The sequence below is a fragment of the Micromys minutus genome, assembly GCF_963924665.1.
Source record: "Micromys minutus genome assembly, chromosome: 9".
Lineage (NCBI taxonomy): Eukaryota > Metazoa > Chordata > Mammalia > Rodentia > Muridae > Micromys > Micromys minutus.
In genome coordinates, this window is record NC_137978.1 from 47,700,677 (window position 1) to 47,804,199 (window position 103,523).

Here is a 103,523-nt window from a genome sequence, read left to right on the forward strand (position 1 = left end):
CAGAGTGTCCATGGTCCACTTCCGAGTTACTGTTCTCTCACCTCAGAGAAATTGGGATTGCAGTTAGTCACAGAAATGCCCCATTCCCAAAACATACAAGGCCACTCAACTTTCTAGAATCTCTGATCCTCCGGGTCCCCCAATTCTTGCAACTGACAAAAGAGACTGGTCCATTACTTTCCTAGCACCAGGGACCGAAGCAGCTGGGGCTACCCTGGAAGTAACTTGGAAGCAGAGGCAGGGAGAGGTCTAACGCATGACATGATCACCCTAGGTGCTAATGCCTGAGAACACTGTGTTCTGAGCCCCGGAGTTCCCTTCCACTGCCCCTCTGCCCTGACCTCGTCCTGGGACCCTCCTCCCAGGTCATTCCCATTGTCCTAGCCACCAGAGAGGCCGTGATTGCTCAGTCCACAGCTTCCGGCCTGCTCCATTCAGAGCTTGGAGAGGGTTTGTTTTGATTGGTTAATGTCTGAGCCTCAGTGTTTGTTAAATATCCTGACCCGGTCACCCTGGGTCAGGGTGACTGACCTGAAGGGTGAGCAGCAGGAAATGATAAGAGCAGTTGTCTGCAGGACTTTCAGACCTCCTCCTGACCGCTCCACCCCTCACCTCCACAGTTTGGATCCTTCTCACGGGCCCCGTTAATTATTGCTCAGAGAGGACATTCTTTCTGGGCAACAGCCTAGGAGTCACCACTCAGACCTGCCTCTAAAGCTCCCAGCTTAGAACCATACCTCCCTCCCCCCCATTTATGGACGTGCAGTGCCAGAGCCAAGAACACCATTGTGTCTCCTTATTGTAGGACAACATAGCACTGAGTCTACAATAAGGAAACATAGAACTCAGAGGCACAGATCAGGATCATCCACATACCCCCTTAAGCCTCTCTCTCTCTCTCTCTCTCCCTTTCTCTCTCTCTCTTCCTGTCTTTGTTTCTCCCTTTGTGTGTGTGTGTGTGTGTGTGTGTCTCACACACACCCCACACACTCAACTGATGCTCATATAGTACTGAAAAGCATAAAGTATATTGCAGCAGAGCCTTCACTACAAAAGACACACAGTCACAGTACAATGCACCTGTGTGCCCAAGAATGGGCATATTGCTTGGGATATATTCTTCTGCTTATTTTATTTTTTGATGTGTATGGATTTAACCTGTAGTGGTTTGAATGAGAATGGCTTTCATAAGGCTCATATATTTAAATGTATGGTCCCCAGTTGGTAGAACTGTTTGGGAAGGATTAGGAGGTGTGGCCTTGGTAGAGGAGGTGTCACTGGGGGTGGGCTTTAAGGTTTCTTTCTTTCTTTTTCTTTCTGGTGTATTCTTTTAAATTTAATTTAAGCACTTGGAAGACAGTGACAGGTTGATTCCTGAGTTCAGGGACAGCCTGGTCTAAAGAGTTAGTTCCAGAACAACCAGGGCTACACACAGAGACCCTGTCTTGAAAAACAAACAACAACAACAAAAAAGTAACTTTGATCCCAGCACTCAAAAGACAGAAGCAAGTGGATCTTTGAGTTCTAGGTCAGCCTAGTCTACAGAGCGAATTCCAGCACAGTGGAGAAACCCTGTCCAAACAAACGAAAAGGTAAGAAAAATATTTTAAATTAGGCCTGGAGAATGTAGTTCACTTGGTAGAGCATTTGCCAGCATATACAAAGTACTGCTGACCTCCAGCCCTGTGAGTGAGTGAGCCTCTAATCCAACCACCTGGGAGTGAAGGCAGGGTGACCAGGAAGTCAAGATCATTTTCAGCTTCACAGTGAGTGCAGGTCTAGCCTGGGCTACAAAAGATCATGTCTCGACAAATGGATGGTTAAATGGATGAATAAATGAATGAACAAATGAATGAATGGGCCATTCACAAAATGTCCCTGAATTCCCTTGATCAGGTCATGTGAAAGAAACACGTCTCTGCTCTTGCAAGAGAAGCCTCCTATGTCAGCCACAAGGGAGGGACTGGAGTGTGCTAGAGGCTATGGAGGTCAGGTAGGGAGAGGTAGGTGACTCAGGCCGGAGTCTGGAGGCTCAATGAATGACTCTTCAGTTAGGAGCACTGGCTGCTCTTCCAGAGGACTCAGGTTCAATTCCCAGCACCCACATAGCAGCTCACAGCTATCTGTAACTCCATTTCCAGAGGATCTGACATCCTTCCACAGACACACACGCAGGCAAAACACCAATGCACATGAAATAAAAATACATAAATTGCAAAAGACTGTATAGATCTATGTCTACCCATCTTCAGATTGTTCTCAGAATCTACAATCCAAGCCAACCTGCTCTCACAGCATTTAACTAGACAACCACTCTTAATAGGAATGTTAATATTCTGTCTAAGCTCTGACCCACAGTTAACAGGCAACAGACAGGTATGTCTGTACTATAAAAGGGGCACCCTCTCCTCAGCCATTCCCCACCAGCCAAACCCTAGAGAATCCACCTTTGGGGCTGAACAAGCCCCTCATCCCCCTACTTCCCACCAGACCTCCAGACCCCGGCCTGAGCCACTGACCTCTCCTGTCTGGCCTCTTCATAGCCTCTAGCACACCCCAGTCCCTCCCATGTTGCTGACAAAAGCAGGGCGTGTTTCCTCCACAGTGACCTGATCGAGGGGATTCGGGGTCTCAGGGTCATCTTTCTCTTTTATGCCTTGCATGAATGGCCTATTAGTTAACTATAGCATGCCATCTCAAACACTCAAGCTGATTTCTGATTCCCTGCCTCCCATTTTCCTCTTCCATGACCGGCAAGTATCATGGGATATTCTTCTCAATACCCCATCCTTCTATCATCCAAACATCTTTTTTGGGTTTTTGTTGGTGGTGGTGGTGGTGATGTGTGTGTGTGTGTGTGTGTGTGTGTGTGTGTGTGTGTGTTTCCAGACAGGGTTTCTCTGTGTAGCCCTGGCTGTCTTAGGACTCACTCTGTAGATGGGCTGGCCTTAAACTCACAGAGTTAGCTGCCTCTGCCTCCCAAGTGCTGAGATTAAAGATGTGCACCACCACAGGCCCAAACACCTTTTCTTACTAACTCTGCCTTGTTCTTTTTCAAAAAAAATATTTGATTTTTCTATTTAGTCAGGAAGTGTGAGCTCTCCCACCCCCCTACACACTTTTTATTTATTCTGTGTGTGTGAGTAGAGATATGTTTGCATCTGCTGCCTCAGCACCCATTTGGAGACCCAGCCAAGGACAACCTTCAGGAGTTGGGTCTTTCCTTGTACCACGGAATGGGGGAAGGGTGAAACTCGGATCATGAAACTTATGCTGTAAACGCCTTTACAGGCTGAGCCTTCTTTCTGGCCGTTTCTGTTTCCTTATCTCTCTGGTTACTCTCTATACCTTCACGCAAACTCTTATGCTAAGAACATAAAGAAAACAGGACCAAACCCTGGAATGAATCACGTCCAGTAGAGTGAGGGTAGTGGCCTTCGCTGTGAGCTTTTCAGAGCATGGGGGGAACTGTCTCTCTGACCATCACCCTGGGACCAGGTCTGTCTCTCGTTTCCAGCAAGAGGAGGAAGAAGCATGTGTTGCTGGGATAAAACTCTCTGAAGGTCTGAGGTGATTGCTGTCTGGTTGAGACTTGGGCACAGACACCAGTGACTGGAGAGGCAGAATCCTTGCCCTCCGCATAGGCTGGAGTGAGTCTGGTCTCAGTAGGGCCACTGTTTACTGACCATCTACATTTAGGAGGGGGTCCTTGCTCTCAGGCTCAGCCACATGACTCATTGGAGACTGACTGTGGTCCCAGGGCAGCTCAGGGTTTATGGCCATCATTAGCCCTATCTTCATTAGCCAAATCACTGGCTGTGGATTAAGCAGCCAATAGCTGTCAGCTGACTGTGTTGTGCCATGAGCCACCCAGCCCTCAGGGCCTTTGTACACCCTAGAACCTTTGATGATAGTGGGGGGGAGGTGATCATTCACGACCCCCCCCCCCCCGCACATACTATGTCACTCAATGTCTCCTGACTTTACTCGGCCCAGATTCTGCAGGATGTGGGAGGGAAGTGGGGGGAGGAGGAAATGAATAGGACCAAGATCCCACCCTGGAGGAAGACTTCCCATACCTAAGAAATTATAACACAGTGATCTGACTGTGTGACAGCAGTCTGAAGGATGATTTGTACCTGGTCTTTGATAATTTATGGGTTCTTTTTTCCACCTTTTAACCCCCACTCTTCACCCCCTATCACTAGATAAAGAACGATAGGATAGAGGGAGGGAGGGAGAGAGAGCTCTCTGGGTCTATTTCTTCCTCTTCTTGTTTGTTCTTTGAACATGACTACTGACAAACCACAACCCCTCAACATGACCCTAACCACCAACCACACCTCTCAGGGCTCCTAGCATTGATATACCTTCTGAAAAGTTCCCCGAATTCCAAACAATCACACAATCGCAGAAACTATTATTCCTCTGATAGAACACGAGGCAAATCACAGTCAGCTGCTGCAGACAGTCCCCAGAAGGGACGAAAGGGAAAGCATGTTCTTATAATATGCCTCCCCCCACCCCGTGAGTGAGTGAGTGTGTGTGTGTGTGTGTGTGTGTGTGTGTGTGTGTGTGTGTGTTTAAAGAAACCAAAACTCTAAACTTGTTACTACAATGATTAACATGCCCAGAGGTGGGAAAGCGCTTTCCTGGAGTACTGACAGTTCATAAACACCTGGGGGTTTGCAAGGGCCAGGCCTTCCAGAGTGGGGGGGGGGATATACAAAGGCACAGAGGTGCTAGAGAGCAAGGAATACTTCTCAACTCCTTTGACACAGAACCTATGAGTCTAAGGACAGTGAGAGATGAACCTGGGGCTGTGAATAGGTGTGGTGCCGGGGACCATGCAACCAGACAGAAAACTTGGTAAGGTTGAGCAGATTCAGAAACCCTAGCACTTCTCAGAATTGGGAATGGTAGGCGTTTAAATCTACTCCCAACCAGGTTTCTGCCCTGAAACACACGGCCCGAAACACCCCATGGAGAGGACTGTGACAATCAATCTCATGGGGGCAACACCCGAAGCCCCCCCCCACATGCAGATGGGGCATCCCTAACATCTCAGACCAAGTCAACAGAAAGCATCTGCTTTTAAACCCCAACCCACCCCAAAATGTATATAAAATGCTATCCACCAGGAATAGAGGCTCAAGAGCTATTTCACCAAAGCCCTTCTGAGAGTGCCTGTTTTATGGAGCTCTGACATGCTTACAAGAAGGGGTTCTCTCCAGAAACTTGGGTTGCAGAAGCTGCTCTAACCTACCTGCAGTCACTTCCTGCTCTGTGGCCCCAACCTTGGTTCCTAGCTACCTGCCCGCTGGGTCCTGCCACCTGCCACCAAGTCAGTGATGGCCTTGGAACAAGCTTGGCAGCCAGCCTTGTTCCACAGAGAGTTTTGGCCAGGCCAGAGCCCCGCAGATCCTGACGGACAGCACCTGGTACACAGACAGGCAAATAGGGCTTGTATCACAAAACAGAACAGAGAAAGGACATTCCAGAACCTATGGGTCTAAAGGCAGTGAGAGATGAACTTGGGCTGTGAATAGGTGTGGGAGTTCAAGGCCAGCCTGGTCTATAGAAAAAAGCTCCAGGACAGTCGGGGCTACAAAGAGAAACCCTGTTTCACCACAATCCCCGCTTCCAGAAAAAAACAACAAAAAAAAAAAAAAACAAAAACAAAAACAAAAAACAAAAAAAACAAAAAAACCAAAAAAAAAACCCCAAAAAAACAAACAAACAAACAAACAAAAAAAAAAAACCAATGGGTGGACTTTGCTCAAAGAATATTATACATGCATGAAATTGTAAAAGAAAAAAATTTAAACTTTAGAAAAGAAAACGACAGGGCTTTAAAATGGCTCAGCAGTTAAGAGACTATGCTGCTTTTCCAGAGGACCCGGGTTCAGTTCCCAGCACCAGGTCTGGCAGCTCACAACCACCTATACCTGCTGTTCCAAGGGATTTGGTGCCCTCATTTGGCCTCGACAGTCACCAACACATCGTAGCATCTACAAGTACACATGCATGGTGCACGCACACACACACAAATACAGAGAGTTGTTTTAGGTGGGTGTTATCATACCTTACTATTTTGTTTATATTTGTTATTTGTTTTTTAAATATTTATCTTTAATCCTTTTTTTTTACAGTCCAATCATTATCCCACTCTGACCTTCGACAGTTCCTCATCCCCTTCCTCCTCCTCCCCCCCTCCAAAGAGGATGTCCCCACCCCCTTGTTTATGTTATTTTTTAAAAGATTTATTTTATGTATATGAGTACCTCTACCTTGGTTTAAACCTTGAGCTTTGGTTGGTAGAGCCTACGACCCTTGGCCTTGTAGTTTTGAATCCTCTTCCTAAGCTTGGGGTGACCGATGAAAGCCAAACAGCCCTGAGTTTGAGTTTGTGGCTGGGGCCCTTTTGGCACCTTGGGCTTGATGGCCTCAAGCTTCACAAGGGTTTTGATGGCCTCTGCCTTTGCATTGTTGGCCTGATCTTCTTCAGGCCTTTCTGTGCTTCTTGGCAAAGCGAATGTTCCTCAGGAACTTGGGGTCAACCCCTTTAAAAGATTTGTATCATTGTAACTGGGGTTTCTTGATGCCATTTTTGTGCCATTTTTGGGACTGGTTGTGGTTCTTGGACTTGGCTGTGTCTGCACGGTAACCCACAGCTTCCACAGCGGTTGGGACCAGAAGAGAAAGAACCCTTTCTGGCTTTTCTAGACAGGATTTTCTATGTAATCTTCACAGAGATCCACCTGTGTCTGTCTCCCGAGGGCTGGGCTTAAAGCCATGTGTCAGCACTGCCTGACTTTTACAAATGGTTTGGTTTCTTAGTCTTCAGAAAATTGTAAAGTCCAAAGTCTTCCTCACCTAGTGAGTTTGAAACTGGTCTGAGCCACACGAAACAATCTCAAGAAACAGAAAAAGAAAAAGAAAGAAAGAAAGAAGGAAAGAAAGAAAGGAAGGAAGAGAAAAGAAGCCAGGAGGTGGTGACACACGCCTTTAATCTTGGAGCTCAGGATGCCGAGGCAGGTGGATCTCTGTGAGTTCAAGGTCAGCCTGGTCTACAGAGCAAGTCTCAGAATGGCCAGAGCTACACAGGGAAAGTCTGACTGGAAAAACTAAGAAACAATACAGAAAGAAAGAAATGTATAAATGAGATCATCTTATATAGTTCTGTGTGAGTCTAACGTGTGCTGTTTCCTGTTTGTTCTTTGCTCCATTTTTTCATTTTACTTATGTCTGTGAATGTTCTGTCTGCATGTGGATCTATGTTCTACAGGCTGGGGCATCCTCCAAGGCCGGAAAAGGACAGAGGATTGCTGTAATCTTTGATGTGAGTATGGAGAATTGAACCCAGGTCCTCTGGAAGAGCAGCCAGTGCTCTCAACCTCTGAACGTCTCTCCAGCCTCTGTTTTTGTTCACTCAGTGTTACGTCATCAGGCTGTTCTGTGTGGAAAGTGATGCATTGTCATCCGTGGTTGTTGCAAAGTTTCTCCCTGCGCTGCAATTTGCTTACTGCTGACCAACACGTGCTTTGCTTCCCGTTTTATAGATAATACAAATTCAACTGCTTGAGTGACTGTTGCTTTCAGATTTATTCATATGCATTCAACAGCACAGGTACTCAGAGGCCAGAGGCTGATGTTGGAATGTCCTCTTTTGTCTAGTCAACTTGTTTTTTCTTTAAATTTGGCTTTTCGAGACAGGGGTGGGTTTCTGTTGTTGTTGTTTTTGTTTTTGCATAGCTTTGACTGTCTTAAAACTAGCTCTGTAGGGCTGGAGAGATGGCTCAGTGGCTAAAGGCACTGTTTTTTCAGAAGTCCTGAGTTCAATTCCCAGCAACCACATGGTAGCTCACAACCATCTGTAATGGGATCCGATGCCCTCTTCTGGTGTGTCTGAAGACAGCTACAGTGTACTCATACAGATAAATTTAAAAAAAGAACTAGCTCTGTAGACCTGCTTTAAAAAACATGATTTTTTGCTTTACTGAAGCTTGCTTTACCAGCACGCTGGCTGTCCAGCCAGGCTCTGGGAATCTGCCTACCTTTGCAGAGCTGTTATAGGTGTGACCTGTTACCTTTTCCGTGGGGTTGAGGAGATGGACTTTGGTCCTCACACCTGCAGAGCAAGCTCTTTACTCCCTGAGACATCTCCCAGCCCCTTGTTCCATATGTTAAAATACACAGCTGTGTACAGATCTATTGGGAATCCGAATAAGGACAAGTATGCCCAGCTTTATTAGATCTTGCTAGTTTTTCAAAGTGGTCATACCAATCCATATTTCTATCAGATTTTAAAATCCAGACACTAACATGGGTGGTTGGTTAGGGAGATGGCTCAGTGGGAAAGATGGCTAGGTGCTTACTGCCTAGATACCTGAGTTCAATCCCAGACACCCATGTAAAATAGAAGGTGAGAACCAATGTCACCAAGATGTCCTCTGACCTCCAGAGTGTCATGCATGTTTGTCCTTATATGTAAATCTTGCACACATTGTACTAAAAACAAATAAAATCCTAACATGATATTGTCCCCACCAACAATTAGATAAAGTCACTAGAGCTCCTTTCTTTTTCTTTTTAGGCTGGGCCTGGTGGTATACAAGTGTAATCCTGGCACTTAGGAAGCTGAGGCAGGAGGATTGCTATGAGTTCCCACCAGCCTGAATATATAAGACTTTGTCTTAAGAGATCTTTTTTCACTTGGTTAAGGTGATGTACACCTTTAGTTCCAGCATCTGGAGGTAGGTCTCTAAGTTCAAGGCCACCCTGATTACAAAGTGAGTTCTAGGATAGCCAGGGACACACACACACACACACACAAAACAACCCTGTCTCAGAAAAAGGAGAAGGATGAGCTGGAGAGATGACTCAGCAGTTAAGAGCACCAACTGCTCTTCCAGAGGTCCTGAGTTCAATTTCCAGCAACCACATGGTGAATCACAGCCATCTGTAATGGGATCTGACGCCCTCTTCTGATGTGTCTGAAGACAGTGACAGTGTATTCACATACATGAAATAAATAAATCTTTAGAAAACATTGTTTATAAGTCAAGTGTTGGTAGCACATGCCTTTATAATCCCAGCATTTGGTAGGCAGAGGTAGTTGGAGGCCAGCCTGGTCTACAGAGTGAGTTCCAAGATAGCCAGGCCTACACAGAGAAACCCTGTCTCAAAAACCCAAAATAAGCAAATAAATAAAATAAATAATTTAAAGAAACTTTTTGTAAACTATATCTACTGGATACAAAAAGCAACAGCATAAAGGCCCCTCCCCATTGTGGCACCGGTAATGACCTCTGCCAACCTTGAGGGCTCTTTCCCAATTCATCATTGCCCACAAAGCTAATGACTACCCTGAATTTCAGTTAATCATTTCTTTGAGTTTTGCTTTCTTTCTGTCATTCACCTTACCCGCCCCACCCCCTGTTTGAAAGAGGCCCATACTCTGTGGCCTGACCCGGCCTTGAACTTGAAGTAAAATTCCTACATTACCCTCCCAGGTGCCGAGATCACTTGCCTGCCCTGATACTTTTTCTGATTTAAACAATATTTATTTATGCATCCCTAAATTTTGTTTTTAGTTTGCAAGGTTGGACTTTATATAGATGAAACAATTCTGATCTCTGACTTCCTAACCTGAGGTTACTAGGTTACTAATGTTTTGCAAAATCTTGTGAACACATCATCTATGAATGCTGCCATGCGCTGGTAAGTGAAGAAAAAGAAAACAACAATTGTGGGGTGGAGGGAGTGAGGATTATTAAAATGGGGAGAAGGAGCTATTGCAATTATGGGGGCTGTAGAACCGTCACAGTGAGGAAGGCTCTGACCTGGCAATGACAATGACATCTCCACGGTCTCAAAGTCAAAAACAGTTTTTCTTTCACAGGAGAGAGAGAGAGAGCAGACCAGAAAAAGCTTGGGGAAAGAAAATGGGGCAAGTAGTGGAAGCATGGTGGGTTGATGGGGTCCAGACATGGGAAATATTTGGCTCTGAATCCAACCCATTCTCATGAGGGGTTTTTTGAGGAAGAGGAGGGAAGAGCTTGCTCAAGGTCCAAGACTCAAGGGAAAGAGAGAAGGAAGCTAGCTCATTCAAAGCTTGGTTATCGAGGACAAGAAGGTCAGCTTCAGCTTTTATGAGGCAAAGAACTGGAATTTGGAATCTGTGTGGTTTCATCACGGGTAAACAAAGTGCACGTGTTTCTTACTTAAGTCCAGGGAAGAGAACTGATTCTTTGCAGTGCACTCTGTTCTGGAACACAGAAGAAGAGTCTGGGGTCCTTACCCTTCCCTGCTGTGAAGGATCACAGGGCTGTGGTCAAACTGCACTGTCAAAACATCAGAACATCTTAAACACAAGGAAAAAAATTTAAGATTTATTTATTTATTTATTATATAAGTACACTGTAGCTGTCTTCAGACACACCAGAAGAGGGCATCGGATTTCATTACAGATGATTGTGAACCACCATGTGGTTTCTGGGAATTGAACTCAGGACCTCTGGAAGAGCAGTCAAAGCCCTTAACCACTGAGCCATCTCTCCAGGCTGACTTTTTTTTTTTTTTTTTTTTTTTTTTGAGGCAGAGTCTCAGGAGCTCAAACTGGTCTTAAACTTGTTATATAGCCAGGTGGTGGTGGGGGCAATCACAGAACTGGAAAGGCAGAGACAGGCCCATCTCTGCCGGATCCACAGAGCATCAGGACAACCAAGAAACCCTGTTTTGAAAAAACAACCAAACCAAACCAAAGGAGATAAAAACAAAAACAAACACCATCCAAACAAAACAACCATGTCATACAGCCAAGAAGGATACTGCATATCTGATCCCCTGGCCTCTGAAGCACTGGGATTACAGACGCTGCACATGGCTTTGTGCAGTGCAGGGGGTGGACCTCAGGGCTTCATTCTTGATGGGCAAGTACTCCATCAGGTGAAGCCACATCTCTGCCCTGGTTTTGTTTGTTTGTTTGTTTGCTTGCTTGCTTGTTATGTTTTATTACTATATATTACTTACACATTAGTCTCATTCTGACATTTTTACACGTGTATATAATGTATTTTCATAATTCTTATCCTTTCTGTCTCCCTCCCACTCCGTGGATCCATTGCTCTCTCTACTTTTTTTGTCATTAGATATTTTTTAAATGCATTTGGATGTTTTGCCTATCTATGCACTGTGCGCATGTCTATGTCTGATGCTTAGGGAGATCAGACGGCATCATTTGCACCTCCTAGAACTAGAGTTGCAGACAGTTGTCAGCTGCCTTGTGGGTGCTGGGTATCAAACCCAAGTCCTTTGCAAGAGCAACAATGTGGGGCTGGAGAGATGACTCAGTGGTTAAGAGCACCGTCTACTCTTCCAGAGGTCCTGAGTTCAACTTCCAGCACCCACATGGTGGCTCACAACCATCTGTAATGGGATCTGATGCCCTCTTCTGAAGACAGCTACAGTGTACTTATATATAATAAGTAAATAAAATAAGATAAAGAGCAACACGTGCTCTTAACTGCTGAGCCATCTCTGCAGCCTCTAACCCCTTATACTTTCATGGGTTTTGTTTGTTTGTCTGTTTTTGTTTTTGATGAACTAATGCTTTTCAGGCCCTTCACAGGAGAGGGGGTAAAGGGAGTTTACAGGAGTATTGACACCTTAGCAGTGGCCACACTTCTGTAGAAAATGTATATTCCTCCCTTTGGTGTGATTTTTCTAAGGGAAATGAAAACAATTGTCCACCCATTCTAGACAGGAAACCAATGATAGAACAAAATCTGCAGAAAATTAACCAGCAACAATTTATCCAATGTGGTGAACCAATTGGGGTTATTTGTAGAAGTATGGTTGGCTCAAAATTAGTCAGCTGCATTACTGAAAAGACATCCATGGAAAAGTCACTCTAGCTTGACTTACAAGAGCTGCATCCCTGGAGTTCTCTGGAGGACTTGAAGGCAGCTGGACAGGTTGGAAAGTCTCTTCTCTCCAGCAGTCCTTACTGCTTATATATGCTTAAGAAGAAAACTTCGTGAATCTTGTATGTTTTAGGAACTAAGACTTGTGAATTGCTTACTTTTCTAAATTTTATTCTAATTTTTATTTTGTATGTATTGTTTTGCTTCCACGTTATCTGTGGATCATGTGTGTGGATGGCGCCCTCAAGAGGACAGAAGGCAGCATTAGATTCCCTTGAAATTGGAATCACAGGTAGCTGTGAACTGCCCTGTGTGTGCTAGGAATGAACCTGCGTCCTCTGTCTCTTAACCACTAAGTCATCTCTCCAGCCTCCATTGTTTACTTGAGGAGTCATAATCCACCCAGGAGAGATTCCCACTGTAGTCCCTAAGCTATGTTGCAAAAGCCGTCAAAGTGACCACCAGCTCCTCCTTCCCGCTTTATGCCCCCATCAGAGCTGTCAAAAAATGGCGGCTCTTGTCAAAATAGTGGCACCACAACATCTCAGCTTGCAGCCATCACAGGAGCTGTCCACAGTGGAGCACTTCCTTTCCTGCCTCAGCAGGAGCTGTCCACGGTGACACCTTTCCCGCCTCAGCCTACTGCAGTTATGAGGAGCTGTCCACTGTGGGAACAACACCTTCTTCCCTGCCTCGACCTTGGTGAAACGCCAAGAAGAAACGCCACTGCATGAACTGTCCCCGAGGAGCTGTCCACGGTTACAGCACCTTCTCTCCAGCCTCCCCAGAAATGGGGCCTCAGCCAAAGCCAGCTGTAGCTGGGAAGGCCTTCCCACCCTAATCCATGGATGGGCCCGATGCAGGGTAAAGGGTGTGGGGGAAAAAAGCCACCAATCTCTGAGCTTCCCAAGCTCAAGACTTGAAATTCCACCAATCCTAAATCTGGAAACCTCTGCCCTGAAAAGCACTGCCCCCTAAGAAGTCCTATATAAGCTCTGTCCTCTGTCCAGTTCCCTGCTGTCCTCTCCCAGGGTATGGACTCTGCCTTTCACACCCTGGACCCCCCCCCCCCGCCCAGTACTTCTCTTTCATGAGCCTGGCATGATTCTCTTGTCGCAAGATGAAAAGATGCCATGAAAAGAAGAAAGGAAGAAGCAAAAGATGTGCCCTGTGGCTTGGGCTTCTGAGCTCCTCTAGGGATCCCTTCCCTATGGAGCTTCTGCTGAGGAGACTTCCTCTCAAAGCTGTGTGGTTCCTGGGCTCCCATACCCCAGGATGCCCTTCCACTAGGATACCTTTTCTCTTGGTTCCTAGGCTTCTGAGTTTCAGGATACCCTTTCCTCCTAGCAGAAATACCCCACCATCAACTGTATCAAAATTCTTAGAGGGGGTGGGGTCTCATGAGCCTTTTCCTCCTCCATGACAGGAAGTTGAAGGGCTTAATTTTGGGCAGAGCTGCACTTGCTATGAATTTAAAAAACGGATCCAGAGGACCGGACGCCACCCTCTGACCACCCTGAGCACTGAAGACAGGTAGGTATTGCACAAGATCTATATTGTTTGTCTGTGAGGGACACAAACACTTTGTACGGAGGTAGTCCATACAAAACGGTTTTCATCTAATCGCCTATTGGTCAGGGAATAGTTTCCTATGTTTATGTATGTACTTGTACTTAAAAAATATTTTTGTTACGGATAATTTTATGTGTATGAGAGTTTTGCCTGCATGTATATATGAGTCAGAAGAGAGTATCCAAGCCCATGAATCGACTTGCAAATGGGTGAGCTGCCTTGTATGTGGGTCCTGGGAATCCAACCCAAGTACTCTGTAAGAGCTGCAAACGCTCTTAATCGCTGGGGCATCTCTTCATCTCCCCTGTCCCCCGCCCCAAGACAGGACCTCTCGACATAATCCTGTCTCAGTCTAACATTCACTATGTTGACCAAGATGGTCTTGAACTCACGTAAATCTGCTTGCCTCTGCCTCCCAGGGGCTGGGATTAAAAGCGTGAGGCACCACGCCCGACTTTTTCAACTTTTGTTTTATTTTAAACACAGTCTCGTATTTAGCCCTGACTGGGTTGGTACTATATAGTCCAGTCCTGCATCAGATTCCCACCACCTCCCGCTCAGCATCCCGGTTCTCCACATTGGTTCCTCCTTAGAGCCTCTCACATGCTGCGCCAGCTATCACTGAGCTACGGCCCGGCCCATCGCACGACTTATATTTTATGTGGAGCTGGACACAACAGCAACTAAAAGTACCAAACGGTCACAGACTCCGCCTTCACCAAACTCAAGACTCTAGAATCGGAAACGTGATGTTCTCGCGAGACTTGACGCCACGCAATCATGTGACAGTCCAAGATGGCGGCGCCCAGGGAGCTAGACCAAGAGTCGGTGGTTTACTTGGTGGTGAGTGGGATCCCTGCTGTGTTACGCTCGGCGCAGTTACGGAGCTACTTTAGCCAGTTCCGAGAACAGCGCGGCGGAGGCTTTCTGTGTTTCCACTACCGGCACCGGCCCGAGAGGGGCCCTCCGCAGGCGAATCCCGACGCAGCCGGAGCTGCCCCCGACTCTGCTGCCGAGGATCCGGTTCTCGCCCAGGCTACAGCCTCCGATGCCCGCGCTGTCCCGGCGCGGGACTCTGCTGTGGTCCAGACCCGCACCTGCTGTTGCATCGTCTCGGTGAGGGGAGTGGCGCAAGCTCAGCGGCTGCTTCGCATGTACTCGGGTCGCCGATGGCTGGACTCTCAGGGGACTTGGCTTCCCGGTCGTTGTCTCATCCGCAGGCTTAGGCTACCCACTGAGGTTTCAGGTAAGAAGGAGAGAGAATGGACTAGACTTTTGGCCCTGGGAAAGGAAGCACATTTCCTGGGTAGTAAAGATAGGTTACCACTGTTTAGGAGCTTTAGTTACGGACAAAGCTACAAGTTTTCAGCCCAATTTGCATGTTAGTTTTTACTCTGGGACTTAAAAAGCAAAACAAACAACTGAGACCTATATAGATAAGTTTCAGATTTAACCCTTTTTAGGACCATTTCTCCGAGGGGTTGATTTTGCACTGACATGATTTTTTTAAAAAGGAAATTTGAAGCCTTGCTCGCTAAGACACGCCTTTGATTCCAGCACTCAGGAGGCAAAGGCAGGATGATCTCTGAGCGAGTTCCAGGACAGCCAGGGATACACGGAGGAACCTTGTCTTGCAACAAACAAGGAAAATTGGTTTCTTCTAATCAACATAGCGCCTGGAAGCAAGCTCTGCAGAGGAAAGAGTTAACTCTAGAGCTGGGGGCTTACTGCAGGTCTTAAGCAGTAAGTAGGCCTAAGGATTCAGGAAGTGGGGGTGAGGCATAAGTGTGCCCATTGGGGGAAAGGAAGCCAGTTGTTTTAAAGTGCCAAATGGAGAGGTTTAAATACATTATTTTGGAACAGTTCATCCTTGGCTTTAAGAGTCATTAACAAGAATGGTGGCCGTTAGACCTAGTACCTAGGCAGCAGAGGCAAGTGGATCTCTGTAGTTCTAGCCTAGCTTTGTCTACAAAGTGAGTTCCAGGCCAGCCAAGACTATGTAGCTCTGTCCCTGTTTCAAATATAAAATATAAATGAAAAAAACAAAACAAAACAAACCTGGTATCAGCTCAGGGTTGAAAAGTTGCTGAGCAGCCGTCTTTATAGAAGGAGGTATATATGTGTGTATGTGTGTGTGCATGTGTGCGCAGGTTGTTTTTAGGCAGAGTCAGTAGGAGCAATGTCCTTTCAAGGCATATCACATGAGCTGGCTCTCTGTGTGTCTCTCTGTCATGTAGTCTGTGCTAGCCTCAGACTCTATGAAAGTTAGAACGACCTTGAACAAGGTGCTGTAGTGAAGCTCTTTAATCCCAGGAGAGGCAAGCAGATTTCTATGTGCAAGGCCAGCCAAGTTTCAGGCCAGACAGGCCTACCTCCAAAATAAAAGAAAAGAAAAGAACTTTGGGATTCTGCCTATAGACTTCTCAAAACAACCCCGGGCTACCAAGAAAGATGACTTACCGAGCAAGGGTGCGTACGGCCAGCCCTGAAGACCTGACTTGGATCACAGGATCCATAGTAGAAGGAGAGAACCAACTCCAGCAAGTTGTGATCTGGCCTCCATAGGTACACTGTGATGTGCATGCACACAGTAAAGAAACCAACCAGGCTGGGGAGATGGCTCAGCATTGAGTGTTCTTTCATAGGACCTGGGTTCAATTCCCAGCACTCACATGGCAGCTCACAATTGTCTGTAACCCCAGTTCCAGTGGGTCCAACACACAGACACACAAGCAGGCAAAAATAAAAACAAACAAACAAAAAAAAACCAATCAGTGCACATTAAAAAAATCATTTGATGTGTCTGGAACACCAGATATGTGAAGTGGGAACTGGAGACAGGACAGCTCAGGATCAGAATATAGTTCAGAGGTAACGGTATCAATATCCTAGTACCAATAAAAGCTGGTCATTGAGAAGCAAGTGTTGAAGCAACTTTTGTATTCCTGTAGGAATACACACCTAAGCATATACACAGACCAGCGTTTTGTTTACATTTATTTGTAGGGGTAGAGGATACACACAGCACTGGTGTGAAAGTCAGAGGACAGCTTGTAGTAGTACGTTAATCTTGTTAGCCTTTTTTTAAAAAAAAGTTTTTAAAGATTTATTTATTTACTATATATAAGTACACTATAGCTGTCTACAGACACACCAGAAGAGAGCATCAGATCTCATTACAGATGGTTGCGAACCACGATGTGGTTGCTGGGAGTTGAACATAAGATCTCTGGAAGAGCAGGTGGTGCCCTTAACCATTGAGCCATCTCTCCAGCCCCTTGCCTTTTATTTTTTAGAGATAAGTCTTACTGTGTTTTAGCCTACCTGACCTCTAACTCAAGATCCTCTCCTTCCTCACTTTGTTGGGTGTGCCGATCTCATAGATAACATCATATCTGATAGGAAACAGATTCAAACTGTGATTTACTTCTGGCTTGAATATTGCTAAGAGTCATCTAGGACCTTAATACCCAGTTTTTTTCCTCCTCTCTAAGATCTGGGGTCTTTTCCCTTTAAGACCCGGAAAGAGCTACAGAGTCGAAGGGCAGAGAATGAAGCTTTTACCCTGGCTGACCTGAGGCAGCTCCCGGAGCTGAATCCACCAGTGCTGATGCCCAATGGCAATGTGGGCACCCCCCTGAGGATCTTTTTAGAGTTGATCCGGTCCTGCCGTCTACCTCCTCGAATCATCACCCAGCTCCAGCTCCAGTTCCCCAAGACAGGCTCCTCCCGGCGCTATGGCAATGTGCCTTTTCTGTATGAGGACTCGGAGACTGTGGAGCAGGAAGAGCTTGTGTACACAGCAGAAGGGGAAGAGATCCCCCAGGGAACCTGCTTGGAAGATCCAGCAGCTAGCTCCTGTGATGAGCCTGAGGATGAAGGGCAGCAAGAGGAAGAGGAGTCTGGCTCAGAAGATGTGAGTAGCGCTTACCTCACAGGGCCACTGGGACTCCAGGAGCCCAGTTATAGGAAGGGCTGACCATCAGGAGATAACACTTGTCCCTTCTTTTTTATGACGTAATTGAGAAAGGCTCAAATGTCATGGACTGATTAACACTGCTGGAGAGAGCTGTGTGTTAAGTGGGTTTGGTGCAGGCTGCAGAACTCAGCATGAGTCTGTAATGAAGCAGAGAAGCAAAGGGAGTGGAGGAGGAAGTGCCTGGCCAAAAGCACAGAATATAAGAATGAGTAGGGTGTCTGGGTTTTAAGATCTAAATATGCTGCCTCCTGAAGGCACCCTACAGAGGTCCAGGTCCAGTGTCCCCTTCTGGGCCCAGAAACTCCTTCCTTTTAGGAAGTCCGGTACAGTTCGCCTCTCCCTCCTGTTCTCCCAGGACGATGACCGGGGTGAGGAGTGGGAGCGGCATGAAGCCCTGCATGAAGATGTGACCGGGCAGGAGCGGACTACCGAGCGGCTCTTTGAGGAGGAGATTGAGCTCAAATGGGAGAAGGGTGGCTCTGGCCTCGTGTTCTACACTGACGCTCAGTTCTGGCAGGAGGAAGAAGGAGGTAAGGCCAGGTATCAGTCGGCTTGTGGTTACTGGGACAAATACTGGAGACGATTAAAGAGAAAAGGGTTGGCTCAGTTTAGAGGTCTCAAGGCATCAAGTTGGCTCTTACGCCTGTGGTGAGACTGCACATTATAACTGGAACACATAATGCAGGAAGCCTGCTCACCCATGGCTGCAGTGCAGAGGAGAGAGGAGAAAGAAACGTGGGTTGCACTGTCCCTTTTGAGGGCATGAATGAAGCTCCACCTCTTTTTTTTTCTTTAAAGATTTATTTTATTTATATAAGTACACTGTGGATACCTTCAGATCCACACCAGAAGAGGGCATCAAATCCCATTACAGATGGTTGTGAGCCACCATGTGGTTGCTGGGAATTGAACTCAGGACCTCTAGAAGAGCAGACATACTCTTAACCACTGAGCTATCTCTCTAGCCTGAAGTTCTCCCTCTTAAAGCTCCCATTACTTCCCACTGTACATGGGACTAAGCATTTAACAAGTGGATCTGTGGGGATGTTTAGGACCCAGACCATTAGGTTGGTGTCCAGGCACGGGCTGTCAAACCAAGGTTGGTGTCTCTGCTACACATGATGTATTTCCTGACAGTCTAGAATAAGCTAGGAAATGGCTTCCCTCCATTTCCTATTCCCTAAATGCAGACTGGCCTTCCTATTATGGAATGAAGAATTGGTGGAATAGAATCGGGAATATTTGTCTAACTCTAGATTTAGCTTGAAACACATCTGGGAGTCATTGGGGTGGGTCATAGAGTTTGGTGGTAGTGCGGTTTTAGTTTGTATAAGGTCATGGGACTGATCCATGGTCTAAGAACAAATGAACTCAGTCGCTAACCCATGCCTCTGGTTGCTTTTATCCCTGTAGATTTTGATGAGCAGACAGCGGATGACTGGGATGTGGACATGAGTGTTTACTACGACAAAGGTACTGAGCAAGGGGTGGCAGTCCTGGGAGCATCTTGTGCCCTATTCCTGAGTGCTAACCACATCTGCTTGTCAGAGGCCAAGTCAGGGAACCAGAAGCAACCCAGTGCACACTCATTCTTGGTATGCTCAAGGGAAATGATTCTAGAACCCCCATGGACACCAAATCTGCAGATGCTTTCTTATATGGTGATATATTTGCTTAGACCTACACTCATCCTCATGCATACTTAAAATAATCTCCCTCAAAAAATTATTGCCAGGCAGTGGTGGTGAGCACATGGAATCCTAGCAGAGACAGGCAGATCTTTGTGAGTCTGAGACCAGCCTAGTGTAAGAAGTGAGTTCCTGGGCTACACAAAGAAACCCTGTCTTGAAAACAAAGTTACCAAGGGCTGAGCCTACAGCTCACTGGTACTTTCTTAATATATTAGAGTGCGGGTGCTCTGCAGCTGGTGTCACTTAGGGATGATGATGGTCTCGAGGGTCTGTGCATGCTGGTGCAGGTGCCGTGTTGTCTGAGTACTTTGAAACTGCAAGAGCCTTCAGGTGCAGAACCAGTGGAAAGAGGCTGACTGTATAACACCCCTCAGTGGGTTCTGGGCTAACAGGCTCTAATGGTCAACTCATTATTCTAAAGTGAGAAACAACCTGGAGACACTGTGTAGCCCTGGCTATCCAAGAACTTGCTATGTAGAGCAGGCTAGCCTCAGAGTCACAGACATCCATCCTCTTCCTTCTGCCTCCCAAACGCTGGGATTAAAGATGTCTGCCATGATCCTTGAGTCCCCCCCCCTTTTTTTTTTAAAAGATTTATTTATTACGTACACTGTCTCCAGACACATCAGAAGAGGGCATTAGATCTTGTTACAGATGGTTGTGAGCCACTATGTGGTTGCTGGGAATTGAACTCAGGCGCTGTGAAAGAACAGTTAGTGCTCTTAACCGCTGAGCCATCTCTCCTGCCCAAGATTTACTATTTTTGTCTAATACAAATATGTGTTTTGCCTGCATGTAAGTATACCATGTGCAGAAGAGGGCATCAGATCCCCTGGAACTAAAGTTACAGACAGTTGTGAGCTACCATGTGCATGCTGGGAAATGAAGCCAGGTCCTGTAGAGAGGCATCTCTCTAGTTCCCAGTAACCTGGCTTCTGATTTCATCTCTGTCATTCTCTGACTTTTCTACACTGTCCCTCATCTGGAAGAAAAGAACTGTGGTTCCTGTTCTTGTTGAGCTCACAAGCTTATAAAAGAGATTACGGACATTGTGAAAATGAATCAGAGATCTTGTGAGGGGACCCAGGAACCTCATCCTCCTGTGGAGAGGGATTCTTTTGTAAGATCAGTTGTGGTCCCACAGATGGTGGAGACAAGGATGCCCGAGACTCTGTCCAAATGCGCCTGGAACGGAGACTGCGTGAAGGTCAGGAAGATGGCTCTGTGATAGGACGCCAAGTCGGCACCTTTGAGCGCCACACCAAGGTGAGTAAGCATGGTTAACCACAACACTTTTCCCCTTCCCTCCATTTCTCCTCCTACTCCAAGGAACATGCCTCCTCTCCCCTCTTTCCTTCCCTTCCTTCCATTCCTTCCTCTCCTTACATCCTTTGAGGCAGGGTCTTCATATGTAGCCGAGCCTGACCTTGAACTCACATCCTCTTGTTTCTGTCTCCCAAGTGATGGAACATGCACCAGCTGTCAAACTTGAGCCATTTCTCTGGACTCTCGCTGCTTCCTTTACAGGGCATTGGTCGGAAGGTGATGGAGCGCCAGGGCTGGGCTGAAGGCCAGGGCCTGGGTAGTCGGTGCTCCGGGGTGCCTGAGGCCCTGGATGGGGATGGCCAGCACCCTAGATGCAAGCGTGGATTGGGGTAAGTGCAGTTGAGGGACTCCCTAGGTCAGAATCCAGCTGTGCTGCTGTTCAGTTTCCCTCTTCCCATTGCTTTTGGGATGGGGGTGGGCACCCCTAAATGAACAACTTCATAGCTGATATAGAAATAGATGACATTGTTCTTTATTTTAATTTTAAATCCAGTCCTACAACTTGAAAGGATCATGGGGACCCTAGGGAAGTAATTTCCTCAAATCTGAATTTGGATTTGATAAGGGGGTCTGTTGTGGGAATGAAAATTCCCAGGTTCCCGATAGTTCACAACTCTCCAGAGGCTGGAGAACAGAATTCCCAACCAAAGATAAAGTTTCATCTTTGGTGCTGGAAGTGTGGCTCAGTGATGAGTGCTTGTCTTGCCTGGTTCCGCACCATAATGGTGAGACAGTTCTGTTGATAGTGCAAACCAAAACCAGATAGGTACTGGTCATTTCCTGTCTCTTGCCAACCTCTTTACTGGAGTTTGAAGAGAGCAGCCTTCTCACCAAGAGCCCTGTTTTATCCAGATACCATGGAGAGAAGTTACAGCCATTTGGGCAACTGAAGAGGACCCGTGGAACTGGCTTGGGGCTCATTTCCACAATCTATGATGAGCCTCTGCCCCAAGACCAGAGGGAGTCCTTGCTCCGGCGCCAGCCACCCACCAGCATGAAGTTTCGGACAGATATGACTTTTGTGAAAGGTTCTAGCTGTGCCTTGGACAGACCTTCAGAGCCTGAGTGAGGCTAAGTCCTTGGTCGGGACCACTCATCTCTACCCGGATCTTGCTGTGTGGACCTCTGAAGCAGCCAAGAGCCTGGGAGTAGCACTCTGCAGCAGGCTCACATGTGCAGATCTGAGCATGACCACTGTTTCTCTACCTCAGCGATGATTTCACAAAAAGCCCCTTGTCTCCTAGGGTGTTTGTGTCTAAATGGCTTTCCTTGGTCTCCAAACCCTAGTGCTTGTTTGGGTTTTTCCCAGAACCTTGAAGATCTGAACTGCCTGTTGCAGTCAAGTCGGTTTTGGGGGTTTTCCGAAGGGGGGCTCCGTGAAGCAAGAAAAGGGGACCAGAGAACTGATACAGAGAAGATCGACGATCCCTTACCACTGCTACCCTCTAGCTAGGGATGGATCTGCGTGGGAATAAACCAGTTTATCCGACATGTAAAATCTGCCTTAGTGAAGCCTGGGGAAACCTTAAGACTGGGAGAAATGCGGCTGCCCGCCCACAGCCTTTGCCTTGGTCGTGTGGGCGGGACTTCCTCTCCAGACAAGTTCCGGTGGAATCCGGAAGTCGAAGTTTTTCCCTTCCTTGCCGGGTAGTTTGCTCGTTTTTCTGCTTGGGTTTCCTTGGTTTACTTGGGGAGGCGCCTGTGGGCTGCCCGCTCTATCCATGGCGGGGGCCGCCCTGACTACGGCCTTCGGGCAGGCTGTGATCGGGCCCCCGGGCTCAGGGAAAACTACATACTGCCTGGGCATGAGCGAGTTCCTGCGCGCGCTCGGGCGGCGCGTGGCGGTGGTGAACCTGGACCCAGCTAACGAAGGACTGCCTTATGAGTGTGCCGTGGACGTGGGCGAGCTGGTTGGTCTGAGCGACGTGATGGACGCGCTGCGCCTGGGGCCCAACGGCGGCCTGCTTTACTGCATGGAGTACCTGGAAGCCAACCTGGACTGGCTGCGCGCCAAGCTGGAGCCCCTGCGAGGCCACTACTTTCTCTTCGACTGCCCGGGCCAGGTGGAGCTGTGCACGCACCATACCGCTCTACGCAGCATCTTCTCCCAGATGGCTCAGTGGGACCTCAGGGTGTGTCTTGGGTCGGGGAGGCCCGTTATGCAGATGGAGTGCCGAGACAGGGAGGCGGATCGGTGCCGCGCCCCCAAAGTACACTGCAAGATAGGGGCTGAGTTAGTCTGAAACAGAACTTAAAGCCTCGGCTACCAACTCTCATCATGGTCTGGTAAAGTCCTTGCACACAGTTTTGTCGTCTCTAAAATGAAGGTGTTCTCAATTGGGGATTTTAAAAAAACAGTGGAAGTGATTACACAGAACGTGGCTCAGTGATTGTTTAGTTGGTGTGCAAAAGTGTAACGAAAGAGTAGAGAGGCAGGCGCTGGGTAATTTGAACCCTTTGCCCCCACTGTAAAGGGCAGGAGGAGACCCTCTATGTAAGAGACCTTGGAAGAGGTATTGGAGATTTATTTAGCTCAATGGTAGAGATCTTGTCTAACAAGCAGAGGCCACAGTCCCTGGGTTTGGTCCCCAGCATAGTAGGAAGGACAAAATGGTAAAAGTGCCCGCATATCTTCTGGGAGGAGGTTGCTGGTTATTAGAGTGAAATACAAGAGACAGGGAAAGTGGCACAGGCCTGGAACCCCGCACATGACGTGTGGAGGTGGAAAGATCATAAGTTCCAGGCCATAAAACCCTGTCTCAAGCACTCATACAAGGAAGTAAAAGTGGAACGGTACTGAGGGGGGCATGCACTAGATCAGTCTAACAGGGAGACATGCCCAGAAGCCTCTCACGCTGTTCCTTCTGCTCATAGCTGACTGCTGTCCACCTTGTGGATTCTCACTACTGTACAGACCCAGCCAAGTTCATCTCAGTACTGTGTACCTCCCTGGCCACCATGCTGCATGTGGAGCTGCCCCATGTCAACCTCCTCTCCAAGATGGACCTTATTGAGCACTATGGGAAGCTGGGTAAGAGACCCTGCCTGCAGCAGGAAGGAAGCTGCCTCACTACATTCCTGCCTTCTGACCATTTATTTTGTGCACCGTGCTACAGTTGATTTAGAGACAAGCTACGGATGACAGTACAGTGTCTGGCTGCAGGAGTGGATGACGCTCACTGCTCAGAGGCCACGGCACCCTGACTTTTGGGTAACTGTTGTAGCCTGTACAGTAGAAGCAAAGTGTCCTGGTTTGAACTGTTAGAATGAAAATACCATCAACCAGTGGCTAAAACAACAGACATTTATTCCTCCATGTTCTACAGGGTGGAAAGTCTTTTTTTTTTAATGAATTATTTATTTATTTAATGTATATGAATGCACTGTAGCTGTCCTCAGACACACCAGAAGAGGGCATCAGATCTCATTACAAATGGTTGTGAGCCACCATGTGGTTGCTGGGAACTGAACTCAGGACCTCTGGAAGAGCAGTCAGTGCTCTTAACCACTGAACCATCTCTCCAGCCCCCAGGGTGGAAAGTCTTAAGACCTAGGTACAGGAAGACCCAGGGTCTGCTGTGTAGATGGCCACCTTACACCTGCACCCTCACATGGCAAAAGGCAGGAAAAACCATTGAGAGTTGTAATGTCACAATGGCCAGCATTTTTTTTTCTGCCAGATTCTGCTGTGCTAGTTCCATGTGCTCCTTAAACTCTGAACAAAGCTGAAAGCTAGCTTGTGAGCAGAGGGGGAGGCTGGGAACATGGCATGGAAGGATGTCAGCCAAGTCTGTGTTCATCTTTGGGGACAGCTGACCACAGGGCTTTTCCTTTTTATTAGGAAGCTATGCACAGAACGGAAGTCTGATGTTAGAGCATCTGCTCTGGTCCTGCTTTAAGGAACTGGCCCAGGAACGGATGGTGCCTTACCCAGGAGACCTTGCTGCTGGACTGAACAGTGATTCAGTTTGACCAGCACTTACTAAGTCCTTCCAGTGTGTGTGCTAAGCCCCTGGGGTCTGACCAAGTTTCATGAAGCAGGAACTAAGCACAGTTCTCAGTCCCTGTTTGACAATGGTGTGTACAACCATTGACTGACTGTTTCTGTCAACAGTCCTCACAACAGTACCAAAAGGTACTGTCCACATGATTGCCTAATAAGTGGTAGGTGAGATCCAGCGTTTTAGCCAGGTGTGGTGCATGTCTATAATCCCGGCACTTGGGAGAGGAAGCCAGGAGGATTGGGTTCAAGGCCAGCTCGTTATGTGATAGGTAAAGAGGCCAGAAGAGGACAGCTGGTTCCCCTAGAGCTTAAGTACAGGCAACTGTGAGCCTCCCATGGAGATACTGGGGGCTGAACTCAGATCCTCTGAAGAGCAGCAAGAGCTCTTAATCTCTCAGGCTGCCCCTTTAAATTAAATGTATTCATTTATGCGGAGAGGCATATGCTTCTATGGAGTTGATTTTCTCCTTTCCCTGTGTGGGTCCCAGAGATTAACCTCATGTCAGGATTGGCTCCAGGTGTCAGTGTGCATGGGCAGTCTCAGCACACTCATTTTGATTAGGGTCTCACTAAATTGCCCAGATTGACCTTAAATTTATTATGTAGTCTAGGCTAGCTTTGAACTTCCAACCCTGCTGACGTGGATGTTCCTATACCTGGAATTATTAACCTGTGCCACCAGGTCAAGAGATTATTTTTCTTTGTTTTTATTGTTTGTTTGTTTTTTGTTTGTTTGTTTGTCTCAAGACAGGGTTTCTCTATGTAGCCCTGATTGTCCTGGAACTTGCTTTGTAGACTAGGCTGGCCTCAAACTCGAGATCCACCTGCCTCTACCTCCCAATCGCTGGGATTAAAGGCGTGTGCCCACTAGTACCAGAGAGTGTTTTTCTTCCTAGTAATATGGTTTCACTGCCATAGCACGTGTCTTAGTGAGTGTGAATAGTGAGAGTCAGTGTGCAGCTCACACCCTTCCTCTCAGCACACAGGAAGCTGAGGCCCGAAGGCTAGCCAGAGCAGAGGTGTGAGCCGCTGTCTCAGAGAAATAATACAAAGAAACAAAGAAGACACAGTCCTTTCTTCTCTGGGGGCTGTCTGTAGCCAGCACCGCATGCATCCAGGCTAGTTTTCCTCTGCCTGTTCTGTTCAAATCAATTGGTTACGACACCCACCCCCACCTCCAAGAGCTGAGGACTGAAGCCTTTAGCCTCCTGTCTGTGGCTTCTAACTCTGGTTTCTCTCCTCAGCCTTCAACCTGGACTACTACACTGAAGTCCTGGACCTCTCCTACCTGCTTGACCACCTGGCATCGGACCCTTTCTTCAGTCACTACCGACAGCTCAATGAGAAGCTAGTGCAACTCATTGAAGACTACAGCCTGGTCTCCTTCATCCCTCTGAACATCCAGGTACAGTAAGAGATCTCTTCCCTGTGGCAGCAGCTCTGACAAGCCAAGAACATAGATTTGATGTCCTGGGTCTGTGCTTGGCCTGCTTTCAGGACCAGGAGCAGTGAAAAGCAGGCAAAAGCAAAAAGCAGACTTTAATCCTGCCGATTCTGAATCACCAGGCCTCTGCTCGTGTTTCCTTCCACGTGTGTGTGAATGAACATAAGTGAGTCCAGAGAGTCATCAGCAAGGTGACCCACGACCCAGGGGTCCATTTAGCTGAGTGGCGGTGTTGAGTTTGCAGTGGTCCCTGGCCTCCGTGTCTCTCATCCAGGAGACATTGTGGTCTTAGATTCTTTCCTGCAGTGGGGGCCTGCACTAATTTTCCCTCTAACCCAGTGGCTCTCACTTGGGGGTTGGGACCCCTTTGAGGGTCACATGACATGCCCTCCGTGTCAGACATTTACAGTATGATTCATGGCAGCGGCATTACAGGTATGAAGTAGCAACAAAAATAATCTTATGGTAGGGGGTCAGCACATGAGGCACTGGGTTAAAGGGTGGATGTGTTAGGAAGGTTGAGAAGCACTGCTCTAACACCACACTTGGCACCTTCAGCATGCCAGGAGTGTGTGCATGTCAGCCCTCGCTTGCTGAAGGCTTTCCCTGCCAGCACTGTGCAGAGGGCTGAGCGTGCATTATTCTGATCTGGATATTTTGTAGAGATATATGGACTGTTCTCACTGTTGTATATGGATAAAGAAACCATTACAGGCCAGATAATGAAGGTCTTTGTCGGGTGCCTCACTGACAGTAGTTCTGTCCAGACACTGAGGGTATGTTGTCCTTCACTGACTTCTGACCTTAAAGGCTGCTTGGTCCAGGAAGAAAACAGTGAGGCAGTTTTCTAGGATGGTAGGGATGCTCCCATAGGAGAAGACCCTAGGCAGGGACTGCACGAAGGAGCTGACTTCTAATCCGGGCACTTGTCTGCCTAGCCAGGCTGCTGGGGAATGGAAGGCTGTCCTGGGCCAAGGAAGGTGGGTGTGTGTGACTGTCCTAGGAGCTAGAGGAGGTCAGTTATGTATGATCTCAGTTCTCCACTCCTGACTGACTCACTGACTGACTTCTCTGCTCTGCTCAGGACAAGGACAGCATCCAGCGAGTCTTACAGGCTGTGGATAAAGCCAATGGCTACTGTTTTGGGGTTCAAGAGCAGCGAAGCCTTGAAGCCATGATGTCTGCTGCAATGGGAGCTGACTTTCATTTCTCCTCGTATCCTTAGGGAACACGGGAAGGGACGAATGGAGGAGCCCAGACACAGACGCCTAGAAAGGAAATGGTCGGGCTGTTGGGAGAAGTGCAGGGGATTCAGTTTGCTGTGTTACTTTTAAAGGAAAGGAGGTGCTGGAGGAAGGGAAAGGAGACGTGACTGGTAATGGGGGGCTGGGGTATAGCCCAGGAGAGCATCCCTGCCTTCTGCCATTCGCTCAAGGATAAGGATTTATTTATTTTGGTGTTTTGAGACAGGGTCTGTCTACCCTGAGCTGACCTACAACAGCCTGTGTAGTGCAAGCTAGTCTTAAACTCTGGTTCTTCCTCCCTAGTTTTTTGAGAGCTAATGCCCATTTTAGGAAATACCCTTTAAGTGTGGAAAATGCACTTGGTGGGTGTAATTAGGGGCAGCAGAGTTCTTAAAGTCTTGCTAGATAAGGTATGTAGTGGGAGAGCAAAAAGGAGCCAGGCATGAGGTTTCATGCCTGTTGGGAAACTGAGGCAGGAAGATTCCCAAAAGCTTGAGGCTAGCCTGGGCTACAAAGAGCCTGTCTCAAAAAATAACAAAGGAGAATAGAGAAAAGGGTTTCGGTTGGAAAATATGGAAGAGGTAGATTAGCTCGGTTAGTGACAGAGTGGTCATGGGGTGGAGAGGGGACAGGTCTACCTTTAGAAGGGAGGAGCTGGCAGGGGAGCACTGAACAGCCAGAGCTATACAAAAGGCAGCTGGGCCTTTAGCGCTGGGATTTGACCAGTTCGTGTGTCCTTGGGTCAGATGCTTTTCAAGAGGCAGGAAGGAAAGGCCTGGTCCTTTGGGTTGATGGTCTTAGAAACAGCTTTCGTCCAGGTTGCTAGAGATGGGAATTTAAAATCTGTGTCAGGCCCTTGAGGACAAGTGTCTGTAGAACACTCGGTCCCTCATGAGACTCTTGTGCCACCAGTGTTAGCGGTGTCTGCTCTTTTCCTTTGGTGATGGGATCTGTGTCCTGTCCCAGAGGGAGGGGAAAGACCTTGTGGCCCAAGAATTTAGCTAACAATAGACATTGAGCACCTGCTGGGGGGGTGGGGTGCTCTAACCGTTAAGGTCACAGATCTCATGTGACCTTACAGAAGAGAAAAGGGGAGTGGCAGGGACAGGATTTGAACATCCTGGGCTGGCTCTAGAGCATATGCCACACAAGCCAGAGGGCCAGTGCTACCTGGTCCTTTGGTATAGTGAGTGTGGGGGGGGACAGGAGCCCTGAGGAAGGGCTGTATGGGAGTGGGTCACACGCACTTGTGGGGACTGCAGAAGAGATGTGTTTGGCTGGTGGTCGTCAGAAGAGCATAGCTCTGCCCAGGCCAGTCCCCCATCTTCTGCTGTGTCTAAGCCTTAACACGCCTTCCTTCAGCACTCTGGGCATCCAGGAGAAGTACTTGGCATCCTCGGACCAGAGCACAGAGCAGGAAGCCATGCAGCTGTAATGCATGGAGCCTGGATAACGGTGGACAACTAGCTTGGCAGGGTATGGACCCTAAAAACATGTCCAAGCCAGAGCAGAGGCTGGGAGGAAACCTCCGTCCCTGCAACGGACTTAACCACACAGAGCACCCTCTGTGGTGCCCACAAGCTCAGGTTCCTACCCCCAAAAGGTGGGGACCAAAAGCTGTGGAAAGGTTCTACTTGGCTTGCAGTGGATGGGTGTGCTATAATACGAGATTATTTTCTATCTTCTGTGACCTCAAATTTTTCTTCAACCCTCTGGACCCAGGGATTTGTAGAACAAAGAAATGTCTTCGTCCCTCCAAATAGTCTGTTTCTTTGTTTTTAATTACGTTTATTTGGTGTTTGTGTGTGTCTGTGTTGCTCAAGCCTGTGTGTTTGTGCGTGTGTAGGCATGTGTATGAAGATCAAAGGGTAACTTGGAGCTGGTTCTCTCCTGAGTGTTGGGACTTGGTGACAGGTGTCTTTCCCTGCCCCACTTGTTTCTTCAGGTCAGTGTTTCACAACCTAGGCTCAGGCAAATTGCAGCCTGCGCACTGGAGTCTCGTCTTGTGATTTAGTTGGTCTTTGGTGCTAACGTGAGCTCTTAAGCTCAAGCTTCTGCAGATGACTGCTGGCAGACATTATTATTATTATTATTATCATTAATTATCATTATTATCATTATTACTAATGTATGTGAGCACACTGTCGCTGTCTTCAGACACACCAGAAGAGAGCATCGGATCCCATTACAGATGGTTGTGAGCCACCATGTGGTTGCTGGGAATTGAACTCAGGACCTCTGGAAGAGCAGCCAGTGCTCTTAACCAGAGCCATCTCTCCAGCCCAATGCTTTATTTTTATCCTATGTATTTTATGGTTTTATTCTGCTTTTAGCAAATACTAGACAACACTTGAAAAATTAACATAACTTGGGCTGGAGACGTAGCTCATAGTAGCCAGCATGCTCAAGGTGCCAGGGCCAACCCCTAGCACTACAAAAGAGAAGCAAAAGATTCCTTCAAAAAAAAATGAAGTGATCTCATGTGTGGTGGTAAGTGCCTCTAATCCCAACACAAGATGTGGAGGCAGCAGGATCCGTTGAAGGCCAGTTGGCTATAAAGTGAATTTCAGACAAGCCTGGGCTGTATGAAGCCCTTGTCTAAAGAAAATTTGTGCAAACTGAGTTATTTAAGGAAAGATATTTAATGTATTCTAGGACGGTTGTCTGGGAACACTGATGTTCCTCTTTGTGCCTCTGGGGAACCGCAATTTGCGTTTTCAACCAGTAGGTGGCACTGTAGACTTAGTTTTGCCCATACAACCTGACAGGAAGGGCCTGCTGGCCAAGGGCCTGTTTTCCTGCCTGTATCTGTAGACCAGTTGCATGCAGCTGCGTGTATACAGTCCTTGACATTTTACAAAGAGCCTGCAAATATAGAATCCTCACATGTCTCTTACAGCGATCTGGAGAGAGACGAGATAGGGAATGTCAGGAGACTGGTTCCTCATAGCTCACTTTGCCAACTGATTTTGGAGTGGCCCCTCCTTTGGTATACTGGTAAAAATCCTATGGGATCTGTCGTCGATCGAGAGGGAAGGTTGGGACATCTGTATGTGGTTTACAAGTACTGGTCGAATCGATGGTGGGTTTCTGGTGCTGTAGGCAATGGGAGAATACGGTTTGGGAAAGTCTGTTCTGAAGTGGCTGATGTTTGCTTCTCAGTGTGGGCTGCCATAGCTGAGAGCAGGAGGGGGCAGCCAGCCTCGGCTCCCACGCCTGGCTTTGGAGGGATAATAATGGGGTGCTGTTTCTCTAGCCTCTTTCATCTGAGGAGTTCAAAGTGCCTCACCCTTATTAATACTCTGCACAGTCGGGGGAGAGTACCAACAGAGCAATCCAGGGAAACTGAGACCAGGAGCCACAGCCTGGGGTTTGTTGTGAGTCAACTGTGGGGCCCAGAGCCCAGGAATGCCTTGTCTGGGTAGGAGGGCAGGGTCTGTGTTTTGAATAGCATCAGTAGCTGTGGCCATGGGTTTTGATGCTTGCCCATCAAACTCACCAGAGCAAGCCACATGCAGGGACTGGAAGCGTCATTACAGCGTCACAGCTCAGCTGTGCACCTCAGCATCCATTCACTGCAGGCACAGAGGAGGTTCACAAGCTACAACTTACTTTGACCTTGGTGTCCTGCAAGCATTTTTTCCCCCTTTGGCAAAGATAGTTTTCAACAAGGCTCGGTGGTCCCCATCTGTAATCTTGGCAGTTAGGGGAGGGGGCTGGCTTTTGCTACAAGGCAAGTTCCAGGCTGGGCTGGGCTACATCAGATCTGTCTCAAATAAACATACAAACACCCACATGTAATTTCTGATGGCAAGAGGAGTTTCTGGTCTGTGTACTTACACTGAGGAGATGAGAGAAGCATTCAGTACAGAGAGGAAGGGAATGTGGCGGGGTCTACTGGGCCTCAGAGTTCCGAACAAGCCAGGGCCACAAGATGAGATCTTGACTCAAAAAAACAGAAAGGGAGAGCTGTCTAGGTTTCTAGTCTGGCTCATGAGGTGTGAAATGTACCCGTTTGGGAATGCCCACTTTCCAGTATGGCTGCCTTTATAACCCAACCTTCAGGGAGGCAGAGGTAGATAGATCTGAGGCCAGCATGGTCTACAGAGAGTTCTAAGACAACCAGAGCTACACAGAGAAACCTTGTTGTAAAAAACCAAAAAGAAAAAAAAAATGTATATGGACTTAAGTTTCATTTCCAGATCCCATATGATGGTTCCAATTAGAGGATCTGACACCCCCTTCTGGCCTCCATGGGCACTGCACACATGGTGCACAGATACATGCAGGCAAAATAAAAACAAATATTTTTAAAAGAAAAGAGTTGTCCTCTTGAGAACCTGGAGGCAGATGTGGAGGGTGCAGTGTCTCTTCAAAACCATCTCAGACAAAGCTGGAGACATTTGTAATCCCAGATTTGTGGGCGTGAGAGGCAGGAAGATGAATTAAATCCCAGGTGTAGATGAACCTGGGTAACATGAGATTCCATTGCAAACATACCAAAGCCAGGCATGGCTGCACAAATCTGTAGCCAAGCACTGTGCGGTTACACGCAGGGGGACAGAGAGGGTAAGACCATGTCTACCTAGCAAATTCAAAGCCAGCCTGGGCTTATGAGACTGTCTCAAACAGGCCAGAGAACAAAGATGGAAACCTAAGTTCAGATCTCCGGACCTCATGTACAGTGGTAATAAAATGTCTGTGACCCCAGTTTATGGGGTGGGGGACATAGGAGCTGCTTGAATCTGTGCCCCAAGTCCGAGGAAAGACCCTGTCTCAAATAATAAGGTAGTGAACCAGGCTTAGCGATTGAACACCTTTCATTTTAGTGTTGGATGCCACACACAAGCAGCCTTAAGATCATGTTTTACTTTCCTAATAAAAAAATAGAAGAGTTAAAGAAAAAAGTAAAAAAAGAAATAAAAGGCCCAGTAAGATGGCTCAGGAGGTAAGGGTGCTTGCAGCCAAGCCTGATGACCTGAGTTCAATTCCTGATACTCTGTGGAAAGGGAGATCTAATTCCTGCAAGTTGATTCAAAGTGTTGTGCGCACTGTTTAGAAAGCAGAGGCAGGCATTTCTGTGTTCAAGGCCAGCCTGGCCTACATAGCTAGTTCTTGAGCAGACGGGGAAACACGATGAGATCTGTCAAAAAACAAAACAACCCCAAACACCTTTAATCCAGCACTCATGAGCCAGGCAGGTGGATCTGTGTGGCCAGCCTGGTGTAGACAGGACTACCAGGGCCACTCAGAAACCATGCCTTGAAAAACAAACATTTAGCATGTGTGTATGTGTGTGTTAGTGGCTGCACACATAGCAAAGGTGGAGATCAGGTCAGCGAACTTCCAGAAGTCAGCTCTCCACCTTGTGGAGTCACAGTGATGAAATTCAGGTGGTCAGGCTTGGCAGCCTTCAAAACAGGGTCTCTCATTGTCCCGGGATTCACCGATTTTGCAGACTAGCTGGCCGGCAAGCAGGCCCCAAGGACCTTTCTTTCTGCCCACAGCCCTGGGATGACAGATTGCTGCACTGGCTTTTATGTGGGTGCTGGGATCTGAGTTCAGAGCCTCTGGACAGAACCACCCTCCCAGTGGAGGCTTTTCCCCCAGTCTTCCACGTTGACCTAAGGTCAGATAGAGATCATAGGTCAGTGTTACCCTGGGAGCCAGGGAGAACGATTCTTCAGTCTTCCCACCCCACCCCTGCTCCTCTTCAGCAGTTCCGCACAGGACTGAGCCCTAATCGAAGCCCTAAAAGCTCTCCCTGCTCACTGGTTTAAGAACTCCGCTTCCCAGAGTAGCTTCCCAGAGTCCGGGATTGCTCTCTTATCTCCAGACAGACTTCAATTTCCTAGCCCTGGAAGGGGAAGATTGGATGGAAAGGAGAGATGAATCAGCCCCGGACACCCCCAGGGTGGCATGCCTGTCTGCTGCCCCCACAGACATTCCTGGCTTCTGACTCAGTAGGTAGGTGGAGCGAGGGGTGCTCGTGGGAGGGAGAGTCGCACTTTGCAGAAACCTGCCTTCCCCACCCCACACGGAGCAGAGGTGGGGGATGGTGTGGGCTCTGGGAACCAGGTGAAGAGCAGGAACAAAGAAGTAGGTTAAAGAGACCTAAGCCCAGAGTGTGTGCTGGAAACTGGTCCACAGGACGCTGAGAAGGCTGGCTCCTTCCTACTCAAGGAGACCTATGGCAACTAGAGGGAGAAAAGGGATTGTTTGGTTTAGTTTGGGGTTTGGGTTTTTGATTGTCTTTTGGTTTTTAGGAAGTCCAGAGCAGGAGCAATTTAGCACAACAGAACGCATGCTTCACAAAACCCTAACAGACATATATATGACTATTTTAGCTACAGTGTATGGAAACAGGAAACCCTAGCCACCTGGATCCTGCCTGGAGGCAGCTTCTCAACAGTTTGAAAATAGCTCTTGAGGGCTGGAGAGATGGCTCAGTGGTTAAGAGCACTGGCTGCTCTTCCAGAGGTTCTGAGTTCAAATTCCAGCAACCACATGGTGGCTCACAACCATCTGTAATGGGATCTGATGCCTCCTTCTGGTGCGTCTGAAGACAGCTACAGTGTACTTATACATAAAATAAATAAATAAATTGAAGTTCCAAGACCTGGGAGTCAGATCCTGTCCCATTCCCCCACTCCCAGCGTAAGCAGTGGTCTAACCTTGGGTAAAGTCCTGATGTTGCTCTGAGCCCCAGTTATTTCATGGATAAAACATGCATACAATATCATGGGTGTCATCCATGGGCCTGCCTGGCGCATATTCATCATGACAACTGTGGTTGTTGCTGCATCCTGCTCTCTAGGAAGAAGCAGCCCTTGGTCAGAAAAGCTAACATCTGAAATAAGGTTTCTGGAAAGGCCTGGGACATTTGCATGTCAGACACTCTGTGTGTGTGTGTGTGTGTGTGTGTGTGTGTGTGTGTGTGTGTGTGTGTGTGTGTGTATGTGTGTGTGAGTTTGTCCTTAAGTGTATGGGTGTATAGATGTATGTGTCTGTGTGAGTGTGTGTGTGTGTGTGTGTGTGTGTGTGTGTGTTTGTTCCTAGGGAAGAGTACTTTGCCTTTCTGGAAGAACCCACAGTGGCCTTCTGATAATTTCTTTCCTAAGATGCCTGATTGGTTCTGAGGTAATGTACCTAGTGTACCTGTACCTTTGGATAGACAGAGCCGATTCAGTTTTCTTGTTGTTACTGTTGTATGTAAAAGAAATCCTGGTGTGATGCCACATACAGAAGGTGGGCTAGTAGGGTGAGGAGTTCAAGGTCACCATCTGCTGCATACCAAGTTCAAGGCTATCTAGGCAGAGAGGCCCTGCCTAGAAAAGGAAAATTTGTTGGATGTCAGGAGTCATCCTGGTTTACTCTTCTGCCTTATTCATTAAGGTAGGAAGGGGTCCTTTGTTTCTTTTGAGTCAGGGTATCTCTGTGTAGCTCTGGCTAGCCTGGAACTTACTCTGTAGCCCAGGCTGTCCTCAAACTCAGATCCTACTGCCTCTGCCTCCTGAATGCTGGGATTAAAGGCAGTTTGCCACCCCATCCCACACACCGTGACTGCTGCAGGGTCTCTTGATCAAATTCAGAGCTTGCTGATGTGGTCAGCTTGCTCCTGGGAAGCCCTGCCTCTGCCTTCCTATGCTGGAATCACAGGCAGGCCGCCACGCCCACTGAGCATCACGTGGGTTTCTGGGATCAATCACCAACCACTGAGTCATCTCTCTAGCCCTTACATCTTACTCTGAGACTGTGCCTCACCGATTTGCCTCAACTGACCTCATGTCCCAGACACTCGAGACCACTGGTTGGCACAACAGTTCCTGGCTCAGATTTCTTGTTTATCTGGTGTTGAACTCAGGGATTTGCACATGGTGAACAAGCTCTCTACCACTGAGCTACACAGTCCTAAGGCAGACTGTAAAAACCAAGATATAGGGGCTAGAGAGATGGCTCAGAAGTCAGGATAGAACCCACATGTATCTCACAACTCTGCAACTCCAGTTCCAGGGCGTCTGACGCTCTCACACAGACAAGATATGCAGGCAAAACACCAATGCATATAAAATAAAAATAAATCTTAAAGCCTGAGATGTAATAGACAAATCCTAAAATTTACCCCTTTACAATGTTCAAGTCCTGTGATCACCACAAAGTAATATTAATATCCACACTACTTAAAACTAGAACACTTCATTACCCTCAAAAGACACTAAACCCATTAGTGGAAATGAAGATTTTAAGTAAATCTTTTTGTCTTAATGTGTGTGCATACGTGTGTTTCTCACAGATCCCAGAAGATCCCCTAGAGTTGGAATTACATTTAGCCTAATATGGTGCTAGGAACCAAATTCAGCAAGTACTCAACTACTGAGCTGAATTTTTTTTTTTTTTTGAGATCGAGTTTCTGTATATGGTCCCTAACTGCCCTGGTGAGCTCACTCTGTAGACCAGGCTGGCCTTGAACACACAGATCCACCTTGATCTGCCTTGAAAGATTTGTTAGGGGTTTGTTTATTTGTATCCTGAAAAGCTGTGTATTACTACCTCCAGCTTGGTTTTAAATATCAAATCCGGGACAGGAAAAGATGGTCATAATTTAAGTTTTTTTTTAAATTGATTTTTATTTGTACGGGGTGATTTATCTGCATCTGTGCCGGTGTACTTACTGCCGGTGTACTTACTACCGGTGTAATACATTGATATCCATGGAGGTCAGTAAAGGTCATCAGATCTCCCGGGGACCCGAGTTTCAGACAGAAGTGAGCTGGGGTGCTGGGAACCAAACTCAGCCAGTGCTCTTAACTGCCAAACCATCTCGCTACCCCATAATTTTTTTAAACCACGACACAGACAAAAGGGTCTGAGACCACGCTGGTATAAACCTACAGCCTTCACCAGCTATGATCTGGTGCTAATAAACAGCGGGCTTCATAACTTCCAGAGCAGGGCATCTCCTCTCGATTACCCATAAGCCCAGCACAGTACCTTAGGACAGCTCCCATCCACTCATGGGGTCTGGAGCCAACACGCAGAAGGCAGAAGCTGAGAGATACAAAAGGCGTACCTTTCCCAGGACCTACCCCATTAAGAGAAAGTCACCAGACCAGTCTAGTGGAAAGAAACCGGGTCACCTCACGAGCCGAGGGAGTTGCCTGCCCTAGTCCAGATTCCGTGTGGCTTTGGAACCTTGAAACCCAACGCATCACCAGGAAATGAGAAAACAGGACCCTGACTGCTCTAAAGAGGTTCAGCAACTTCCCTGAAGAGTTGGGGTGGTAACAAGAGCCAGTGCCATATGTGTGGCCAGATGTGAACTCTGGAGAGTCCAGTAAATTTGGGCTGAGTTCCCTTAATCCTCCCAGAAAGAATTCTCTTGCTGCCAAGCTAGGCAGCCTTCTCAGGTGACCCAGTGAGTACCCAGGTCAACTTTGGCAGTGACTAAGCCTGATGCTTGCTTATTCTGTTTTGGGTTCAGAAATACTAAATAAATCCCAGATGGACCGACACTGGTTGGAAGTAACCAGTAACATTTTGGAGGGTGTACCCCCCACTCCCACCCTGTCATGCTCTTCATTTACTTAGTCGCTTTCCTTTTTTTCCCCCCTGGGAGAGTCCTTAAACATTCGATAAACTGAACCACACCCTAGCTCCCGGGAAGGAACCACCCTGCCCTAGAGTGCTCAGGTTAAAGGCATCCGCCACCAGGCCCTGCCTAGGAAGCAACTTATTCAAAGGAGGACTCAAAAGTTAAACGCCTCCAGCAAGGAAGCCGAAGCCTTGCACCTAAGCAGAGCTTCGCTTAATTTCCCTGACTTTACAGAAGGGAAACTGAGGCCCTGGGAGGTGGTATGGTTTTTCCGGGCTGCAAAGCAAGTCAGGGACATAACCCAAGCCTCCTGGCGACCGGCGCTGGTCTGCCTCCGAAGCTCTGGAGAGGAGCGTCCTGGCCTTTTTCCAGCCCATTTCGGCCGCCCGCCTGGTCCAGACACTGCCAGGTGAGCCGATGACTCAAAGGGCGGGGACTAAATTGTGCGCGCGGCCCCGCCCTGTCCCGCTGCTCCTTGGGGGTTGGGGGACGAGCTCCGGGATCGGGCGGGTAGCAGCTTGTCTGAGTGAAACCGGGAAGGCGCCGCCCCGCTGGGACACTGCTTCGTCTTTTCGCGAAGGGGTAGCCCAGCCAGCGCGGCCGGAGGACTCGCCCTTCGTTCTCCCATTGGCCAACCGGGTTCCGGGGCGGGGCCCTGTGGAGATTCCGTTCTGTGATTGGGCCGTGGAGGCGGCGGCGCGCGGCCGGGGACTAGTGCGTGTCGCTGCCTGCCGGGTGCGCCGGCCGTGAGCTGCTCTGCCCGACTCCCTGCGGCCCTTCCCACCCAGCTCGCTCCGGCTCCTCGCCAGCCGGTTTCCTTTTGTGCCTGGGCCTTGGCGAGCTTTCCCTCATTAGATCTGTTTTGTTTTATGGAAGCACTGTGCCCCTGCCTCGGATGCACCCCTCGGCTCAGTTCTGGGCACTCGATGTGTTTTCCGCTTTTCAGCGTGAGGTCCTCAGTGCCACTCGTGAAGCGCGTCTCTAAGGCCTCACTGTCCTCAAACTTCCCTGACTTCGCGGCTGCGGGTTTCCCGTCCGCAGCACTTTGTGCTCACCTGGCCTGAGCTTAAAAGCTGCGGGCACTTCCTGATGGCCTCTCACCTGAAGTCACCCTACCCAAAATTTCCAGGTCACCGACACCAACTCGAAGGATCGTCTCACTTCCACCGCCCCAAGGGACAGCCCTAGCTCAGAGTTTCAGAGTCCAATTCTCTAATTCATTGCTAATTCTACTCGCAGCCCATGGCCAATAACTGAAGAAGACCGAGTGTCACAGGGCAACTTTATTGAGTGGTAACATGGTCATGCCCAGCAAACATGTGTTCCCTCTCATTCATACACACATACACACAGTCGCGCGCTCACACACACGCATACACACACCCTGCTCTTGCCACAGTCCAGTTCTCAGCCACAGGGGTGGGGAGACTCCTCGATTCCTAGGATCCAGAAGCAACAGGTGCCCGAGGGAGGTACGGGGGGGGGGGGAGGACAGGTGGGAGGAAGTGGGGGTGCAGAGAGCCGGGGTGGGCAGGGTTAGGATCACCCACCAGACAGCTGCACAGTGAGATCCCCAGCCCTGGTGGCCTCAGCTTGGCTGCACCCCTTCCGAGGAGCCTTCCAAGGTGTGGCAAAACATTCAGGGTTTGGGAAGGGCAAAGTCCCACTCCGTTTTAGTCCTCTCTGCAGGCTGGGGACTGGAGGGCAAGGCGGGACGGAGAGATCGCAGGCTGCTTCAGCTCTGGGGCTCCTCTGGAGCCTCACTGCCCTCTTCCCCAGCATTGTCGGCTGTCCACAGCGTCAGGTTGTCTCTCAGCAGCTGCATGATGAGGGTGCTGTCCTTGTAGGAGTCCTCACTGAGGGTGTGCAGATCGGCCATGGCCTCGTCGAAGGTGGTTTTGGCCAGTGAGATGGCCTCCTCGGGGCTGTTGGCTATCTCGTAGTGGAAGACGGAAAAGTTCAGGGCCAGGCCCAGGCGTATGGGGTTAGTGGGCGGCATCTCCTTTTTGCTGATGTCCATGGCCTCCTGGTAGGCTGACCGGGCAGAATCGATGATGCGCTTCTTGTCATCGCCAGTGGCCACTTCAGCTAGGTAGCGGTAGTAGTCGCCCTTCATCTTCAGGTAGAAGACGCGGCTCTCGGCCTCTCCAGCCCCTTTGATGAGGTGGGAGTCCAGCAAGCCTAGCACGGTGTCGCACACACCTCTGAGCTCGGTCTCTACCTTCTCCCGGTACTCTTTCACCTCGGGGCCCTTCTCTTCAGACCCCTCCTCGTTGCTCTTCTGCTCGATGCTGGACAGGACTCTCCAAGCCGCTCTCTGGCCGCCCACCACGTTCTTATAGGCCACGGAGAGCAGGTTCCGCTCCTCGCAGGAGAGCTCCTCACCCTTTTCCACGGCACCCTTCATGAAAGCTGCCATGTCCTCATAGCGTTCGGCCTGTTCGGCCAACTTGGCCTTCTGGACCAGACTGGCTCTCTCCATGACTCTGAGGATGGACAGACGGGCGGGCGATCTGGCTGCCTTGGGACTAGTGCTGGATTCTGCGGCTCCCTTGCTCTGGGTCTGCCTTTTGGCTGGGGTGGCATGGCCCTGAGAAGGGTTGGGAGTGGCCTGGGCGGGCCTGGCCCCTGGGTCCTGCCTCCTCCTCTTCTCACCACACCCTTTCCGGCTCTACCTTAAAGGTAAAAGGGCTGGGACGGGGGTGGGGGGGTGGGGGGGGGAGATGTGAGTCATCAGGACAGTCAGCAGGAGAAACCTGGCCGCCTGTCTCACCCGAACAGCACCTTTCGGCTCCAGACTGCCCCCTGCTGTTCAGGGTTGCATTGCAGGAGCGTTTTGGATTACCAAATCAGATTGTCTTTTGGGGTGTCCTTCCAGGGGCAAGGATGGCTTCAGCCACTGCGTGACTTTAGCCCAGGAGAAGCCCAGAGGGCTGGGATAGTTCAGGTGAGAACTCGTGTATAAGTAAGGCAGTACAGTTTCCCAAAACCTTGAGCATCCATGACCTGACGCAACACCTTCCCCACCCCACCCCCAATTGGCTCTATAGGACTGTAGAGGTGGAACCATCAAGTCTAGGGGTGAACGGGCTTGAGATCACAAGCTACCAGCTCCCTTAAACCCCTCCCCCTCCTCGCGCCCTCTTTCTTTTGGCTCGTCTTGGGAGCTATTAGCTGGAAGCAAGAGCTGGACTACTCTCCGAGTCAGCCTGAAGACAGCTCCATCCCTTGGTCCCTGCTCTCCATCAAGATGCCCCATGAACACCCAGAATGCGCAGGTAGCATTTCAGGGTGCCACTTAATGAAGTGTTTAACGAGCGGCCTCTGACGCTCCAGCCCAGCCTTTGTAATTAGTCACCCAATACGTTTGTTGGACACCTTCCCCCTTACAGCACAATTTTCCCTTTCAAGTTGGTGGCCTGTTGACACTTGTCTGGTTCGCCACATCAAGTCACCTGTCCCTTCCGAGCTGCCTGTCGTCATGTATCGGCAGGGCTCCCAGAGGGCGGGGGCCTACCCCTTTGACTATCCTACTCCCGTTTGACTCAGATTACCTCTGTCAGAGGCTGGGAAGCAGGCCACCTGGGTGCTCAGTCCAGTTTGGTCCCCCAGGGGGGACGCTATCAACCTGGGGAGGAAGACAGGGTTGAAGGACAGGAGCTGGTAATGACACATACCATTTTGTTTTATGGAGCAGTGACTCCAGCTCAGTGAGATCCCCCACTCGGCTCCCAGAGGTTCTCTGGTCCCTTCTCATCGATCAAGGCCCTGCCTTTGACCCCTGAGAGAAACCACCTCAGAGATGGAGATCATGTGGTTCCCAACCTTCCTTTCCTGCTTGGTTGGGCCATCTTGAAGCCCTTATTAAAAGAATGGGCATTGGGGGGTAAGTTCCTGCTTCTGTGCCCACCCCAAACACACCCAAAGTTTAGATGGGAGTCCAGGGTCCCTTCTAAAGAACTTTCTCCCTGGGGCCCAGAAAACCTAATCCTTGAATCAGGACCACTACTACACAACCACACCTTTCTCCTCCAGGTGTCTGAGCGCTCAACTTGCCTCTGTGAAGACAGGCTGGGGAATGTGTTTGTGCCACAAAGTAAGGGACTCTTGAGAGACTTCAGGGTCCTGGCTAATTTTATGCATTTTCCCAGGAAGCAGATGGGCTTTCTGTCCTGAGCTCTTGAGTGCTTTGCTTAATTCACAGAGGCACAGAACTACACTAACATGTCAAGTTAGGGAAGGCCATGGTGGTGCACAGTAGAGTCTCAGCATTTAAACACACAGGAGACATACCAGTTGGTGACTGGCTTTGCTACAAGGGAGACGTGCTGCCCCTGCCCTGGGGGGAAAAGAGGCTGGGAGTATATTGTGGTCGGTAGAGTTCCTGCCTAGTGTGTATGGAATTTGATCCCCAGTCCTGTAAAGACCGGTGGGTGCACATCTATAATCCTAACACTTAAGAGGCAGAAGGAGGGAGAAGAATCGCTCTGAGTTCGAACCCAGACTGGTCTATGTGTGGGTGGCTACCATGCTTGCTTTAGCAGTGGTATGGGGGGGGGTCATACCCAGGGGTTCCAAGAACTCTACCAACTAAATACATTCTCAGTGCCCCCTCCCTAGTTTTTCTTTTGAGCTGGGCTCTATGTAATGAGGAAAGATCATAAACTATCTGTACCCTGTGGCCCAGCCAGGTGTCTACAGAAGAGAAGGGGTCCTCAGCCCAAACTCTTTCCTGTCCAGACTGATAAACTGTTAGATATAATAGGCTCTGACTCCTCCCTTTGCATCTGGAGAATTCTTCTCAGCCCTCAAAGGCCTTCCTTGGCTCCCAGCCTGGCCTGGGCTTCCCCAAGTCCTGGGGGCAACTTGGAAATCCCAGGACACTGGGAGCCTGGACCGTGGGGCTTGGCAAACTTGAAGTTTCTAAGTCTAAGAAGGGTGTGTTCTCCGGATGCCTCTTAAGCCGGGAACCTGGTGGGGGTTTATAGCCCACCCCTTCCCCTTCCACTGAAGCCAGGCTTTGACACTCCTACTAGCTCTGGCCTGCACATCCTGACTCAGTTCCTGTCCCAGTTGCCTCCCTTTGCCTCCAGGCTTCTACTTCCCAAGTCCAGGAGCCCAAGCAGGCAGGAGACAGCAGGCCCTGGCAGAGCATGGGACTCCAAAGCAGCTGCCTGAGTCAGCAGGACAGGAGATAGGCCCAAAATCCAGTGAGGGGTAGGTGGGAGGTGTTCCTCATCCTTTCCGGAGCATCTGATTTCGGCAAGAGGGATTCCTATTAGTTAGAAAGAATCGGCCACAACTGGCAAACCCTTTTCTTTTCTAGTCATTTCCTAGGTAATTTCTGTCTTTGGAATGATCAAGTTCAACAGTTTGACCAGAGGGGTTTGTGGTTGGTTGTGAGTAAGAGACCTGTTACATGGCTAAGAGCTGTGCGCTCATTGCCTTTGGGAAGGGACACCAGGCGATGCTTAGGTGATTCAGCTGTTTGCCTTTTTCTTCTTAGGCAATGCTGTTCGAAGTAGCCCCCTCTAAGACCGTCTAGGGTACCAGACGGTGTGGAATTTATGGAAGCAAAGCAGAATGAGGTCAGCACGAGGGCTGCGTTCCAGGTGAGTTATGAGAGGCCTTGGGCAGGTCCCTTCCTGCCCCTGGGCTTTGGTCTCTCCACTGGTAACAGGAGGTTGGCAGCCCCCTCCTAGGTATGGCTCCAAGTTTAGGGCTTCTCCAAGTCCCCACCCTCCCATGCTGGGGTACGAGGCAGTTGCTCTCACACATCCACAGTAGACCCCACCCAGGACCCCAAAGGAAAGTGGCTCCACACACTCCAGGCTATGGCAAAAAGAAGGGGGAGGTCTTTATTTCTGTTACAAAAGGTAGCGGAGAGCAGGTGAGCAGCCCCTGTGCTGGACAAAGCTGATCTCCCCAGGTCTGACCCGGCTCCCTTTGGGCCCTTGGAAGAACATGGAGCTGTCTAGCCCTTGGTGCCTGGGGCCAAGGATACAGGCTCACACTCCACATCCTAAGGGGGGTTGGGGGGCATGGGGGCGTGGGAACAGTGTCAAGCCCGTTGTGCTTAGAGATGTTGCCAAACTTGTTCAGCAGCGTCATCAACACCAGATAGCTCCTGAAGGAACCTGCTAGGCTGGCCTATATGGCTCTGCTGACTGGTGGGGGGTGGGGGGGAAGAGGCTGCAAGGCAAGATTCCTAAAGAGGCTGAACACTTCACAAATCTGGGGAAAGGGCATGAGGGGGTGAGGGGAGGGTGAGGTTCAGCAGTCTTACAGTGTTGTGCTGAGGCTGCACTATGGCTTTCTACATTATGGCCAGCAGGGAGATGGGGGTCGGGGACTAGAGCCCAGCACTGTTGGTGGGGAGGCTCTAGAGAGCACACAAGTAGGATAGGCTGGGGACGGACCCTGTAGGCACAGATGGTGGCAGATGGGCCACAGGTTAGGCAGGTGGAGGTGCCGGGTGCCTGGCTCCCCCCAGGCCACTCTTGGAGAGGCAGAGAGTGGCGCGGTCCTCAGGAGCTCCTTAAGCCCCCGCACATACTGGATGATCCCGGCAGGATGGCAAAGAAGGAGAAGAGAGAGGGTTAGCAGAAGGCTGGAAACAGGTAGTCTGTAGGGCCTGAGTGGGTCAAGGGTTACCATAGCACCTGCCTCTCTCCCAGAAAAGGACCAAGGCTCAGGCAGCAGGCAGGTGAGAGCTTGGCAGGGACGTGAAGCCGGATGCAGATGTTAGCGGCCTGACTGAGGGCCCCTCAGAGCAGCTGGACCACTCTTCCCAGACTCACCACTTCTTTTACAAAGGACTGGTGCTCTAAAGAAGCCTAGTCCAAGGGGGAGGTGGGACAAGGCTAAGAGCCTTCTGTTTGGGGGAGGGGTGGGGGGGCCTGGGAACAGCCATTGTCAACACACATGCCACACCACACACCAGACAGATGGATGGACTCCACGGGGCTGGTGAGGCATGCGATGGTGGTGAGGAGGTGAGGAGCCGGCACTGCTGGCTGACACGTGACACATGGTCTTACCAGCTAACCCTCTGCAAAGAGGCCTGATAGCTCCCCTCAGGCTGTGCAGGAGATGGCAAAGTCCTGACAAGTGTCCTCCTGGAGGAGATACCAGAGAGGTGGGCCCATGTTATGATCTGGCTGGCTGTTCTGGCTGCCTAGGAGGTTGGGTTGGGGCTAGAAACAAGAAGCTCCAACTGGGACCTACTGTCTCAAACATGCTAAGCAATCACTGGGGATCAGGGTGGAAAGTTAGCAGGAAAGAAATCAGGAGGCACCAAGTCCTGGAGGCACAAGAAGGTAGACAAGATGAAGGCAGACAGGTGCTTTAGTCACAGCCCCTTCTAGTCTGCAGAGTTCTCACAAGTCCCTGGGCTGCCTGCCTGCCTTCCTGCTCTCTGACTCCTAGGAGAGACCCAAGCCTGTCTGAAAGAACTCAAGGATAAGCTGCAAGCCAGGAACTCAGCAAAATATAAGCAAATAAAAATTAAACCAAAGCAAATCAGCTCTTAAAAACAGAAGCTTTATTACAAGCAGGAACAAGGAATACTGGCTCAAATAAAAGGCAGGTTAGGGAGCCTTCCAGCCCCTTCCTATCTACCTCTCCCAGAGGCCCCTTGGCACCCACTACTTCCCATCTCTTTCTGGGACCCACTGGCCTTGGGAGCAATGAAGGGACTCTGTAGTGACTTCCTATATCATGGTCCACAAGGGCTTCAGCCCATCTGAAGGGACAAAGAGAACAAGACTCTATTTTGATTAGAAACTATGGCTTCCAGCAGGAGGAGGCCATGCTCTAAGCTTCTGGACAACCCACACATGCCTCCTGGTCCACCCTGCCCCTTCCTTCATTCCTGATTAGCAGAAATGCTCTGTGTTCTAGTCCCTAGCGTTGGGGCCTACACTCAAAGAAGAACTCCTAGGAGGGGGGTGTGGCTTGCAGAAGGGCAGCCGCTCCCTGGAGCCATCACCCCACCCACCACACCTAGCCACAGCCTGTTGGGGCAGGCCACAGCTGGGAGCCCGACCTGGGGGCTGGGTGGCGGGTGAAAGGAGAGAGGGCAGGAGCTGGTGGTCTCTCTCTTGTGACTACTGCACAGCCTCCCTCCCAGTCCCCCGTACCTCAGGCTGATTCTGAACCCAGGGCAATGGGGAAAAGGAATAGCCCAGGGGACATGGGCATCAGCTGTATCTGTACACAGGATGCATGACCGCATGTGTGCACATACACACAATCCCTCACAGCCAGATCTGCTGTAATAAATGTATTAAACTACCTAACCTTCTAAAAACCCTTGACTTGGCACTACACGGATAGTAACACATTAACTCCTATTTTTAAAAGGTTATGTAAAAAAAAAAAAAGTCTATAAAATTGTGCAAAATACCCAGCATTAATAACCCGTTTCAAGTATTGCCAGCATGAGCTACCCCACCCACCTCTAGCCCTGACCTGGAAGAGGGATTGGGGGGGCGCAGGAAAGGATCCTTTAGAGAATCTCTGTGGGCAGGGGAAAGCCAGGTCCTCATTCCTACTGCCCAGGACTCTACAGGAGCTGAGGTTCTGGGGGCCTGGATGGTTTGTTTGGCTTCCTTTGACCCTCTGCCCATGTTCTCTCTACCAGTACCCAGCTCTTTCCTATTGGCTAACTCCATATTAACACCCCCCCAAAAAAACCAAACAAAAAACAAAAACAAAAAAAAAAAAAAAAAAAAAACCAGTGGACATCTAAAGGAATGTAGGAGCCCCAAACCAAAGCAGTCCCAGGACAGGTCCCCACCTGTTGCCTGCAGCTCGAGCCAGCTACTCAGCAGGCCTGCTTCCAGAAGCCCCTGGCTCGCCAAGGTCCAAGCAAAGCCTCCAGTTGGGAGGCCGCCCATTCGGTTCATACCCCATAATGCTGGGCCTCCCTGGGCACAGGCAGTAACTTGGCATGGTCTCCTTAGTGGCCTTCAGAGGCTGTGACTCCTTCTCTCCTACCACTGACCCCCTGGGGGACCTAGGGCCTAAACTGTGGGAACCTAGGTTTGGGGAGCAGAGGGCAACAGCTATGGGATAGTTTAAAAAAAAAAAAAAAAAAAGCCCACGCAGGGTGGGAAATAAATAGGAAAATGCTTGAGTCTTTGGCAGCTCTGCTTCCCTCAGATGGCAGGGGCAAGGTCCCATCAGGCGGGGAGGGTCCCAGGAGGCGTGGAGGGCGGCGGGTGGCAAGCACTCAGCCACATTCAGGGGTGGCCTCCTACCATGCTGGCGTCTGGCTTGGCTCCACAGGCTGGCTCATCACTTCGGATGGGCGAGGGCAACACGGTATCAGACTGCACGAACCCCCGCCGGTCAATCAGGCTTCCAAAACAGAAGGACGAGACATATCAATCAATGCTCCAGGCTAAGGACTAGACAGTGCTGTCTGTGTGTCCTGCCGGGAAGGATCCAGCCCTAGGAAAGCTGGGCAAAGGGAAGCTACTTTCCTTTCAGGAGATTAAGACCTTCCTTCTGGGGCTGGAGAGACAACCCAAGGACCCATAGATGGGAAGAGAGCCGTCTGTCCTCTGACTTCCAAATGCCCGGCCATAGTATGTGCACACTTGAATTTCGCTCACCCACACATGCAGGTGAGCAAACGTAAGTACATTTAAAACAAGACCTTTTGGGGCAAGTGCCAACAGGACAAAATGTTTTTGTTTTCTTGAGACAGGGTCCCAAGCACTTGAAGATGACCTCGAACTTCCCACAGGCCTGCTTCTCCCTCCAGGCTTATTCATCGCTAATTCAAACTGACTCAGCTGTCTGGGTGCCAAGAAGTTAGGCTGCAAGTGAGAGAAAACTAGGAAACAATTGCTACCTGGAGTAGTCAGGGACCCGGTGTCCTGTCTCTCTAGACCAGGCAAGTGTGTAAGGAAGGTCTTGTCCCTGCACCTATGGCTGGTCTACGCCTGTTCTGGAGCTCTGGCGACCCCTGCTGTTAGGACTGACACAGCTTCCCAGCAGGGCTGAGCCACTGCTGAGACCCCACCCTGTACTGGCTGAGCAAGTGTGGTCCTAAAAGTCACTGTAGTATCTCCGAGGAGTAGGATTAAACAGGCTGCCCAGTGCTTTTTAATATTTTGTAATTTCCCCCCCCTTTGAAACAATTTCATTGTATCTTAGGGTGGTCTTGAACATGAAGCAATCCTCCTCTTCAGCTGGGAGTGCTGGGTTTACAGGCAAATGTAATTTTACCCTACAAATGAGTCCATGTGATTAAGTGACAGCCTTCCTCGGAATTCCTGAGTCACTCAGCAGAGGATGGTGAACAGAGGGAAAATCCATGTACACACAGGGAGAAAGACCTGCTAAGGTCCAGAACTCCCATGAGGGCTCCAGATACAAGGGCCACATCCTGTGACTTCTCTTCCATGCCCTGACTTACCTGGGAGGCAATGGGCCACAGAGCACAGCACAACAGTTGGTGATAATACTTTTATGGCTGTAGGGGTTGACAGAGGCCTCACTACCCCTCTTGCTGGACCAAGACCCTTTGATCTGGAAAGAAGCAGCCTGGATCAGTTACCTTCTTCCTCCTACCCTCCCTCCCTCTAGCAGAACTGGGGGTTAAACCGGGACATCTACCACTGAGCTCCGCCTTCAGCCCCTTCCCTTCTCCCAAGGAACTACTCCCGTCTCAGCTGCGTCCTGTTTCTTCCACTTTCTAGAGGGCCACCTAGAGGCCAGGGAAGGAACTTCAGTGGAGGCCTTTCAATGAGAAGGAGGACTTAGATATAGGGAGCTCTCCAGCAGAGGTCAGCAGGCCCCAGCTACCAACAAAGACAAAACCAAAAGGAAGTCTACAGAGGAGAGCATTTGAGTAGACCCTTCCTCCTGTGATGGATAGTTTCACATCAACTTGACACAAGCCAGAGTTATCTGAAAAGAGGAAACCTCAACTAAGAGCTGGCAAACCTGTAGGGTATTTTCCTAGTGATTGATGGGAGAGGACCCAGTTCATCGTCAGTGGTGCCACCCCTGGGCTGATGGCCCTAGCTTCTATAAAAAGGCTGAACAAGCTATGGGGAACAAGGCAGTAAACAGCAGCCCTCCATGACCTCTGCATCAGCTCCTGCCTGCTTGAGTTCCTGTCCTGACTCCCTTCAGTGGTGGACTACAATGTGGAAGTGTAAGCCAATAAGCCCTTTCTTCCCCGACTTGCTTTTGGCCATGGCACTTTGTCACACCAACTAAGAGGGGGGCCAGACTGAGGGCACAAAGCAGCCTGAGCCACTCTGATCTTGGACAGGTGTTTTCAGGCACTGAGAGCCTGACTCTGGGGAGTCCCCTGCTGAAGGCACTGAGGAGCTCTGTAGGAAACACCTGCTGGACTGTCACCCAGAACTTTCTATCCCAGCTGGGCTGCAGCCTCTTTCTGCTTACGTGCCTGTAAGCTCCTGCAGAACCCAGAAAACCAAACCGGGTGGGGTGGTTCCTGGCCAGTGTCATTTCTGCCCCTATCAATGACCAGCACACACGTGTTCAGTTTTGTTTTCCCGAATGAGAGCAAGAGGTTGTGGGATTTTTATTTGTTAAACAGGGTCATGTGTTCTGGGGTGGCCTCCAACTTTCCCTGTAGCCAGGGATGACCTTAAATTCCTGAATCCCCTGCCTCCACCTTAGGATAATATGTGTGTATCACCTTCCTTCTTATTCTTGTTTTTAAACCTTTATGACTTATCTTAAGCAGATGGGGTCTTGCCTGATAGATGTGTGCAGTACTAGAGGACAGAAGAGGGCCCGGGGTTATGTAGGACCAGAGGTACAGGCAGAGCTGTGCACTTGAGTACAGACTGGAGTTATGAGCCACCATGAGGGTGCTGAGAATCAAACCTGGATCTCCAGAGGAGCAGCCAGTGCTCTAACCACTGAGCATCTCTCCAGCCCCACCCTCCTCCTTTTGACACCAAGAGTAAAGGCAGGGCCTTGGACACGCCAGGCAAGTGCTCTACCACTGAGCTACATCTCAGCCCTCTTTTTAGTTTTTGTTTGAGACACTGTTCACACCAAGGTTGGATTGGCAATACTCCTGTCCCAGACTCCAGAGTGGCTGGGATAACATGCCTGTGCCACCAAGCTAATGGAGTTTCTTTCTTCTCTTTCTCCATCTCACAAACCCTCTTTTCCTCTCAAGTCAATGTCTTCCCATGCACCCCAGATGAGCCTCAAATTATAGATCTTTCTGCCTCAATCTCCTAAGCGTTAGGATTACAGGCATGCACCATCAAGCCCAGTCTGGTGTGGATCCACTTTCTTTTGAATGATGACTCTCTGATCAACGTTATGTAGTATTTATGGGACAGTGAGGGAGGTCATGTCTTGACCAAGGACAGTGGCATTCAAATGACGCTGGCTAGAGATGGCTTACCATGAGAACATGGGGTGACGCAATGGAGTCACACTGTTCTGGTCTAACTATGCCTCTCAATGGGTACACCCCAGTCATGACTCTGTGGCCTAGAGATGTGGCGTGGTGGATGTGATTTCTGGCATCAACCCCAGACTGGCCCCTTCCCAGCATTATGACCCTAGGCCATATCTCTCTGTCATGCCATGGGCAGTATGCATCTCAATTCTGTCACAGCAGGATGCAATGCCCCAAGAGACAGGACATTTAAAGGCCCATAAGCGGCAAGGAGCTGGCGCACAAGCCAGGTGTGCTTACTGCCTCTGGAGTTATGAGGAAGGCAACTTAGAAGCTACACCAAGGACCTGACGCATGCAGGAACCCCGGGTCTAACATTAGGATTCCACCTTGGATTCCCCCAACAGGCTACACTTGGCCACCCCAGGCTCCCCGGGCTACCACGGCTTTACTCACATCTTCATTAGTTGTCAGGTTGGAGGCCACGAGGTAAGTGTGGAACCCTGAGAGGCCCAGGATGGACCAGATTGAGAAGAAGCAGATGACCAACTCCAGCACAGTGGGCCCTGTCAAGGACATGTGCTGGAGAGAGAGGGTGGAGCCCCGGCCCCTGTGCTCAGCCTTTGTCATTCACCCTTCCCTGGAGCTAGTCTGGGGACCTTTCTGTGATTCCAGTCATCATTTCTCAGCAGATCACTTTGTCTAACCCAAAATGGGAAGAAACAAGGCAAGGTCTGGCCTAGGGATGGCAGAGGGAATTTCAACCACAGGTTCCTGGTGTGCTCCAGGGAGCTTGGCATCCTAAGGAACTGCAGCTGGTGACATGACTCAACGGATAAAGGAACTTGTCATCAAGCGATGACCTGAGTTGGGACTTCAAGTTGTCCCCATCTCTATTTGTGTGCCGTGGCATATTCGTGTTTCCTGCTGCCCAAGGGCAGGATGAACAGAACTTTCATTAAGAGATACACTTTCTGCCAAGCCTTTGTAATCAGACAGTTTCCTGAGTTTGCGTGCTCAGCCCCTCTTCATGACGATCCATTTAGGATCAGCTCTGGACTTCGACAAAGTAGCTGTTAGAGTGGATTCTGGGGAACAGACATGACCCTAACATCCCACTCTGGAGATCCATCCCACGGAGGACTCAGTCCCCACCCAGGGCAACCAGCCGGCAAAGGATATCTCGCTGGAGTCTTTTTTAGAGCCGAGAGAAAGTTGCTTCCTTGAGAAACTGGGAAGAAGAAAAACACAGCTCAGGGAGGGGGTGGGGCGGTGAGGGTGGGGGTGAGCACGGCCCTTTGCTAGGGCTGAGCTCACTGGTTGACCTTCCTCCACCCTTTGTCCCCCGACTCACGCAGGGTCAGGTGGGTGACCACACAGGCGAAGATGAAGGCCGTCAGGAAGGAGAGAGAGAGAATAAACGCATAAAAGAAGCGGTAGTTCCGTCTCCCCACACAGTTGCCCACCCAAGGGCAGTGATGGTCAAACCGTTCTAGAAAAGGAAGGAGTTGGTGTGGGTCTCTGATTAGCACTGCTGGGTGGCTAGCTAGCCCCCCCCCCCAGGCTGGCACTCACCCCTCCCCACCAGCTGACTCCGGTCCTTCCTTTGGACACACCCTGCTTCTAGTCCCAGCTCATCCATTCCCACCCACTGCTTGACACATTCCCAGTCTATTCTTTTAGCTCCATAGTAACTCCTTCAGATGTCAACTACAAAGCCACTCCCTTAAAAAGTCTCCTATGGCCTCAAACTAGGCAGGGGTCTCCTGGTCGACTCTCTTACTCTTCTATACGGCTTTGCCCTTGAACGAGACATGTGCTGGCCTCGGACCTCTGCCATCTCCAGAGTCCAATGGTGTCTACTTCAAAGACTCACAGACTATGGCCTCTTACTAGCTGTATGCCAAAAGCTCTGGCCTTAAGGTCCAGAGAGGGCTGGGCCACTACCTACCTCATGCAGAGCTGGCACCAGAGGCCAGGGCAGATGACTGAGCTCATACTATTGCTCAGTTCCTGAGGGTGGGAGTCGCACCCTGCTGAGGAAAGTCCCTGTGGGAATCTGGGTCATGAGCCCGTTGCACGCCTTATGCCAAAGGCTGGTGCCTCTAAGGTAGTGGGTGGGGCAGACTGGCAGAGATGAATAACAGGCATTGAGTCACGCACTTCACTGCCTGCTGGGCCCGCTCTCCTCTTCAGGGAGTGCTGAGCTGGCACCATGAAGTCACTGTCCTGGGAACTGTGCAGTGTCACCATGGCTCAGCTAGCTTGGGTGTCATATAGACTCTCCCTTATGACACCTTCCTAAGGGACTGTCATAGGTCTTCATCGAGCTGTAGAGCATCTGGGGAGCAGGGTGAGGGGAATAAACCAAGCGGAGGGAGTGGTCGAGAGCCAACCTGCAGACTCCCACCCTCCCTGCCTTCTTTCTCAGTTAGATCACCCGGTCTTCCCTGTCACTGCTCCAGGTTTCCACAGACCTGCGGAGGAGCACACGGAAGCTGGGAGACAAGCTCAAGGTCTCTGCCACAAAGCTCAGGGATCAATGGGACGGGATATATACCTGCCCTGGGCCAAGAGATGTCGCAGGCTTCCCACTCAGCCCAAAGTATTTCAGATGCTGCCTGTCTGGACCCACACATGACTTCCTACATCCAAGACTCAGTCTCTCAGGGCTCTTTGAGGGACCCTACTCACCCACACAGTTGTCACAGACGCTGCAGTGTGAGGTCCGGGGTGGACGAAACATCTTACAGGTGAAGCAATACTTGAGCTTCACCATCTGCCCGTTGATCATCACCTCCCGCGTCCGAGGGGGCGGTCGGTATGTGGAGCTGCCTGTGTTATCTGAGGGTGTGAAGAGAGAAAATGAGGATATCCAAGACAGCCCATGGCCCTCGACAGTGGGAAGCCACAGCTGCCTGGCGGGGACAGGGGCACCTCAAGGAGAATATGCCCAGGAACACAGGGGAGAGGGGTGGGGGCACAAGTGCAGGGACAAATGTTAAAAACCAGCACTCTCTGCAGGCATGGGACTGTGCTGAGACCTCACACAGCTGATCGAGTACTTGCTGGCCTGACCCTGAGAAAGGTCATCAGGGATAGAGTTCCTAGGAAGGGTTAAGGAGGCTATATGCATTTAATTAAGTCTAGATCCAACTTCTAATACATGGGAGCTTCACAGTGAAAGGAACGAGATAAACTTCCCAGGGAAGCGACTGAATCTAGACCTCTGGCATCTACAAACCACTGGCCTGACCGCTCACCAAAACCAGCATTACTTCTAGAGAAGACAGTGGCCAAGAGTGCTTCCTGCTCTTCCAGGAGATCTGAGCTCTGTTTCCAGCATCCACGTCAGGTGGCTTATAACTGCCTGTCAGTCTAGCTCGCTTCTGACATCATGTGCTCCTCTCTCCCCTCACACATAACTAAAAACAAAATCTTTTTTTTAATGTTTATTTATTTTACATGTATGAGTACACTGTAGCTGTCTTCAGACACACCAGAAGAGGGCATCAGATCCCATTACAGATGGTTGTGAGCCACCATGTGGTTGCTGGGAATTGAACTCAGGATCTGTGGAAAAGCAGTCAGTGCTTGTAACCGCTGAGCCATCTCTCCAGCCCCCTAAAAACAAAATCTTAATAAATAAAAATGTAGGGCTGGAGAGATGGCTCAGTGGTTAAGAGTACTGACTGCTCTTCCAGAGGTTCTGAGTTCAAATCCCAGCAACCACATGGTGGCTCACAACCATCTCTGAAGACATCTATAGTGTAGTCATATAAATAAAATAAATAAATATTAAAAAAATAATAAATAAATAAAATGTAGTAACAAAAAAAGAACGTGAGAGCTAGGCAGTGGCACAAGCCTGTAATCTCAAATGCTGGAAAGCAGGCAGTACAACTGTGAGTTCAAGACCAGCCTGGACTGCAACATCTCTTCCCCTCCTCTTTCCTTTTAGAAAAAAGCATGTTTATTGACTACACTGAAAGACAGAAAGGCAACAGAAGAACCACCTGCAGGCTGGAGATATGGCTCAGCGGTTAAGAGCACTGGCTGCTCTTCCAGAGGTCCTGAGTTCAATTCCCAGCAACAACATGGTAGTTCACAACCATCTGCAACTGGATCTGATTCTCTCTTCTGGTGTGTCTGCAGACAGCTATAGTGTACTTACTTATATAAGTAAAATAAATAAATCTTAAAAAAAAAAAAAAAAAGAACCACCTGCTACCATTACCTTTCTTGTTGTTTAATGGAAAAATAATAAGTTTACTCAAAGTCTGAAAATTCTCCATGTTCTAGTAGATGATAGTCTGCAAGCTGAACCCACGTGATCTGTGTTCAGATCAGGACAGTATATAGCCAGGCGTGGTGGCACACCCTTTTAATCCTAGCACTTGGGAGGCAGAGGCAGGTGGATCTCTGAGTTCAAGGACAGACTGGTCGACATAGTAACTCCCAGGACAGTCAGGGCTGTGTAAAGAGACCCTGTCTCAAAGAACCAAAATATAAATAAATAAATAAGAAAGAAAGGAAGGAAGGAAGGAAGGAAGGAAGGAAGAAAGAGGGTCTCACTATGTAGCCCTGGCTGGCCTGGAACTCACTCTGTAGGCCAGGTTGCCCTTGAGCTCATGGAGATCTGCCTGCATCTGCCTCCCAAGTACTGATGTCACTGACCCGCCTACGTAAAATGTTTTGATATGGACACCAAGCTCACATGTATCCAGAGAACATTCATCAGATGCACTCCTAGCCACTGGGTGTACTGCATAATGTCTCCAGTTTAGCTGCCTACCTCCCAGTCATGGCGTCTGGGTACTTACCAATGAGCTTACCAAGCAGTGAGGGAAATGGGTGCTGGCCTCACATTTCCAACCACCAGAGGTGCTCTTAGCATAACCTTGACACATTTTAAACATGTTTAAAATGCAACTAAGCACCTGAGCATCTCCACTCTAGCACAGGAAGCAGGAGGCAGGGGGATAGGGGCTGAGGAGGCTGACTCCATGGAACTCTGAGCCTTCGGTATCTAGTTTATAAAAGAGAAATAGCAAGCAGAACAGCGTGCCCAGGCTGGCTTCAAACTCACCATACAGCTGACGATGACCCTGAATCCTCTCACATGCTGGAATTACTGACATGTAACCACCACGTCGGGTTCTGTACCCAGGGCTTTATGAACGCTGGGTATGCACTCTACCAACTGAGTCATGTACCTTGTTCTGTTTGTTTTTCTGAGACAGGGTATTACTAAAGAGTTTAACCCAGTCTTCAACTAAAATCCTAACCTTCCTCGGGCAGACATGCCTCCTTTACTACTGACCATAAGCTCTAAAGATCACCTCCTAGTCTTACAGCTAAGATCTGCTCGCTCAACACCTTAAGAGACTTGCCATAGGCCATGCAGCACACAGCAAAACCAGGATTTGAAGTCGTGTCATAGTGGGGTCGAAGCTCAATGATAGAGCACTTGCCCTGGGTTCAAACTCTGGTATCCCTTCCTATGTAAACTAATAGAGATGATCCAAGTTCAGGTTGGGTATGCCTGCAATCCCAATGCTTGGGAGGTGGAGACAGAAGAGTCAATTATGAGTTCAAGGCTACCCTAAACTACATGGCAAGTTGGAGGCTAACATGGACCACATAAAACTGTTTTAAAAAATAAACAAGGGGAGCCAGGCTGTGGTAGTGCATGCCTTTATTGCCAGCACTCAGGAGGCAGAGGCAGGCAGATCTCTGTGAGTTTGTGGCCAGTCTGATCTACAGAGTGAGTTCCAGGATAGCCAGAGGTGCATAGAGAAACTCTGCTTCATAAATAAATAAATACTTCACTGGTTGAAAGCACTTGTTGCTTTTGTAGAAGACCAGAATTCAGTTCAGTTCCCAGCAACAACATGGTGGTTTTAAGTACCCCTAAGTCCAGTTCCAGAGGAACCAACACCCTTTCCATCCGGCTTCTGAGGGTACCGCAGGCACATGGTGTATAGGCATACATGCAGGCAAAACACCTATCTACATTAAAAATCTAAGAATAAAAACACCTGGAAAAGTGGGTAAAGGTGCCTACTGTCACGCCTGGTGTGCTGAGTTTGGTGTCTGGGACTCACATGGCATAGAGAAAGAACAGATTTCTACAAGTCATTCTTCTGACCTTTATTGGAGTGCTGTGGCATGATCATATATATGCTGGCACGCACACATTCACGCTCACACACAAAACTCAGATAAGGTGTATCAGAGGCCTGTGACCCAACCTTTTTCCCTTGTCCCTTCTCTAACAAGATGCTACTCCTGTAGCCTTCCTGTCCCCAGTTCATGAACCCCTAGCCCCTTCCTTTCTTCTTTTCTTTCTTTTTTTTAAGATTTATTTACTTATTTTATGTATGTAAGTACACTGTTGCTGTCTTCAGACACACCAGAAGAGGGCATCAGATCTCATTATAGATGGTTGTGAGCCACCATGTGGGTGCTGGGAATTGAACTCAGGACCTCTGGAAAAGCAGTCAGTGCTCTTAACCACTGAGCCATCTCTCTCCAGCCCATCCTTTTTTCTTCTTTCACCAGGATTCACAAGGCCCAACCTCATCTCCACCTGTTCTCAGGCAGACTCCTGCTTCTCCCACACTTACGCTCAGCTGTCACAGCTGTGCTGCTAGTGTTCTTCTTCGCTCTGGCTAGACTGTGACAACTCCTGAGAGGGGACAAGGGGAAACAAAGGTGGCCACGGGGCTAAGAACTATGAGGCAGCAAGCAGAGGAAGAAGACAAGCTTTAAGCCTGAGGCTAGAGGTTCAAATTCTGCCCCTTTCACTTAAGAGCAGGTGCTTTGGGTAAATTACTTAACTGCTGTCATACCCAGAGAAGCAGACAAACACCAAAAACGCCCAAGGCTGTAAAGTTCTAAAAGGGTAAGTACCTACCTGGTAGCCATTTAGAGGAAAACCGAGGCACAGGCTCATTGGTCTGAGAACACTGAGTTTGAATGCTTCACAGAATTCTACTTGTTACTTTTGAGCCCAATTTGTCCTCAGTAAATCAGGTGTTCCCAGTCTGTCTGCTGTGGCGAGGCTGGAGTCCCAGGAGCCACTGACCTTGGTCCTGACCAACGGGACCTAAGGTTCCAGCTGGCAGATTGCCTGGCTCTTCCCAAGCTATTGGCACCACTCCATACCAGACCTCGAATACCCTGCCACTGCCCCTGTGGCCCCAGACTTGGCTACCTGCCCACCACTGTGTCCCTGGCTGTAAGGGGCTTTTGAGCCAGTGAGACGTGGATATGCATCTCTGCCCTAGCGATTACTGAGTAAGGCCGATTAAATCATTCAGCTTCTCTGCTAAAAATAACTGACTAAACCAGGGTAGAGGAGCACCAGCCCGTGGGAGGCAGAAGTTGGCAGGTTTCTGTGAGTTCGAGGCCAGCCTCATCCACAGAGTGAGCCATAGAAACCTTGTCTTGAAAAACCAATAAAATAAAATAAATAAAATGGAACAGAATGGAATCCAGCCCAGATTTTTGTTGGGAGAATTAGCTAAGAATTTACCAAGTGGTTTTAAAACAATGTCTAGAATTTATTTAGCAAGAGCACAGGGGAGGCTGTGTATCCCTTACCTGATATGCTGTGGATCAGAAATGTCTTAAATTTAGGCATTTTTCAGATTTTGGAATATCTGCATACATATAATGACATGTCTAGACAGTGGTGTCCAAGACACACATGAAGTCTTATGTTTCATACAGGCCTTTTATCCATAACTAGAAGGTATTTTTTTCACTATTGTTTTGAGGCAGAGCCTTGAACTCAGAGATCTGCTTGCCTCTGTTGGGATTAAAAGCGTGAGCCACCTCACCTGGCTTCAGAAGGTAATTTTATGTAACATTTTTAGTGCACCTGTGTTTTGACGGCAATCTGTCAGGTGAGGTGTGGTGTGGAAAAACAAACAAAAAAGAAGGGGGGGGAGAACAAAACGCTGTGCTGTGGCGGCACCTCACAACCAAGCACAGGGGAGTCGGAAGCAGACAGTGGTCTGTGAGTTCGAGACCAGCCAGGGTTATACAAAGCAACTATGTCTAGAAAAAAAATATCAAACAAAAGTCTCAGATTTTGAAGCATTTAAGATTTCCAGTTGAGGGATGCCCAGCCTTGTAAATATTAGCTAACACTGTTACTGTTGCTATAGGAACACTACAGACACATACTGAGTTATAAAGAAATCTTTGGAATACAACCATCTGGGAGTAAAGGGCAGGTACAGACCCCCCCGCCTTCCAGTGTTGAGAGAACCTTCTGGAAATCTCACTAGATCTCAGAGATCCTCCTCAGGACACAGAGGAACCTTGGTCCCTCCCACAAAGCAGGGAGGGAGCTCCATGCAGCCTGTTCCATCTCCCCCCAGACCCATGACAGAGGAAGTGAAGCTGCCAAGAGTCAGAGGGAACAGAGAGCTGGCGCCTGGGTGCCACCCAGGTGTTTAACGGACAGAGGTCACAGTTTGGCCATCGGAGACCACAGTTTGGCCATCGGAGACGTGTAAGGGCAATACTGAGCTACCTGCCACCTGCTCGGCCCAGCAGATACCGTCAATGACAGCTTGTTGCCCACACCTGAATAAAAGCTGTCTTTAAAGGCTCAACAGGGAGGCAACATGATTACCGAGGTGTATAAAGTCTCCCTGAATCACAGCACGCTCAGGCCAGGCAAGGACATATCCTGAAGATGGGAGACCAATAACTCATATCATAAGATGGGGCTGAGGCATCCACTTGTTCATTACTTCACACAGAGGCATTCACTACATACAAGATACTGCACAAGGCCTGGGTGTGATGGGTAAGGGGCCCACACATATAGATGGGTTAGAAATGCCTGCTCAGCACACCACGGTAATGTATATTTTAAAACATCAGGAGGGAAAGCTCAGTGGTTAAGATCACTGACTGCTTACTGCTTGTCCAGAGGACCTGAGTTCAATTCCTAGCACCCATGGTGGCTCATGACTTCCTACAACTCTGGGCCCAGGACATCCAATGCCCTCTTCAGATCTTCATGGGCACGAGATACACACAGTACACAAACATCCATGAAGGCAAAGCATCCATACACGTAAAAAGGAAAGAAAGTCTGTTTTACAGGTTGCGTGAGACAAGGCCTTGCTTGCTATGCACAGGCTGGCTTCTGACACTCTGGCCACAGCCTGTGAGGGAAAGCAATCCTTGCTAAAAGCAGGAGGGAGTGGCTGCTAGGAACTGCTATGTGGCCTGAAGGGACTCTGAGATGCATTTCGGGGCCTTCTGCAATGACCAATCTTCCCAAAGAAGAAAAATCGAGGCCCAGGAGGTGGTGAGCACCCCCACCAGTGGCACCTTACAGACAGGAAACTCAGAGGACGTCAGTTCAAGAAATGGGGCTCAGCCTCTCGCCATGCATGTATGGCTGTGAGAGGCAAATGACTTCCCCATACCCTCTTCCTCTGAGCTAGGAGCTCACACCTTCAAAATTGCTTTCTGTGTGGCTGGGACTGCCACTGGGAGCCAGTACTGGTGAGGAACGGGTTTCACCCCACTAAGGCAGGGCTACTGAAGAGGTTTTTTCCTACTGCAGGACTAGGGATAGAGCCACTGCTTTCTATAACCGTTAGCACAGCTAAAGGCTAACCATAAACCCGCCTTCAAGTTCTGGTCACTGTAATCCCTATGTGACCACTCTGTTTGTTCCCAGAGGCTGATGGAGCCCCTGCCGGTTTAGTGTAAGGTCTGGGAACACAGATCTTTGCCTTCGCACAGACTCACACGGAGGCTTTAACTGTATGGTCACACAAGGAGCGGCGTGAATCAATGCCTTTGCCACCATGGGGTGATTTGGGACCAGGCTGATTTCATTTTGAAACTTGGCGTGGCTGCTTGTCAGTTTTCCAGAGCCTCAGTTTCCTCGTCTCTCAAACGGGCAACATGTGAAACTGCATGCACACGAGAGATGATGTTTTATTAAAGCCTAACCCATGGCTACCCAGTTACTGATGTTAGTGATACACACCTTAAACTCAATCTAGGAAGATTGATCTGTGAGTTTGAGGCCAGCCTGGTCTACAGAGCGAGTTCCAGGACAGCCATGGCTACACAGAAACCCTGTCTTGCAAAACTAAAAACAAGCAAACAAAATAACACAAAAACCACCACCAAGAACACATATGAGGGCTGGAGAGATGGCTCAGTGGTTAAGAGCACTGGCTGCTCTTCCAGGGGTCCTGAGTTCAAATCCCAGCAACCACATGGTGGCTCACAACCATCTGTAATGAGATCTGATGCCCTCTTCTGGTGTGTCTGAAGACAGCAACAGTGTACTCATGTACATGAAATAAGTTAATCTGGATGCTTGGGAGATGAAGGCCGAACGAGCAATAGTTCAAGGGCATCTTTACTGAGCCTGAGCTACACAAGCCCAAAACATCCAAATGAAAATAAAACAAAAAGGGGCAATATGCCAGATACCCACTCAGCAGGGACGGGAAGCACACATCCAGGGGTTGGCGGGGGAGGGGGTGACAGGGCGAGAAAAGGTAAAGACCCGGAGGAGCTGGGTATCAGGAGTGGGAGGAAATGGGGAAGATGGCTGTTCTCATAGCTCTGCCCCCACAGAAAGTTTCCTGCACAGGCGAGTGACTCATGGTCTGAGAAAGTTCTTCCCCTTCCAACCCTCTCCAGCCTCTTGCTGCAGCAGAAGAGAGGGCTCCCTGTATACCTGTATACAAGACCGTCACACAGCGCCATGTACCTGTCTCAACAGCCATAATGGTTAGGAACCCCGCAGCCCGGCTTTCTCCTCCATGGACCTTCAATACAGGACAAAAATGAGCCTGGTTCTGTCCACATGAGGCTCGCAAAAATTTCCCTCTTGAAAGACACGTCCCCCATCGTGCAAGGGGAGTTTCGAGAACTGCATCCTTGTGTGAGAAGGTGATCTCCCCGCACAAATGTTATGGGGTACTTACAGAAACTAAGAAGGCTCTGACACCATCAGGTGTGACGCAGGACCGCAATTATACGTGGCATCTACTAACGAGTATTCTGCAGAATAAGGCTGCATTTCAAAGTGACAGTTGATTTCTTGGGAGGGGATACACAGGGTCTTGCTATGGTGCTCTAAAACTTGCTGTGTAGACCAGTCTCATAAAAAAGTGAACCATTTGAAGGGAAACACCCAGGAGATGATGGGAGGGACTGGAGAAATGGCTCAGAGGTTAAGAGCATTTGTTAGTCTTGTGGAGGGCTCAGGTTTGGCTCCCAGCACCCAAGTAGTAGTTCATAACCACTGCAGTTCCAGTGGCTCTAATGCTTTTTCTGATCTCTGTGGACACTAGGCCTGCATGGATGGATGGTACACATACATTCAATTCTACGAAGAAAAAAATGGGAAATTTTTTATGTTTGTTTTAAGACAGGGTTTCTCTTTGTAGCCCTGGCTCTGCTGAAACTCAGAGATTCCCCCTGCCTCTGCCTCCTGAGTGCTGAGATTAAAGGCATGTGCCACCACTGCCTGGGGAAAAAGGTTGAGAGTTAGGTAGGCCAGGGACCTGCAGTCGTAGCTCCTAGAAAAGACAGAGGCAGGAAGGACACCAACTTGGTCTATATATTGACCCAAGCCAGCCAAGGATACACTGGGAGACCATACTTCAAAATAACTAACAAAAGAAAAGAAAAAGAGAAGAAAGAAATGAAGGTAAAACTGAGGAGGGTAAAAACCCTGCAAGCTGAATTCCAGGGACCACTCTTCAGGAAAGCAAGCTGAGGGTGCTCACTCTAAAGCTTAAGATAATCAAAGGCAAACTGAATCTCAGAGAAGCAATTACCACTGAGGGGAGAAAGCAGGAGGAGTAGCCTTCCCTGCCTGGGAAGGAAAGGAGGCAGCCTGCCCTGGAAAGGACCCTCAGGTCAACCGGGGCAGACACACAGTGGTTGATGGGACAGGCTGTGAGCGTCACAGGGCACCACAGAGGACGCAGCTGGACCTGGGTGAGAACCTTAGAGTGGGCTGTCTCTCATCTTCCATCGGCCCAAGGACACTTAGAAAGAGCTTCGGACTCCGGTGCAATGACAACAGGCCTTGGAATGATCCCACCACAGTGCCCGCCACACTGCTAATGAGGGTGCTAAGGAAGGAGAGCCTCAGGGTACTCCAGGTGGTTTCCCAAGACAAGGCTTTCAGTTTTGAAACATTTCTGGTTTTAGTGCTGGGCAAACTGAGAGGGGGTGGTTTCCTCCTCAGGCTGTCTCTGTCAGAGCCCTGAAATCAGTTAGAGACCGTAAACCCTCTCAGGAAAATGTCTTTCATCTCTGACAGGAACTTCCTGGCTACCTCAAAATCTAGGCTCAATATAAGTGTGAGGGCTTAAAGGTCCTAAGGATGCCACTTTCAGACATGGCAATTCTCAGATGAGTCTTAGGCCCTAATCCCATACTACCCTTCAACGTGGCTTCCCTTCTCAGTGTGTGCCTGGCCCTGTTCCTCCCCAGCCCCAACCTCTGCTCTTCCATCTGCCTGGAGGGCTCCCTTCCTGCAGTTTCCTGTTCTTGAAGTCCAGATAACCTCACTGGGTGGCAACTGTCACCTCTCAGAGCGCACACATAGAAAACATCCTCAAATCCCCAATTGTCTTCTGAAGCCTTTTAACACGAGACATCTCCACCTAACGTGAACTTGACCCCACAGGCCTCAGATCACATTCCTGTCACCAGATTGTCATCCAGTTGGCTGCCAGGAGTCAGTGTGTAGAACCAACCCTGGACTGCATGCCATGCCTCCCGGGAGACACCAAGCCCTCTCACAGGTCCCCAGTGCAGCAGGGGGAGCCTCTGGGAGCCTCCCATTCCTCATCATCCTTCCTTCTACCCTTTCTTCAGCTAACACCACTGAACTTGCTACACGGTGATAAGGTGAACCAAACACCCACGTCCTCATCTCCCTTGCCCATACACCCCAGTAGCCAGTTTCATCATGACAGCCATGAGGCCCGGGACAGGACACTAAAGCACCAATAAAGTGAGGTGTCCTTTTTGCCAACCCTACACATGAAGCCTGGAGTGTGGTAAGAGGCTCCTCCCCTCCCGTCACCTTTAGTCCCGTTTGGAATCTACATTGGCACATCAGGCCAATTGGATCACCACCCCACCCCCACGCATGCGGACAGATATGGCGATCCGTGGGGATTACAGTGGACAGTACCAGACACACAGTCAAGCTCTCCCGAAACATGAAGATTACTGTTGTTTCTGAGCCAAGCAGTTCAGAAGCCAGGGGATTCCAGGCAGCCAGGCCTTTGTCTGGCTGAGCTGCACAATAACCCTGTCTCAGGATTAGCATGACTGAAAGGAAGGGGAACCCAGAGGCTGCTCTGATCACACTCAGAGGATGTGAAAGGGGGCGAGGGGGGGGTGGAGTGAGGGGACGTGCAAGGGGAAGGAAGTCAGCTTCTAAAGGAAGGCCACGGGTGTGTCTGCCCCGCCCCATGCCTCCTTCTGCCCCATCCTGGGCTGAGGAGGTGGTATGAACAGGAAAGGCTGAGAAGTATCCTCTTCTGGGCCCCCCCTGCTTGCTCTAGAGTCAGCAAAGATGATTCCTAGGGATAGACATGGCTTGGGCTCCAATATCTGCAGGTCAGCAGATCTCACCAGGTCAGTTAGGTGGTTAAACGCCTGGGTGAACACTGCCTTCTTAGGGCACAGAGCCAACCATGACGGAAACACGGGAGGTGTGCAAACATCCTAGTCACGTCTCAACAGGAAGGAGCGGGGGGTGGGGCCAGCAGAGATGATGAAGGTCTTGACCTGGGGTTCAGCTCTCTCCTCTGGGAAGAATAAAGGGTTAGCCACCCAGAAGCCTAGGAAAGCAGGTTCTTTCTGGGTACCCAGCCTTTCCTTCTGTGGACGGACACTTCTTACCACAGCATCCAGGGCTTGGCCTGACCTTCTAGGCCATGTCCTATGCTGCTGCGTCCTTGCCTGTTCCCCTGCCCAGGCCTGTGCCTCTTTGCTCTGAGGCCACCTCTGTCCTGTATCTCTTCCCTAACATCCTACTTACTTGTTTGCTATCTTCCTCGTGCCCTAGAATGTCACTCTGACTTGCACAAGGACAGATTTAATTCCTCAGTCAGCAGCATCTGCAAGAGCTCATGACGCCCGGCAGGGTTCGAGAAATGTCTCAGGACTGAATGAATAAAGAGGACACAAGGGCTGGAGAGATGGCTCAGTAGTTAAGAGTACTGACTGCTCTTCCAGAGGTCCTGAGTTCAATTCCCAGCAACCACATGGTGGCTCACAACCATCTGTAATGAGATCTGATGCAGAAATGAAGGCATCTTCAGCTACATAGTAAGTTCAAGGCCAGCCTAGACTACATGAGACCTGCTCTAAAAAAACAAAACAAAACAACCAAACAGTACATATAAATTTCTAAGAGCAGGGGCTCAGGCCAACTGTTTCCTGAAAGTACATCAGAGTCTGTGCACTTCCTATGCCTTCTTTGTCCATTTTTCTGAGACAGGGTCTCAATATGTAGCTCTGGCTATCCTGCAACTTCCTCTGTAGTCCAAGTTGGCCTCAAACTCACAGTGGTCCACTTGCCTCCCTAGTGCTGGGATAAAAGCCATGTGCCACCACTGCCTAGCTTCAGCTGTGTAATTTTGAACCATGCACTTGACCTCTCTGTGTCCCCTTTCATGAATGAATAGGAAGAGGGTAACAGTGCTGACCTCCCTGGCTTATGAAATGGAGACTAAGTAGCTCCAAATACGGGGGGGGGGGGGGGGGGTTGAAAGCACTGCTGGGCACCCCGGAAGCACTCAGTTTCTTGCTCACTTATTTGCCGGCTTACTCACTGTCTCCCCTCTCACAGTGTCAGCTCCAGCCTGCTTTGCTCACTGCTACATCCATAATTCCTAGCTAAGGGGTGTAGGAGAAAGCCAGGACGCAGGGAGCCACAGGAGTAAGAGCCTCACCGATCTGCTTCTCCAGGGCAGCTGCCTCACAGATGGTGGCCCGGGGCAGGATGCCAGGGTCAGTGAAACTGGTCTGCAGGAGACAGCTCATGACGAAGAAGAAGAGGATGGCAGCGATGATGGGGATGGCCAGGGTCAGTGTGCGGGCCAGGTAGGGACAGCTAGGAAAGAAGAGAGTTCAGATCGATTACCCTAGGCTCCCTGGTACTGCCCCAGATCGTACATTCCTGAAAAGAGCCTCTCCCTAAAGTGCCACTGGAGGTGAGTGCAGCCACTCCCCATAAGTGCCCAGGGCAGACATTACTAGTCAATCCTGGACTTTTTCCAGTGGTAGTCGAGATCTACAGATATTCTCCCTCACTCCACCCTGGCAGGCAGGCCCATCTTTCTCTACTCCTTCCTTCCTCCATGAACTTGCCAGAGAGCCCAAATTGGCCTGAAATACTCCAAGTGACTCAGATTGGCCTTGAACTCTTGATTTTTCTGCCTCCACCTCCCGAATACATACGCACCACTATACTTAGCCTTCTTCCTGTGACAGTATGCACACACTCAGAAGGCCCAAGCAGGAAAGTCAGCAGTCCAAGGCCATCCCTGCTACATAATGAGTTCGAGGCCAGCTTGGGTTATAGGAAACTCTGTCCCCAAAATGCAAAAACAAAGCAGGCCAGTGAGCTGTTTTGGCATGTAAAGCACTGCCAATCCTGCTGGCCTGACTTTGGTCTTGGAACCCACATGATGAAATGAGAACTCCCACAGGTATCCTCTGATGCGCACACATACCACGACACATTAACCACCACACACACACATGCACACAACACACACACACATGCACATGTATACAAAATAAATGGAATGTAATAAAAACCAGACTGACAGACAGACAGACAGAGATGGAAATGGAAAAAGACAGGGGCTTCCTGGGCTGGCTCTGAACCCCTGGACTCAAGCCATCTTCCTACCTCAGCCCCGAGAGCTAGGTCAGCATGTGAAGACAACACCGTGTCTAGCTTGGTACTCGGCATTTTAAAAACAAAAATTTATTACTTTAATAGCTTCTGTGAATGAGTGTTCGTGCCTGCTTGTCTGTCTGTATGACTGCTGACTGAAGAGGCCAGAAGATGTGGGACACTCTGGAATGAAAATTAGAGATGGTTGTGAGCCACCATATGGATGCTAGGAATTGAACCTGGATCCTCTGAAAGAGTAGCAGGTGCTTTTAATCACTGAGCATCTCTCCAGACCTGATCCCAGCACTTGGGGCAGACACAGCACTTCAGGAAGCCATTACTAATTAAGGGGGCTGCCCCCTGAATAAACATCCATGGTGATGTTGCAATGTCCACTGGGTTGGTCACTTGGTTGGTCAGCCAGTCTGTCTGTCTGTCAGTCAGCTGCACCGCAAATATTTACTGAGCTCTTTTTTTTTTTTTTTTTTTTTTTTTTTTGTGCCATGCAACACTCTGAATAGACAGCAGGAATAGTGGCTCAAAAACTAAAAAGAGCCTAGTAAACAGGGACCTGCCACACAGGGCACTGTGTGCTGCAGATTTGGCAGGCACAGGTGGTGGAGCGCTTGCCTAACAAGGGCAGGACCCTGAGTTCGGACCTCAGCTGGGTGGGTAGGTGGGGAAAGGGGACAAAAATAATGAAAAACGTAAGTTAATTTAGGTGTGGCAGCTCCCACCTTTAATCCCATGACTCTAAAGACAGAACCCCTGTGAGCCCTAAGCCAGCTTGGTCTATACACTGAGTTCTAGGCTAGCCAGGACCATAGAGAAAGATACTGTCAAACCAAACCAAACCAAACCACTGCTTGTCTGTGAATGTGTTGCTGGCCTTACCCTGCTAAGTAATGAGCGCCTCATTGAGCACAGACAACATCCTTTGCCCTGGGAATACTTATCAAGTAAATGGAGGAAGTAGCTGCCATTTTTTCCCCCAGTATTACAGACCAAACTCAGTGCCTTGTGCATGGTAGGTAAGCACTTTCCCACCAAGTCCTCTCCTGCTATCCTCTGAAGATTTACTATGTGTTCGATACTGCCCTAGTCAATAAGTCATTAGAATAATACTTACAGGCCGGGGAGACAGCTCAGTGGGAGAATGCTGTCTACTGCACATGAAGCCCTGAGCTCAATCCCAGTAGCACAAAGTAATAATAATAATAATAATAATAATAATAATAATAATAATAATAATAATAATAATGACTATCAAATCAATATCTGCTGTATAAGGCAGACACGATGCTACATGCCTTCCACTTGGAAGCCTGAGAGCTTGAGGTCAGTGTGGACTACAAAAATAATAATAATAATAATAATGCTACCTTGTAAGTATGAATTCTGTTGGGCAGACTGGCACTCCGAAACACAGGCAGGCAGATCTCTGTGAGTCTGGGGCCAGCTAGGAGATCCCTGACTCAAAATTAATTAACCAAATGCCTGATGTACTGATAGCTACTCTGTGCCAGACACACTGCTGTGAACTTTATGTGCATCTCTCCAAACTTCACAGATGAAGACGTTTAGGAAGTTTAGGAAGAACAACGTGGGCAATGCAGGTCAGGAGTGTTCACTGTAATGTTCGTGGCACCAACTGCGGCCAGCCCTTGCCTTCCCACTGAAGCCAGAGGGGATTCGATGGAGTGGGGGCTGCATCTATCAGGAGGCTGGGGACCAGCACATGTTCCAGGGGTCCACAGAGGCAGGGAGCAAAACCAGGCCATCTGCATTCTGCTGCTGAAGCCTGTGGAGACCTTCCCTCAGGACTAGAGCCTGCCAAAGTCAAGGGCTCCTAGTGGGCTCCCTTCTGCCCAACACATTTCTGCACGTCCAACCTTCCAACAGAACCAGCTAGGTCCTAGTTTTATGCTGGACAGCTCACCTCGTTCTCACACAAGCTGAAGCCCTGGGAATGAAGCCTGGGACTTGTGGAGCCCTCAGGAAATACCAAAAGCAAGACCTAGGCTCTGAGTCCCACTGCTAGACCCAAAGTTACCCAGTCAGGGTGCCAATTACAAGCTGGCATCTCCACACTCCCGGCAAGTGATCCGTCCACTCATTCATTCAACCCGCATTTGCTGTGTCAAGCACTGACCCTTGTACTGGCTCTAGGCACTAAATACACAGCAGTGTGGAGATGTCCTATGTTCTCCAAGAAAAGACAGGCATGAAATGACCAGGCAAGTGTGTATATATCGATCGTACAGGCAGACAGGGAAAGACTGAAATGAGTGGGCCGTGAGGGTGCTCCAAACAGAACAGAGACCCTGAGGTAGGAGAAAACCAGCAGACCAATGCGCTTGAGAGGACAACTCTGCAGGAGATGACAGGGCAGGACTAGAGGATGCTGAAGCCACAGGAAGCCACTATCAGAGCTGGGGCTCTAACCCAGAGAGAGAACCGGGGAGCCTGAAATCTGATGTCAAGGTATTATGTATGCTGTGTGGAATCAGAAGTGGGATAGAAGCTGGGAAGCCTGGTGGGTTGTGACATAACTTCCCAGCAAACAGTGAAGCAAAACTATTTGCACCAGGAAAGGTCTCCCCTAAGAGCCAAGCACCTTCCCCAGAGCAGTGAGGAGCATCTCTCACCAACCTTGTCTTCACTAAAGGTGCTTCTACCACGATGGCTCCTCTTCTGAGTCCTCTGAGCACCCCCAAAATGCCCAGCAGAACTATGGGTTGTCACCTAACCCTGCCCCCAAGGTTACCACCCAAGTGACAACAAGAGCAGAGGAAAGCCAAGGGGATTGGTCTGTCCACCCTGAGTGCAGGATTTCTCCTTTCCTGGCTCAAGGTAATAATGCAGTACCACCATGAAGATTCCCCACTCTGAAGTCCAAAAGCCTCACAGAGCAGACAGCACTACTTCCTCCAGCCTGGGTCATAACCCTGGTGTGAGCGCCACAGAGAGTGGCCTAAGGGCTCTGGGAAAAAAAAAAAAAAACAAACATTTCCATAGCACCCAAGAAGCCATAGTAACAGCAAGGTGGAAATGAAACTTGGCCGGAGGTTCAGGCTGGGATCCCAACGCTTCGCTGTGTGAACCAGTCTGAACTTTTTTTTTTCTTTTTTCTGTCCTGACCCAGTGGAAGGGCAGAGCATTTTGGGGGAGGGTGGAAAGGAAGGAAGTCTTCAGCTTGCAGTTGCAGACACATAATCCAGGTCCTGGAAAGTGAAAATCTGAGAACTGGTCGTTCAGACAGCCTCATCATGACATGTCCCCCCCAATGCTAGGGAAGTGATTTTTGGTAGTAATAGCTACCATCAAGTGCTAGGAGCTTGCATGCAAAAGAAAAAAAAAAGCGCTAAATAAAGGCCTGCAAGCATGACCGGGTTACCAATCTCAATAGAGCCCCACCGGAGGTAGGCACCACTAAAGTTCCATTCTACAGATGAGAACTAGGACTTGGAAAGGTAAAATGACTTCCCCAGGCCACACAATTAGTGGGAGGCGGAGCTGGGACTGGAGCCAGGTCCCCTAGCTCCAGAGATGGAGTTCTTAACCATACTGAATAATAAAAGAAACCAACCCCAAAGAATAGGGAAAAGTAGGAGGGAAAGGTGGGGGTCACCAGGTGTGCACGCAAGTGGGGGAGTGTGTGCCTGCAGGGAGTCACACGAGGCTGGGTGGAAACTTTGTAGGCATGAGTGCTTTCCCCCCACCCCCACCCCCAAAGCCGTAAGCAGCCGCTCCTCCATCCTTCAGCCCTAAGATGGAGCTACAGTGTAAGCCAACCCTAGGTCACTGGAAAAAGGTCAGAAGCCCATAGGGGCAAATAAGACACAGGTCGTGTGAAAGCACTCAGGTCTCTTTCCTGAAAAGGACTGTGATGCCACTGTCCTGGTGGGAGAACGCGACCGACAGAGGAATGCTCCAGAGTGTCTAGAGGGGAAAGAGACAAGTCAGGGTGGGAGAGCCCTAGGGGGCTAGGGAGCTAAGAGAGGGTCGGGAGAAACTAAGAAAAGTGTTGGAGAGAGAAGGGTCTAAGAGGCCCAGAGGTGCTTTAGTCTTGGGGCCTATGATGACCATAACTGAGGGAAAACGGGTGTGGGAGCCAGGACTCTGTAGAACCATGGAGTGACCTTAGAAGACTCCTAAGAAATGCATGGTAGGGTGTCCACAGCCAAAGGACACAAAAACTTACTTGTCTGAGAGGAATGAAAGACACCTAAAAGGGACAGAAAGAGCCTGAGATAGGCAAGAACTGGTGACTGGTGCGGGACACCCAAGGTCCGGATGGCGAGGAGAGGTTCCGGGGAATCCCGGACGGGCTGTGGCCCGAGGGCACACGGATGCGGGCGGGGACGCAGGCCGGGGTGGGGGTGGGGGTGCGCGAACTCACTCGAAGACGAAGAAGAGGATGGTGGTGCTGAGGATGAGCAGCAGCGTGAGCGCGAAGACGCCGCCGTGGCCGGCCAGCATGAGGCGGCCGCCGCAGTAGAAGCGGTTGCGGCCCGGGAACACCTCCCACTTACGCCGCGGCCGGCGGCCCAGGCTCCCGCTGCCACTACCGCTGCCGCTGCCGCTCCAGCGCGACGCGCCAGGCGCGGGCCCCGGGCTTGGAGCGGGGGGCGCGGCGGGGCCGGGGCGATGCGCCCCGGGGGAAGCGGGCGGCGGGGCGGCCCCGGGGCTTATCTGCTGGTACTCGCAGTCCTTCATACAGCCGGCCGCGGGCCTCGGCTCCGCGCCCGGCCGCTCCGGGACCGGGCCGAGCAGCGGAGGTGGCGGCGGCGCGCGCGGCGGCGCTGGCGGGCGGGCTCGCTCCGGTTGGCCCTTCTGCCGCCGCCCCGCCCCCGGCCGGCTCCGCAGCGCCCCCTGCGCCCGGCTCTGGATCTGCAAGACGCGGCCTCCAGGGCTCTCTCCCCTGCCCGTGCACTCAGACCTCAGGGGACAGCTCAGACGCTCCAGGCTCGCTCACCTCCGAGGGCAAGCCTGTCAGGGTGCTTTGAAGGTTCCGAGTGTCTAAAGGGGTGTGAGTGAAATATCCTTTAGTCTTTCCCATCCTGCTCTCCTAGGCCCATACCTAGCTCCAACCCTGGGTTCTAGATAACCCTAAATGGAGATCATGCCAACCCCCCTCCCCAGCTTTTTTCAGGTGGATGTATTCACAATATACCTATTCTACATGCACCTAGATTGGGTTACAAGTGAGACCCTGTCTCAGGTGAGTCCAGAAATATTTTAGCCAATTCTTTTACATACATCCCCTGCAAGGTTCGTAGGGCTGGCTGAGACAGTCTTCATCCTCATCGGGAGAGTCAAATGGGTACCAGCCTCCTTGCAAACCATTCAGGTTGTCAGTGGAACTTATTTCTTGCGATATGACTGGAGGCCTCGAGTTTTGCTGAAACTCCACCCAAAGTTACGAAATGCCATCACCGTGACTCACCACAGAGGTGTCTCTGAAGGACTTGTGTACTTCATGAACCTGACAAAGAGCCTTTAGCTTCCGTTTGCTAAAACCGAGATTGCTTTGGTTTGGGATACTTGGGTATCCACCCCAGAGCCACACACGCTAGGCAACCCCTCTCTCTATCACTGAGCTACTCCAGCTGCCCTAAGACAGATCACTTGTGTTTGTGGGACTGAATGTGCACACGGGGAGACAGAGGGTGCAGGTCTGTGTATGGAGGCCTGAAGAAGGTATCAGATCCCTCGGAGCAGAAGTTGATTGGCATATGTAGGATGCCTAAAGGTAACACTAAGTTTAGCTACCCACTCTGCTCCTGGTGGGTTGTGTGCATGCTGTGCCTGCCCAAGAGCTCTCTGGATCTGCAAAAGAAACACACACACACACACACACACTCAAGTACGTCAGTTAAATTTTGATATGCCTTGACTAACTCAAAGGCTGGATGGTTCTAATTCTTCCCAAGGCTTGCACATATTTCCTTATATTTTACCTCTGTTGTCTTGGCTCTTTCTTCATGCCCCCCTAATCTTTGCTTTCCAAGACCATTCTGGGCAGCACTCCTAGGAGCCGAATTCTTTCTCACCTACATTTGGATGATTTTGAGGCCTGGAGAATAGGTATCAGATCCCTCAGAGCATAATTGCACTGGCGTATGTAAGATGCCTAAATTGTTGGGTGCGTGCTGGGATTCGAACTGGGGCACCCATGATTGTTCAGAAAGTACTCTTAACCACTGTGGTCATTTGAATATACTTGGTCCGGGGAATAACGGCACAATTAAATGTTTTCCTTTATAAGAGTTGCCCTGGGAGCTGGAGAGATGGCTCAGCGGTGAAGAGCACTGACTGCTCTTCCAGAGGTCCTTAAGACAGAAGTTGTACTAGAAGTGAGGTAGAACTTCGAGAGGGCTAGCCATGCTTTTGTTTGGAGGAATGTGGATCTTGGAACTTTGGAAAGCAGTGGAAGGCTTTATGTGGGGTTTGATGGGCCATCCTAGTGGGAATATGGAGGACTTTGTTGTTGAGGGTGCTTTGAACTGTGGAAGCCTGACTCAAGAAATTTCAGAGAAGAATGTTAATAGGTGGCCTGAAGACTGTTTCTGTGATGTGATGAAGAATTCGGATGCTTTTTGCCCTTGTCTGAAGAGTCTGCCTGAGGCTAAAATGAAGAGGTTTAGATTAATTGCATTAGCAAAGGGAATCTCAAAACAGCCTGGTATAAATTCTGTTGCATGTTTACGAACGTTCACTCTTTATGACAAGTGAGTTGATGAAAAAGAGCAAGCTTAAAAAGAAACAATACAAAATGTATGGTTCTAGAAAGTGAAATGACGCTGAGTCCTGTTCAAGGAGATAAAGGGAGTGAAATTTGGGGGCAAGATTCTACACACCTAAACTTGCTGTTTATGCCTTTGCAGTTGAGCAAGGGATTCAGGTGTTATTACTTGGCTATTGTTGTCTTTTGAGATATGATTTGCATCAAGTTGACAGGGGGTGGATCGTGATGGCTATGCCCAGTGGTCAACCTGACTATATCTGAAATGAACTACAATTCAGAAATGGAGGGCTGTACTGGCTGGTTTTGTGTGTCAACTTCACACAAGCTGGAGTTATCACAAAGAAAGGAGCCTCCTTTGAGGAACTGCCTCCAGGAGATCCAGCTGAAAGACATTTTCTCAACTAGTGATCAAAGGGGAAGGGCCCCTTGTGGGTGATGCCATCCCTGGGCTAGTAGCCTTTGGTTCTATAAGAAAGCAAGTTGAGGGCCCTAGAGGGATGGCTCAGCGGTTAGGAGCACTGACTGCTCTTCCAGAGGTCCTGAGTTCAATTTTCATCAACCACATGAACTGTAATGGGATCTGATACCCTCTTCTGTTATGTCTAAAGACAGCTACAGTATACTCACATACATAAAATAAATAAACATTTTTTTTAAAAGGAAGTAAGCTGAGCAAGCCAGAGGAAGCAAGCCAGTAAGTAACATCCCTCCATGGCCTCTGCATCAGCTCCTGCTTGAGTTCCAGTCCTGACTTCCTCTGGTGATGAACAGTGATATGGAAGTGTAAGCTGAATAAACCCTTTCCTCCCCAACTTGCTTCTTGGTCATGTTTTGGGCAGGAATAGAAACCCTGACTAAGACAAGGGCACAACTGTGATCTTGAGGCTTGAGGACACAAGCTTTTGATCCAGATCCTGAGGAATAGTAGCCATAAAAAGCTTAGGCCCAGGCATAGTGGTACACACCTTTAACTCTACCACTCAGGAGACAGCCATGCAGATCACTAAGTTCAAGATCAATCTACAGAGCAAGATCTAGAACAGCCAAGCTTGTGCAGTGAAGGAGATGGAAAACAGAAAGCTGGTGATAGTGTAATAGAACAAGGGGGCCATGTTCCAGCTCCTGCAAGCAGCGAGACTCGACAGCTTCAGTCTCACGGCTCTGGTTTGAGAGTAAATTGTAGAAGGAGACTTCTGAGACAATTGATGATGCCGGTCAGCTGAGGCTAAGAAATCAGTGGTGATTGAGGAGAGACCAGAATCACTGAAGTAAAATCTTCTGGGAAGTGTTTTCTGAGAGCATAAAGAAGCTGTGTTCCAGAGACAGCCAAGGTTGTATCTAGTGCTAAAGCTGGACTTGGTAACGTATAAAAATCACCAAGGTGGGGCTGGAGAGGTGGCTCGGCGGTTAAGAGCACTGACTGCTCTTCCAGAGGTCCTGAGTTCAAATCCCAGCAACCACATGGTGGCTCACAACCATCTGTAATGGGGTCTGATGCACTCTTTTGGTGTGTCTGAAGACAGAGATGTACTTACATACATAAAATAAATAAATAAATAATTCTTTTAAAAAAAATCACCAAGGTGGTACTGGTTTTGAAGGCATGAAGGGGTCATGAAGCTGAGGCTTGGCACTGTGAAAGGTTAAGGAAGTCCATTAGTGAAGGTATAGCCTCAGTTGCAGTTGATGGCCCAGGACTGAAGGGGTCATGCAAAAGATTTGAGGCTTTGCACCATGAAGAGAGCCTATGAGAAGCTATTGGTGAAGCCTACTTATAGTGGAAGACCCCAGCATATTGGAGATGCCAGTACCATGGGATGATTAACAAGAGCAGCAGCAGCAGTGGAGTAGAATCAACCATATTCTATAGTGCTACAGAGGGCAGAGCTGGAGATGTGACCCAAGCCCTTTGGAGGAGCTCAGAAGATTATGTATAGATCCCAGACATTGGAACAAGAAGCTATAAAGTTAAAGTGGCCTTGGATACACTAAGATGTTAGAGATCTCAGAGCTGTGGGATACCCGCAGAGGAAAGCTGCTAACATGGAGTGGTACCAGCCTAAGAGAAAGAAGTGTGTTACAACCATCAAAGCTGAAATGAGTTGTACATCAGACATGGAGATGCAGAGTTTAAAGATTGCCCAGCTGGTTTTTGGTCTTGTTTTAGTCCAGCATTCCTTCACTATGTTGTTTTGGGATGAAAATATATATCCTGTGATGTTGGAAGTATGGTCAACTTTATTTTAATTTTATATGGATTACAGTTAAGTGATTTGATAATTCTAAGAAGAGACTTTGAACTTTGGACTTTTAATATTGTTGAGCCTACTATAGATTATGGGGACTTTTGAGATTGGACTAAATGTATTTTTCATTATGCTATGGCTAGGTATGGCCCCCACAAACTCATGTGTTTGAACAAGCCTATGGGGGCCAGGGAGTGGAATGTGATGGTTTGAATATGCTTGGCCCTGGGAATGAGTGACACTATTAGAAGGTGTGGTCTTGTTGGAGTAGGTGTGGCTTTGTGGGAGGAAGTGTGTCACTGTGGGGACAGGCTTTGAGATTCCCCTCCTAGCTTCCTAGAAGAATCTTCTCCTGGCTGCCTTTGGATCAAGATGTAGAACTCTCAGCTTCTCCAGCTCCATGGTTGCCTGGATGCTGCCATGCTTCCCACCATGATGATAATGGACTGAACCTCTGAAACTGTAAGCCATCCTCCATTTAATTTTTCCTTTGTAAGAGTTGCCTTGGTCATGGTGTCTCTTCACAGCAACATAACTCTAAGATGACTCAGACAACCACTGGGCCATCTCTCCAGGGTTCAAGACAGCTTATGTCATCTCTTATATGTGTAGCAAAAATAACATGTTATCACGTTTGTTCTATCTTATGATGAGATGCAAGTCACAGGTGCTGCTTGCGATCAAGAGGAGGGGAGCCTACAAAAGTGTGAGTACCAGAAAGGCAGGATCACTGGTGGCCATCAAGCTAAAGTTACTGTAAGGCCTGAAGAAAAGAGACCTGGAGACTAAAACTAGGAGTGACAAAAAAAAGGGAGCCAAAGTATACAACAGAGTGGATGTGGTGGATCACGTGGGAAGCGGAGGTAGGAGGATTGCCAAGTCTGAGGCCAGCTTCTTCAACTGCAGAGCAAGACCCTGTCTACAAACAAAGGAAAGGATGCAATGGAAAGGGGTAGGAAGCCAACAGCAGCCTGGAGAATCACTAATTGGTCAGGTTTGGTGCTACTTTATTGCAATTCAGCACTTGAGGTGTTGAGGCAGGATGACAGGGAGTTCAAGCTACACACACACACACACACACACACACACGCTACATGAAACAGAATCATTAATCAGTGCCAGGCATAGAGATCATTCTTTCATCCCAACACCAGGAGGCAAAGACAGACAGATCTCTGTGAGTTTGAGGCCAGCCTGGACCACACAGCAGGTTCCATGTCAGGGCCAACAGGGCTGGATAATGAGAGCCAATCTTCTCCCACCACCACCAACACCACCACACAATATGGTGCACACATTTGTCATCTTGTTACTTTGGAAGCTAAAGCAGGATGATCAGGAGTTTAAGGCCATCCTTGGCTACATATCAAATTTGAGGCTAGCCTCAGCTGAAGAGAAAGGGCTTTTCAGTGTCCCTCCTTCTACATGAAATGGCTGGACAGTAAACATATATATTTTTTGGGGGGATATATATATATCCTGAACAGAATCACTAAGAGGCCCGTATGCCAAAAGCTGGAAGCTCTGTGTCTATGACCTTCACCTTGGAATGAACCACACTATGGCCTCCCTCTCCTGCAACCCAGACGTGACAGTCACTAAACTAGACAAGCTGGTTTCATTAAATGGGTCTTCTTGATCCTTGTCACTTTACAGAAGCCTGGACTGTCCTACTTGGCACTCAGCTTCTCTCCTGTCTAAATGTCTGTTTACAGGCAGCCTTTCTGCTTATCTTTTTAAAAAATAAACTTAAGCAGGGTGATGGTGGCACACACCTTAGCACTAAGGAGGCAGAGGCAGGAGGATCTCTGAGTTTGAGGATAGCCTGGTCTACAGGGTGAGTTCCAGGACATCCAGGGCTGTACAGAGAAACCCTGTCTCAGTAAACAAATAAACAAGCGAATTTATTTTTAATTATGTATATGTGGTGCGCCTTCACAAGTTCACGAGTGCAAGTGTCCACAGAAGCCAGAAGCTTGAGCTTTTCCTGGAGCCAAGTTACAGGCAGTTGTGAGCTGGCCAGTGTGTGTAGAGGAATCTTACTCCACTAACATGACTGTTCTGGCAAAGGATCAAATCCAAAGACGACAACTACATCAGGTGAATAAAAGTTACTTTTACAAATGTCAGTGCTAGGAACTGAACTCAGGTCCTCTGGAAGAAGGGTAAATGTTCTTAACCTTTGAACTCTTGCAGGATATTAAATCACACTGTGAACCCTAAGATCATGTTATTTACTGAAAATACCTGTTCCTAGTTGTGATGTGGCTCAGCCCTTAGCACACACCTTTAATCACTCTGTCTGGAACACAGACAAGCCCTTAGGACGCACCTTTAATCCCAAACAATGAAGTTAAAGTTAGTTCGTAGAAGGCAGCATTCATGTTTGAAAGTGATGTCTAATTGAGTGGCAGACAAAGTGAGGAATCAGAGAAAGATTTGACAGAATCCACCCAACTGTCAGGAGAGAGGGAAAAGAAGCTTTGTAAGAGAGCAGGGCAGAGGAAGGAGGAGACAGTTTTTCTCGGAAAGTTTTACAGAGGCAGGTTGAAGAGAGAACAAGTTAGACACAGGTGAAGACAGAACAAGCCAGAGAAGGAGCCAAAAGATTAGAACAGATTGACAGAGTTAGAGGCCAAGCAGAGCAATTCAAGAGAAGCCAGTTTGAATCAGTCAGCTTGGAAGGAGTTTGAGCCAGAACAGCTGGGTTGAACCAACCAGTCAGAGATTGAAAAAAACTAGAAAGGGGTGATTTCACTCAGCAGTAAGTCTTAGAGGCCAAAACATTCTAGGCCTAGACTGGATTGTACCTAGGCTTGAAGTGTCCAAGACTAGGCCTGTCAAGATGACTAGGCCATTAGCAGACAATGGCAGTAAGCCTCAGAGTAAGTTACTTTTAACGGAACCATCTCTCAGTTCTGTTCGCCTGAAAAGATGTGGGGCTGGGGATATGTAGGTCAGTGGTAGAACCTAGCATTCATGAGACCCTGGGTTCCGCCTCCAACACACAAACACACACACAACAAGGAAGGAAAGGCTCTTTTGCCTCTTGCTCTTACCCCTTTGTCCCTCCTCTCCCTATTCCCTTCCCCCTCTCTCTCTACCTGCTCATGGTCGACCTCTACTCTTCTTTCCTCTCTTTTCTCTTCTCTCTCCTCCCTTACCCCCCACTACCTTCTTAACTCCCCTCCCCATGCCCTGAATAAACTATTCTATACTATACCGTCATGTAGCTGGTCCCTTGGGGGGAAGGATGCCCAACATGGGTCTACCAGAGGCATTTCCCTCCCCCCCAGACCTCGCCGTACCTCTATAGAATATATTCCCCCCTCTACTCTCTTTATCTTTTCCCTCACACCCAGTATTCTAAGCACCCGTTATGGACCAGGCAGAACAAACTGTAGTATCAATCAAATGGTTACTCATACTTGAGTGGTATATGTGTATCCCAAGGTAAGTTAATTATTACAGGTTTTACCCCATTTTGGGCAAATAAAGAAGTGGGGCCTCATAAAAAAAGAAAGGGGGGGGGAGAGAGGGAGGAGGAAAGGAAGGGAGGAGGGAAGAAAGGGAGGGAGGAAGGGAGGATGGGTCTCCTGTTCATGTCCACTTAACTGAATTTCTTTCCATTGAGGTTCCAATTACTTGCTCAGTTCTCAGTTTAAAAAAATTGTTATCAGGGGTGGGGTGGTGGCACACACTTTTAATTTCAGCAATAGGGAGGCAGAGGCAAGAGGATCTCTGTGAGTTTGAGACCAGCCTGGTCTATAGAGTTCCAGAACAGCCAATGTTACAGAGAGAGACTCTGTCTCAAAAAAACAAAAGACAAGGGGGCTGGAGAGATGGCTCGGCGGTTAAGAGCACTGACTGTTCTTCCAGAGGTCCTGAGTTCAATTCCCAGCAACCTCATGGTGGCTCACAACCATCTGTAACAGAATCTGATGCCCTCTTCTGGTGTGTCTGAAGATAGCTACAGTGTACTCACATACATGAAACAAATTATAAAAGAAAAAAAAAAGAAAAGAAAAGCAAAAGACAAACAAGCAAACTACAAACATCCCACATACAAAACAACAGGAGCAAGGGTATTCATTATTCACGTTCAGTGGTAAATATACAACAAGGAAGGGCTAGAGGGGTTAAGAGCACTGACTGTTCTTCCAAGGACCCATGTTCAGTGCCCAGCACCCATACACATCGTTCATAACCATCTGTAACTCCAGGCCCAGGGGATCAGATGCTTTCCTTTGGCCCCCACAAGTTATTAATCCCAGCACTTAGGAAACAGAGGCAGCAGGATCTCTGGGCTATTTGGTGAGACCCTGTCTCAAGGGGAAAAAAAAAGTTAATTTTCAACAAAAAAATTGCACTGATATGAAGAGAAAATGATATGCATTCCTATGTGTTCTCAATATGATTACAATTCTTTCGTCATTAAGACTAATATTTATAAATTATAATTACACACACACACACACACACACACACACACACACACACACAACAGATGAAGGAAATACTAGTTGCTTTCACAGTGTTCCTCTCCGTAAGTGGTCACAAGACAGCGGATATTTATAGCTTTTTCCCCTGCTATCCATTCCGAATTCTCTTTGCTCTCTGCCAGAGTCTCAGCTGCAGAATCCTTTCCATGATAGGGGAATCCAAATCTCGTTTCTGAGGGCTTTGAATCTTCAAGGGGAGTCCACCGCTGTCCTTCAGTAGCACCTCTGAGTAGGGCTGCCATGTGACAGCCGTCCCCTCTCATGCGGTGGCAGCATGCGGTGCTGAGCCATCTGTATCCGGGCTACAGACAGAAGCAGCTCATCAGGAGGCAGTGCAGAGGGAGCAGAGGCGAAGGACTTTTATCCCTTAGCATTTATTTCGTGTGGACACGTGCTGTAGCACATGTGGAGGTCAGAGGGACCACTCATGGGAGTCAGATCTCTCCTTCCCACAGATGAGTCTCATGGATGCCACTCAGTCATCAGTGACGGCGGCAAGCACCTTGACCCCACGAGCTATTTCATGGATCTCAGGTCACAATAGTCTGTGGCCAGGTTTTCAGTCCCTCTAAAAGTACAAAAGAAATAAGGATGGAGAGAGAAGTTATCTCCAGAAAGGGTATGGGTTTGCTCCAGACTCTGAATGTTCTCTGTGGTGATCCAGCAGCTAGGGCTTGTGAGTGACCCGATACGGCATCTCTATTGGACTCGGAGACTTTAAATACTGTTGGATTTGCTGGATGCTTAGGTTCAAGAGCAGCTTGGGATACAGTTGGATGTGGGACCCCCAGATACTTCTCTGAAGGAGACTCATCAGATTTTTTTGGTGGGGTTTATTTCTAACACTTTTATTCTGCATCTACAACACCCACTTCTTCCATCTCACTAGACTCAGCAAAATGTCACCTTCATAGTGACATGTGTAAGCTCTAGAACCAGACTTCTATAGATTAGGGGTCAGGGGGATAGCTCAGAGGTATGGTGCTTGCTCAGCATGCCCCAAGGACCTGGATTCAGTCCCCAGCACTAAGGAAGACAGAAGAGAAGGGGCAGATGTAGCTGCCCAAGCCTATAATCATGGTGCCTGGGGGGCTGGAGAGATGGCTCAGAGGTTAAGAATACTGACTTCTCTTCCAGAGGTCCTGAGTTCAATTCCCAACAACCATCTGTAGTGAGATCTAGTGCCCTCTTCTGGTACGTTTGAAGACAGCTACAGTGTACTTGTATATAATAAATAAGTCTTTTTTAAAAAGACCCTTTTCCTAGCTACCTGGAAGCCAGTCCTCTCTTTGACTTCAAAAAAAGAGATGGAACTCTCAGCTCCTCCTGCACCATGCCTGCCTGGATGCTGCCATCTTCCTGCCTTGATAATACAGGACTGAACCTCTGAACCTGTAAGCCAGTCCCAGTTAAATGTTGTTCTTATAAGACTTGCCTTGGGCTTTTCGGCTTTCAGCTCGGAAGAGGAAACGGTGCAACTTTCTTCTGTCGTCCTGAATCTGGGTTCATCCGACACCAGCCGCCTCCACCAGGCCCAAGTTCGACCTTGACGTGATCAAAGTCGTGTACTTGAGGTGCACTGGAGTTGAGGTCAGCGCCACATCCGCCTTGGCCCCTAAGATAGACCCTCTGGGTCTGTCTCCAAAGAAAGTCAGTGATGACATTACCAAGGCTACCGGGGACTGGAAAGGCCTCAGGATTACAGTGAAACTGACTATCCAGAACAGACAGGCCCAGATTGAGGTGGTGCCCTCTGCCTCTACCCTGATCATCAAAGCCCTCAAGGAGCCACCAAGAGACAGGAAGAAGCAGAAAAATATCAAACACAGTGGAAACATCACTTTTGATGAGTTTGTCAACATTGCCCGGCAGATGCGACACTGGTCCTTGACCAGAGAGCTTTCTGGAACTATCAAGGAGATCCTGGGGACTGCACAGTCTATGAGCTGCAATGTAGATGGCCGCCACCCTCATGACATCACAGATGACATCAACAGTGGTGCAGTGGAGTCCCCGGCTAGTTAAGAAGTAACAAGAAAGTATTTCAATAAAAGACTTATCTGAAAAAAAAAAAAAAAAAAAAAAGACTTGCCTTGGTCATGGTGTCTGTTTACAGCAGTAAGACCCTACAACACACGCCTAAGCTATACTGCATAGTGCAGTGCTCCTAGGCCTCAAACCTCTGCAGTGTGTTATTGTACTGTAACAGAACAAGCGAGTATAACACAATACGATCTGTGTATTTAGCATAATCAGACATAGAAAACATGCAGTAAAGGTAGAAAGGCTCATGCTTACAATCTTAGCAGAGGAAGGGGAATCTCAAGAGAAGCTTTGGTTACACATCAAGTTTGGTTAACCAGCCTGAGTTAACATAGGTCCGTATTTTTTTTTTTTTTTTTTTTTTTTGAGACCAAGTTTCTCTGTATAGCCCTGTGAACCAGGCTGGTTCAAACTCACAGAGATCCACTTGTCTCTTCCTCTAGTGTGTGTGTGTGTGGGGTTAAAGTCACATGCCACCACCCACTGAGACTGTATCTTGAGGGGGGCGGCCAAGAGCAAGCTAGACGAAATAGTGTGTGCCTATAACTCCAGGACTTAGGCTAAGGCAGGATGGTGAACCCAAGGCCAGATGGTACCTACAATGAATAGCACATGTCATGACAGAACCTATAGAACTATTTTAGTTAGGGTCATATTTCTGTGAGGAGACACCATGACCAAGGCAACTCTTATAAAGGAAAACATTTAATTGGGGCTGGCTTACAATTTCAGAGGCTTAGTCCCTTATTGTCATGGTGGGAAGCACGGCAGCATCCAGGCAGACATGGTGCTGGAGAAGTGGCTGAGAGTTCTACATCTTGGTCAGCAGGCAGCAGGAGGAGATTGTGTCTCACACGGGCACACCTTGAACATAGGAGACTTTAAAGGCAGCCCCCATAGCCCCGACAAGGCCACATCTCCTAACAGTGCCACTCCCTATGGACCAAGCATTCAAACACTTGAGTCTATGGGGTCATGGGGTCATCCTTATCAAATCACCAGGAGGACCGAGAGTCACTCTGGGTGAGGTAGAGAATGAACCTTGACAGACGTCAAGGGCGGGAGGTTTCATGATCAAGTGGTTCTCAACCTTCCTAACGCTGCGACCCTTTAATACGGTTCCTTATTTTGTGGTGGCCCTCAAACATAACACTGTGTTTTGCTATTTCATAACTATAATTTTGCTACTATTATAAATCATAACGTAAATATCTGACATTCAGGAGATCTGATATGTAACTCCTGTAAATGGGCTCTTTGACCTCCAAAGGAGTCGTGACCCAAACACACGATGAGCACCACTGCTCCATACTTAGGCCATATCAAACCTACTAAAAATGTTTTTGGGCCAGAGAGATGGCTCAGCGGTTAAGAGCACTGACTGCTCTTCCAGAGGTCCTGAGTTCAATTCCCAGCAACCACATGGTGGCTCACAACCATCTGTAATGGGATCTGATGCCCTCTTCTGGTGTGTCTGAAGACAGCTACAGTGTACTCACATATACATAAATAAATAAATCTTTTTTTAAAAATGTTTTCATCAGGGCCAGTGAGGTAGCTTTAGCACACAAAGGCACTTGAGGTCAAGGTTGATTCCCAAGACCCGTATGATAGGAGGGTAGACCCAAGTTTCATTTTCATCAGCTGTCCTTCACCCACCATATGCACCTTCAATGGCACATGCATCTCCCCCGACATAAATAAATTCAATTACAATTTCTTTTGTACTTCTATAAACAGTTTTTAATATTTACTTTATGTGTATGCATGTTTTGTCTACATTTATGCATATGAATTTCATGTATCCCTAATGACCATGGAGGTCAGAAGATTCCCTGGAACTGGAGTTACAGATAAATTTAAGTCATCCTGTGAATGCTGGGAACTGAACCAGGGCCCTCTAAAAGAGAAACAAGTACCCTTAGCCACTGAACCATCTCTCTTGCCCCTGCCACAAGTTTGAAGCCAGAGAATGGTTGGTTCTCTTGTTTGGTCTATCTGGCAAATTCCAGGCCTGCAAGAGACATCTAGTGAGACCCCATCTTAAAATAAAACGTCACCAAACAACAACAAAACCCCAAAAATCAAAAATAACGGGAGGGGAGAAAGGAGGGGAGGAGGGAGAGGAGGAAGGAAAAGAATGCTTGTGTGCCTCCAGCTCGAACTCTGCTGCTTTCTGACTTGCACTGAAGGACCTGAGCCGCTTGTCCTGTCTTTTTTTTTTTTTTTTTTTTTTTTTTTTTTTTTGGTCTTTTTGAGCTATGCTCTGTGTAGTCCAGACAGGCCTTGAACTCTTAACTCTCCCACAGTGCCCTGAATGCTGAGCTTACTGGCTTCTTGGGATTTTTTTTTTTCCTATAAAGATTCAGACACATCAAAGGACCATCCTCGGTGCTTACAGTTGTCATCACTGTAACACACACGCTTCAGTCGGCACATTGTCACAGATAACCGCAGTTGATATTTGGTTACTTGTGTGGCAGGAACAGAGAGCATAGAATGCTAGCCTGGCAGGAAGCTTAGTACATTCAGACACAGCCAGGCTGAATCTCATCTATGTCCTGGGGACCCTTTCTGTAAGTACACTGTCACTGTCATCAGACACACCAGAAGAGGGCACTTGATCCCATTACAGATGGTTGTGAGCCACCATGTGGTTGCTGGGAATTGAACTCAGGACCTCTGGAAGAGCAGTCAGTGCTCTTAACCACTGAGCCATCTCTCCAGCCCCTTTCTAATACATATTTTCATAGCCATTAATGCCTACTCAGTGCAACAGAAACCAAAGTAATTTACAGAGAAAATGTACTCAGCAATTGATTAAGTACAAAATTGTTAACTCTAAGCCAGGAATGGTGGCCCACACCTTTAGTCGCAACACTTCGGGAGGCAGAGGCACATAGATCTTTGTGACTTTGAAACTATCCTGATGTACACAGTGAATTCCAGGCTAGCCAAAGATACACAGTGTGATCCTGTCTAAAAGAATACTACCATTAATAATAATAATAATAATAATAATAATAATAATAATAATAATAACAACAACTGCACATGATAACTATGAAGGTAGGTAATGGTGGAAAACTCTTTAGGAGAGCCAAGGACAGCTCAGCTGGTACAGTGCTTTCCTTGGTTCAGGTATGATGGCACACACCTATAAACCCAGAATTGGGGAGGCAGGAGGATCAGAGAATCAGAGAGTAGCCTTTCCACTGTAATTGTCACTACATTCTGGCGATTCCAAACAACGTTGGTAAGAAAATAGTCCTTTCTCTGACCGGGGCATAGTGATTCACACCTTTAGTCCCAGCTCTCCGGAGCCATAAACAGGTGGATCTCTGAGTTTGAGTCCAGCTGGTCTACATGCAGGCAAAACATTCGTAAATAGATAAAAGAAAATAAATACTCTCCCCGTTAAAAAGCCACGAGCAAGCAGGAAGCATCTGTGCTGTTTAGGACAGAGAGTAAAGCCAAGGGTTTGGAGTTACTAAACCCAGGACACCTGGAAGGACTGGACAGAGCCCTTCGGACTTTGCGAACGTCTGGTGCTTCCTGTCTCTCCACTTGCCGGGGACCCAGACTAGCTGGTTGCTGGTATCTCCAGGTGGGATGCTACAGAGCTGCTTCTGCGACTGTTGCCGGGGAAACACACTCCCAAAGTTCATCCCACAGCAAGTGCCAGAAGGACCTGCCGCTAAAGAAAAGGAGTGTTAAGACCTTAGCTCTCACGGGAACAGGAAGCCAACTGAAGGAGCCAATTCCTTCCTTCTACCTTTGGCCTCACTATCGCCCTCTCGTGGCCTTTATTAGCAGAGCCTAACACTGAGACTGCCGGCAGCAGTTACAAGATTTTCTGTGCAGCACCATCAGTACCTATCTCAGCTGGGAAAAAGAAAGGGGGTAGGGAAACAAAAAACAAAAAACAAAAAACTTTGGAGCACAGAGTTAAAAAAAAAACATAGTAATCAGCAGAGCAGAGAGGTATTTATAATATGTATATGGAGTGGATAGTTGGCTCTCATAGGTTCGTTCAGTACCTACAAGGTAGCTTTACTATAGCAGTCTGTAACTCCGGTCTCGGGATCAACGCCCTCTTCTGGCCTCTCTGGGCACTTGCATGCCTATGGTGCACAGGCAGGCAAAATACTCACATAATTAAAATATAAAAGATTATATGTATCTGCAAATAAAAATTACATTTAATGGGGCTGGAGGCATGGCTCAGCAGGTAAGAGCACTGACTGCTCTTCCAGAGGTCCTGAGTTCAATTCCCAGAAACCACATGGTGGCTCACAACCGTCTGTAATGGGATCTGATGCCCTCTTTTGTTGTGTCTGAAGACAGCTACAGCGCACTCATATACATTAAATAAATAATATTTTTTAAATTACATTTATTTATTTTGTATCTGCACATGTGTCCCTTCCCATTTGTGCCCATGTGGCAGTTGGAGGACAATTTGTAGGACTTGGTTTTCTTCTTCCACCATGTGGGTTCTGGGGACTGAACTCAAGTCATCAGGCTTGGCTGCAAGTGGCCACTGAGCCATCTTGCCGGCCCTAAAAAGCAAAGTTTAACCCCCATCCCCACACAGCCTCCATCCGGCTGAACCTTAAAATGAACAGTAAACCTTCATATAGGAAGCCATTGGCAGAAGCTGGACATTTCCCAAGGAGTCCATGCTTCTAAGCCCAGTGAGCTAAAGAGGAGAGTCCTCACGAATTCTGTGTTCAGAAAGGAGGGAAGCCAAAAAAGTGGGCTAAGGACTCCTTCCAATATGAAAACTAGGGTCTAGTCAAGGAATTTGCCCTCGTCCCAGGGACAGTTCTGCTTGCTTGAGCAGTGGGGTCTAAGAAGCTTTTGACCGGAAGCCCCACCCTTCCCTGCTTCCCTTTTCTGAATGGAAATCTGACCCAGCTTCACCCTTTCTTGCTCCACCCATGGACACTGGGTGTATTTGTGCAGTGCAGATGATTTGTTTAAAGTGTCAGTGCCCCCAGTAAGCCCCTGAAGCCGGCTTCGGACCGAGTGCTTAGTACTGTGTCTACATGAGACTGAGGGTGGGGGCGGTAAATGTATTCTGTAGGAAAAACAGGTATTTGGCTCAGAAAGACACTGACATACAAAGATCCCAGGCTTCATCTTCCTGAGCGCTGGGCCAAGTTTTACTTCCTCACGGGGACTACCAGGTTTAGCTAGTAAAAGTGCAGGATTTGAATTTCAGATAAACAACCAAGAATTTCTCACTGTAAGTTGTGTCCTGTGCAATATTTGGAACATGGTTAAATGAAGAAATTATTTTTATTTTTTTTCTCTTGAAGAAACTACTTATGATCACCCCTTTTCCCTCCCTTGCTGTAAGTGTGACCACATGACAGTCCTATTCAATGGAATGTCCTCTGGGCTGACCTGACCCCTCATTGCTCCTTAGCAAGTACAGGAGTCTGGGAAGCCAGGCAGGGCTAAGTCACTCAGAAAACAAGGAATGGCCTCCCAAGATCTTGACAGGATAGGTTCCCCATTCTCAAACCTGCACTAGACTACACTGTAAATGAGACAGAAACTTCTGGGTCAGAGAGATGGGTCAGTGGGGCAAAAGATGTTTTTTGCCACTAACCTCATGACCTGTTTTTGATCCCTGGGATCTATTGGTATTAGAAGAGAGCCAATTCCCGGAAACTTCCCCCACTTTCTCTGTGTCTGTGTGTATGTGTGTGTGTGTGTACTCTCGAACAGGGAGAGAGAGAGAGAGAGAGAGAGAGAGAGAGAGAGAGAGAGAGAGAGAGAGAGAGAAAGGTGGGTGTGGTTGGTGGCTCAAGTGGCTAACTGCTATGATCCTAGGAGGAAGGCAGAATCAAGCAGATCTCTGTGAGTTCTGGGCCAGCCTGGTCTACATACCAAGTTCTAGGCCAGTCAGGGCTACAAAGTAGATCTGTCTGGGGTGCGGGGAGAAAAAGGACTTGTTCTAATGACCCACTGACTTTTCCTCCTTTTCTTTCATCTTGGGAATTGAACCCAAAACCTTTTTAAAAAAAAAATTATTGGGGGCTGGTGGGGTGGTTTAATGAGCAAAAGCAGTTGCTACCTGACACACTGAAAGAGCAACTGACTTCCACACATGCATTCCCCCCCCAAATGAAACTAAAGGTTTTGAGGCTCTTTGTTTGTTTTTAAGTGTTCACTGTGTGGCCTACCATGGTGGCACATACCTTAATCCCAGCACTTGGGAGGCAGAGTCAGTTTGAGGACAGTCTGATCTACAGAGTGGGAATTTGAGACTAGCCAGGGCTGTGCAGAAAAACTGTCACAAAACTCCAGGGGGGTGGGGTGGAGAGTCCTCAAGTGTAGGCTAGCCTGGCACTTGTCCTATTTTAGCTCCTGAGTGTTAGGATTAGAGGATACCAGCCTTACCTCGCACATGCTCACTAAACACACGTTCCTACTTGAGTTGCTCCCCCACCCCTGCCAGCCTCTCCACAGCTTTTCTTTCCCTTTGTAGCACTTGGAGCATTAGATTACTTGTGTTTGTGTGTGTGAGCACTGCACTGCACACCTTCATATGGAGGCCACGGGCCAAACGTTTTCTCCCAGGTGGGGATGATCAGGTTTGCAAGTCTCCACTCGGCAGAGATGCTAACCACACACAGGAGGGACAGGAGAAGGCTAACCCACCCGAGGGTATGAGGATACCTTCTCTCCCCCCCCCCCTCCAGCTCTCCCTCTCTCTGGTTTTTCAAGATAGGGTTTCTCTGTGAAGCCCTGACTATCCCAGAACTCACTCAGTAGCCCAGGCTGGCCTTGAACTCAAGAGATCTGCCTACCTCTGCCTCTCAGGTGCTGAGACTAAAAGTATGCATCTCTACTTTCTTTCTTTTTTAAAGATTTATTTATTTTCAGCCCGAGGTGTGGCTATTCAGGCTGCTGCTGTCTCCAGTTCTCATTCAGTTACTCTCCATGTTGAACCTTAGTTCACAGTCTGGGTCCAGTATTTTCAAGTGTCATGTCAAGCATGAACTGTACAACATTTGGAAGCATGTGTTTTTAGTTCCTTGAGTCAGACATTCTAGTAAATAATTTGAAAAAAAAAGATTTATTTATTTTTATGAGTACATTGTAGCTGTCTTCAGACACACCAGAAGAGGGCATCAGATCCCATTACAGATGGCTGTGAGCTACCATGTGGTTGCTGGGATTTGAACTTAGGACCTCTGGAAGAGCAGTTGGTGCTCTTAACTGCTGATCCATCTCTCCAGCCCCCAGTCAGTGCTCTTAAGCCCTGTGGCAAGCATTTTTATAGAATGAGTTATCCCCCCAGCTCTGCTCTCTTCTCCCCCTCAACCCCCTTCACCGGAAATGTTATTTGTATCTAGTCATTTAATAATAATGATGTTGTCTCTCATCACTGTTCTCATGGTTACTCTGTGTGGTTCCAACTGCCATGTCCTTACACCCTGTTACATTAGCGTTCCCTGGGGAGGTGTGAGCACACGTCTGCCTACCTAAGTAACAGGGGCACCAGCAGCAAACCAAAGATCGGAGCTTGGTGAACCAATGAGTTTAATTAGGTCAGCCACCAGGCCTGTGGGCAGGTCCCCTCTGCCTCCAGTAACCATTAGTGGCTTCTGTATCCCCGGGGAGGAAAGGACCTTGCAGAGCTCCTCCTGAGAAGGTTTGCGGGTGTTCCTCCTCTCCCTGAGGGAATGTGAGGAGCTGCTAGGCCTGGACGACAGACTCTACTTGCAGATGAGAAGGCAGGTCTAGAGAAGTCCAGCTATTTGCCTAAAGCCCCACAGTGTCCTCTTTGTCATCTCTTTACTGTTTTGGACAGTCCCACCCCAGTGCTGCTGCAGCAACCACTCTGCGGATGTCCTAGAATTGGAGTCCACTGTCCCAGCACACGAAGTGCTGATGATATATACAATGCACTCCAAAACTCAGCTATTGTTTTGTTAGCATCTTCCTAAAGGCTATCCACGTGTGGAAGTTTAATGTTTACAATAATTCTGTAAGACCATGTCATTCTTATTCATGGTCAGTGTGGTCTTTCCTCAGTGGCCCAGAGAACTAGTCCCAGGGTCTATGAAGGGAACCCTAGGCACAAAAATACAAATGACATAGGTTTTATAAATAACCTATATAGGTAATCCTCTTGCATCTTTCAAATACATAATAGCTAATGTGTAAGTGGTACATGAACAGTCAATATACTCAGAGCTAAGCAGTTTTTCTTTTTTAAATTATTTATTCTGTGTATATGAGTACAGTGTAGCTGTCTTCAGACACACCAGAAGAGGGCATCAGATTCTGTTACAGATGGTTGTGAGCCACCATGTGGTTGCTGGGAACTGAACTCAGGACCTCTGGAAGAGCAGCCAGTGCTCTTAACCGCTGAGGCATCTCTCCAGCCTCAGTTTCTTTTTTCAAGTATTTGTTTCTTTTTTCTTTTATTCTATGTAGGCTATCTAGGTACTTGCTATGTAGATAGACCAGGCTGGCCTCAACTTCACAGAAATCTGCCTGCCTCTATCTCCCAAGTCCTGAGACTAAAAACCTATCCATTCAACTGTCTCTGATGTGTATGGTGGTGTATATGAATAATCTCAATCTGGAGGATGGCGAGTTCTGGGCCAGCATAGGGTATGTAGAATTTAAGGTTAATAAGGACTATCGTGAGGTGTCTCAAAAATCCCTAAGTAATATTTACCTTACCACCAAGGGTGACAGAGTTTATGGATAAGAACTCTGTAGATAAGGGTACAGTTGTTTATAATGTGCAGATGAAAAAAGTCAAGATGAGTTCAATGTGTCTCAAGTTCACACAGCTCTAGTACACAGTGGGCTGGCTCTGCAGCCAGATCTTATAGGAATTCCTTGGCTCCCTTCAAGGGGAACATTCTTCACTGATCACTTTCTGTCCGCTGGAGCCACTCTCTGGCTGGGGATGTGGCTCACCTCACTGGTACAGTGCTTAGCTAGCTGGTGTGACAGGTTTGCCTCCAGCACCGCCAACTCCACCAGGGCATGGGATGGGGAAATAAAATACTCATTCACACTCTAGAGCTCTGAAGAGCAGTAAGCACTTTTAACCACTGAGCTATTTCTCTAGGCCTAAGTTTTTTGTTTTTTTTTTTTAACGTGTTTATGTGTGTTCCATTGTGGGAATGTGCACAGGAGTGTAGGCTGCCAAAGTTTCCTGGTGTTGGATCTGACAGAACTGGAGTTACAGGTTGAACTGGGGTCCTCTGCAAGAACAGGACGTGAGGCTCTTAACCACTGTGAATCTTCACTTGTTTTTTGAGACATGATAATGTGTTTATAAAAAGAGGAGGGGATATGTTTGGTGGAGGTATGGGGAAGGGGGGTGCCTCGGCGGGTCCATGCTAAGGGAGAATAGTTTATTCAGGGCATGGGGGGGGTCAAGAGGGTAGTAGAGGCACGGGGTGGGGGGAGTAGAGAAGTGGAAGGCCAACAACGAGCAGGTGGAGAGAGGGGGTAGGGGAATGAGGAGGGGAGGGGAGAAGGAGAGAAAGCCTCTTTTATAGTGAGTGAGTCAGGCATACCTGGCTGTTGCCAGGTAACTGTGGGGCGGAGCATACTTGGCTGTTGCCAGGTAACTGTGGGGTGGAGCTTAGACAGAAAGCTAACACATTATGTAGCTCTCTGGCTGTCCTGGAACTCACTCTGTAGACCAGGATAGCCTCCAACCCACAGAGGTCCACTTGCCTCTACCTCCAGAGTGCTAGGATTGAAGGTGTGTACCACATTAGACTGGTCTTAATTTCACAATCGTCCTGCTCCACCTCACAAAGGCAAGGACTGTACGTGTGCACTACATCATCTTCAAATTAAACCTCTAATTCATCCTCTTTATAAAAATATTAGAGAGATAGCAAAAAGTGTCCTTTATGCCTCAGAATTTGCTACTTCTGGGCCAGCAAGAGGGCTCAGTGGGTGAAGGTACTTGTCCTCAAGCTTGACATGTCTAGTTTCATCCCCAGGACTCACATAAAAGAACGCTCAACAGGAAGGCGGTTCTGACTTCCACGTGTACTATAGGATGTTCACGTTCACACACACACACACACACACACACAAATGTTGCTTTTTAAAGAATTTACCACTTCCCTAATGAATGCTGTGTACTGGCCAGCAACTCGATAAAGACACTTGAGGGCAGGAGGCGTGGCTAGGCCTTCCTAAATCCAAAATAGGCATTAATAAACAACTGGTGAAAAGAATCCATTTAAAATCTCTTAAGCCTCCACACTTTACATTTTTAGATCCAGACTTCCGCTGGCCCCACCCCAGTGGGACTACTAGAGACCCGCCAAAGCTTCCTCTTTTCCCACCTTCATTAAAGAACAAAAAGACACCCACCTCTGGGTCCTCAGAGTGTCTGGTTTGTATTTTAGCAGGGTCTTAGAAGGAAATGACTTTTCTCTGAAATTGTGGCCGCCCAGCCCAGCTGTGGCATTCTCAGACCTCGGGTAAACAGGAAGCTTCCTGCCTTGGGCCCTTCATGTTCCTCCCTCAGACTATTAAAGACTGTTAATAGGCTGGTAAAAGGACAGCTGCTGGCCATAAAGTCAGCCCATTCCTTAGACCCTTAGCAGCTAGCCTCCCAGGCCTGAGGCCCGGCGATCTCCAGGTGTGCTCACCTAGCAGGGGTCCCCAGGTGTAGGGACAAAACAGGGGCGACAGCAGCAGCTGTGTGTGTGGGTGGAGGGGGGTGAGTCACCCCTCCCAGGAGAGGAACTATCACTTCTGGTTATCCCCCAAAAGGAGGCAAAGAAAAGTAAAGAGAGACCAAAGGACCCCGGCTCCTCCCACACACATTTGCCGGGGAGGGGGGAGTCCTAGAATTGCAGCTGCTGAAGAGGCAGCAGTCTCTGCCAGCTGGAGGGACACTAGGGGAGAGGTGTTGTCTTTTGCCAAGAAGGGCACTTGGTGTCTTGGCAGAAGGCAGAGGGCTGCCCCAATCTGTGTGTACATTTTCAGTAGCATTTGACTCTGGACCAAATGCTTGGCTGTGCTAGTGCTGTGGTGATGGGTGGGAATGCTCGTTGGCCGGGCTGGCTGGAGGCTCCCACAGAGGGTGCTGGGCCTCAGCCAGGAGCTTCCCTTCAGCTGGCAAGTTGAGCTTTCTGTCACGGTTGGAGGGAGTGTGTCCAAATTCCAACTCTCAGCTTTCCAGAAGCCACTGCTGATTGCCATCTGTTTTGAAGAATGCTGCTTATTGGAATTTTTGGCCCAACGGAGAGTAAGAAGGATGACGACACGGAGCCAAACTTTTACCTGGCTCAAGAAATGCACAAACGCTGTGTAGCAGGGATGCTGTTTTTATTTACACAGGGTCTCACTCTGTAGCTGCTCTCAGACTCACCTCTGGCCTCAGCTTCCTGGAGTGTTGCGATAGGTAGGAGTCACCACATTCCTCAGGGTCAGAGATACTATTAGTAACCAAAGGTAGCCAGGAAGCAGGGCAGATGCTACCCTAGACAACCTCAGACTGACCTAGCTACAAGGTTCCCCCATCAGCACTGTGGTGTCAGTGCCTCTGACTCATGCCTGCCAATCAAGCATGATTTGAGAATGGAAAACCAGTCATCCTCGGTCACCCTTTCCACCAGGTGTCATTACTCTTCCAAGACAGCTTCTATTCAGAATGGTTCCCAGGGGTGGGGAGGCTGTTTCTAATTGATCAAAGGAAATGGAGGACTTTCTCATTAGATCACTTGGGAGCCTCCAGGTATTTAGATTGTGATCTTTTGTTTAAGGTAGCCCCAAGATTTAAGGCCTAAACCACACCCCAGGGAAGGAGTTTCCTCCTTAATTTTAGAGAAGGTAAAGGTTCTGAAGGTAGCTTTAGAATATACAGCTGGAAAATGAGGAATAAGAACCAAGATTCAGATCCTGTGCTCTGATCCAAGTGACATTATTGAAATTAGGGCCCCACATGCTTTACTGCTGAGTTTTAGCCACAACCCCCTATAATTTACAGAAACTAGTTCGGCAGAGCCTGTGGAACTGACTTTTACTCCCAGCCCTCAGGAGGCAGAGGCAGGAGAATCTCTGAGGTCAAGACCAGCCAGATCTACATAGCAAGTTCTAGGACAGCCAGAGCTACAGCCTTATCTCCCCTGACCACCCCGCCTCCAGAAAAAGGTTATTCATTGCAAAGAGGAGTTTTTAGATTTTCATAGTCTGTAAGACACACACACATGCTCGTATCATAAGGAAAACGTCAGAAACCTCTCCTTTAGGGCAGGCAGTCCCTTTGTCTCCACACTGCACTGTCTCCACCATTGTGCCTGGACTAGGCTGTTGGCCTGTGCTTTGATCAAACATTAAGTTTACCCACAGCCAGGCAGTGCTGGCTCATGGCTTTAATGCCAGCACTCAGGAGGCAGAGGCAGAAACAGAGGCAGGTGGATCTCTGAGTTCTAGGCCAGCCTGGTCTACAAAATGAGTTCCAGGACAGCTAGGGCTATGCAGAGAAATCTTTTCTTGAAAAACAAAAAGATAAAGACTTACACATGGATCAGAGGTAGGTTTAAGATTGCCTGATACTTGTTGACTAGGGAGATTTGAGAGCTTCACTGAGCAGTGAAGTTACTCCCTTAAATTTGCCCCACCCAGGATGAGAAGGGGCTCCTGTGTTCACATTTTCTCTTCTTAACTGGCCTCCAGAGAGATATGGGGAGATCCTACTGGACAGTGCTCTCGGGAGAGTGCAGGCAGTCCCAGCCAGTCTATCTAGAGCTTCAGACCCTGGATTAAATTAGCTTCCAGTTTGCCCTTGAGATTCCAGGTCAAGTCCAAGGCAGGAAGTTGCAATGGAGAATTAGTCCCAGGAGCCAGTAGGTCAGGAAGTAGACTAGAACACATTTTGTGACTGGAGAGCAGGTCTTCCAGTTGTGTAAGAGTTTCATGACACAGTTTCTGGGGGCCTTCTGTCGCGGTGAGGAATTCTCAAGAAGTTTCTGAGGTGCTGTGTCTACACACCTCAACAGTGGTTCTTGATGCTGAAGTAGGTGAGCCGGAAACCAGTACATGATAGGAGTAGAGGAGCCCAAAAATCGCGTGAGAACCTGGAAAAGCCATGTTGATTGGAACATCAGTGATGTGTCTGGGTGAATCATGGCCTGACAACTAAAATAATCACACTGGAAAAGGCTATTCAGCAAAAGCTGTAGATCTGCCTAATAATGATGTACATCAGCCAGACAGACCTTGAGTTACCAATAATCAGTCTCAGAAGAATTACCATAATAACGGGCCAAATCTCTATGTGGTCTATCTAATTTTACCCACAATCTCTACATTTTAGTCTGCGTTGGAGGTGGGAACCTGAAGAGGCTCCTTATCTGGGGATGAGAGCAGAGAGAAGCAGCAGACCTCTTGGTTCTTCTTAGTTCAACCTTTCCCATCTCATAGGAGCTCTCATCTCCTTGCAAAGTCTGAGCTTGCCTGGCACTCACTTTAAAGCTGATCCCTATGCAGACACAGATTAGGATTCTTTTATTTCCTCTAACTACATGGCACAAAGACCATCAAAAATGGTCAGAACTGGTCAGTGTAGGGGCAAGACTTCCTTGGAGATAGCCAAGAACGTCAATCAAATCTCTAATTCTGTACTGTCATCACTACCCCTAAACCCTGCTCAAGAGGTCTATTGCCTGTGCTCAAGATACCCTAAAGGCCAATATGGAATGTCTGTGTACTAGGGAAAGCTCCCTAAGAGAACTGATACCTTATTTCTCCATCAAAGGGGAAATGAGCCAATTTAAGCCAGATTAGATTATACTAAAGGCAGGTTTATTGGGAAACTGCTCTCAGGTGAGTTCACTGGCCCCAAGAACCAAGGTCTGAGAAGTTGCCATGGGAAAAGAAGGGATAGGGGAGGGAGAGAGAAAGAGAGAAAGAGAGACAGACAAACATACACACCAATTATCTATAGGGAAGTAGATTATAGGGAAGGCGGGGTATCCAGGTAGGGACTGAGGGATGCTGGGAGAACCAGGAAGCTGGTCTGCTTTGGTGTGTAAAATATGCACCTCCGTCCCTTGTTCCAGGTGGAAACCAAACAAGAACCTACTTGATCCCTACATTCCCCTGGATTAAGGCCTCTCATATCCTTACACCTTTGCTCGTGCCCACTCCTTCCCCAGTTTTTGTTTCGAAGAATTTTATGTACTGCAGGCTGATATCAAACTAATATGAGGATGGTGTTGAACTGATCTTTTGAGACAGTTTTTCACTGAACCTGGACAGATGGCTAAACTGGCTGCTCAGCACACCAGTGGTCCTCCTGTCTTGTCTCCCCAGTACTAGGCGCACGGATGGGTATCACATCTGGCTTTTTATGTGGGTGCTAAGTTGAGGATGCAAAGTCTGTTTGTGCTGTAAACACTTCATCAATTTAGCCATCTCTCCACTCCACATGCCTCTTATACGGGAAGTTGTTTTGTAGTCTTTAGAACCCATTTTAAATATGATGCCTTCCTCCCTTAGTTAATCCACAATAAATATATTGAGTGTGTGAGGTCAGTCCTCTTCCTCCAATGTGTGGATTCTAAGGCACAACCCAGTTCAACCAGGCCTGGCAGCAAGTACCTGTACTTCCTATTTCTCTCCCCTTATTTCAGAGCTGGGGATTGAACTCAGGGCTTCTCACATGCTAGGCAAGTATCTACCACAAGCTATACTCTCAGCAAACTGCACTAGTCTATCTGAACTTTTGTTTGGTTTCTTGAGCAGGATCTCATTCTGTAGCTCTGGCTGGCTGAGAACTCACTGTGATTACCAGGCTGGCCAGCACTTCATTTGGGAATGGTTTCTCTGACTTGGATTCCCAAGCACTAGAATTACAAGTGTGTGTCACCATTTCTAGGTGGATTTTATTTTTTGTGATAGGGTTTCACTATGTAGTCCCAGCTAGCCTTAAACTCAAGAGACCCACCCACTGGGATTAATTTTTTGTTTTTTTTGTCTTTTGAGAGGGTTTCTCTGTGTAGCCCTGTCCTGGAACTTACTCTGTAGACTAGGATGGACTGGAACTCAAGAGATCTGGCTGCCTCTGAGCACTGGGAAGAAAGGCGTCCTCCTTGCAGCCGCCACTCAGCTATTCTCCTAACAGTACTATAATCTGAAACAAACAGGGCCTCACAAAGGCCAAGGCTGGCTTCAAATGCACTACTTAGTAAAGAGTGAACTTAATCTTTTTTTGTTTTTCTGAGGGAGACAGTTTCATTATGTACCCTTGGCTTGCCTCACAGGGCTCCCCCTCCCAAGTGCAGGGATTGCAGGCAGTCTTATGCAGTACTGGGGAAGGACCTGAGGTCTTCATGCATCCTAGGTAAGCTGTCTACAAACTGAGCTTCCTCCCTAGCTTCTGTTATCTGTTTACTATGTCTGTCTTTGTGTTCATATCATGAGACTCACTAAGGCAATAATTTTGTCTTACTCATTTTCTGATTTAGATTCTGGAACAAAGAAAGCCTCAGGTTTGTGTTTCTCTGGTTATTTAGCCGATACAAGTCTGAAGATTGTTTTGTAGCCCAGGCTGACCCTCAATTTAAAATCCTTCTCACCCATCCTCCTCAGTGGGGGGAATTACAGTCGTATCTGATCACATCTGTCTGCTCTAACAGCTGTTGACTAAATGAACCATAGGTCATTGAGAAAGTTACCTGTTCTCCCTGATCTTCAGGTTCTACCTGTACCCACACAGCCACCCCAGGCAGAAACCCACCTCACCTGGACATGCATGCACAGACCTCCAAAGATCAGCAGCACTACAGCGTGGACCAAGTACACAAACACCTTCGGACTGAGGAAGCCAGGATGGGGCTTCTCCAGGCTCTCCCTGTCCTTGGTCCTTTGCAGCCCAAGTGTAAGGCAGAGCCAAGGATGGGTGGTCACATATGTCCAGGTTGCCCACACAACCAGTACAGTCACTGGTGTAGCCAGTAGAAAATTGGGCACCTGTCTGAGCTCATAGTATCGCAGAAGACCAACATTCCAGTAGACATCCTGAACATAGTTGTATATTAGAGGAAGATCCCAGGAGCACCATGGGGGCTCATTTTCTCCTGCAAGCCGGTAGCCTTTGTCCCAAGCTAGTTGCTGCAAGGGCTCAGGGATGGATCTGGCTGAGCCTGGTAAACAGAACTGGGTGTAGGCATAATACTGAAAGAGGGCAAAAGGAAGGCCGACTGTGAACACTGACAAGCACAGAGAGGCCATCAGCTTGATGAGCTGTTTTAAGGGGTTCAGCACCACCAGAGAAGAACAAAAGCCTCTGCACTGAGAATGCAGGAGGAAGCCAACGCTGACCAGCCCATTGGAGCGCACCCCAGCGGCAAGAGCAAAGAGCAGCCCACTAGCCCAGCCTCGGCCCCTCTCCAGCTGCCCCATGGCACTGAATGTCAGGAAGGCAAACAAAGCTTCTGAGTAGCCAGCTGCCAAGAAAACGTTGGCAGGGCTGAGGCAGAAGAGCAGCGCTGCACAAAAGGCCTGGCGAGGACAGTGCAAAACCAGACAACCCAAGTCATGAAGTGCGACTGCAGCCAGCACAGAGAACAGGAAGTTGAGAAGTGCCACTGAGAGCAGCAGGCAACTGCGCTGGCTCAAGAGGCCCTGCAAGGGTCTCAGCAGTTCAGTCCCCATCAGCAAGGCCAAGGGGAAGCCAGGGAAGAAGGCAAAGTTGTGCTCATAAAGGTAACCGTGCTCAGCGATAAACAGGAAGTGTTCAGCATCCCATCGAGACAGACCACCCAGAAGACCTTCCACAAGCTGATCCACAGAGCCTGAGGGGGCGAGGCGGGGAGGAGAAAAGGCATCTGCGTGGTGATCTGGGATGATGATATTGAAGAGTGCCTGTGGGGTGAAGAACCAGGATGTTGGTGAGTAACTGCAAGAAAAGAATTACCACTTAATAAATATGAAGAACTGACTTGTTGGCCCGTGTGTGTGCATGCGTGTGTAGGGAGGAATGCCAGTGCTAACTAATTAACTCTAAGTTTGACACTAGTGCAGAAGTCAACCAAACAGGACATGTAGGAGTCTACAATAGAAGCCTGATCAGGATTCATACCAATTAGATACGGAAGCAGGAATAGTACTCTCAGGGGTGAGGCTGAAGGAGTAAAGGAAGTAAAGGCAGAGCAGAGCTCTGAGGATGGAGTTCTGGAAAGGATGTAAGGATCCAGCATGGAGAAAGCAGGAAGAGGGAGGGATGAGGAGTAGGGTGTTCTCTCCTAGGGGAGAACAGTCTTAGAACCAAGCGAAAGCCATGACTGAGAAACTGTTGAATGCTGCTGACAGGCCCAGTAAGAGGAAGTGCAGCTGACTGCAGATTCAACATCTTTACAGGTAACTGGTGACCGACCATTTAAGAGCTATTTAAGCAGAATGGGGGGGGGGGGGTAAGTGAAGCTACTAGCTAACAGAAAAGGGGAGACTGTGCATGTGGCCATTTTGAGTTTTGCTGTGAGGATGAAGGGAGAAATGGGGTAGTAGGATCACCAATGTACAGTACAAAGGACAGGGTGAGTGGGCTACGGAGATTTATCAGGACTTCAGATGGTGCTAATGACTCACTTCTCTTGTATTTTTTAAAAGGCTAGTTAATACAGTTAATATACTTGCATTTCCTATGGGAAGCTGTAGGCATGGAGAAGGCAGAACACTATATTTACCAAGACTAGACTTCTGTCTCATGAGTAAGCAGGGGTAGTGGGACAAGAACGCTGTACGTATGCATGGGAATGATTACCACAACAGCTGACTCAGCTCTGTGGCAGAGGAAGCTGGAGGCCAAGGAAACATGGTAGGTTCCACAAATTACAAAGCCAAAGAGAGTGAAAAATCAGATCTCGGGAATAGGAGTGAGCTTCAGAGACAGGAGAATGGTCAAAGAAAGGGGTGCAGGAAACATTCTCTGGCAGGAGCTGGCTCTGGAGCTGTGCTTTGGGAGCAGTGAGGACAAGATCTCCGAAAGGAGGCAGGCCGATGACGCGAGGGATCAGGCACAGAAAGTATCATCATCTTACTACTGAAACCGCAGACATCAACAGAAGTAGTGCCAGAAAGGGTGCCAGTGAACGGGGAGTTAAAACCTTCAGAGAGTAACTGTCATTGATAGAGATGCCAGCAACAATGGAGGGAAGCTAGCACTATAATCTGATAGCACTTGCTTTACAGCTGGAAGGATGAGAGAGAATGAAATCAATTTATTGTTATATGTCTTTCTGCCTCATTAGGTTGTCAGCTACTTGTGGGAAAACATGACCTTTTGCTCACAATTTAGCACAGTTTTGGGAATAAGTACTTACTATAATTTTGGTGGCTGAACTTCTGGGATTTGAGGAAATATACTGTTTCCAAGCTCACACTGACTGAGAACCCAGCTGCCCTGGCTCCCCTTCACAGATGCTGACTAGCTGTACTGCTCCTTTGGTTCTGCCAGGAGCTCAGCTGACACTGGTTCAGAGCCATCCCTGAGTCAGGCCCCCCAGCCTAGCAACAAGAGCACAGCTCACTTAAAGGATCTTTCTCTTTTGTCAGTTTCTTCATCAGGCCACTCCAGTGAAAAGAAATGGGACAGGGTGACAATCACAGGTAACAGTACAGGCCACCAAGTTGAAGAATCTTTAATGCCCAAAGTCAGCAGAACCTGAAGTGCTTCATATAATAGAGGAGGAAAGATTAAGAGCTAGACACTCAGAGGGGGTTAAAAGTAGGGGAGGATAGAAAAGGTTTCTACAAAGGAAGTGGCTAGGAGCTCCAGATACAGAAACATGCGTCATTATGTCGACTCAGAAACTCTTGGGTGGTGACCTCTTTTCATTCAAATCATAAACTTGGGACCTCAAGTACGGAGCAGTAAGCTAGGCACCAAATAATTAATTCATGTATGTGCAATTCTGATTAATGTATGTATCAAGGCAACCGGGGGAAGGGGTTGGTAAAGGGGCAACGTACTGAGAACTGAGAGCCTGGGACAGCAAGGAGGAGAGGGTCAGCACTTCGGGTACTCATAGATGGTCTCAGAACTTGAAAGTGGATCTTCTCTCCCACTCAAGTAACACAGAACTTAAACTCCAAGACAGCCCTGTGCAATACTTTGAGCTGACCCACACACCTTAACAGTATCTCTGTTGGTACGACCATAAGATAGCTCAGGTTATTGGGAAAACCTCTACTTTGGGTAGGGAGCGAGGGAGTGTTGAGTCTTTAGTTTTGGACAATGCCTGGGCCTCTGCTGCTTCATGTGTAAGGCAATGGATCTTGCTTACTTCTCAGTCTGTATGAGTTCAAGCACATGCTGAGGCACACCAGGAAGTGGAGCGATGAGGATCACTTATCCTTCATTCCTAGCTCAGTCACACAGCAAGCGCATGCTCAGGGAAAGGCTCAGAGACTGACCTGTAGCACTAGAGTCAGGATGCGGCAGTTTACTGCAAATCTCAGCACCTCTTTCTGGGATGGGTCCAGGAGCCCCATCCTCTCACCAGCAGGACTGAGCTTCCTCAGGCTTCTAAATTCTAACACCCAAGGAAGAAAATGTCACAGAGAGGCCAAAAGCAAATCAGTAACGTTTTCTCCAGAAGAGCCACCCACTTCAGCATTGCTATGGCAAACATAACCACGTGATTTCCTGGTGGGAAGACTCTCTTGGAGGCAGACCAGTGTCACTCTGAAGCACTGTAGTCTAGTCAGAGAAGTAACTCACAGATAAACCAAGCTGGAAAGCTAAGCTCTCAGAACTTTAAAAACCTGCTGCAATACTTTTATGTAGGACTCAATGACCCGGGTTCAAGGCTCAATTCTGTCACTTGCAAGTTCTTACTTAGTCCCTCTGAGACTCTCCACCTCTCCAATCTCACAAACTCGTCACCACAGTAAAATGGACTGAACTACAAGGTACTACACAAGTCAGTGTTGTGGCTGCTATTATTTGGCTGTGCTCTTTTCCCATTGCCCAGAGTAATAAATGAACTCCCAAACCAGAGTCCCCAGAGTGGGGCACAGAACCATCCTAGAAGCCTGTAATAACTACACACACAGCCTGGCTCTCTGATGTGTGTTCAGCTGGTCTGTTAAAATTAAGTGGAGAAGGAAAAGAAAACCACTGCTCAGCAGGACTTCGGCCAGCTCCCACTGCTAAAACAAACTTAGGGGAAAGACAGAGGCTACCACCAGGGAAGGAGTAAACAGCGATTTCCCATGTCTGCGGGAGTGGCAGCAAACTCATACAAAACCCAGTGCCATTCTGAAGCACAGAATGCACATCAAGGCATTTTCTTAAAAACACAATTTAAAAGTACTCACAGCTCTTACTGTGTTTAAAGCAGGAAGAGCCAGAGCTCCCTCCTTCTTCTCTCACACGGCTAACACCCTCCAAACTTTTAGGCTTCACTTGCTTTCTGGAATTTTCTGATCCCACTAGACAGCTTTATGTTCTCACTGCCTCTTACCCTGCCATCTTTAGAGAGATAGGAATATCTGTCACTTATGAGGACAGGAGTTTTGCATCCTAATTATATTTCTAGGACCCAGCATGTAAACGGACATATGTTCTGAAAGGGCAGAAGCAGCAAGGACAGGATAGAGAATCACCAGTTCTCCGACTCTAGAACTAAAATCACCGGTCCAGCGCTCCTCCCATCATGTTTCATGTTAAAAAGAAAGATGGCCCACCAGGAAAAGGCACTTGCCACCAGAGTGACCCACACGGCTGAAGAGAAGACACTCCCACGAAGTTGTTCTCTGTCCTCACTTAGGTGTGCCATGGCACACCTGTAGCCACACACATATACATAGACATATGCACACAAAATATAATTTTTTTAAAAAGCAAATGATAAAATTACAGAAAGCATGGGAGAAAATAAATTCTCCGCTAAGGGAACAAGACTGGTTAATAGCGGCAGTACCCCTTCCTCGGCACAAGGGGGCGCCTGCTGCTTATTTCATCACCAGGAGACCGAAGAAAAGGAGGCACCTCTCACCTCCCAACTCCATGTCGGTTTACTTATGACGACAACTTTTAAGTTAAGATTCCGAACATCCCCAGGAAACAGTATTTTCTGACTATACACTATATCTCCAACATAGGATTCACTAAACCCAAATAAATCACAGGAACTCTCACACCCAACTCCTCTGCCCTAGGAGTTTTTCTTTTCTTTCTTTCTTTCTTTTTTTACTTCCCTGGCCTCCTATCCGCATGCTCAAGGGAGGCAGGGAAAGGAAAAGTACTGAATCCACCTCTGCATCTTGATTCTCATTCTCCCTCCCCCCTTTCAAACTCTGGCATCAGTGGCCAGAGATACAACCCACATCAAATTACAGTTAAACCAAGACAGTCAACTATCTCTCTAGCTATTTTGCCAACACCCCTTTGAAAGAAGCCCCCTGTCAAATCAGACTCTTAACTGGCCAGATGCTTAGAACTGGCTTGTTTCATTCTTTAATTTTCCCGTGAGTTAGGCTCCGGAGATCGCATTAGACACCAGAAAGACCGTGTAATTACCATCGCCATTTTATGGATGTGAAAACTGAGGCTCATTGGAGCCAAGTGACACGCCCACCACTTAAAGCGCCTCTTGCACTGCTTTCTCAAACCAATTGCCCACAGTCAGGAGAGCGTTTTTACCATAAACACAAAGGGTATGCATTCCATTCCAGCCAGAACATCTAAGACCTAGCCCAGTACTTTACGATAGCGCATGTTGTTGCTAGAAGCTTATGGTGATGGGCCCTGTCTGGGAAAATCTGTTGAACTGGAGTCCTGGACTCTCTGGGTAAGGCTAACACCCTCAATGCGTGATGCGCTCTGACCCAGAGGCCTCGAGCCGCCTCCTTTTGCTAAGCCCCGCGGTCCTGGGAGCCCGTTCCAGCCTATTCTTTTCGGACATAGTTCCTACCCAGGACGGGGTAGTGACCCTCACCCCAAGGGAGCCACGGCCCAGGACTCCGTCCCGAGGGAACCGTGGGGCCGGGCCAGGCAACAGGGCCGGAAGCAGACGAGGGCCGGAGGCCGCAAAGGAAGAGGCGGCGCCCCAGGCCGCTATGGCGGAGGGGCGGGGCTCCTCGCTTCTCTACAGCCTCCGCCTAATTTCTCTTGGCCTCCGTTTGACAGCTTCCCTCCCCGGAGAACTCCAGAGTTCCAGGGCTGGCGCCGGGTCCTCCGCGCCCGCGCGTCCAGACCACCCCCGCAGAGCTCCAACCTCGGCGCCTCCATCCGGGTCCCATTCGTCCCGCGCCTGCGCGCTGGCTCCGCCGACGGCGGCCCCACCCCGCTCCTGCCCGGACTCGGAGCGCCCCGCCCCCCTCCTCGGCGGCCATGTTGACCCCGGCTCAGGCGGGGGCCGAGGCTGAGCGTCGCACCTTCCCGGCGTGGGGACACCTGAGGAGTATGTCTCTTCGCTCGCCCTCAGTTTGTGCGCGGGCGCTGCGATCCCAGTCGGGGCACTCGCCCCAGTCCCCTGCCGTAAGCAGCCTCTGACTTCCCGGTGTGGGCCGAGGCTGGACCGAGCACTGCCCCAGGCCTATTCTCTGTAGCCAGAGCGGCGCGTTCTCTCCTGTCCCTCCACACCAGCTCGGCACAGGACCTGGTACACAATAGACAGTATGAATAGGCAAAAGAAAGCCTTCTTGGGGTTTTTGTGGCAAGCAGCGGCACCCTGCGCCTGGGTGAGAAGAAAGTAGGGGAATCCCCCTGACTTTCCCCTCCTCTGGCTATGAAGGGCCTCTGCCCAGTTCGCAGTCCCACCTCAGGTGACGGTATAGGACGAGGGAGGAAACCTCAGAGAACACCCCCGAGGACTCCTCCCTCAAGCA

General features: G+C 48.7%; 6 protein-coding genes across 11 annotated transcripts; 3 read left to right on the forward strand and 3 right to left on the reverse strand.

Moving 5' to 3' along the window:
• Positions 1-14,294: 14,294 nt before the first annotated feature.
• Positions 14,295-21,690, forward strand: GPATCH3 (G-patch domain containing 3; the record flags this gene model as incomplete). The annotated part of the gene is made up of 7 exons (XM_080920605.1): positions 14,295-14,745; positions 16,994-17,415; positions 17,834-18,008; positions 18,892-18,951; positions 20,314-20,435; positions 20,697-20,824; positions 21,348-21,690. The coding sequence occupies 7 exons, from the start codon at positions 14,295-14,297 to the stop codon at positions 21,562-21,564; spliced, it is 1,575 nt and encodes a 524-aa protein (XP_080776731.1). The 3' UTR covers positions 21,565-21,690.
• Positions 21,691-22,128: 438 nt separating this feature from the next.
• Positions 22,129-28,912, forward strand: GPN2 (GPN-loop GTPase 2). Its single transcript, XM_080921648.1, has 5 exons — positions 22,129-22,627; positions 23,370-23,526; positions 25,743-25,903; positions 27,027-27,157; positions 28,549-28,912. Exons 1-5 carry the CDS (start codon positions 22,217-22,219, stop codon positions 28,619-28,621), a joined length of 933 nt encoding a protein of 310 aa, XP_080777774.1. The 5' UTR covers positions 22,129-22,216; the 3' UTR covers positions 28,622-28,912.
• A 9,265-nt stretch (positions 28,913-38,177) lies between these two features.
• On the reverse strand, positions 38,178-39,264 carry SFN (stratifin). Its single transcript, XM_080920896.1, has one exon. It carries the CDS (start codon positions 39,258-39,260, stop codon positions 38,514-38,516), a length of 747 nt encoding a protein of 248 aa, XP_080777022.1. The 5' UTR covers positions 39,261-39,264; the 3' UTR covers positions 38,178-38,513.
• Positions 39,265-39,358: 94 nt separating this feature from the next.
• On the reverse strand, positions 39,359-69,918 carry ZDHHC18 (zDHHC palmitoyltransferase 18). 3 transcript variants are annotated; one of them, XM_080920893.1, is made up of 10 exons: positions 69,530-69,918; positions 64,175-64,335; positions 51,882-52,031; positions 50,542-50,679; positions 50,370-50,418; positions 49,644-49,746; positions 47,208-47,320; positions 46,042-46,141; positions 40,333-40,406; positions 39,359-39,469 (listed from the first exon to the last, which is right to left on the reverse strand). In XM_080920893.1, exons 1-9 carry the CDS (start codon positions 69,844-69,846, stop codon positions 40,338-40,340), a joined length of 1,200 nt encoding a protein of 399 aa, XP_080777019.1. In that variant the 5' UTR covers positions 69,847-69,918; the 3' UTR covers positions 39,359-39,469; positions 40,333-40,337. The 3 variants fall into 3 exon arrangements, with proteins under 3 accessions (XP_080777019.1, XP_080777020.1, XP_080777021.1); XM_080920894.1 differs by lacking the exons at positions 39,359-39,469; positions 40,333-40,406 and adding exons at positions 43,194-43,333; positions 43,819-43,896; XM_080920895.1 differs by lacking the exons at positions 39,359-39,469; positions 40,333-40,406 and having other exon boundaries at positions 44,300-46,141.
• Positions 69,919-76,969: 7,051 nt separating this feature from the next.
• Positions 76,970-80,651, forward strand: LOC308424323 (large ribosomal subunit protein uL11-like; the record flags this gene model as incomplete). The annotated part of the gene is made up of 2 exons (XM_080921252.1): positions 76,970-77,009; positions 80,146-80,651. The coding sequence occupies 2 exons, from the start codon at positions 76,970-76,972 to the stop codon at positions 80,649-80,651; spliced, it is 546 nt and encodes a 181-aa protein (XP_080777378.1).
• Positions 80,652-92,011: 11,360 nt separating this feature from the next.
• On the reverse strand, positions 92,012-102,934 carry PIGV (phosphatidylinositol glycan anchor biosynthesis class V). Of its 4 annotated transcripts, none has more exons than XM_080920744.1 (5): positions 102,632-102,934; positions 100,104-100,222; positions 97,460-97,553; positions 96,432-96,832; positions 92,012-93,763 (listed from the first exon to the last, which is right to left on the reverse strand). In XM_080920744.1, exons 2-5 carry the CDS (start codon positions 100,179-100,181, stop codon positions 93,485-93,487), a joined length of 852 nt encoding a protein of 283 aa, XP_080776870.1. In that variant the 5' UTR covers positions 100,182-100,222; positions 102,632-102,934; the 3' UTR covers positions 92,012-93,484. The 4 variants fall into 4 exon arrangements, with proteins under 4 accessions (XP_080776870.1, XP_080776869.1, XP_080776868.1 ...); XM_080920743.1 differs by having other exon boundaries at positions 97,448-97,553; XM_080920742.1 differs by having other exon boundaries at positions 96,432-97,553.
• Positions 102,935-103,523: the final 589 nt, after the last annotated feature.

What these genes read in the sequence shown, in the direction of transcription:
- GPN2 (XM_080921648.1), top strand. Translation starts at nt 22,217, where the DNA reads ATGGCGGGGGCCGCCCTGACTACGGCCTTCGGGCAGGCTGTGATCGGG. An exon ending in TGAGCACTATGGGAAGCTGG is followed by an intron (nt 23,527 to 25,742) that starts GTAAGAGACCCT and finishes TTCTCTCCTCAG; the next exon opens with CCTTCAACCTGGACTACTAC. An exon ending in GCTGACTTTCATTTCTCCTC is followed by an intron (nt 27,158 to 28,548) that starts GTATCCTTAGGG and finishes GCCTTCCTTCAG; the next exon opens with CACTCTGGGCATCCAGGAGA.
- SFN (XM_080920896.1), bottom strand. Translation starts at nt 39,260, where the DNA reads ATGGAGAGAGCCAGTCTGGTCCAGAAGGCCAAGTTGGCCGAACAGGCC.
- ZDHHC18 (XM_080920893.1), bottom strand. Translation starts at nt 69,846, where the DNA reads ATGAAGGACTGCGAGTACCAGCAGATAAGCCCCGGGGCCGCCCCGCCG. An exon ending in GGTCACCCACCTGACCCTGC is followed by an intron (nt 50,419 to 50,541) that starts GTGAGTCGGGGG and finishes TCTTCTTCCCAG; the next exon opens with TTTCTCAAGGAAGCAACTTT. An exon ending in ACCTGACAACTAATGAAGAT is followed by an intron (nt 47,321 to 49,643) that starts GTGAGTAAAGCC and finishes GCTTCTTTCCAG; the next exon opens with ATCAAAGGGTCTTGGTCCAG.
- PIGV (XM_080920742.1), bottom strand. Translation starts at nt 100,181, where the DNA reads ATGGGGCTCCTGGACCCATCCCAGAAAGAGGTGCTGAGATTTGCAGTA. An exon ending in TCCTGACTCTAGTGCTACAG is followed by an intron (nt 97,554 to 100,103) that starts GTCAGTCTCTGA and finishes TTCACCCCACAG; the next exon opens with GCACTCTTCAATATCATCAT. An exon ending in GTCTGTGCATGCATGTCCAG is followed by an intron (nt 93,764 to 96,431) that starts GTGAGGTGGGTT and finishes TGGCTTTTCCAG; the next exon opens with GTTCTCACGCGATTTTTGGG.